This window comes from Medicago sativa, chromosome 2, assembly GCF_051527215.1.
Source record: "Medicago sativa cultivar Bolivia chromosome 2, Bolivia_mono, whole genome shotgun sequence".
Taxonomy (NCBI): Eukaryota; Viridiplantae; Streptophyta; class Magnoliopsida; order Fabales; family Fabaceae; genus Medicago; species Medicago sativa.
This window is the reverse complement of record NC_140750.1, coordinates 23,955,063-24,099,241: the sequence shown is the minus strand read 5'-3', so window position 1 is coordinate 24,099,241 and position 144,179 is coordinate 23,955,063. Positions and strand designations below refer to the sequence as shown.

The 144,179-nt window shown below is 32.8% G+C and overlaps 14 protein-coding genes and 1 pseudogene across 19 annotated transcripts; 4 read left to right on the top strand and 11 right to left on the bottom strand.

Moving 5' to 3' along the window:
* Nucleotides 1-1,124: 1,124 nt before the first annotated feature.
* LOC146945695 (transcription factor bHLH146-like) lies at nucleotides 1,125-1,885 on the bottom strand. Its single transcript, XM_085743986.1, has one exon. It carries the CDS (start codon nucleotides 1,731-1,733, stop codon nucleotides 1,194-1,196), a length of 540 nt encoding a protein of 179 aa, XP_085600112.1. The 5' UTR covers nucleotides 1,734-1,885; the 3' UTR covers nucleotides 1,125-1,193.
* Nucleotides 1,886-23,296: 21,411 nt separating this feature from the next.
* Nucleotides 23,297-24,373, bottom strand: LOC146945694 (uncharacterized). Its single transcript, XM_085748088.1, has one exon. The coding sequence runs from the start codon at nucleotides 24,371-24,373 to the stop codon at nucleotides 23,297-23,299; it is 1,077 nt and encodes a 358-aa protein (XP_085604214.1).
* Nucleotides 24,374-25,271: 898 nt separating this feature from the next.
* On the bottom strand, nucleotides 25,272-33,142 carry LOC146945693 (plasma membrane ATPase 4-like). 3 transcript variants are annotated; one of them, XM_085744000.1, is made up of 17 exons: nucleotides 33,090-33,142; nucleotides 32,823-32,913; nucleotides 30,797-30,916; nucleotides 30,307-30,543; nucleotides 29,119-29,880; nucleotides 28,903-29,028; nucleotides 28,715-28,819; nucleotides 28,482-28,626; nucleotides 28,101-28,265; nucleotides 27,652-27,890; nucleotides 27,533-27,565; nucleotides 27,354-27,435; nucleotides 27,081-27,241; nucleotides 26,794-26,967; nucleotides 26,461-26,643; nucleotides 25,972-26,156; nucleotides 25,272-25,544 (listed from the first exon to the last, which is right to left on the bottom strand). In XM_085744000.1, the coding sequence occupies exons 2-17, from the start codon at nucleotides 32,883-32,885 to the stop codon at nucleotides 25,448-25,450; spliced, it is 2,877 nt and encodes a 958-aa protein (XP_085600126.1). In that variant the 5' UTR covers nucleotides 32,886-32,913; nucleotides 33,090-33,142; the 3' UTR covers nucleotides 25,272-25,447. The 3 variants fall into 3 exon arrangements, with proteins under 3 accessions (XP_085600126.1, XP_085600124.1, XP_085600125.1); XM_085743998.1 differs by lacking the exon at nucleotides 33,090-33,142 and adding an exon at nucleotides 33,047-33,077; XM_085743999.1 differs by lacking the exon at nucleotides 33,090-33,142 and adding an exon at nucleotides 33,052-33,077.
* A 15,713-nt stretch (nucleotides 33,143-48,855) lies between these two features.
* Nucleotides 48,856-53,608, bottom strand: LOC146945692 (uncharacterized). Its single transcript, XM_085748087.1, has 6 exons — nucleotides 53,009-53,608; nucleotides 52,478-52,775; nucleotides 50,845-52,375; nucleotides 50,629-50,733; nucleotides 49,387-50,512; nucleotides 48,856-49,335 (listed from the first exon to the last, which is right to left on the bottom strand). The coding sequence occupies exons 1-6, from the start codon at nucleotides 53,606-53,608 to the stop codon at nucleotides 48,856-48,858; spliced, it is 4,140 nt and encodes a 1,379-aa protein (XP_085604213.1).
* A 6,654-nt stretch (nucleotides 53,609-60,262) lies between these two features.
* On the bottom strand, nucleotides 60,263-67,624 carry LOC146945691 (lysine--tRNA ligase, cytoplasmic-like). 2 transcript variants are annotated; one of them, XM_085743997.1, is made up of 16 exons: nucleotides 67,477-67,624; nucleotides 67,289-67,364; nucleotides 66,532-66,600; nucleotides 66,266-66,431; nucleotides 66,075-66,168; nucleotides 65,390-65,475; nucleotides 64,768-64,934; nucleotides 63,755-63,880; nucleotides 63,387-63,669; nucleotides 63,182-63,281; nucleotides 62,938-63,094; nucleotides 61,868-62,011; nucleotides 61,713-61,781; nucleotides 61,453-61,596; nucleotides 61,302-61,364; nucleotides 60,263-60,512 (listed from the first exon to the last, which is right to left on the bottom strand). In XM_085743997.1, exons 1-16 carry the CDS (start codon nucleotides 67,539-67,541, stop codon nucleotides 60,507-60,509), a joined length of 1,815 nt encoding a protein of 604 aa, XP_085600123.1. In that variant the 5' UTR covers nucleotides 67,542-67,624; the 3' UTR covers nucleotides 60,263-60,506. The 2 variants fall into 2 exon arrangements, with proteins under 2 accessions (XP_085600123.1, XP_085600122.1); XM_085743996.1 differs by lacking the exon at nucleotides 60,263-60,512 and having other exon boundaries at nucleotides 61,263-61,364.
* A 5,702-nt stretch (nucleotides 67,625-73,326) lies between these two features.
* LOC146945690 (Tetratricopeptide repeat (TPR)-like superfamily protein) lies at nucleotides 73,327-77,040 on the top strand. The gene is made up of 2 exons (XM_085743995.1): nucleotides 73,327-76,172; nucleotides 76,463-77,040. Exon 1 carries the CDS (start codon nucleotides 73,357-73,359, stop codon nucleotides 75,895-75,897), a length of 2,541 nt encoding a protein of 846 aa, XP_085600121.1. The 5' UTR covers nucleotides 73,327-73,356; the 3' UTR covers nucleotides 75,898-76,172; nucleotides 76,463-77,040.
* A 6,130-nt stretch (nucleotides 77,041-83,170) lies between these two features.
* LOC146945689 (adagio protein 1-like) lies at nucleotides 83,171-91,650 on the top strand. Its single transcript, XM_085743992.1, has 2 exons — nucleotides 83,171-83,696; nucleotides 89,435-91,650. Exons 1-2 carry the CDS (start codon nucleotides 83,467-83,469, stop codon nucleotides 91,041-91,043), a joined length of 1,839 nt encoding a protein of 612 aa, XP_085600118.1. The 5' UTR covers nucleotides 83,171-83,466; the 3' UTR covers nucleotides 91,044-91,650.
* Nucleotides 91,651-93,680: 2,030 nt separating this feature from the next.
* LOC146945688 (G-type lectin S-receptor-like serine/threonine-protein kinase At5g24080) lies at nucleotides 93,681-98,137 on the top strand. Its single transcript, XM_085743994.1, has 2 exons — nucleotides 93,681-95,029; nucleotides 95,159-98,137. The coding sequence occupies exons 1-2, from the start codon at nucleotides 94,984-94,986 to the stop codon at nucleotides 96,349-96,351; spliced, it is 1,239 nt and encodes a 412-aa protein (XP_085600120.1). The 5' UTR covers nucleotides 93,681-94,983; the 3' UTR covers nucleotides 96,352-98,137.
* Nucleotides 96,470-98,648, bottom strand: LOC146945687 (G-type lectin S-receptor-like serine/threonine-protein kinase At1g34300). Its single transcript, XM_085743993.1, has 2 exons — nucleotides 98,550-98,648; nucleotides 96,470-97,960 (listed from the first exon to the last, which is right to left on the bottom strand). The coding sequence occupies exons 1-2, from the start codon at nucleotides 98,635-98,637 to the stop codon at nucleotides 96,660-96,662; spliced, it is 1,389 nt and encodes a 462-aa protein (XP_085600119.1). The 5' UTR covers nucleotides 98,638-98,648; the 3' UTR covers nucleotides 96,470-96,659.
* Nucleotides 98,649-109,132: 10,484 nt separating this feature from the next.
* LOC146945686 (rust resistance kinase Lr10-like) lies at nucleotides 109,133-112,093 on the bottom strand. Its single transcript, XM_085743985.1, has 2 exons — nucleotides 111,415-112,093; nucleotides 109,133-110,660 (listed from the first exon to the last, which is right to left on the bottom strand). The coding sequence occupies exons 1-2, from the start codon at nucleotides 111,435-111,437 to the stop codon at nucleotides 109,469-109,471; spliced, it is 1,215 nt and encodes a 404-aa protein (XP_085600111.1). The 5' UTR covers nucleotides 111,438-112,093; the 3' UTR covers nucleotides 109,133-109,468.
* A 6,035-nt stretch (nucleotides 112,094-118,128) lies between these two features.
* On the top strand, nucleotides 118,129-120,615 carry LOC146945685 (PR5-like receptor kinase). The gene is made up of 2 exons (XM_085743984.1): nucleotides 118,129-118,337; nucleotides 118,943-120,615. The coding sequence occupies exons 1-2, from the start codon at nucleotides 118,187-118,189 to the stop codon at nucleotides 120,220-120,222; spliced, it is 1,431 nt and encodes a 476-aa protein (XP_085600110.1). The 5' UTR covers nucleotides 118,129-118,186; the 3' UTR covers nucleotides 120,223-120,615.
* Nucleotides 120,616-123,462: 2,847 nt separating this feature from the next.
* On the bottom strand, nucleotides 123,463-124,986 carry LOC146945684 (G-type lectin S-receptor-like serine/threonine-protein kinase At1g34300). The gene is made up of 2 exons (XM_085743983.1): nucleotides 124,880-124,986; nucleotides 123,463-124,759 (listed from the first exon to the last, which is right to left on the bottom strand). Exons 1-2 carry the CDS (start codon nucleotides 124,923-124,925, stop codon nucleotides 123,567-123,569), a joined length of 1,239 nt encoding a protein of 412 aa, XP_085600109.1. The 5' UTR covers nucleotides 124,926-124,986; the 3' UTR covers nucleotides 123,463-123,566.
* Nucleotides 124,987-131,335: 6,349 nt separating this feature from the next.
* On the bottom strand, nucleotides 131,336-134,263 carry LOC146945683 (uncharacterized; annotated as a pseudogene).
* Nucleotides 134,264-134,677: 414 nt separating this feature from the next.
* On the bottom strand, nucleotides 134,678-136,424 carry LOC146945682 (rust resistance kinase Lr10-like). Its single transcript, XM_085743982.1, has 2 exons — nucleotides 136,283-136,424; nucleotides 134,678-136,078 (listed from the first exon to the last, which is right to left on the bottom strand). Exons 1-2 carry the CDS (start codon nucleotides 136,314-136,316, stop codon nucleotides 134,877-134,879), a joined length of 1,236 nt encoding a protein of 411 aa, XP_085600108.1. The 5' UTR covers nucleotides 136,317-136,424; the 3' UTR covers nucleotides 134,678-134,876.
* Nucleotides 136,425-138,649: 2,225 nt separating this feature from the next.
* Nucleotides 138,650-142,941, bottom strand: LOC146945681 (metal tolerance protein 1-like). Of its 3 annotated transcripts, none has more exons than XM_085743981.1 (2): nucleotides 142,372-142,941; nucleotides 138,650-139,995 (listed from the first exon to the last, which is right to left on the bottom strand). In XM_085743981.1, exon 2 carries the CDS (start codon nucleotides 139,993-139,995, stop codon nucleotides 138,769-138,771), a length of 1,227 nt encoding a protein of 408 aa, XP_085600107.1. In that variant the 5' UTR covers nucleotides 142,372-142,941; the 3' UTR covers nucleotides 138,650-138,768. The 3 variants fall into 3 exon arrangements, with proteins under 3 accessions (XP_085600107.1, XP_085600105.1, XP_085600106.1); XM_085743979.1 differs by having other exon boundaries at nucleotides 142,803-142,941; XM_085743980.1 differs by having other exon boundaries at nucleotides 142,337-142,415.
* Between the last annotated feature and the right edge of the window lie 1,238 nt (nucleotides 142,942-144,179).

Sequence of the window (144,179 nt, the reverse complement as noted above, 5' to 3'; positions counted from 1 at the left end):
TTTGCGCTGAAAAATATCATTGATCGATACACTTCGAGTGAGTGTGCAATTAACTTTAAAGATTCCAAAGTATCATGAAAAAGGTTTGCGGTTATTTCAATTGCATCCAATTTGTAAAAAATGGTGGGGGCGAGTGGATACTAAAGTTTAATGGGTTCACACATGTTTTGAAATTTATTTGTGCAACCATCATCATGTTCTTATTCACAAGGTCGATTCAATAAATCTTGAGATCTAAAACAAAAAATTTGAGGCATTTTAAGCCTAGTTTTTACAATATAAAACAACACTAAAACAATATTAAATACATTCACACAATACTGATTGACTTTTTAATGAACTAATTAGTAGCAAAATTAATTAATGAAGTTTATACTATCCAACCTAAAATAATTACTAATATAATTTTTTTTTACACAATTAATTAAATTAAAACAATAAACTTGAGGCCTAAAGTGATAATGCTCAAGATAGCTGCCTCACTTGCCACCCTCTTGAGCCGACCCTCATCAAAACAAGATCTCACATCTAACAAAGATCTAATAAAACTAAAACACACAAACTTTATCACTCAAAACACATACAAAACGCATGAATGTGCATGAGAAAGAAAAACCAAAAATTGGAATGTTACCGATACTTATGAGTTGGTAATCTTTCTTTTAATAAACCCCTACTATTACTTGAACCTGATAATTATAAAGACATATCAACTAACTTACTGCCCTAAAAAAACTAATTCATTGAAGTCTCTCATAAGCACCTTACTTTATACTTGATCACATAAATAAAGCTCTTTAGTAAGTAATCCATAGCTAGTATAATATTTTATGATATATTTGCTCATAATAAACTATTGAAAAAAAAAAAAGGTGTGAAGAATTAATGGCATACACACAATAGAAAATAAAAAGTTATAATCTTTTTGTTGAATTGGATAAATTTAGTTTTTACTTCTAGATTCAAGTTTTCTAGCCTTAATATTTTCCCTTGTTCCCTATTCCCCCATAAACATGATTAAAACTATACACATACATATCCATACATTTGAAAACAATAGTACAAAATACACTAATGTTGATTTGACAATTATATTATAATATTAAAAATATGTAACACATAGATTATGGTTAAAGATTTTCTCCACTTGTCTCATATAATTAAACAACAAAACATACATGATTATAATTAATTTAACTTGTCTGATGAGTGAGGCACTGAAGAATATTCACCTGCATTTGCAAACAACTTACATAGCTCTCTAATTCATTCACCATTTCCTCATCACACATCATCTCTTCTCCTCCTGGTATCAATTTTCTAAGACACCTTAATTGGTCATCCACAATCTCATCTTCATCACCATCAATATTTTCTTCAACCAAAATCTTATTAGCCTCAGATTTTGAACAATTTGTTTTAGAGAAATCAAGTGGGACCATTTCATTTTGGTGATAATTAATCCTTGATGAACCTTCTTCACCATCCTTTTGAAGCTTCATTTTTAGAGCATTACTCCATGCAAAACCTTGAGATGAAAAAACCATTGCCATGTCCACTTCATACTTGACAACACTTTCAACATTCTTGGCTTCTATAGAAGTTCTTCTTTCCTTGATCTTCATCAAAGCTGGTGCTAAATAGTTAATGTAGTTTTTAGTAAATTTTGCTTGCACGACTTTGTTTGGTTCAACTGAATAAACACGTTTGCGTTTAGCTTTTTGACCTTCCATAAAATCAAAGAAAAATATTGGACAATATTTTTTCACCTAAAAACCCAAGGTTGGGAATCTAAATAAAAAAAATATATGTAAATATGTAGTGCAATAATATTGATGAGGAAGATGAAGAAGAATTGTTGATATGAAGTTGTAATAATGGATAAATGGAAAGAGAGAAAAAAGTAAAGTGGAAAGTGAAGGAATGAACTAGAGTTACAGTGCTTTCTTGTGTAAACTATGATGAGGGGAATGAAGGCAAAAACAAGCTTTTAGGGTGTGTTGGTTGTGATGAGGTTACGCTTGAAATCAGTTCAAGATATAGGCTTGAGAATTTCAAGTTGTAATAATAATAATAATAAATTAATTTTTTTTTCTTGAAATGAGGGGGGGCCAGCATGCAAAATAATTGGAATGATAAGGATATTTAATTTTATTATTCAATAACATTATTATTTGAAATTTAATCTAAATCACATGTTTTAAAGATGTGATATATCATAATCATCAAAATATGGAGCTTTCACCTATAAAGAAACAGACTTTTATAGTATACAAATATTAGTGTCTGTCTATCCAAAATATATATATATATTAGTGTATGTGAGCGTAAAATAAAATAAAATTAGTGTATCTATATTATATAGTATTTTTCTCCTTTCTCAAAGTTTAAAAGTTTGATTTTTAGTACATTTTTTAGGGTTAAGCCATCGAAAATGATCGTGAAACTAATATAGGTCATTTTCAAGGGTCAGGCCGCCGGTAGATTCTAATAGCTTCGTGGCTGTCAACAATAGTTTGCATGAAGCCAGGCAAAATAAATTATTTTCATGAAGTGTAAATCATTTAACACCATATATTAAATGTATTATTACAATTTGAAGAATGTTTTTTTGAATAAAATGCTCTTCCTTCAAAAGTTTGTCAAGTGATGTATTTTTTGTGTGTAATAAGATTCATTTATTAGCGTATTATTGGATTATTTCTAAATCAGAAATATCCACACACAAATGTAAAGATTAAATTAATCAATATCAAACTCATTTGAATTTGAGAATTTAATTAAGCTAGAATGGTGGTACATTATCTCATCCAAACATCCTTAAATAAATAATATATGGTAGATTAAGCTACTAATAAATAAAAACATTATAGTTAACATTTTTTATATCAAAATGCCACAAATAATTTGGGTTAAATCAAAATTAAAAATGTGATAGATATTATTATGATTAGAGGAAGAGAATATTAATTACATGCACACGTACAAATTGAGAGTGATTATAGGGAGGCAAACCCAATAATAAGAGAGCACAAAGAATCAAAGATATGAGTGGAAACAAAATAGTGGGAGAGGTCTATTTTGAAGGGCACATGGCCTCACATGCTTCTTGCTTTTTTTCACAACTACCCATAGAAACGAACTCTCTCCTCCCATGTGCCACTAGAAAACAAAAACACTAAAACCCCACTATAAATGTACTCACATGACTCCACCCATTTAAGTGCTACCCTTTTCTCTTTGCATTTTCAGGGTCTCCCCTACTTACAAGTTTTTCTCCCTCATTTCAAATCAACCAGCTCATCCTACTCCTACTACTACTACTTTTCCTTTCTAAACCCTTTTCTTTTGGAAATCCATTTTTTGCATTTGTACAATACTACAATCACATTTGTTGCATGTTTCAACCGTCCAATGTTATTATTCAACTTAATTTTTAAGATGATAAAAATGTTTTGAATGAATTGATTTTAATGAAAATAAAGTTAAATATAAATAATAACTTATGTTTGAATATATTTAATGTAGGCTTAAATATGGTATTAGTCCCTGCAAAATAGGCCAGTTTTGGTTTTAGTCCCTGCAAAAAAATTTTATAGTTTTTGGTCCCTGGAAAATAGGCCAGTTTTGGTTTTAGTCCCTGCAAAAAATTTTTATAGTTTTTGATCCCTGCAAAAATAGGTCAGTTTTGGTTTTAGTCCCTGCAAATTTTTTTTTTATAGTTTTTGGTCCCTGCCAAAATTCTCGAAAAATGAAAAATTAATAAAAAAATTAAAAAAATCTGGAAAAATGAAAAATTAATTAAAAAATATTAAAAAATTCTGGAAAATTGAAAAATTAATAAAAAATTTCAAAAAAATAAAAAAATCTGGAAAATTAATAAAAAAATTGAAAAATTATGGAAAATTGAAAAAATAATAAAAATTAAAAAATTCTGGAAAAATGAAAAATTAATAAAAAATTGGAAAAAAATATAAAAAAATTCTGGAAAATTGAAAAATTAATAAAAATGAAAAAAAATTAAAAAAATACTGAAAAAAATTAAAAATTCTGGAAAAGTTAATAAAAATAAAAAACGATTAAAAAATAAAATAATCTAATAAAATGAAAAATAATGCTAAATTCTGAAAAAATTCTAAATAAAATTTTAATGAAAAATAAAAATTCTGAAAAAATTCTGGAAAATATCTAAAAAATTTCGAAATTTTCGAAAAAAATTAAAAAGATTAATCATTTTTAAAAAAATGAAATTTTTGAAATTTTCATTAGTATTTTTCGAAATTTTGATTAGTATATATTCCAAATTCCCTTATTCTCGATTTATAAATACACAAAAGTTCCCGGTTTATAAATACACAAAAATTCCTGGAAAAAATACTAATGAAAATTTCGAAATTTCGAAAAATACACAAAAAACCTAAGCTCGGTTTATAAATACACATATTTTTTCCCTTATTCTCGGTTTATAAATACACAAAATTCCCGGAAATTTTTTTGGAAATAAATACACTGAAAAAACTTAAGCTCGACATATATACTAATGAAATTTTCCATAATTTTTATTAAAATTTCAAAAATTTTAATTAAAATTTCGAAAATTTCATATTTCCAGAATTTTAATTTTTTTCAGAAAATTTCGAAATTTTATTTTTCAGAATTTTTTAATCTTTTTATTTTTTTCAGAATTTATCATTATTTTTCATTTTATTAGATTATTTTATTTTTTTAATCATTTTTTTATTTTTATTAATTTTTCCAGAATTTTTAAATTTTTTCCTTATTTTTTTTAATTTTTATTAATTTTTCAATTTTCCAGAATTTTTTAATATTTTTTTCAATTTTTTTATTAATTTTTCATTTTTCCAGATTTTTTAATTTTTTTATTAATTTTTCATTTTTTCAGAATTTTTTAATATTTTTTTTCAATTTTTTTATTAATTTTTCATTTTTGCAGAATTTTTTAATATATTTTTTTTAATATTTTATTAATTTTTCAATTTTCCAGAATTTTTTAGTATTTTTTTCAATTTTTTTATTAATTTTTCATTTTTCCAGAATTTTTAAATTTTTTTATTAATTTTTCATTTTTCCAGAATTTTTTAATATTTTTGTTCAATTTTTTTATTAATTTTTCTTTTTCCAGAATTTTTTGATATTTTTGCAGGGGTCAGGGACTATTTCCAAAAACAAAAATTTTGCAGGGACTAAAACCAAAACTGGCCTATTTTACAGGGACCAAAAACTATAAAAAAAATTTGCAGGGACTAAAACCAAAACTGACCTATTTTGCAGGGACCAATACCATATTTAAGCCTTTAATGTATGCAAACATGAGTTGAACAATAATAAAGAATGTGTTTTATCAGATTAAAATCCGTGAAAAAAATCATGTTTTTAGTCGAAAGGTATGAATTATGTCTTCAAACCGAAAATTACAAACACTCTAATCACACACAACTATCTAAGTCCATAATAATTAAACTCTTTAATAATATTCTTTTTTTTCTTCTTACTAGTGGATGTGGAACTTGGAACTTTCACATAACATATCCTCCATTCATAAAAAATCTCACATTTTTTTGGATCGATGAATAACCGTGTGGAGAAGTACTCTAATCACACACAACTATCTAAGTCCATAATAATTAAACTCTTTAATAATATTCTTTTTTTTTTCTTCTTACTAGTGGATGTGGAACTTGGAACTTTGACATAACATATCCTCCATTCATAAAAAAACTCACATTTTTTTGGATTGGTGAATAACCGCGTGGAGAAGTTTATCATCCCATCAAACAAAAGAACATTCAACTTCAATAGAATCATAACTCGTGTTTTTTATAAAAATAATATTAAAACTAGCCTCTATTTTCAAATGGATGACACATCACAACTTCTTTTCCTTCCTTAATCGGAACATTTTCTCTGATTATAGTTGTTGGGAAAAAGAAAAAAAAAACCTCCACACAAGCGGAATCACACTCACAAAAGAAGCAAAAACTTTAAAAAAAAAAAAACTACTCACATAAACAAAATTGAAATTTTTATGTACTGCACTCACAATTTGTTTTTTTTTTTTCAATTTTGTGTACCGCACAAAATTGAAAAAAAAAAATGCAACTATAATTGAAATTTTTACAAACACAAAACTGTGAAACCTTCCATAACACCCAACTAACCAAACCCCTATTGCACCCAAAAGATTAGAGTTTTTGCGATGAAGAAAACCTTATTACCTCTCCATGTTTGGCATGACTTTTTATTGACTTATCTTCTACTTCAAAGTAAAAGCAGGGCCAAACAACATTTATATTAAGCTCTTCACTTAAAAAGTGACTTTTTTATAAAGAAGAAAAATAAGAAAATTGGACTTTTGAAATAAGGTGATGAGACTTACTTCTACCAGGCAGGCGCAACTTATTTTCCCCGCTCCACCCTTCGAATCCCAATGAGCATATCTTTTATGTTTCATTTTGATTTTTCTAACATTTTTATTTTTAGAGCAATTTTTTTGAAGTTGTTTCTTACTGTTAAATTCGTTTTGTTGACGTCACGTGCTCTTAAACTCAATTTTGTTTACCAAGTCATGTGCTCTTCAATTGATATGTGTTGTTTTCTTTTTACCGTATTTTTTTTTGTTAATTAATTTCTATAATTTGTTCATTTAAAAAATTGGTTATCATTTTATTAACGTCTAAAAAATACTATTCACAGTTTGGTATCGTGGTACTTTTTACTGGCAATGGTATGTTAGTATTTAAATAATATTTTCTAATGATGTCACTAGCTATTGATTATGACTTTTAAAAAAAAAATTATGATGTAAATTTAAAGGTCAATTGTTTATATACTTAATCAATGTTTTTTTAAGGAAATAAGAATTATTATTCAGGCCTTTTTACATTCTCATTATGAATTCTCTTTTCTAAATTTTTGTTTCATTTTAAAAATATTTATTTGTTGTAATATATAATAAAATATGAACTTTCTTAAAATAAATTCATTTATTTATTTGTTGTAATATATAATAAAATATGAACTTTCTTAAAATAAATTCATTTTATTTGAAAATATTATCAAACACTTTCTTTTTTGGTGGTGGTCGGGGTTCGAACCCTTCAAACACTTTCTTTTTTGGTGGTGGTCGGGGTTCGAACCCCGGACCTTGCATATTTTATGCATTGTCCATACCAACTGAGCTAAGCTCATGAGGACATCAAACACTTTCTTTGATATAAAACATAAAATTTGTTGGTGTAAAAAAAATATTATCAAACACTTTAACATAAAAAAGATTTTTAAATAAAAAGCAATATTTGCCAAACAACTTTTAACTTCATTTTTAAAGCTAATAATTTTAACTTTAAGTTTAAAGTTACTTCTATGTATGAGAAAAGTTGGGCCAAACGCACCCTTATAATAACATTTGACCTCTTTTTTCTTTTCACACTTGAATGAATATTCACTTTGACGCAATACATGTGACAATTTAAATGTGGTTTTTTTCCAATATGTTTCAACCATATGAGATAATCATATTTAAAACACATTGTCGGATACTAAACTATACATTTCTAAGTTAACATTCAAATATTGATATGTCATGTTTTGAGACTCTAGCTAGCCTCGTATGCTAGACTCAATCTTCGCCGATATAAAGAAATATGAGTCTTTTTTGTCAATAAGTTTTCTATTGACCTTTTTTGAGTTAAACGACTATATGTAGATCACCAAAAAAAAAAAAAAACTATACATGGATAGTGCAAAATCACTTCAATGTCAATATTCTATATTATTCATAAAATTTATCAAAAAATAATAATATAAAAAGATATGAGTTCCTTTGAGAAAATCAAATCGAGATAAATTTGGATAGAAACACATGAAATTCTTCTTTAGTGTCATAAATATTTTGACAAAAAAATTATAGACGAATTTTTTTTCAGTCAATAATTTTCTTCCTTGATTTTATTTGTTCAAGCAATGAAGTGAAATATAACTAAATAAATGTATAGAAAATATTTGTAACAAAAAAAATGTATATAAAATATTATTTTGCATAATTATTTTCAATTTGTACTTTAAATAATTTTCATGTATTATTAGAAAAAACATACATCACCGGTTTGGGTGTCATATAATCAAGTGATCGAACTTTAAATGAAATTCTTCTTGTTTTTGTTTTGCCTTTTTCTCTTTTAACCCAAAAAAATATAATCAAGTGATCGAACTTAAGTGATTAATAAACTATACTAAAGTACAAATCGTTTGAGAGAATTATAGTTTAATTCTTGTAGAATAATATTTTATTAGACTTTATTTACATCTTGATCGAACTACGATATTGAACTATTTTCTTCAAAAACCAAAGGATTAAAAAAAAGAGTATAGGTACTATTTTATTAGACTTAATTTACATTTATTTATAACAATTTTCAACTAAGAGTTCATTTCTATTGTGATTATTCACACGGACATTCAATCTATTGAAATTCAAGTGTAAGTAATTAATCACACTCTGATTAAGAATAAGCTAAATAAAAGTTTATATAAGATATTTACTTTATAATAAAATTGAATTTATTGCAATTCACTTTTTTTTTCCCTAAAAAACAGGTGGGCTGTACTAAAATCGATTTTATTATAAGGACTAGATCAAAATCACAAGTACCACAAGCAAACATTCTTATGTTTTTGGGATTAAGATCAAATAAAAATACTCATAAGGACTAAAACGAAATAAAAAAAATACTCGTAAGGACTAAAATGAAATAAAAATGCATATGAGGACTAAAAAAATTTAAGCCAAAATTGTACCATTAACATCAATTTACAAAGAAAAACCAAGCTAGAAAAAAGTCAAAATTCATCCATAGACTTGAATCCTCTTATGCACAAGTTGTATATTTTGATAAGATGTATTATGTGAAAGCTACCTAGTCTCATGAATTGCACAAATTAAGAAAGTTAGGTCTTTGAAATTGAAAGGATAAACAAAGTCCAAATCAAATTGACCTTACAATGATAAACCTTTGGAGTTGTGCAACCAAAGTCAAAAACTTGTCTTCATTGAGAAAAAGTGAAAATCAAAAAGACTATCATCAGGTAGCTTGATCACTAATTTAATCAAATTTGTTGACCTTCATGTTAGGTAATATACAATCAGTCCTCCTATTTTAGCCCCACCTGATTAATGAATTGTTTACTTTAAAAAGGAAACTAAAATAATTATAATAACAGTTATTAAAAAAAAAATTTGATATTTAAATTGTCACTATAAACATATTTACATTATCAATCTTTAAAAAAAAAAAAACAGAGAGAGAAACTTTTACTAATTAAAGTGATATTAATAGTCATTTTACAAAGTTAAGCTTTTACCACTAAGTCAACACTTCAAATGTAGTGACTTGTAAGATAGTCATGATTAAAGTTTTTTTTAAGATATTTTTATTGATAAAACGATTAATTAAATATGTTCACAAGTTGATCCAAGTCTTTAGATTAAGTAAAAAATCTATAGCTTTTATGTCAAACCCAAATCAATCCAACCTTGAGATGAGTGGATTGTTTCGGATCGGGTCATAAGATATTATTTTGAAATGAGATTCAATTTCAAGAAAATTCTAACAATTAAACTAAATTATAAGATTTAAAACTTAACACTTGAACTAAATTGAAAAAAAATTAGGGGTGTGTTTGTTTTAAGTGTACCAAATTTATTCTTAGGAATAACATTCCATGGAATATAAAGATAGGAATTTTATTTCAAGGTATTTAGAAAATAGATGTTTGGTTAACATTATAATATTCTAAAGAACTTTAAAAATAGGGAATATAATAGGTAATTACACATAATTTTATTTCCATCTCCATCGGAATTTTATTCCCACCATTTTCTTTGGGAAAACTTTTCCATTCCCAGGAACATTTTATACCCGGGAATAAAATTTAGTAAACTTGTAACAAACATAGGCATATGCATTTTTATGATTTTATTCTCAGGAATCTACAAATATAACTTGAAACAAACACACCCTAGATGTAGAACTTGTTGGATTAATTATTTAATTAATCAATTATGGATTGACAATAATCAATTATTATAAGTTAATCTTATAATATAAATTATGGTCTATTGTGTTAAGCACTAATTAGTTGATGAATATGTGTGATTGGGCTATTGTTACTAAATGGACCGTGATGGGTTGGACCATTTAGATAAGCCCAATGAGAGGTCCCTGCCCTCAGCCGTTTAGCTATTTAAACGTCATCCCATCAAACGGTTAATGATTCTGAATATCAGTGTGAAAACCTAGTGCTAGACGGAATGAGGGTAGTTACCCCTCTCATAGTTGTCGGCGTTGTCTACGGTTATCCTTCCTCAATCTAATTCAAAGGTACACAATTTCTTGTTCTTTCTTTCTTTGTTATTAATTGTTCTTTCTTGTTCTTTCTGCTATGCTCATGTGCAAAATATGTGGTTGAGTTCATGAATCTCTATTGGTTAAAATTATATAACCACTTATGTTGATAATCTTGCAATAGTAATTAAGTATCCCACTATTGAATATTACATTATTTTATATCAGTGATCACTAATGAGAATCTCACTTACTCTTGTTTATATATATGTGGGATCAGTGGGAGTGTGTACACAACATTATATATTATGAGCTCAAATGAGAAATCTCACTCTTATTTATATATATGTGAGATCAAGAGAAATGTGTACACAATATTATTCTCGTTATCGCCATATACTCTTGTGCACACTATAAAATATGGCATAGCTTAAGAGACTTTAAACTTTAGTCTCATTCTATTATATTGAGATATATATTAAAATTCTATCAATCTCAATGAGCATCATAATTGGATGCTTAAGTCAATTTTGTTGGAATATGCACAATAACTTCTTGGCATGCAAATATACATTGTGCTTCTGTTTTACCAACATTCCACATTTTATGAGGTCATAAATAGTAAGTACAAAGTATAATATCAATACTCCTATCGAGTATGATATTGTGTTCTTGTGGTACTTATAATTTGAGATAATCATAAATGTTCTTTTGTTATTGACATTCTAGTGGCCACATTAATCCATATTTTTTTTCTTTAATCTAAGTGTCTATGTTAATCCATTTTGGAGATTCTTGAATTTCCTATTTTGCTTTTATGGATTTTCATAATCACATTTTTTTTTATAAAACTTGGATTAATTGAATGTTGTAGAACATTTATTGATTTTGACTATATGTAATTACACTCTCTTAATAGGCTATCCCTATAAGTAATTACTATTCGTGTACCTATGTGGATATATGACTTCTGTAATATTGAAAACTCATTGGCATAACTACTAATCACAGACTTATATATAAGAGTATTGTAACTCATAATGATTGGATTAAGTCTATGTTATTTTGGGTTAGTGGGAGTTTGTTATAGCATTTTTAAAATGCTTGGGCTATTCTTTAGTGACACATTCTTTTTAATTCAAACGTGTCACTATAAATTCATCATTTGTTAGAAAAATGAGTATTTGATCTGTATGATTTGTTTTCCCTATCGGATTCAATTTCTGCAGCATTAAAACTCACTTCTCTTTTGATTAATTAGTGCTTTGACCAAATTCTTTATGACAAGTGAAATTTTATATTCTTTAGTGATTGAGTATTGTCATCCAAGTGGGAGACTGTTGGATTAATTATTTAATTAATCAATTATGGATTGACAATAATCAATTATTATAAGTTAATCTTATAATATAAATTATGGTCTATTGTGTTAAGCACTAATTAGTTGATGAATATGCGTGATTGGGCTATTGTTACTAAATGGACCGTGATGGGTTGGACCATTTAGATAAGCCCAATGAGAGGTCCCTGCCCTCAGCCGTTTAGCTATTTAAACGTCATCCCATCAAACGGTTAATGATTCTGAATATCAGTGTGAAAACCTAGTGCTAGACGAAATGAGGGTAGTTACCCCTCTCATAGTTGTCGGCGTTGTCTATGGTTATCCTTCCTCAATCTAATTCAAAGATACACAATTTCTTGTTCTTTCTTTGTTATTAATTGATATGCTATAATTTGTATCTAGTGGTGTATGGTTAAACACTAAAACTTTCATGAGAACTTTATCATTCATTGTAGTTTATCCGACTCAAAATATTAATCTCTATAGTTGGACATATAAAATACTCGATTTAATAAAAAAAATATAAAAAACTTCCCCCACCCCCCACCACCCAACATAGAGAAGAAGATCAAAAGGAAAGTTAGCTCAGAGTCCTTTTGCTTTCAAAGAGGATTCTGGACCTGCTGGTACTACTGGTAGTTAATTTCCAATATCTGATGCAAAACTATAAATGCCAACTACCCTTTTGGACAATTATGTACTATCCATGTGCCAAGAATTCAGATTATTAGTATAAAGGACATTACTCATTCTCACAGTTTATAATGAATATTAGGCTCTGTTTGGTAAAAATAACGGATAGCTGATAAGCTAGCTGATAAGCTAGCTGATAGCTTTTAGCTGATAAGCTAGCTGATAGCTTATAGCTGATGACTGATAGCTGATAAGCTAATTAAAGTGTTTGGTAAAAATAGCGGTTCAACTAGCTGATAAATGTAAAATTACATAAAAGGGTATTCTTAATTAATAATAAAATTTATATCAATTGATATTAAAAATATTTAAAATTTAATAATTTAATATATTAATTCAATATTTCTTTCATATATTATTTTTAAATTAATAAATTTTCTATTGTTTTAATTAAAATTTATTTTATTTCAGTTTTTATACTTCATAAAAAAAAATTAAACAAAACCTTTCATAAACGTGATTATTTTCTTCCAAAAATATTAAACAATAAGTGTAAGGGACTGACACGATTTTTTTGACAATATTAAACAATAAGTATGTAAGAAAATAATAACCATGCCCAGTACAAACAAAAATATTAACCATGACGTCATGTGCCGTTGCCAAATAATAATAATTACATTGTCATTTAAATATAAGGATAAAACTGGTATTCAAATAAAATAATAAGGGTAAAAGTGGAAGAAAATATGATAAGCTATAAGCTATAAGCTCAAACGCTACTTGGAATAGCTTCTGAAAAATAGCTTATAAGCTCGTTGAAATTCGTGAAATAAGCTATAAGCTCATTGTAAAAAAAGTTACCAAACAGAGCTTATTTTGTCAAATGAGCTTATAAGCTATAAGCTATAAGCTATAAGCTCTTTTGGTGGCCTTACCAAACAGAGCCTTAGTGGTTTTATTCTACCTGATTCAGAATCAGAAATGCCAAAAATTATTATACATGAATATATTAAATCTCTGTATCTAGGGGATGACATAATCCACAGTGAATTTTGTTAGCTTATAGTACCTATTGCCATGTCAAAGTTTATAAACTAGACTAAACTTAGCCTTGGTAGGAAAAGAAATCATGCATTAATTAACATTAACTGAATGTATGAAATGTAGTACAATAGAGAAAATCACATTGACGAGTCATACATAATAAATCTGGGTTAGTGAAAATGTCAGGTAGGTTGATGGAATTGTCTACAATGGGACGTTTACTTATTAGGGTGCAATAATAGGAATTCCCATTCAAGGTGGCAAGGAATCCTGCATTCAGGTGATTGAGATATCGATGATTGTTAGATCAAGAATGAACGATTCAAAAAATGTATATCTTTCGCTTGATATTATAATTTAAAATATCGGGTTGAATATAGATTGTTTAATTTAACCGAGCAATCACTTATGTGTTAATATGTGAGGACAGAGAAAATTTCTAATTGCATCCCAATAATAGAGAACAGAAATTGTAATAAAATCATACATACATTATTAGGGTGGAGAAAATTGAAATCCTCAAAGTGATGACTGACACAATTAGGACATATATAAAGGCTTGGAATTGAAATTTTCAAATTGGGTCTTAAAAGACTTTGATTACATCTTTACTTTATGGGTCATGTTATCTTGTGTCCTTAGGGCACAAGTTAAGGATCTAAAAAAAGAAATAAAACATAAGTTTTGTATTGAAAAAATAAGTTTTCAAACTTTCAAAGCATTGAATGCACAATTTTCAAAAATTAGTTTCTACAATTGGCTTCTAAACTTGTGCCTTAAGGGCACAAGTTAACCTTTCCCTTACTTTACTGACCCTTCATGCCTCTTCACTTATTTTCCGTACCAAATCATATTTCAACCCAAATGAATCTCTTGCTTTTTCTTTTAATCTAGTGCCAGCATATTTTAGGCTCTCTATATGAATTTGAGAAAATATAATTATTAGTAATAAATTTGATTAATTATCTCTTCAGGACAACGGACAAAGCAGAAACGAAATAGATAGATAGATAAATGAGTTAATTATGTTTCTAGTCCCTATAAAATAACGACCTTGTAAGTTTAATACCTATTTAATTTTAATAGCATTTTTAGTCCCTATAAAAAAAATTTACTTATAATTTTAGTCCCTGCTAAAACAAAGTTTGATTAATTATCCTTAAACTCTTAAATTTTTGAACTATTTTTTTGAGACAAGATTAGAACACTATGAAATGTTCGTTTACTAAAATTTAGAATTTTCTGACATGAAATGAATTAAATATGAATTTTTTAAAACGACAAAAGTTAAAGATAAAAAGTAATAAAATCTGGATGTAGAAATCAAATTTTGCGATAATTTTTTGCGGACGAACTTTTAGTAATGTTCTAAACATGTCTGCAAAAAATTGTTCAAAAATTTAAGAGTTTAAGCATAAATTAAACAAATTTGAATTGAGTAGGGACTAATACTCAGTGCAGAAAAACAAAATTAGGGACTAAAAATGCTATTAAAATTAAGTAGGGACTAAACTTACAAGATCGCTATTTTATAGGGACTAGAAACATAATTAACCCAAGATAAATAAATAGAATAATTAAAAACGAGATAGATTCTAGAGAGACAATGAGGGGGGAAATGAGAACCAATATACAACATATTACAATGGTAAGAAAAGTTATCTAAAGATGGTCGCCGTTAACCACATGAGATAGTTCCATATAAGCCACTTAAAAAAAATCACTATTCTATAGAGTGAAAAAAAATATTGTACAAATAAAGTATCTCTTCAAATCTAATCTAATAACCAAAAATGGAATGGAATATGCATACCCTCAAAATCTAATGACTCCACTATGAATCTAATTACCTCAGCAAATACATTTTGTGATTTTAAGATTTGATTAGAACTAGAAGATATGGTTGGATTTTAAAGGACAACACATGGGGACATAACTCACGTAGTTGAGTTTTGTACTTTAGCTTAAATTTAGAGTAAAGTTTCAAAGGTGACATCACGTGCAAATTCATCAGGTTGACATATTTAGTGGGAACACTTACAGCAAATTGTAGCTCAATTAAATTCATGCAATCTCTTAATAGCCAATCACCATATTATAGGCACATATTGCTCCACGCCATCCAACTTTCTAGATCACAAAACTGTCTGTACGGACACAACTTTTTTGTGGGTGAATAGAAAAATACTATTTGAGAAAACAACAAAACCACACTTTGTTGTTATTAGGCACAGAAAAGTTTTAAACTAAATTATTCAATCAAGAGTGGTTAATATGAATCATCAAAAAATAACATCAATTTCGATTTTTTGATGGAACAATTATTTTTGAAGAAGCTTTCTAATACGACAATTATAATCCGGCTATACTCATCTAACGGTCAAACTTAAGACTGCTCTTTTTTGTAGATGGGATATCTTCTAATCACGTTGAGATTAATATTTCGTGTTGAATAGGTTTTCGATTCTTTTTCAGTTGCATTCTATTTTAGTTGTTGTTTTGAGTATTTTTATTAATATTAAAATAAATAATATTTTTTGTTAATTTAAATATAACACCTTCCTTTTTATGTAATACTCTTAATCATTTTAAAAGTAATATATGATTCCATGGATATACTTCATTGAATGAGATTGGTAGCTTAATTCCAATTTCCAAGTCGGTCATGAACATAAATATGAACAAAATCTATGGCGACAAATACACAATGATTAAATCAAACAATTATGTTTAAATGATTAATAAGTTTCGCATCTCCGTAAGCTTAGTTCACTTGATAAGAGATAATGCATATTATATGCAGGGGTCGGAGTTCGAACCCCGGACACCCCACTTATTCACCTGTAAATTTCTCTAGTCACTAGACTACTTGACCAAAAAACAATAAACTTCGTCAAAAGAAAAATCTTTTAATAAAATCTAAGTTCGATTTATGAGTTGAATAATTCTTGATTACACTTTACTTTACAATCGAATTTCGTCTTGTTGATGGATAAATAAAAATGAGCCATGATTTTTTTCAACAAATGTGACAATTAAAAATAATGGAGGTATTAACAAATATTGGTTTCCTCACTTTTGATTTGGTAATGACTTCACATGTGCAATAGAATCTCATCTTTCTTGAATATATCTAAGATTTGACAAATTGTCATGGCTCCACAATCACCTGGCTATCTTTGGTCATCGGATCCTAACTGTTTGTGTATGCTGAAGTGATGTCCCACACCCATGTTACCAGTCAGGTTACATATACTTCCTTTTCTTGCAGTGGGGTATATGTATCTTTGGGTTTACTCTTTGTACTAATTAGGATACTAATCATGAATGCTCAAAAATTAATTGTTCATATAAATTTTCATTTCCATTGTGTATGCTTTTTTATATGAAGTGAGTTTCACCAAGCAGAAAACGAATTTTAAGCAGATTATAATAGATCTTTTAAGCTGGTTATATTGGTTCAAAAATTAAATTTAAAAGCTTGCTCTTATTAGAGCATTTTTAAGCCGGTTTTTCGACCGGATTAAGAGGTTTTGTCTTGGTTCTTTTTGGCTTAAAAATTAAATTAAGCCGGTTCTTAGAGCATCTTTGGGTTTACTCTATGTACTAATTAATAAGGATAAAACAACCCCTATAAGTTTTAAACGTTTTGCTGACACAAAGAGTGACAGTTGATGACGTGGCAGATGATGCTTATTTGGCAAAGTGGATTATGAGTCACACGATGAGAGTTGTAACATTTCGATTTTTACATTAGTATTATTTTAATTATTTGTGATTATTTTAATTGTTCAATTAATTATTTGTTTGTTTGGTGTGTTTGAATTATTGGGTTAGTTGATTAATATCATAAATAGAGGAATTAAAGGTATTTTGGTAATTTGGGAGTGAAGGACATTTTAGTAATTTAGAGGTGGAAGATTATTTTATGAGGTTAGTAGTAACTTTGGAGAATTACTGGAATAGAGGTAAATACTAAAAAGGGAGAATTAATTAAAATGGAATGAGTAGTGTTACTTTATTAGTAAGAATAATGACTAAGTTCAATAGGAGTAAGTGAACTAAGCACAATCGGTGAGAGTATATAAGACTAGTATTAGTCACAAATTAGGGTTATGAAATCATTTGGTAAGTTTACAAAATAGAGGCTAGAGAGAGAATAAGTTTGAAGAATACATTGATGTTGGAGAACGAAGGCGTATTGTTGATTTGAGCTTTTTAATTTTCTAGTGGTCATAACAGTTAATTAATAAAAAATTATTTTGAGTTTTTCTGGATATTTTTTTTTTTTTCTGGACAAGTTTATGAATAATGGTGATGAAGATGAAGAAGAAGAAGAGAGATGAAGAAGAAGACTAAAAGGGGGAAAATCAATTGGTGATAGTGCACGTTTTTTGGTTTTGGTCCAGTACGAATTTCGGTTTTTGATTTTGGTTTTGATAATCGGCTTTAAACTACTTAATTTTAGTTTTTAAATTAATAATTATAGTCTTTTTTTACAGATAAATAAATTTGTCTCTAATTATACGACTACATTTGTCTCTAATTATAAGACCATTTTGGAAAGAAAAAAAAATTCCCTTTTTTATAAGACTCTTTTGTTATTTTCAACTATATTAATTATTTGTTTACCAACACCTTTATTTTATTGGAAAATACTAACTTGTGTCCACGGGGCACTAGTTAAAGAAACAAGTATAATAAGAATTTCTTGAAACTTGTGTAATCAAATACTTAAAAGTGTAAAAAATGTTGTTTCCAATACAAAACTTATCTTTTTTGTTTCCAAAACTTACCGTTTTTGTTGCAAAACAAACCCTATAAGTTCTAGACATTTTGCTTTTGGTCTTTATCGTCTTTAATACAAAATGGTATTATAATACCCTTGTTAATTATATAGTTACTGGAGTAGTTAAATGATTGAAATACAAAATATATGGATATGTTAGTGGAAAAGATTAATAAATGTTGTATTGATATTGTAAGAGGGACAAATAATTTGAGACAAATAAAAATAGCAAAGAAAACACCTAATTTGAGACGGAGGGAGTAGAAAACACCTAAACCGACCAATAACCCTCCATTATGGTCACCCTTAAAAAAAAAATTCCATTATGATCATCATGAGTGACATGTACATCATCCGGTCACTTAATTTTCCTTTGTGCCAGAATTAATATTCGTTAAGGTTATCTCAAAAATTTGAAGAGTTGAATTTAGATTTTCATCACTATCTTGTGACTCTTTCTAGTGGAATTACCAACAAATTTGTTTGAAGATTCATCGACACAAAACACTTATCATACTTTGTGTGCCATGATAAAAGGTTTGTCTATAACTTGTCAAGGTCCACTAAAATAAATCCTAATTAATCTACCTGTAAAAACGATTGTATCAGGTGTAATCTAATGATAATTCAGTTGTGACTTCTTTTTTACAGGTAGTTAGAGTACTTAGCAATATAATACTCTCTATGTACAATCTGTTTATCACTTTTCACTTTCTAATTTCTATTCAGTTGAAATGAGAAGTTTGAGAGCATTTTACTCAATTTCCCACATTGTGACTAGTTTCTTTGCACCCACCAGCCCAACACATAATTCATTCAATTTCTCTACCCAAAAATAAGAATTCAATAAAATTATCGATATAGTTTAAAGCTTTTGGAAGCATAGCTGCATAGATAAAAACAAATACACAAGAAAGTAGCAGCATCATTCACACTACAAGAAAGGGAAATTGAATGTGGTTTACAGCTCCTCTTTGAGATTGGGACACAAGTTAAATAGTGACACCAAGAGTAGTGATTATTCATGTCCACCTCTTTAAGGAACAAGACCACCATGCGTATCAATCTATAAACAAGCCAACTTTCACATTTGGGGACCCAAGTAATATAACAATGCAAGGCAAACTATGAAAATAAAGAAAGGATAGAGAAGTTACCTAGGAATAAGTAGCACAGAAGAGATGATCTAGAGGGCATGTTGATAAGGTTTGAGCTTATGGTACACATAAAGAGCAGAATGAGAATTTGTCCGACTAAACTGTTTATACTGAGAGTGTATCAGCAAGACAAATCCAAGAAGAAACATGTTATTAATCCTCCAATGTGACCAAAATTATTGTCTTGTGGCATAATTAATCCAAGAGCTAAGCGGATTGTAATGGTCACAATGAGAGCCCACATCTTAGTAGAATACAAAATAAATAAAAACAAAACTGAAACTAACAAAAGTTTGCTATGTGGACTAACAAAAGTTTTAATCTCAACTGTAAAAGTAATTTTTTCAATTAACTTGTTTACAGGTCCATATCATCGCACATTGCTCTTAATCTATGAAAACTCTAAAGTTCACTAAAGTAAACTATCCTAAGTGACACTAGTAATTTTTGAAATATCTCAATGTACACCGAAAACACAACATAACCTACATCTATACATTTGCAGGTTGAAAGATTTATATGTTTCTTTTTACGTATAATGCTAGGAGTTTTCATATGCAAAATTCGTTCATAGAACAAACTAAAGGCCAATGACCAGAATTTTACCAAATCCAAACTTCTTCTCAAGACAAATTCCAAAGTATCAAAGATCAAACATGTTGAGAAGCAACATTGTTGATACACACAAGTGCGCACGCACGCACGCACACACGCGCGCGCGCACACACACACACACACACACATATATATATATTGTATATTCAGAAAATTGCATTGTACTTAAAGTTACATACATACTCTACAATTGTTTGCAATTGTTCTATACACAATCTAGTCATTACAATCTTCATAGTATCAACAATGTTTATTTTTTATTTTAATAACCATATAAAATTTAATTGCATTATTTCTTGTCAAATTGTAAATTTTGATATTTATCACTTAAAAATTAGAAGACGAAGTATTATCAATTAAGTACTTAGTAACAATTATTATAATTTAAAGACGAGCAAACCACCATTTAATCTCTTGTTGTATTAGAATTGCAAATACATCCACAAATATCTCTTTTGAATTTTATTAAACTTTTTTAATGGATTTGTAACTTTATTAATAATTATTATAATATATAAAGTATGTATATATTTGTACCAAAAAAAAAAGTATGTAAAATCTAAAGTATGGATTTTTGATTTTATTAATGTTTGTTTGGTATCACATAGAATTCGACAAAATCTCATCGCGAATTTGCAAAATCTATACATTTTGTAGCTTTAACAAAATCATATGATATACTCATAATTTTATCTAATTCACAGTGATACCAAACATATATGGGAGAAAAAGGAAAAACCAATTAATTAATGTGTTGCATTTGTAATCATTATTAAACTATTTTTGCTCTCTCTTTTAGTAATGGACTTCTTCGATACGTAAGAGGATCCACAATTATAATGGAAAGAAATTTTTATATTCACCAAGTAATTGAAGAAAACAAAACATGTAAAAAAACTATATAAACTAAGACAACATAGGTAGCAAAAATAAGGTGTGATGAAACATGTTACAAGGAAACATCAAAAACAATTTGACGACATAAAGGACATGTGTTTGATCTGTCAAACCATTTCATAATGCACTTTTTATGATAGAAATGTAAACATGGCAACTGAATTGCTATCGATCTTGCCGAATGATCCTCCAAACAAATGGAACACGTTAAAGTGTCTGTCACCATTCCTTCTTCAATTTTGATCCTCGGAAGATTGTTATAATTTCTTTTTATTAGTATCATTCTTTTTTCTACGAGCAATGTTGTCATTGAACATTCTTTTGTATATTCATAAAATTGCATTGTACTTAAAGTTACATACATACTCTGCAATTGTTTGCAATTGTTCTATACACAGTCTAGTCATTACAATCTTCATAGTATAAAAAAATGTGTTTTTTCATTTTTTTTAATAACCACATAAAATTTAATTACATTATTTCTTGTCAAATTATAGATTTTGATATATATATTTATCACTTAAAAATGAGAAGACGAAGTATTATCAATTAAGTAAGTACTTAGTAACAATTATTATAATTAGAGACGAGCAAACCATCATTTACTCTCAAAATATGTACTTCGTTGTCATATTAATCTCGTTGTATTAAAATTGCAAATACATCTACAAGTATCTCTTTTGAATTTTATTAAACTTTTTTAATGGATTTTAAACATTATTAATAATTATAATTATTGTAATAATGGAACTAGGGAAAGGGTTTATGCATGTCAGAAAGGGTTTGGAGCTTCAAACATTCATTTTATTCATAATATGTGAGACTTACTTGATCAAAAGTATTGATGAATGAGCTTATAGTTAGTTCTTTTTAAAATGGAAGTTTTAGTTATCTCAAAAATATCTTACCACATTGTATTGTGTGGCTATCACCTATTACATCTCAAGTAAGTAGTAGCGTGTATATACAATTTTTATGAATGAAAACTAGCCGGATGTATGTTGGAGCTATGTGGGACTATAGCTCCACATGCTTTTTCCTATATTTTTTTTTATAGGATGAAGAAATTTTTTCCCGTGCTTTCTAGAGACAAAGCTAGTTCTTCGGCTAATCAAGAACCATCGAATAGTATGTCAGCGCTTTGTTTTGGTTAGGGACCTGCTTGAAGCAATAGTATGCTTGGTTGGGTTTTAGTGTACTGCCAAAGTTTTTTTGGTTGCTGTTATATTTTTACCACTAAGTATAATTAAGCTTCAGGTCTAGTTGGGAGGTGGGTTGTTTTGGTTTGGAATTTTGCGGTTTTGGGGGTTTTTGATTGTTTACGGTGTTCCGCCTATATACGGCACCAGATTTTTGTCCCTTTTCGTTTTATCCGCGAGTGGTACGGTTTTAGTATAACTCAACGTGAATAAATTTTGTTGATTCTAAAAATAAAAAAAAATAGTTTGTATTGTTGTTTTTTTGAAATTTTAGCTCCACATGTACCTAAAGTCTGGATCCGCCCCTGACTTGAGCTTCAAGTATATTGCAAGAATGTGGCAATGGAACCTCCTAAACTTACATCTCTAAACAATAGCAACAGAACATCCAAAAATCTCTTATTCATGAATAGAAAATCTTACCAAAAACAAAATTCAAACCCTATCTACATCAACTTCAGCTACCAAAACTTGAAAGAAAAGGAAAAGTAAAAAGAAAGATGAGGATTTGAAGAAGTGAAGAAACTAATAGTTGAACCCTAAAAACATAACTGGGCTATGCAATATAATTATTCAATAAGTTACTTTTTTGGTAGTTTTGAGCCGGAAAAGTTGATTTTAAAGACGAACCGATAAAATCAAAGTCATATTAGTAGGGATAATGATTTAGAATAGAATATGATATAAATGAGAAATTGTGGGACACATATAAGAGTGCAAGAGTTTTAGAGAGCTTTATTGAAATTTTGATTGATTGCAAATGACACACAAGACCAAGTTATACAACCCTCAACTAATTTTTTTTTATAAGGCCAAGAGAAAGGTTAGGCATCCGGGAGAGTCTGAAGCATCCCAACTAGGTTGGCAGCCAACAAACATCCTCATCCTCTACCGCCTTTCCAATACGTAATATTATTAAAAAAAAGGGGGGGGGGGGGGGGGGGGGGGGGAATCTGTACAAAAAAGGGGGACTAGGCCAAGACCCTAAAAAAAACACAGACAAAAAAAAAATAGAAAAGAAACAGACAAAGCTAAGGAAAAAGCCCGTGTCTGTCCCTCACAAAGCCTGCCAACAATGAAGGAGGTAAAATGATGAACCAAAAGTGCCATTAATCTCATGTCCCATAGCTGCAAGGCCTTCTGCACAACAATTCTCTTCGCGAAAATAACCATCAAACCTTGATGAGTGCAGTTATGCCAATGGTTTCTAAGACGTTACCGATAACCCGGATGCTCCAAAAAATGATATTCATTTAAACGGTGGACGAGGACCCTGAGAACGGGTTATGTATGGTGCCTTCTGTAAATTCTTTTTTTTTCTTTGACTTGGAAACAACTTCTATAAAAGGTTTATCCGTAGCTGCTGCCTTTGATAACCAATCTTGCATAAAATTTATGTCCTTATGTAAAACCGGATCTATTTGAGCATCAGTCAGAGCTACAATACTACTTATATCTAGAATTTTATTTTTTACGGGAGATAAAATATGTGAATGGTGATCCTCTAAGTCAGTAGGAATTCTGTCATCGGAAACATTCTCTAGTTGCATGCTTAAATTATTATTCTGAATAACCGGGCTAAAAGAAGTGGTGATTACCAAAGGTGTGGGTATGGTGGCTGCCGGAATAGCATCTGTGCTTTCATCGTTGTTAATATCCTGTGTTTCAACCGGTATTGCTTCTGAATGATCAGCAGAGCTCTCCCTTTGGTGCTGGTTCGGTAAATCAAGCTGAGAAGCAGACTGCACTGGCTCGGCATCTGTTGTCTTTTGTACGTGAGCAGCTGAATTATGTTGTGGTTCAGCTTCAATTTCCTCTTCAACTCGTACCTGTTCGGGAATAGTTGTGGCACCAAAAGCTAGTGAGGAGCCAGCAGCTGAGTTATTTTGTGGTTCAGTTTCAAATTCCTCTTCAACTCGTGACGGTTCTGGAATATTAGTGGCAGCAAAGGCTAGTGAGGAACCAATGCCAGTTGGATTTTCCTTTGTAGGAACCCACGTAGTCTTTGTTATAGGAACCTGCTTCTTCCCCTTATCAATTCGTTCCTTAGGGGCAGATGTTTCCTGCCTGGGGTATAGCCGTCTGCAGAACGTGACGTCGTGACCAATATTCTGACAATGAGAACAGAAATCAGGCAACCATTCATAGGCCACCGCAACCGTGAAGGCAAACCCTTCCCTTTTGACAACAATCTCATGAAATAACTTACGGGAGAAATCCATATCAAAAAGAATTCTTGCATAATGTCCAAACAAACGCTTTGTCGTCGCGTTGTCTATCACAAGAGGTGTCCCCAACGCTCCTGCAATCTCTCTAAGAGTCCGTTCCATCCAGTACTCCTGAGGTAGTTCGAGCAAGCGAATCCAGACTTGAGAATTAAACTAGAGTCCGTTCCATCCAGTACTCCTGAGGTACTGTCCACACTTTTTGTGTGATTGTTTTTACGTCATTCTCTGTTTTTTTTTTCTTTTATAAAAAAAGTTTATTTGAGTTGGGATTAAACTTGCTTGAGAGGACAAATATCAAAACTCATAAGTGGTATTTATATCTTTCTTTCTTGTGCTCTTATTTGTAGAAAAAAAGTGTAACTATATGCAAGTTGAGATTCAGAGGCTAGCCAAGACAAACATCAAAGCTCAAAAGAGGTATTTAATTAAAGATTACTTTCTTATTCGTTTTTTCTAAAGAAAAAAAAGTTTTTGCGAGTTTGGTCTTGGAGGCTCATCTGAGCAGGCATAAAAGCTCAGAATAAATATTAATAGATTACCTACAAATTAAGTCCTCGCGCGGGAAACGATGATGAATCCATGACCATGTGAGGTATGAATCAATTCTTTATCAGCCAGGACATCCTTCGTGTACTTGCGAGAATTATGAGATAATGTCATGTATAAAAAGTGGAGGTGTGTATTTTTTGTCTTAATAATGTGTTTGATATCAGGATCAATATATCATAATCACGGTGGCTTACCGTGATTTTGACGTTAGCCTGCATAGTGCAGCGCCACTGTGATTCTGGCATACCAACAGTGTTGCCAAACATAAGCTTAGACAAAAAAAAAGTATTTCCTTGTCATGATGTTCCCAAAAGACAAAAATAATATGAAAATGAGTTGAGACCATGTTGAAATTTTTCATGATGCTTATTCACCACAAGTTTCCCAATAATGTTTGCATAAAATAAAAATAAAAACCAACCACATTGAGAAATTGGTGGACTCAAAAGCATAGAGAAGCATATAATATTTGATTGAAACTAAAACTTCTGTCTCTAGCATCAAAAGTTTACTAGAAATGCATTAATAAAGTAAAACACTGGGAGAGATATATCACAGAATTTCTCTCCCTACCTAATGGCAATTTATCTTTTCTATCTACAACAACATTTGTCTGTGTTGCTTATATTACACAGTGTAATGTTGTTGCATAGTCTCTATGTCCAGTCCTTTCAGCTTCACAACAGATTCAACATGTCCTTTAAGGGTGTGAAGTTCACGAAGCCTGTAAAGAGTGAAAATTGATCAGAAAAAGTTAAATTTCAAGTATTAGTTAATTCCCATCAGAAAACTTTCTCTAATCAAGTATAACAAATGATGAAAAATTTGGTACAAAATATTCCTAAAATACTGTATATCTGCCTCAAATATAAGTTGAAAAAAATTCAAGTTTGGTAGTCTAAAATATAAGCAAATCTTAACTAACTATATTCTATTTAATAATATCATTCCTATAATACTATTTAATTAGCTTAGATTTCATTTTTCAACAAACTTTCAATTAAGTTTCTGTGATTGAAGAAAGCATTAAATGTTATATTACGTCATGAAAATTAAACGATATTAACTATTTTTGTTGCTTATATACGAGACGATAGAAAGTAATAATCATCGCAAAGATCTCATAAGTTAGATATGTTGTTATTGCTTACCTAGCAACTTCAGCACGTCGCTTAGCCTGCTCAGCAATCTCAGACAATTCTCTATAGGTGTTCTTGTCGTTGAAGAGACTCGAAGTATCTTCTGGTGCTTGAAGTCCATGAAGAGTCCTTTGAGCATGAGCCCATTGAGCTTCCCTCTCCTCTTTTCCATAGTCCTTTTTATTGGTGAAGGCCGTCTAAAACACACATTTTCAAACAACAAATAAATTTAGTCCATAGAAAACCTCATCACCATCGAGCATGTGTATAAAAATCGTTAACAAGGAGATAAAAGACTTGTGTAGTTAACAATTGCGATAGAGAGAAGATGGAAGTCCAGAAACGAAGAATACATTTTCAGAAACAACGAAAAAATGCAAAAGAAAATTATGATGAAAATATTCGATGTATATTATTTTATGTTAATTAGTTGAAGTGAAAATGAAAACATAAAACATGAAAGCACACGGTGCCCTAAACGGCTAGAAATTTTGGAATTACCTTGTTTTCGAGAAGATTTGTCCAAGCTTTGCCGCTCAAGCCATAGCGAATTGCAAACTTGATGATGTCAAGAGGAATATAGAAAATGATACTGTAAAGCCAGATGACTCCTGCCCAACCCCAACCAATTCCTTGGATTCTTGCAAAACCCCAGTTGGCATATACTGCTATTAATGTAGCAATCTGAAAACAAGAACAAAACCTCAAAACAAGTCCGATTGGCACATAAGCAGTTATACTGGAGAGTTTATGGAAATAAGTTGTTTATCCGATTGCACCGCAAGAAATAAGTAACATCCTATATAGACACATTTCAGTTGCTTGGATCCTTACCAGTTGAGCAATGACAAAAGCACCCATTAACAGCATCCCGGGGCGTTCCACATAAGACCAGCTACGTGAACGAGTTACGAAGATCAAAGCCTGACTAACAATACTAACTTGTAGATACAAAGCAGCTGTCAATTCATCAGGACTGTCATGGATATGTCTAACTCCAAATCTTTCCTGCAATGACAATAAAGGGAAACTTGTGCATCAAGATATTTGAGCCGACACATGAACAAGGTATCTGAGGGACACATTCAATGCAATGAAAGGTAAAGTGTTTAATTTCTTACAGGGAAGAATTTAGTGTCTTTCACCACCCAGAAGAATATCACAGTCATCATTGCCAAGTAACCTCCAAGCATGACACCAGTTGCAAATATTTCTTTCAGTTTCCAGCTATCAGGCATTGGAGATGGCTTAACTCTGTCCTTTGAAATTGTCATGATTGTTCCTAAAGATATATGAAAGTTATTATTTTAAATTACATCCTTGTTATTCATCATAGCTTCTATAAAGAGATTTCTAAGTATATTTTATAGAAAAATATAAGTTAAGAATTTTACCATCATTTAAAATGGCAATAATCAAAACCATGAATGGAGAGAAATCAAACTTCCATATCAGTGCAATAAACATGAAACCAAACTGCATTCATAAATAGAAAATTCATACTCATTAGCATTCATATCATTTCTTGTCATAAACTATCACATATATAATCACATCAACACTATTTACTTACCACTATACGGATAGTGATAGACACTGCATAAATCTGAAATACAAAGAATATGGTGTCAAATAATAATACTATTAATTCAACACGATGAGTGGAAAAAAAGAACATGTAATGTAACGAACCGTATAGTTCTTCATTCTTTGAAAAATAGCTCTACTTGTTAAGACAGCACTGATGATAACACTCAAACCAGGTTCTGTTAAGACTATATCAGAAGCACCTCTTGCAGCATCAGTAGCATCAGCAACAGCGATTCCAATATCGGCTTTTTTCAATGCAGGAGCATCATTCACACCATCTCCAGTCATTCCAACAATATGCTTCCTCTCTTGTAATTTCTTCACAATTTCATACTTATGTTCTGTATAGTATTAAACAATAGGAGATATTAAGGATATAATTAAGAATCTATGTTGCACCGACACTTTAGAATAAACGTGTCAGTGTGAGTGTCTTGTCTGGTTTTCGTCTATGTGTCGGTGCATCATAGGAACTACACCTTTTCAAAGAGCATTAGGATAAGCAAAAAGGAAAATTTTTCAGAATAGTTAGTTGCTAAAAGAATACGAACCTGGAAAAACTCCGGCAAATCCGTCTGCCTTCTCAATCAACTCTTCAACTGGAAGTGCAGCAATATTTGCATCTTTATCTTGACCCAGCAAAGTAGAAGATGGATACATATTGGTTCCCATACCAAGTCTCCTACCAGTCTCCTTAGCTATTGCAAGTTGATCACCTAGAAAGAAAAACAAAAGTCAAGATAATATTTTTTAAATAGCAGTCGCGGTAAGCCAGTTACAGTTGTGATCCTTTATATTGAAGAAAATTTTATATTAAAGAAAATCGCAGTCAAATGTGGCCGATGCAGCCTCAGTCAGGGTCGTGTTGAGGTTTTGACAACATCAAAAACCTTGGAAAACATTAAGGACCAAAACAATATTTCATAGGTTACCTGTAATCATCTTAACATTTACACCAAGATTAAGAGCTCTTCTAATGGTTTCAGCACTGTCATGCCTAGGAGGATCAAACACCGACAACAAACCAACAAATTGCCATGGAGCACCAGAACTTTCCTTTGTTTTCTCAGGAACTTTCTGCAAAGAAGTACAAGAAAAGCTTACGTTAACGAAATGAATATTTTCAATACAAATTTCAATTACGAATCCAAAAAAAGAAACAAACCTGTCTAGCAACACCAAGTGAACGTAGCCCTCTTTCAGCGAACTTTTCAATAATAGCATGAACCTTCTTCTTTTCATCATCCCTGAGGTTACACAAGTTCATGATCTGTTTTCACAAATATAGAAGTACTATTAGCATCTATGAAGTAAGTAACTATGAATCTCAGAAATTATGAAAACAAAGATTACCTGTTCAGGAGCACCTTTGCTAGCCCTATGCCAACTTCCATCGTTATTATCAACATAAGTCAAAGCAGTTCTCTTATCAACAGGATTGAATGGCAAGAAATGCACCTCTCTTATCCCGGCCCTCGCCTTCACAAGGCATCAACATATCAAATATCGAATTCAAGCCATCATAATATTAATAATCAACTAAGCATAGTTCTAAAAAGGAGTTGATACCTCTTTAGGGTCAGCAAGCATTCCAACAATAGCAGCATCAATAGCATCCTGATTTTCGGTCCTAGCAGCCCTAGCAGCAAGAAGCATCACATGTTCCTTATCAATACCCTTTATAAACACCTCAATCAAGTTCCTATCAACACTCAATTTGTTAAGTGTAAGTGTTCCTGTCTTGTCACTGCAAAGAACATCCATACCAGCCATTTCCTCAATGGCAGTCATTCTCTTTGTAATAGCACCTTGTTGAGCAAGTTTATGAGAACCAATAGCCATTGTCACAGACAAAACAGTTGGCATAGCAATAGGAATTCCTCCGATCAAAAGGACTAAAAGGTTGTCGATTCCTTCGCGATATTTGCGGTGTTGGATCGGATACATGACTATAATCTCAGCCAACATACCAACTGCAATGGAACAAATACAAAAGTTTCCAATTGCTCTGAGAACCGTTTGGAAATGTCCAACATTGTTTGTACTGTCCACTAAATGTGCTGCTTTTCCAAAGAATGTGTGGACACCAGTTGCTATAACAACGGCTTCGATTTCTCCTTGTTTGCAAGTTGAGCCAGAGAAAACTTCTTGTCCTGGATGTCTTGTTACAGGAAGTGATTCTCCAGTTAATGCTGCTTGGTCAACCATTAATGGATCGCCTTCTAGAAGACGAGCATCGGCTGGTATGATGTCACCAAGTTTGATGCTAATGATGTCTCCTGGAACTAAAATTGCAGCCTCTTGCTCACTCCATTTACCATCTCTAAGAACCTGAAATGTAGTGAAAAAGTAGCTTAAAAATAGGTAAACAGCTAGGGCTTGCTTGGTTTGTGAAAACGGATTTTGTTCTCATTTTCTGTTTTTATCTTTAATTACAAAATGGTTACCTTTTCTATATTAAAGATTATGTTGATGAGATAAACTATTATAAGCTGAAAACACCTTATATACATGTCATAAACTATTTCCATAGGCTCTCCCAAACAGTCTTACAAGTGCTAATGTCAATAGATAAACTCAAATAAGTCAATCCTAACATGCTTAGTCTCCTTTTCTATATTAAAGATATGAAATACCTCAAACTTATTACCAACATTTTAGTCTTCTACTAATTAAAGTGACAATAATGGATTTAAACCAGGTATGTTGAGAAATTCATGATGCATAACATAGACAAAAGTTTTGATTTATTGTTACCTTTGTCTTAGGAGCAAGACCTGCCATAAGAGCAGCAGCAGCATTACCGGCATTATTTTCTTCGATGAAACTGATAGTAGAGTTGATAACCAACAAGCAAATAATTCCCACAAAATCTTGCCAATCTGGAGGCTGTCCTTCACCATTTGCAAGAGCAATTGCCATTAAAGCTGCAGCTTCCATCACCCATGATAATGGATTCCACATAAACCCAAGAAACTTGAGAAACTTGCTCTCCTACATCATTAAAATTATAATACCGTTACAATCACAATCTATGTATACTGACACAGAAACCAGACAAGGCAAAAACATTCACATGTCACACTAGACACGACATGTTTAAGTGTCGTGTCAAATACTGACACATATCAAACACCAAACACACCGTCAAATAGACATTATTTTCATTTAGTCATATTAAATCTCCTTAGAAACATATATAAAGACACTATTATGAATATTATTATATGATGATAAAGGAAAGAACCTTCTTCTCTTCTAGCTTGTTTGGACCAAATATTTGAATCCTGTTTTCTCCTTCTGTGGAGGACAAACCTTCTCTGGTACATTTCAACTGCTCGAACACTTCCTCGATCGGAATTCGTTCCTATAAACAAAGTCATCATGTTAGTGAACTATATTGTTTAGCAAATTGAGTCACATAATATCATATCATACAGAATTTTCATGCATAGATAAAATAGACAAAATAACAGTTATTTACATCATGCAGATAAAAAAAAAACAAAATAAAATAGTAAAAAAGAAATTAATTACTGCAGTCTGGAAATTTTGATTTTTACTACCAAATTACTATATTTTTTTTACTACCAAAACTTTTTTTGACCAATTTTAATTTTCACTACCAAAATTCTCTCTGTGATTGGCCTCTTAAAAAGAAAAAATACTCCTTTGTCCTTTTTTTTTTTTTTTTGGATAAGCACTCCTTTGTCTATTTGTTTTATTACTATATAGTATTATACTTGTATTTATATTAAATTGTACAGTTTTAATGAGCCCTAAAATCTAACTCATCTAAATTCTTTTAAATAAAAAAGATATGAAGCTAGATAAGTTTTAATGATTATTATTACATAGATTATGGTGGTAATAAGTGTTGGAAAAAGAGTGTATTTGATGATACTACAAAATATCAAATTCACAAAAGAAGTTGAAAAGTGGGGCCCGTCGTCAACCTTTTTGGTGTCAGGACCGTTGAATGTGAATGAAAATGGTTAAATCTTAAGGGCCAAGATTCACACATGAACATCATAAGTATTTATGATTATGAATGACCAAAAAGGCCAAAGTACCACGGAAAAGTACTTAATATTCCCTCTCACCAAACAAGGCACACATGGTGGAGATTACTTGAGAAACATGTACAATATACACCATATGGGGGGGGCCAATTTTGAGATGCCTTGACCTCTATTTCTTGAACTGTTAACTCACATGCAAATTTGAATCCTCCATATGAAAGAAGTACGTTTAATGTTTGTTTGGTATCACATAGAATACGACAAAATCTCATCGCGATTTTGTAAAATCTGTACATTTTATAACTTTAACCAAATCATATGATATACTCATAATTTTATCTAATTCACATTGATACCAAACATATACGGGAGAAAAAGAAAAACAAATTAATTAATGTGTTACATTTGTAATAATTATTAAATGATTTTTGCTCTCTCTTTTAATAATAAGTTTCTTGGATAAGTAAGAGGATCCACAAATTAACTTAAATGATTATTAGATCCGTTGGTAGAGTAAAGAAAAGATTTTAAGAAAAAAAACTAAGTATATATGTGTATGACTTCTCCATCCCACTCTATGCATGTTACCTTCCCCGTATACTAATTTATAACTGCCATGTTGACAACTTGGGGTCTTTCATTTTCTAGCCAATGAAACTATTAAATAAAATATATATATATATATATATATATATATATATATATATATTGAAAAAATTTGAGACCTCACTCATGTGGTTCAAGAAATAATAATAATAATAATAATAATAATAATAATAATAATAATAATAATAATAATAATAATAATAATAATAATAATAATAATAAAGATGAGAGAGTTATTATGGTAACTAAGGAGGTCAAAACTCAAAAGTCTGATGCTCACCCTCTATAAAAACTAACAATATTCACACTTGTGGCTTTAAAAAATAAGAAAAAAATAGTAGAGTTAAGAGAAAACCCAGCTTCTTTCTGGCTTTTGATGTAAGGAAAATAGCTATAACTTTGATGCCAAACTTCATGTGATATAAGTATCTTTGCAGAAAATTAATAAAATCAAAGAACATTTTTTGATCCAAGTCAAAGAACCTATATATATATATATATATGTTGGCCATATTTAAAGGAAATGAAAACCTTAATGTAAGATATGTATAAATATTTCTAAATGACAAATGAACATTTCAAACACATGATTAATTGTGGAAAAAAAATGGTACGAAAAACATGAAGAGGTTAGAGGAAATATACCAAATCAACAGTCTCATTCTTGATCTGGTCCAGTGAGATTGAACCCTTATCACCAGCAGCCATGTTGTGCCAAAAAGAGAAGGAAAATGAACTGCAATATATAAATGTGAAGAAAATGCAAAAACAAGAGTCAGTTTCAAAGGGCAGAAAAAGAGGACTAAAGGATCATTGAATGAGAATTTTGAATCCCAAGAAATGAAAATGGATGATAGGATAGAAATTACGGTACAAGAGGGTTATGTTGTTTTTGTTTATGAGCTCACACACCTCTATGGCACTTGTTTATATACTCTCTTCAAAGTGGAAAAAGTGTTTGCAATATCAAATGAAACAAGACTTTTTGAATATATATTAATAACATTCAAATAAAATAGTATAAAATAATAAATTAAATGAATTTACTTGACCAAAAAATAAATTAAATGAATTTAGACTCAATTTTAGACTATTCTCTCCCAGCTACTCTCCATGTATCTTTTCTCAATTCCCAGTGACTTGTCGGTTTTTACTGCCCATTGTTTAAAATATTCATAAAATAATATACTATGTTTTTTATTAAAAAATTGTTCATTAGTTTAAAAAAACAAATTAAAATTTGTTTTTGTTTTATATTCATTAATTAAAGGCTTTTTTATTGAAATTCAATTTGAAAAAATTAAAGATTTTAAATTTTATATGACTACCAAGTCTTTTCTATTAAATAATTTAAATATTATAATATAATCAAAATAATTATCAACTAAACGCTTTTCTATTAAATAATTTCAAGGGATAAAGTCAAATTTATTTTTTTCCTTCAAGATAAACATTTGAAAAAAAAAATTCGTGAAAATTAATTTCGGTATTTTTTTAAATTATTTTCAGAGGTGATAATATAATTTTAAAATTATACTTTTGTTTGTTAGTCAATGTTTCCAGTTTTTCATTATAAATTATATTATTTTTAATATATTATTTCTTTTAATTTTTCAAAATGATTAATCAGATAAAAATAAGAATATAATCATAGAAGTTATCAATGTTTTTTTGAATAAAGACTCATTCTAGTCTCTGAGAAAAATAAATTGGGACAGCACTTTAAATCTAATTTATTACTTACCATGTTTTTTTAAATCTCATTTTACTCTGAGTAAAGACTCATTTTATTCCTTACCATGTTTATTTTTTAAAATCTAATTTATAATTATTTTTTAAAAACACTTTAAATTATTCAGAATAGTCATGTTACCAAGTTAATGGTCCCATTGTGTACTACTGGCCATGTTGAGGTGACCAGTATGGATCATGTTAACCTACCTCTGTTCTCAACTCCACTACTTAATTGACTTGTTGACATTGATTAGCATGTAAATAATTAATTTAGCAGTGAGACCACTTAATTTTATTTCGTCATTTGATTGCTACATAATTGATTTTGTTTTACTTTGACAAAAGAAGAACTTTTGTTGGTTGTGGAAAAGTTGTTCCTCCTGGCATTGAAAATATTTGATATTGTTCCATTCATCAAGTTAATTTATCACGAATAATAAATGGTTTAATACTCTTTCTGGGCTCAGTTATAACCAATTTTTCATTTTTTAGATTCATTGAATAAATGATATATGTGGTCTATATTGTAGGTCACATACATCATTTATTTAATTAATCTAAAAAGTGAAAAATTATTAATAAATGAGACAAGAGAGAGTACATAATTTACCGGAAGACGTTAGATTTTTTACTACTAGAGTAACAAGAGTTTGATCTTGTGAGCTTAGCTTAGCTGAGTTCGAACTCTAAACATTTCATCTATTCACTTTAAAAGGTTTAAAAGATAAATTTCTAGTCACTGTAGTTGAAAAAAAAAAAGTAATGAGAGTTTGAATCTTCATTAAGAGTAGGGGGAGATATTTAGATTTACTAGAGAATTACTACAGAGTCTTCAATAACTTGACAAAAAAGAAAGAGTCTTCAATAATGAAGATAAGAAGATTAGAACATGGAAATTTTTATGAGACAAAGATTAAGATAATTAATATAGAAATATTGTATTAGAATGTGATGAAAAGTTATACATTCAATTTTTTAAAAGACAAAAAACTATTATTTACAATGAAAGTTTTAACTATTTTTACTAGTTTCCTTCGAGCACTTATTAGCAGAACCTTTAAAATATTAAGACACTAAATAAGGTTAAATTATAATTGTTCTCGTGAGCATACATCGATTAGTATGGACAATGAATTGTAATATGTAGGAGTCGAAATTCGAATCCTAGATTATAGCCACCTTTAAAATGGGTTAAATAAAATAAAAAAATTTGTTTGGATTCAAAGTTCACTAAATTTATATATAATTTAACCTTTCCTTCAAAAAAAAATATATAATTTAACCTTCCAAGTAAATGTAAAATTCCTTCAAAAAAAGTAAATGTAAAATTAGATTTTAAGTTAAATGTGTATTCGTTTCTACGATGATTATAAAGAATATGAAAAAATTATATCATCACATTTTTTTATCTTTTAACATGTATCCCGTAATTTAGAATTGTTGCCATTAAAGGTTAAAATATATGGGTTCAATGGCTGTGGTTGAAGGGCCAACGTGACGGTGGTGATTTGAGGACGGTAACTAACAACAATAATACTAGTTTTTCCTTCAAAAAAAAAACAATAATACTAGGTTTATTAGCGGAAAGAATCATTAACAATAAAAAAAAATTACAAGAATCATTAACAATAATTGTTGACCAAAAAACTCCTCATAAAAAATTCTTGACCACAAAAGAAAATAGAATCATTAACAATAATAAGTATGGTCCAAAAGTATATTCTTTTGAAATACTTTGTTGACAAGTATCTTCTAAAGCTTCCTTCAAAAAAAAAAAGTATCTTCTAAAGCTTTTGTCAAAAAAAGAAAGTTTGTTGTAAAGCTATAAGTATTTGACACAAAAAAATTTCTTGTTTTTTTACAATGCACAAAAATGTTTCTTTTAAATAACTATAAATACATTTTTACAGTTTAATATTGTGTGCCATGTTGTCAATTTTTAATTTAATTTAGTATCACATTTTATTTTTTGGTCAAAAATTTAGGATCACATTTTTAGATTCTTAAGCAAAAGCACAACATAATCGATACAAATATTCTTAGTATATTAAAATAAAAATGAGGGATTGACTTTCAAATGGGTCCCACAAGAGAAACTTGTCATAAAGCACACCTTAGAGCAACAAAATTATAGGTTTTCCAACAGCAATAATGGATGGTGTGTGGACCCCAACTTTGGTTTTTCTATGTTAATACAAGGGTTTCGTTAACGAGTACTCCTTCTATTTTATATTATATTTTATTTTAAATTTTTTACATATATTAAAAAATACAATTAATTTTATATAAAAAAGAGTAATTATGAGTTATTTTACAAAATATCCTTCATTAATGATATGGAAAACATAAATAAAAAAAATTGAAAAAAGATAAAGTAATAAATAGTGAATGACATAATGGGAAAGTAAACATTAATCATTCATTAATATTGTAAAATGACATGTAATTTGGAAAAAAAAATTGTTGTTAGAATGACATAATTTGGAATTGAGGAAGTACAATGTTGAAAGATTTTAGTAAAAGGAATTTGTTTTAGAAATAAAAGTTTTTAGTTTTGTTAATGTAATAATTACATAACTTTTTAATATAGATAACTGAGTAAACTCGTTATATATTATTTTCCTTTTCATTATAATATTTTCTTAATATACGTAAAATCAGTTATGATAGATATTTTGGGACAGAGAGAGTATTATAATCTTCTCAAAGTATAGGCGAGTAAGTTTTGGGCTTACCCAAATTAAGAGAAAGTCTTGTGGCTTAGAGAAGACTGATAGGTTTATTTATATATTACTTAGCAATGGTATTCTTTTTTTTTTTTAAGAAACAAAAATGGTATATATTCACAAAAACCAAAGACACCCCTCTAGCACAAGCCGTGCCAAAGAAAGTGCTCAACAGACAAAGTATCTGTCAATGTATGGAACAAGAACAAAAGCAGACATTAGTCGATACCCAAACAAAGCAACGGGTTCGACTGCCACTGCTGACAATACACAAATGCGGCATTATTAGCATGCAACCACCAAAAAGAATGGAACTTAACCTTTTCAACTAGCTCCTCTCATAGTCATGATGATTAGCAATGGTATTCTTAGATCAATAACAAGATTCAAATTCAAATCATTATGAAAACTAAACTTAATCCTTAACAACTGGATCAACCTATATTGACACATTATATTACTGATCTCTCGTTCAAATTATAGGTTCCATTTATAAAATATTTATTTGTCATCGTGATTTTTTTTAGAGACTTTATCTATCATAAATTTTTTGTTAGTATTTTTTCTATAGGTTCCTTCCTCAAAGGTAATCATATTCGAGGCGTGTCAAAGAATAAATTTGTGATACCTTGCTCTGTCAGGTTTCAAACATTGGTTTACCGCGTTGTGGGACTCTAGCTTCTGCTAGACTCGACTTTCGTTGGAACTTTTTAGTAATTATTTACTCTTTTGAATTACTTATATATTTTTTTTAAAGAATTATTTATTTATACATATTTGAATTATGTTTCTCAATACCATTGGTCATTTCTCATATTTTTGTAGTAAATTAAAACTTCTATTAATAAATATTAAAATTGAATAATTCAGTCAACGCATTATATATAATTAGTAGTTTGTTCATTAATACGACATGCCTTCTAATTATTGTATCGTGATCACCCTTTCAAAAAAATAAAATTATCGTGATCATATAAAGTACCCAAAAATAATCATACTCATACATCATATATACAAAGTCTAAATTGCCATTTGTGAAGTCATCCATCAATAATAGATTATTTATATTGCAAGTAAACCATGACGTATACAACAACAGAATTATAAAATAAGCTATCTACAATATAGGTAAACGACCGGTGTATTTTCACAACTTTTAATTTTAATATTCTTGCCTCTTTTTTATTTTTTGGAAAGAATTGACATATGCAAATGTCACTGAAGTCTCTTTCACAAAGTTGGGTGCATGCAAGTTTCAAGTGGTAATATATATAAATTGTGGAAGAATAACTACGCATGCTCCTCCGAAAATAAATAGCATGCTTGTTTTTCAAACTCTAGAATAAGAAAAGAAAATAGTATAATTGTAGAAGATGAATGACGACTAGGCATGCTTCTTGCAAAGACTTCAAAATGGGATGAAATAGGCAAGTCTCTCATATTTTGAGTACGTTTGCAAACTAAGAAGATAATGATGATGATGCCTCGTAGATTATTTGAATATTGTTTTTATATTTTTTGCTGTAAATTCAATCTTTTTCAATTGTAATAAATGCAATAATATTTAAGTTACCTTGTGATATGTCGATATCACATAAAATTTTAACAATTTCAATTTAAAAAACTTCTCTCAATAGACTTTATATATAATAATAGGGATAGTTAAGATTATTCTATAAGCTATGCAAGCATTATGGAAACAATTGAATGTGTTCAAATAATTTTTATATATACCATAAAACTTGATTTTGATTCAACATTTAGAATCTCTCGAATGACTTTTAATTCTTCAAGTAGAACTTTACCATCAAGATTATAAGAATTATCGTGTTTTAAATAGGTCTATCTCGTTGCTCCTTCAATCATTTAGTTTAGGTTTTGACGATGTTTCATTAAAATGATATTTTATGTTTCTTTGCTCTTGTTAAAACAGGTTAATTGTGAAAGCACCTTAGTCCATCCAAGATCTCAGGTCATCTACAATATTGCCCTTTGTTTACAAGTGTTTGTATTGAGTTTGGGAGTTTCTTCATGAATTTTCAAAATCGTGTTTTAGAGTTTCTGTTTCGATTCAAAATGTTGTCAAAATTTCTGAATCGAATCATCACTTGACTCGAGAATCTTTGATTTTCTTAAGGTGTGATTCGATCCAAATTTATCCTTGAAGTTTTTGAATCAAATCATCGAGCCTCTCTAGTATCTAATCATTGCATATTGATTCGTATCAATGTTCTTTATATCGTATCAATCTTGTTCTGAAAACCATGATTCGATTCAAATCCATGCTTATGCAGATTTAAATCGATTCAATATTCATCTGGAAAATGCTTGATTCGATTCAGTGTTCTTGGCATTCATATCAATCTTCATAGCCTTTAGATCTCCTCTTTCTACACTATTTGAATCGATTCATACTTCATGTGATTCGATTCAAGTTCGTTATTTGTGGCTAACTTAACTCTTTCCACTCTCTCTCTCTCTCTCTCTCTCTCTCTCTCTCTCTCTCTCTCTCTCTCTCTCTCTCTCTCTCTCACAGACACACACACTCACTCGTTCATAGTATCAATTTGCAAATACACTCTAAATTCTCCAAACCCTCTGTAACATCCTGATTTTCGCTAGGATTATTTATTTAATTGTTGATGTGTTTGGACTGTTGGGTGGATTGGATTTTAATAGATATAGAGGAGTTAAGGGTATTTTGGTCATTTTAAGATAAATGGTTTTTGGTAATTTTAGAATGATGGGTATTTTAGTAATTTGGGCGTGTAAGATTATTATTGAGGTTCGTAGTAACTTGGTAGAATTACTATAATAGAGGTATAAGGTAAAAAAAAAAAAAAAAAAGGGGAGAATTAAGTGAATTAGAAAGAGGAGAGTTATTTGTTAGTAAGAATAAATGAGCCCAATAGATAATAAGTGAGTTAAGTCCAATAGGATGTGTATATAAGGCTAGAGGATAGTCATAACCCTAGTTTTGGGATTCATTTGGTAAGTTCATTATAAAGAGGCAAAGTGAGAATAGGGAGAAAATTGAGAGAGAAAAATGGAGAAAGAGACCCAAGAGGATAAAGAGATAGAACATGCTTGAAGATCAAAGTAGATGGGGAGATTGGAGCTTAGAGGCTAGCTTTTGGGAGTTTGAGGTAAGAGGGAAGTTTATCTTCACCATTTAGAGATTATGAGCAAATGTGTGGTTGTAGGTCATGTTTGTTTTTATGATTTCATGAAATTGATGTTGATTCATGTTAATTTTCGTGCTCCATTCATTAAGCTAATTTTGAATATGATAAAAGTTGTGAAATGTTGTTGTTGTTGTGGTGATAAAACACTTGTTTGGTTATATGGAATGTAATCTTGAGATTTTAGCGTAATTATGTGAAATCCATGATGTGGTTAATGAATAATGCTAAATTTATGTTCTACCTACTTACTAAGATATTGGGTATGAGATTAAGTTTTGTTTGTTTAAGATTACAGTGATAAGTTCATGGTTAAGTTGTGATTATGTGTTATTCTTGGATTTTTTGGAGAAGTGAGTATGAATCATTATTTTGGATGTGTAATTGATGATTTGAAGTGGTGAAAGTGTTTATTACAAGTGTTATGATCATGGACAATGTTTTGAATTGATTTGGGTGTGATGTAATTGAGTTAGGTGATTTAAAAGTGATCATATGGTGAAAAACACATTTTTGAAACTGATTTTGTTGCTTCCTGTTAGCTCAAAATCGGACCCCGAATTGCCAAAATCGGCTGTTTTTCCTACTTTTGGCTTGACAAAAATCGACCCCCGATTTTGGAAAACCGACTCCCAGTTTCTGTCAGACCACCTTTGAAAAATCAATTTTTTCATCATTTTCCGTTTTGAACTAGGTTTCGGTGTAAACATAAAAGTTGTATATATGGATGTTAGCTTTCTTGTGGATTTGGTTTGACATAATTATCTGTAGGGTATTTGTGTTTGCTTCATTATTGCTAAAACAAATATTCTTGTACGATGTTAGATATGATGTTCCAACATCCTGGCACGGTTCAGTGTGCCCTGATTGTATGGCTTGGTTTTCGCAAGCTTTATCTATTTAAGGAAACCACGCCTTTTTCTCTTGTTCACCAACTAACATATTTTCGTCCAGAATCAGCTGGGAGATTTGTTCCTAAAGTATAGACAATATTTTAGGAATCTTCGGTGGTGTTTTGGTAGTTCCTAATAATGTTCCTACTTTTTAGGAGTTGCTATTTTTGTTACTTGTAAAGTGGATCTGCTCAAGAATCTGCCGTTTTTTGTTCTGAAGCCCAACAAGACTATTTGACCCGTATTGCTTCAGTATTTATACAAGACATCAAGACCTAATTTTTATTCAAGCCGTCATTTCAAAAAGTCTAGTTTTACGGTTTTGTCTTTTGTGTTCTACTCTTGTATCGTATTGATGAAAGTTTAGTTTTGTTTTATTGTGAGCCTTTCTTGTATCATCTTGATACATGCTAAGGACTATTTGTTGAGTTGTAAACTCGTTGTGCTACACCAAAGCTTGTAAGCAAGGTCGTAGTTGTTTGTTTGAAGGTAACTTCGTCATTTGTTTGTGTTTTAGTCTGATAATCACAGGGGTTGTGGTTGACTTTAGGATAGTGAGATGGGATCTCAGATCTAGGAGTTCCTAGGTTGAAATCTAGACGGGTAGGTCTTAGGTCTAGAGTTGTAAACGAGCAGTTTGCTCATAACTTAGAATAAGGACTACACTAATGGATTTCCTTCCAAGCTTGGTAGCCATCAGATGTAGGTGAGTTGTGCCGAACTAGGTTAACAAACTCTCTATGCCTTTTTATTTTTCTGTTCTAAATTTTCCTTGTTGTTTATGTTTACTGCTAGCACGATGTTCTAAACATTTCACTCAACATCTGTTATCTGTGCCTGGTGTTGGAACATCACATAGAGCATTCTGTTGCTAGAGCGCCAGAATTTCATTATCATTTCTAGAACTTGAGTTATGGTCAAATTACTACACATAGGTCATGTGACATTTTTCATGAAACTTTATCATGACTTTTTCAATGAACCATGAAACATCCTCAAAATTAATATTGAGTTTAAGTAAGTCTTTAGAGTGAATAAATGGGTATGTAATCATGAATTTGTTATATGCAATGATGTGTATATAATGATGTGAAGATAATGTATAAATTAAAGAAGTGACTTCTTGATTTACGCATGATGTTGAACACTTGATTTTGATGAAATGATCTTGTTATGTTTGAAATGTTGTGATAATGAACATAGAGAAAGCATGTAGGATTGATAAGGATGTAAATTGGTTTTGGTTAAATATGTGAAAATAGACGGACTTCGGAAAAATATACGTACTTTGATAAATGATGAATCATACTATGATAACTTGTGAATGACTATGTGATAATGATAAGTTGATGAATAATAGTTGAATTGGTGGTTGATATATGCATGATACATTGATTAATTATGTGTAAATGATTAATCGTCTAAAATGTTATTTTTGCTAAATGAAGAGATGTTGCTTCTTTGATGTGGTAATTATTTGATGATGATCATCGTGATGATGATTATTGATGATGATAATTCATGATGGTGAATGTATATATGTATAAATGGTGATTGAATACATGTATTATATGGAGATGATTGTTTTGATGATGAATTGTTGATGTATAGATGTATTGATTTGACAAAGCTTTGGTGTGTTTATATTATATGAGAAATGAATCATGTAATGATAAACTAAGTGGTTTTCTGCATTATCGAGTCTATACTTGAAGTCCATGCATCCATGAGTAGTCGGATATTTAGTATACAAAGTGGTGAATAGAATGTTTTACCATCCAAAGTGGTGAATAAGATTCTAGTATCTGAAGTGGTGGGATCAATCGGTAAAATAACTCTGACATCAAAAAATGGTATCGCGTACATATAAAGTCGTGTCTAGAACATTGCATGCACATGTGTCTATTTGAGTATCATGTATTTGATTATACGAATCTATGTGAATGTGTATACATGACTATGTGTAATCTTATGTTTATTATCATTTTGGTGATGGTGATGAAGTGTGAACAACATGCACATGACTATGCGAACCTGTGTGAATCTATGAAGTTGGTGATTGGTGAATATGTTGTGAATATTGTGTGTTCTTGGTGAATTCTTAAAGAGTAGATATGTTTGAATGAGGGTCATAGATGTTACATATGTTGTTCCTTACATATCTATTGTTGATTATGACGATAACAAGAAAACAAGTTAAGATCCTAGGGTTCTTTGTAAAGATCATGATGTTGAAGAAATGTTTCGCTGGAGATCAAGAGAAGAAACTGAACCGATGTTGTTGTATGTATCAAGTGAAAGTGGGTAGCTGATGTGGAATTATATTTAGTTTGTGGACTTGAATGTTCTGTTATGTCCGGTGATGATCTTCACTCATTTATTTAATTTAATGTAATGAGTATGTTTTTATGTATCCATTAAATTTTGGTACTTCATTGATGCAGTTTATTAAAATTTTGTAGTGAGTATCCTATTGATTTTCTGAGTGAAAAATTATTCATCAGTAACCAATAGCTTGAACCAGATGGCCCCATTTGTACAAGTGAGTATCCTATTGATTTTCTGAGTGAAAATTATTCATCAGCAATACATGAGACCACATAACATTAAAGTTAAGACGATCCTACAACAGAAAAAATTAATAATGTTAACGACACTTACAATGGTATAAACAGATGGATGAAGAAATATAAAAACCAAGGTAGAATAATTATATAGATGGATAGTTGAAATGGTATAATACATGTGGGTTTGATGGAAATGTAGTCATAATATTGAGAACCATAATTAAAAAATATTACTTATCGGATAAATCACCTTTTGTCCAGTATTGATTAAGATGCTCTATTCCACGTAATTCAATTTCCCTTGAATTTTGACATCTGTTAAGTGGGGAAGGACAAATAATCAAAGTCCTGTCGAAACCGAATTACCCAGTCCACTGTAAACTGAAACGGGCGGATAAATGGGTTGGACGGATACACATGTAAGGCAACTTGGTTTGAGATAGACTTAAATGGGTTGATTTAAGATTTAAGATATACTCAACCTTCCAAAGTAGACAGCTTTTATAGGTCATTGTAGCAATTTTCTGACACTCATGCGTCCCATCTTTCTCCGTTTCTACGAGCATAAGTGGCAGAGAAGTATTATTAATAGTAATTTTTTAGCAAGCCATTAATTAATAATTTAATATCCATGTGTTTGTTGAATTACTCTTTACCACACTCACGTATCTATTTTTTTATTTCTTTACTCAACTCAACTACTCATACTTTATTCCCTTACTTCTTTTTTATTATCTCACACACCAAAACTGTCATCTTTCTTCTCCACACAGCAGAACAACAACAGTAAAATGTGTGTGTTCCTCTTCTCCGTGCACCATGACAACCGAAACAAACCAATCGAGTAAATCGTCATCTGAAACAATAGTAACCCAACGTGACCGAAGCACCATACGGGCGGGAATGACTGAGAATATATCAACCGAGGTTTTGAATTGATTGACAGTTTTCAACCGAAATCCGACCGAACGACCTTTTGTACGCCCCTACTTTTGAGATGAATTTGCATCTGATTGTTCTTGTTGTGTATGATGCTCATGGCCAGTTCGAGTGACTCATTGTTGTCTTTTGGGACTCTTGATGAACGTTGTTTTGGTCTTCTTTTTCTTTGTTGACGTAAAGTTTGCCTAAGACATGTAGACTCTTTCATGCGGTATTTCCGTTCTCTCCGATATTTATTCATGTTTGGTGATGAGAATCGTTTCTGTGGGCATAGACAATATTGAAACATATTTCGCTCCAATGCTCACACTCGACCCATACACTCTGTCATTTCTGCTGGAGTGCACTTTGTTTCTTGAAACTTGGAGAAATTATGAAACTCCCATTCAATTCCATACAAATCGTCATCCATTGTAGAAAAAGGAAAACTGAAATCCATTAAAGCACACATATTTGGTACTAACAACATGAGTCATACACGAATAATTTTCTTTATTTGACAAATATTTTCATTCCAATTAGTTTCCTTCTCACTGTTTATATACGCGTTTTCTGTGCAATTCCTACATTTGAGGCAATCCAGAGAATCTTGACTCATGGTCAGAGTCCAGTTGTGTAATCTAGTCTAAGACTATATACCTGAGTTAGAAAAACTAACCAAAATCATGCTATACTTCACGAATATTTGGTGAATGTGATACCTTGTTAGTGTTTTTTCCTAAGTTGTCTCATATTTCCTATATACCCACATGATCTCTTTGAATGGAATATACAATTCAGGAAATCATGAGAGGGAAACATGTGATACCATGTTATGGTTAACTGTAACATTCCGTTTAAAATGAATGACATTTTAGGTCAATCGAACATCGAAGCACATACAGATGAAATAAATTATGAGAGGGAGAATACTTATGTACATCAATTCAATATGAATTAATTTATCACAGTCTTCCGAACAAATATAATATTTTATAGAGGACTTTTAATAACAAAAAAAAATGTCTTAAGCAAATTTACATCAAAGAAATACATATATACATAAAAGAGGTATTAAGAAAAAAGACAATGTAATAACGTGATACACTAAGGAATATTGAACAAAATGCCAACACAATATCATAACAATCGATCATAATTAATTTAGACAAATGTATGCTTAATCCATCGATAAGTCCACCAGTAGCTTTGCCTTGTCTAATATGAAACCCCTCTGCTTATTTTCTTCATGAAGTATCAAACGATAAACAATGTCACAACGAATCCCAAGCATATAATCTTGTACATAAGTAAATACATCCATATACATATACATATATATATATCAATGATTACATATTACTAATTTTTCAACAACAAAATTTAACACATCATTGAAGAATAGATTAAAGCATTACCAATGAATAGTCAAGCATACTTTTCTGCCCCCATTTTACTTCACCACCCCACAACTCCAAGTACTTGATGACATAAACCCCACAATCATGATTACAAAACATACAAATTTCAAATTAGGCAAATAGTCCCTAAACATAAGTAATATATTCACGAGTATTACATGTTTTTGGACATTATTAACCAATTTTTTTTGCTTAGGTATATCATCAACTACTACCTCCGATGAATATTCCAGTTGATCTCTTTCATTCTTCAAGTCTTTATTCATAAATTCCAATAGCTTCTCAAAACGGATTTTCTATAGAAACACATGTTCTCATTTCATCATGTGATCAAATACACTAATCATTAAACTAACCAAAACAATTTAATCAATAAAACATATAACATTGCATTATCCAAACGTTGTCTTGGGCCATTTTTTTCATTGCATAACGAGTCCAACACAAACATTTTCCTCTTCATATGATCCAAGACGTAACATGTCCAATGTTCCTAAAAAAACGGTTGGTGAAAATACCTGAATTATATGATAAAAATTACTTAAGTACATTGCATAAAGCAACTTCGTCGCACACATATATTACTTAAAGTTAAGTTGTACACTTAACAAGTTGCACGACCGCAACACCCCTAGTGTGTTGGTCCAACTTGACCTATATTTCTGAAATTGGCGCACAGTCCATTGAATTTTACGTCGTGCCTTTAACTTATTAACCACTAGCCACTACAATTATAATATATTTTAAGCATGGGATAATAAAAGTTTAATAGACTTTTGTGTTGTTTCGCTTTATACTTAATACAATTCCTTAGCGAAAAAATCACTCAAAATTAAACGTTTCACGCAACTATCTTTTCAAACTTGATCATACATCATAGTTCTAGCAGCAAGATTCATAACCTAAGGTATATAAATCAAACATAATAATGGTTAACAAACATAAAATGTAAAATCAAAATTAAAACGAAAAAGGTTAACGAAAAATACAAACATTTGAGTTGACCCAGCTCTTTGTCTTCATGCATTGAAAAAAACTCGTCAACAACACGCATTTCATCTACCTCACATAACACACAAAAAAAAAAGACGAGAAACTGCGACATTATTAAAAGTAGTTAAAATATATTAAAAAATTATAGACTTACTTATCCTTTGTCGTTTGATGTGTGCAGAACTGATACAAATGTTTCAAATGTTGGGGAACCCTTACATCCGTTTTTTATCCCTTTTCAGTCACATCTTGACCATCCAACTTCATCCTATCCATGAAAGTATCATTTTCATCTACTTTTCTCGTCTCACTTTTCACCCCATCATTAATCGCATCTCTCTTACTGCACTTATCTCCTATATGTTTTGACCCACTTTATACTTCCCCGCCACTTGGTTTCGAATTATTTTCCTTACCACAAACACTATTTGCATTTAATGTCCTTTTATCATCTTCAAGGATTGAAACTCGATTAAACAAATCTGTGTTCACCCATCAATTTTTTATGTTCAGCCAAATAAGTTTGCACATCAAATAAAGGGTATGCACCATCTCTAAAACCAACTTGAAAATGGTTAACAACTTGAACAAGGATTTCATTTTCCATGTCGTCTTCTGTTGGGACTAATTCCTCAACCAACTAATTACAATAAATAGATAAAATTAACATAATTGTGGGTGATAACTTAAACTATAAAACCTCAATACTGAGTTAATATATTAAAGGCAATTACTAACCCTTTCATTTAAAAAAATTGTTTGACATTCCAACATGTCCTCCATCCACTTTGGTTCAATCGTTAATGCGTGGAAAACACTTGTTTGGTCAACTACATAGGGTTAAATGTTCAACAGCCCATATCTATTCAAATGACAAATAAGATTGACGTTAACAACATTGAACATAATTATAGGTATAATTGAAAAAAAAAAACCACACACACATACAGATATATATATATATATATATATATATATATATATATTAATGTAACAAAAAATAGAACCCGTTAAATTTTCAATACAAGTAATACTGTTGAGCAACCACTAATGTGTACAACGTTATTATTCTTTCGTTGATGGTATTTAGACGTCGCACTACTAAGATTATTATTCTTAAAAGTCTATGTTAATTTTCGTCTAATTTATTGCCACATACCTAGAACTCATATTTTGTAGATATACTCCTATGGCTACCCTCACTGTGTCAATAGTTTGAAATTTTTTTTTTTCCCCTCTGCGTCGTTCTTCCAAGCACGTTGTGCATGGTTCTCAAGTGGTGTGTGTCTTGACTATCTAGTTGTTACCAACTTGACTAACAAGAGGTTACCAAAAATAAAAGATACATACTAAATATAAAAAATATTTACATATTTTAATAAAGATACATAATAAATACGTCACAAATTATATGTCATTCTAGTAAATTTTATTTATTTCAAATTATATGTCATTTTACAATATCCATAAATCGTTAAAGTTTATTTTTCTCATTATTCCTGTTATTATTTATTATTTTATCTTTTTTAATTATTTTAATTTATGTTTTCCATACCAATAATAAAAGATATTTTTGTAAAATAATTCATAATTACTTTTTTCTATACAACAATAATTGCATTTTTTAATATATGTTATTTTTTAGAATTACATATAATTTGAGACAAATTGATTGTATGAAAAGATATTTAATAATTCATAATTACTCTTTTCTTACAACAATAATTGCATTTCTTAATATATGTGCATTTTTTAGAATTACATATGTGCATTTTTTAGAATTACATATAATTATTTTAATACCAAGTCATTCCAAAACAATTTTTTAAAATTAAAACTTGCCACATCAGCAAGTGGTACAAAGTGTGTACAAAATGAAGGGTCAACCTTTTATTTTTCATGCATACATAATGCCACAATAACTTCTATGTGTAAGTGTCATATGTCATCTCAAGAAGTCTAGATGTAATAATTAAAATAAAGGGAAATTCATTCATATGAGACTTTTTTTTTTGCTAAGCTAGGAGAGTGGACAGGCATCAGGGAGAAGCAACGACATCCCAACTAGGTTGGCACCCCGCAGAACCCCCATCCTATGCCGCCAAACTCAGATAAAATTTTATTAAAAAAGGGGGAAAAAATTACATGAGGGGGGACTAGGCCAGAACCCTCAAAAATCAAAACAAAAACAGAAAAAAAACAGAAAACAAAGAAAAAACAGCAGATAAAAAAAACATCTGTCTACGACATCCTAGAGCGAGGAAACCCGGTCCAGTCCAAGAAAAAGTCTGTTTGAATAGTCTGAGGCAAAACTGAAAACCAAACAGTCCCTTGAATTGAATGACCCAAATTTGCAAGAGAGTCAGCGCAAGAATTACCCTCCCTAAAGATGTGAGAAGTGATAACCTGGATACCTCGGTTGCAAGCATTATACCAACGATTACGAAGTAGAACCGGGACAAGAGAACGGTGTGTAAAGACCATCAGAGCACTTGTCGAGTCACTCTCCAACCAAACATTTCTCCAACCATGTTGGTCTGCATACTCCAAAGCAAGGAGGAAAGCATAAACCTCCGCATAAAAAACAATAGAGTGGCCAATGTTACAAGCAAAAGCACCTAAAAGGGAACCGAGGTGATCACAGAACAGTCCACCACACGCCGCATGAGAACCAATCAAAGAGCCATCCGTATTCACTTTTATAAAGGGGGCCGATGGAGCCTTCCAAACCACCAATAAAATATCACTTATGCGGCGGTTATGAGGTTAAACCGAGAATGCCTCAAGGAGGTTTGCATCAGTTGCAATGCATTTACCCGTTGAGAGATTACCACTAAAACTAATCGCCGCATGAATACGCGGCTTTGTCGAGTGCACAGAATATGTCAGATTAGTGAACCGCAAAGAATTCCGAGTCAACCAAATGTCATGAAGAGAATGAACCAGTGCTGCCATATAGATGTCACGCATTTGGGATGAACAATTTGGTGGAATGGAGCTGATCAGAGTCTCGAACGATGCCAAATTAAAAGTAATATGTAAAATACCTCCCAACCAAAGCCAAAGATTAGTTGCAAAGGAACAATGAAGAAATAAATGTTCTGTTGTCTCATCCGTAACCATACAGAAACTACAAACTGAAACAATGATGCAGCCACGACGTCGAAGGTTTTCGTTCGTGGGCATCTTTCTATGCATTATGCGCCAAAGAATAAAAGAATGAGAAGGGGGAATGCAAGATTTCCAAATAGCAGCAGCCCATGGCAAAGAAACAGATACCGGATTGAGAAAAATAAAGGAAAGTTTTGAAGTTAATTTACCATCGGATGAGTGCAGCCAAACAAGAGCATCGGGCAAAGGAGCGGTTGGAAGAACAATGCTAGCAAAACGGCTAGCAACCTCTGGAACAGCAAGCGCTGCTGCTGGTAGAGATACAGCACCCTCTACAATCACATCAGCCACCGAAGCTCGGAATTTTGTGTGAAGCGTTGGCGAGATGTGTAACAAGTCCACCAAACGCATACCGAGCCAATTGTCTATCCAAAGATTAATATTTGTACCTGTTCCAACAATCCAAATTGAGTTCGAAGAAATAGTAGATAAATGTTCCTTAATACCGGTCCACACCGAAGACTTAAAATAGTGCTGGAGTGGTGTGCCATTTTTGAGAAATCTATGACGCATCAACGCTGCCCATTGAGAATCTCCCGTTGAGAATTGCCAAGCAAGAAGAAGAATCAAGGACTCATTAATGAGACGAGTCGGCTTAATATCAAGACCACCCGCTGCCCAAGATCGACACAAAACCTTCCAAGAGACCGTGCACACTTTGCGAGTATAAATGTAACCACTCCAAATGAAATTTTTTATCCAAGAATCTAATTGATGAAGTAGACGTCTTGGCCACATATAAATGTGAAAAGAATAAACAAGCATACCATGAATAATGGATTTGACCAGCTGCACACGACCCATAATAGATAGCAAAGTACCTTTCCAAGTTGCAAATTTTACCTTGATTCTGTCAACAATGGAATACTACCAGCACTAAATCCCAACATTCCCGCAATCATCTGAGAACGAGAAGTTGTCATAGCTCCCGCATAAAACCGACTCTTGCTGTTATTTATAATTTGTTCGGACACCTCAGAATAGTCATTAAAAATTTGTAGCAAGCATCTAATATTTTGTTTAGTACCTGCACAAAAAATTAACACATCATCTGCATACAAAATGTGAGTAGGAAGAGAAGCCCCACGACAATAAAACATAGGCACAATCTTGCCCGCATGAGATGCCATGGAAATCGCTCTACTTAGAACCTCTTCAGCAATACAAAAGAGAAGCGGAGATAAAGGGTCACCTTGTCGGACACCACGAGAACAAGAGAAAAACCCCACTGCCTTACCATTCACCAAAATAGAAAGCTTGGCTGAGTGCAATATAGCAAGAATCCAGTCGGTAAACATAGGAGAAAAACCAAACTTACGGAGCACAGCAATTAAGAAATTCCAATCCAACGTGTCAAATGCTTTTTTAATATCAACTTTCAAAGCCACATTGCCACCAAACTGCCTTTTGTCAATCATATTAACCGCCTCGGAAGCCATAATAATACACTCCGAAATATTCCTATCACGAATAAAACCCCGTTGATCCGGAGAAATGATGCGCATAGTGATAAGAGAAAGTCTGTCTACTAAAATTTTCGTAACAATTTTAAATTGAAAATTTGCAAGAGCTATAGGACGGAAGTCTCCCATGCCCTGCGCCCCTGTGATCTTAGGAATAAGGACCAACATATTTGAATTAATATTAGGTGGGAGAACACCGGTGGTAAAAAATTCCTGAACCGATTGGATAACGTCCACTTCGATGATGTCCCAAAAAGTATGATAAAAGTGTCCCCCAAAGCCATCGGGACCGGGAGCTCCATCTCCATTCAAATCAAAAACTGCCCCTTTAATTTCCTCACACAAAGGAAGCCTAAGGAGACTATGATTATCCTCCTCCGAAACCAAACAAGGAATAGCTCTATCCAACAAATCATTCTGCACACAATTATCATCCATGCTGAAAATAGATTGAAAATAGTTGAGCACATGTACCTCAATATCTGCAGGTTCAGTAATAACTGTATCCCCATCATAAAGAAGAGTAATAGGTTTAACGGCTGCCCTGAACTTTGCAATCCTGTGAAAGTAAGAAGTGTTGCGGTCTCCATTAATAAAATTTTGGTCTCTAGCTTTCTCCTTCCAAAGCATATCCTGATAAGCCAACGCTTTAGTGAGAATAAGCTGAGCCTCAAGATCCTGAGCATATAGAACATCTGAGAATCCTTCAGAGTCAATCAAATATTGGATGCGATTGACTTCACCTAAAGCCAACCGCACCTGCCTATCCACATCTCCGAAAACTGTGTGATTCCAAGTCTTGAAAATGGTTTTCAAATTTTTCAATTTCAACTGAAGTCGAACCATTCCACTACCTCTAACCTGGCGCCCCCAATTGTTACTAACCAAACTACGACAATCCTCATGCTCCGTCCAGGCCTTAAAAAATTTAAAAGGAACCGCATGTCGGACGACATTAACATCAAGGGATAATAAGAGAGGGTGGTGATCTGACAGATGACGAACCAGAGCACTACAATTACTCAACCTCCAAAAAGAAACCCAATCTTCATTACAGATACACCTATCCAAACGAAGGGCAACATAGTCCGTGCCAAATCGACCATTATTCCAAGTATAGAGAGGCCCTGAAGTGGGTAAGTGAGTCAATAAATTAGCATTGGTCTAATGAGAAAAATCCAGACAAGAAGCTCGCAAAGGAGGGTTGCGGCCCCTTTTTTCATGAGCACCGAGCACCGCGTTAAAATCCCCAACAAACAACCAAGGGCCCTGAAAACAGCCCTGCAAGTGAGTGAGATCAGCCCATAACAGACGACGAGTGATATGAGAGTTACTAGCATATATTGCCGCTATGTAGACAGAAGACTGCTGCAAAGTAAGTTCTAAAGCAATACACTGAGATGACACAAAGATAACAGAAGCAGTGACCTCAGAGGCCCAAAGTGCCCAAAGATTCGGCATCAAATTATCTCTAACATTTGTACAATATTTAGTAACACCAATACTATGCCAATACCAAGATGGAACCTGTGCAAATGTAATCATTGGCTCCGCCAAAAAAATAATAATAGGTTTATGAGACAGATAAAAATTATTTAACGCAATTTTAGTGTCAGAATTACCAAAACCGCGAACGTTCCAATAAAGAAAATTCATTTAGAACCTGAATTAGATCCTCCTTGAGAACGGGTCTTATATGGCGGTGGCTTACCAATCTGAAGTTACTTTTTAACTTGCTGTTTTTGTTTCTTTGATAGAACCGGAGTGAAAGGTAATTCCGCATTGGCTTTGTCATATTCGCGGACACGCATCCAAAGGTCCAAGTCATGTTGAACATTCAGATTGCTATGCGATTCAAGAGTTAAAAAGCTGTCTACATTTGCATCAGTCCCCGGATGCTCAACCGTGTAATTCTGGACAAGTCTCTCCATCTCTAAAAAAGTGGCGGTGTCGTCCGGAATGGACCTGACAACCAGGGGGCCTTCTGGGGGACTGGTTTGCATGTCATCGTGCGCAACAACAATATCAAGTTGAGTTGGAGAAATCTCCCTAGCAGGAGCGGAGGCCTCCAAGTCAATCGGTGAAGAATGCTCAAAAACATGGGCATCCAAGGATGGGTGTGGTACAGGTACATTCTGAACACGGGGAACCTCCAACTCCTCCCGTGGTTCCGAATGAACTTGTTCCACATCATCCGCAAGCACGTCAACGTGCACATCATCGAGGGAAGCTAACTCCAACACAGGGCGCGAAGGAAGAGGACCTTGAGGAATCTCATCAGACACGGTGGGAGATGTCTGTATTTGTGTTGGAGCCGCAGGTGTGGGAACCTCAGCAGCATGCATAACTTTTTGAGGCATATTCTGAAATATCTCATTGGCCTCTTAAATCTCCAATATATATGAAATGCTAGATCTATCCATTATGTTTCAATTCACCAACTCATTGTCATTGAAATTCTCTTTGATAATCTACGGTCAAAAAGTTAAAATTTAAAGGCTTAAATATGGTATTGGTCCCTGCAAAATAGGCCAGTTTTGGTTTTAGTCCCTGCAAATTTTTTTTATAGTTTTTGGTCCCTGCAAAAATAGGCCAGTTTTGGTTTTAGTCCCTGCAAATTTTTTTTTATAGTTTTTGGTCCCTGCAAAAATTTTTATTTTTGGAAATAGTCCCTGACCCCATTTATGTGATGATTTGTCAATTTTATAAATTAAAAAATAATTATTGTATATGTTTTATTATTATTTTTTAATTAAAAAATAATTATTGTTATATAAATTATAAAAAATAATATTCTTTTTATTAAGTAAGCACATATGCCGCATATGCACAAAAGTGACAAATCATCACATAATTGGGGTCAGGGACTATTTTCAAAAACAAAAATTTTTGCAGGGACCAAAAACTATAAAAATAAATAAATTGCAAGGACTAAAACCAAAACTGGCCTATTTTTGCAGGGACCAAAAACTATAAAAAAAATTTGCAGGGACTAAAACCAAAACTGGTCTATTTTTGCAGGGACCAAAAACTATAAAAAAAAATTTACAGGGACTAAAACCAAAACTAACCTATTTTGCAGGGACCAATACCATATTTTAGCCAAATTTAAATTACTTGTGCAGTTTACAATTTACGGTCAAAAGGTTAAAATTTAGATTACTTGTGTGCAGTTTAAACAAAGACTATATACACTTTAATATGAATTACTTTTCATTTAAAAATAATTAAAATAAAGGGGAACACGCAAGTGAGACAATAAACTTTTACCTAAAACCTTAAGGCAACTTGTTTATGGATTCTCTCACTTATAATGTGTTTAACTTTCATTTTTCTAATCGATTTGAAACTTTTAACTCACACTTGTTACACAACAAAGTCTCTATTATCATAGTAACAATAAACAAATTACTATCCATTTAAGCTTCAACTAGAACGCCGACCCGTGCTGACGCACGGGTCATATTGCAAGTAAATACTAAGAAAGATCTAAAAAAATTTATAAGATGGCAATGAAATAAGTCATATAATAATTAGTCTTTACTACATTAATCATACCATGAGAATGATTTTAATTCAGATGAATCATACAAACAACACAATTCATGATATGTTATGAAACACTTCTCGATAAACCACATTTGTTGTTACATCAGTTTCTTCGCCATCCTCGTCAGTTATCAATATCTTTAAACTTTCTCTCGAAGTGACAAATGATATCGCCACATACAACTGACAATGAGAAAAAAAATTAAAGATGGTAAGTATAATGTTTCAGAGATTGACCTTGGCTTTTGTTTAAAGTCATTGCAAAAGAAATCATCAACGGAAATTGCATTCGTTGAAACTTGAAAGGAATTCTAGTATCAGACGGTGTCAATGATAATCTTGGAATAAACACTTTATCACCTATATTACTGTCAGATATCACATGACCTTCAAGCACTGACTTACCCAATCTTGTAATAATCAACCTCATAGCACTGCACAAACCCAAAAATCTGATTGTATTAGCTTGAGTTGCTGGCAGGTTTACGATCAAATGTGAGCATTTAATGCGTTTTGAATGACACATTTGCTTTTAAATGAGAAGGAGAAGCTGAAATGTGAGCATTTAATGTGTGGCAAAGGGAGGGAAAAAATTAGGGTTGAGGTTAGCTAGAGGGGTTAAACTTTAATAATAAGAGATTTGACGGACGTTCAATAATTTGTCAAAGCGGTTCCTAACAAGCTAAAGAAAGAGGAGACAATCAATTATTATTTCTAACATGTTCGTAGATTATGACATAGGTAGAAGAAAATATAATCACCGCTTTAGTGACTTCAATTAATTTAATGTATCAATCATAGAGGTCCTTATGGATGATACTTCTACCCACTCAAACTTATTATAAACTATACTTTGGGATCATGTGTTTTTATAAAGAATCATGGTGAACAATCAAAGAAAGGGAAGGTCAGTCAAGTGGTTGCTCAATAATGTGTAATAAAAAGTAGGATGGTAAATTGTAATTTGAGTCATACATTATACATTGAATACAGTTAGAAACCAGTATTATGGGTATAAGCCCATTATTGAGTCATTTTTGAACTTAAAATTTGAGTCATTTTTGTTTGAACCATTCGAGTTATATGACTGAAAGAATTGTTCACATGCAAAATCCAAATTCTTCCTTTCATTCCTACTCCTACACTTCAATATTCTTTTGGTTTTTGATAAAACACTCCAATATTTGTATATTACTACATACCTACCATTGGAGCTATAACATGTAGGCATGTGGGAAGATATTTAACTTTATGAATGCTAGGTACATCATTATAAGTCAATTATTTGATCAGACACATTTTACAGTGTGGGATTTTAGTTTAATGCAAAGTACTAAATTTTAGTGGCATGATCCATATTCCATACGTACGTAAGACCTATTCTTTCATGCGTTATAGGGCATATAGTCATGCATTGGAATAATTTCCGGTATATTTGCCTCTCCTATCTTATCCAAATACCAAAAAAATGAAGATTCTAGGTGCTATGCAAATAGATGAAATGTTATACTATAGTCGTTTAAATTTTGTCTTTTCTACCTGCCTTTTAGTAAAATTGTAGTTATTCATTTATAATGAAAGTTATTAAAAATAATTATTTTTGATAGAAAAGAAGAAAGAAAAAAAAAAAAACAAGATTGTATAATATATCATGTGAAATAATAGAACATAAATTACAAACACTTTCAATTTATAAAAAATTCTCTCTAAGATATCCAATAGTGAAAAAAATGGTTAATATTGTTTTATATATGTCATGAATGTGTTAGAAAAATAATTAAATATCTGAAAGAAGTAAATATCCCAAAACTTGATTTTATATTCAAAATTTAAACAAATCTCTAAAAACTTGTAATATAAAATCACACGATCAATATCATAAGTTATCACATTTTAGATAAATTTTAATAAGATCATCTTTTAGTATTGAACAAAATTCACAATATACTCTGTTGGTCATGATGGTGTATGGGAACATCATATTGAGCTTTGAACGATGTTTGCGTGTCTTCTCACTTATTATATACACCCTCCGGTCACTATTATAAGTAAAACTTTTCATTTTAGATTCATTCAATTAATGATGTATATGGTCTTTATTATAAACCACATACATCATTTAATGAATGAATCTAATGCAAAGTTTTGCTTATAATAGTGACCGGAGGGTGTATTGTTCAACACTCACTTTTCAATTCAATGTGAAACTTCCACCTCACGTTTGATACACATCAATCTTTCTCGAGCAGAAGTTTTTTCATCTATATATTATATATATCCACTTGCAACTGTAATTGTCGTTGTCATGGGAAACAATTGGACACGCCACCTAACCTACTATTGTTGTGTCATGAAGGGGTTTGGGGATCATCACATTGGGCTTTAAACAATCATACAAGTGAATTGGCATCAAATCTTAATCTAAAACTTTAAATCATTAGGTTTATGCGTCTTATCGCTTATATATCATTTAAATACTTACTTTTTCATCTAACATGAGACTTCTACCTCATTTGTTACACAATATTGCTTAGATTTTCTAGTAAGTGCTATAAATTCTAATTGTATAACTCACAATATATTCTCAGATCCTACCTTTACAATTTTTGACTTCCACATTGTAAAATCAGATAACTTAATTTATCCCACATCAACAATTATAAAACTTCGTGTATTTTTCTGTTTCATTGTATATAAACCGAATGTAAGAATACATGCTCCTTCCTTCTATTATTTATTTATTTGTTCCCATATATGCACATGAGGTAGAAAGATATGATGTCATTTTTCCTTCTGGACTAAGCAAAATGATTTAATTTATCCAAACAAGAGTCCTTAATCCCTCCTAATTTGAGTCAACTGTCACTGACATTTTATGGGACAACGGTACCAATTTCCTCTTCCCCCTAGTTGAGTTGGGTTGGGACCAAAAAGATAAAAAGAGTCAACTCTCTTTCAGGCAATTGGCCAATTCCCAATTAACCATATGATCCCTGGAAGGGCACACATTTCCGATGCATATGGATCACCTCCCTCTACTCTAGTGCCTACAATAAAACTGTACTCTATTCTTATAAAAAAAAAAAAAATGATAACCTAATGCAAGCAATGGACAATTAAAAAGTGTCTTAGAGTACTATCTTTGATTATTTTTGGGAAATGTTAACTTGTGCCCTTAAGGCACAAGATAAGGATCTTAAAATAGAATGAAATAATAAATATTGTATTGAAAATATAAACTTTTAAGCTTTTAAGGTTATGAATACACAATTTTCAAGGTTAAATTTCTTTATTTAGATTCTTATCTTGTGCCCTTAGGACACAAGTTAACAAGACTCATTATTTTAACATTTTATTTTTATTTTAAAATAATTGATGTTTGAGAAATCTAAGATAAATTGTCTTAACTTGTGGTGTCACTGCAAGTTTAATTAATTTTTCTGCAAGTTACTCTAAAATTAAATATCCCTTTTAGAGAGATTCATTAATCATTACAAATATGCAGTGACAGTGAGTAATTGGGGACAAGGATTTTTTTTTTTTTTTTCCGTTTCAAAAGCAAAGAGCATCTTTTATTAAATTTAGAACCCATGAGCACAAGTTGTACCCACTTGGGAAAATACAGCAGTCCACACCACAAAAACTATAAACATTACATCAAGTGCATGCATGAAATCAAACACTAAATATATACTGTAGTACCTCTCCTCTCTCCGTCTATTTTAACACGATTAAATATATATTTGTCTCAATTATGTAATGCATGTGTCTTCATTTTGCTTTTGTAACAAAAACAACGATTTTTTCAATTTTTTACATTTTCTTTTTGTCATTTTTACATATATCAATATAAGTTTTGAGTATAGTTAATATGTTCATTATGTATATAGATATTTCTAAAATATCTTTTTGAATATAGGTGTGCCCAACTCCAACTTTTAATCTCCATTATGATTCTAGAATTGCACTCAAGATTTTTAATATTTCTTTGGAATAGGTGGATATAATTTGAGTCCATCTTTGCTCCATTTAAGTTTCCTCGTATAATTTAGGATGCTGGAAGGCTAAAAGAACTATTGAAGTTCAATTGATCTTGAATGAACTTACCAGTTACCAAGACTTCACTGTCCCGCAAGCTGCTTCATTCTTTTTTTTTTTGGTTACAAAGCTAAGGAACAAGCTGCTTCATTCATGTCAGTATTGCTGGATGAAATTTATAAATATTTTGGGACGTGGAAAGAACATAGGACGGATATAATGTACGAAAATGGATTATGGATAACATCTTTATCGAGTATCTCAATTCTTTCGATTTCCATCATTTTCAATTTACGTAATTTATTTAACTAATTTCTTGATTTCCATCATTTTCAATTTACGTAATTTATTTACTTAACTAAATAATAATTTCTGATCTGACACAATCAAATGGATAGCTAGCATGCACCACTAAAAAGTGGTGCATTGGTGGAGTAATTGCAGACAATATCCATCTATCTATCCCACAGAGTTGTCTCATTAACCAACATGTCAAACTTCCAACCTTCTCACCCTTTGCCGCTACCAATCCATAATCCATTTTCACAATGACACTAACATCCCTTTACTTTGACACGGTTAACTTCCTGTTAAGCAGATAATAGAAAAAACTTTTTTTTTTTTTTTGAATTCAGAAAGGAACTTAGCAAAGCTCGTGAGATCATAATTCTTATTGGATGTCTACAAAGCTTCTATACGTACTTTTGCTGTGAATTTTATCTGCTATTCCTACTCTCACGATATGGCATTGACTCCTGATTTTTTTGCTGCTAGAGCCGGTGGCACTACCGACAACAATGAAATTACTCTTTAGGTGTTTGCTCACTGCTAGCAGACACTGAACTGACAAAAATACATCCAACAACTATTAACGGAGGACTTTTAAAAACCGATCTACAGAATGTCAAACGACACCACACCTAAAGTGCATTGGCTACAACTGACAAACCTAACTGTATTATTTAACATATCCAATTTTTTTCTATGATGCTTCACTTATTTTGGAATTCCTCCACTTGCTTATCGTGAACTGTTATATTCTTAGGTGTGGAATTTGGGAGAAATCAGTTTTGTTTTGCCATTCCTTAATATTCGACAACAAAATGTCATGACTAAATTACAATAAAAAACAAAAATCTAAAGAACTGAGTGTATGAGTGCTGGAGTTAACAGAAAACAAGTGAGTTAACAGAAAATTTGCTTTGTTAAACAAAAGGGAGGCCCTTGTCAGTTTCTTAAAAAATTAAGGGAGGTTACTGTTCAGTTAAAAAGAGGGAATGTTGGTGCTGTCTACGAGAAGCTTGGGGGAGCTGAGTGTAGTTTACCCTTTAATCTAATTCCACTTTATTATCTTTTTGTTACAAGAATACTTTTTGTTCAACAAGTTATCTTTACGGGTATCTGACACATATGGAACAATACGGAAATTTGGTCGATAGAAGTCTACTTCAACTGTTATCTCTCAAAAGTATAACAAATAATACGGTAAATGACACTAAGTTAATCCAATCACACCAACAAGTTAGATCTGAAACAGAAATTCACAAAAAAATAATAAGGCGTAAGAACCCTTCAAAGCTCTCAATAAGGGTAGATGAACAGCAGATACAAAGACTGCTGATCAGATACACATCAAAACTGAGTTACCATCTCAAGAATCTTGCATTTCTCTTATACCTGAAAATCAATAGAGCAAAGAAATAAACAACTTACTCAACTTGGATTTGACACAAATTGCAGTGTAAAAACTTGGTGTGATCAAAATGATATTCCCTATTGACTGTGTCACTTCCCTTCCCTTCCCTTCCCTCCCCTTCAAACAATTCTAGCCACTCTTTTAAAAATGCTTCAAATGAATTAACACCACCGTGTAATATTATTAATAATAACAAACAAACATCATCAAGTTAATATTAATTAATACATAATAAGTAGGAACATGCTATTGTTCTTTGTTTGTACATTCATGTTCGTCTTTGAAAATGATACAATACATCAAAAAAAATCATTGTGCCACCATTTTATGCTGCAGACATACTATATATCTTAATTTTAGGTTTATTGTTCAATAATCAGAAAGATATTCCCAAAAAACCCAAGCATTGCTTCATTTTAGGTGTATCGTTCAATGATCAGAAAGATATTCCAAAAACACAGAGCATTGTATTATGATTTTGGGGTATCCATTTACCAAGTTGATACAAATTAATTAGAAAGATTTTTTTAAAACCAGACTTCCAAAAATCCCAGTTTTGCAATTGGTTCAAAACCAGTTTGTCGAAAACAAACCAGTTCTGGAGGAGGTAATCTGGATAAGTTTTGAAATTCAATCCATAAATCTGGTTTTAATGGGTTTTGGTTGATTTTAATTCATCAAGAACCTAACCTGCCCACACTTTCCTAGCAAAGTACGTACCATGCAGTCATGTAGATTAAACATGTTTATTGACTTGAAGCAAAACAAACCTGTAAATGATTTAATTGGGACACGACATCTTGAGGTTTCATGGCAGGGAAGAGAAGAACCTCCTGTAACCAAAAGGACAGAAAATTATAAGATATTTCCAAAAAAAATGAACATGCAGATTGATAGAGACGGAGAGAAAAGAGAACAAACCTTGATATTTTGTGAATCAGTCAATAACATAGTCAACCGATCAATACCCAAACCCCAACCAGCAGTTGGTGGCAAACCATACTCCAAAGCTGTGCAAAATGTTTCGTCCAAGGCCATTGCTTCGTCGTCACCTGATTGCCGATCCTGAGATGCAAAACAAACAAAAAAAAAAAATTACTATTATTATTTCATAGAAAATATGGCCAACAGCTTGAGGATAGGTAATTTAACATATCGAAGCAGGTATCATATCTTATTACCTTGAGTTGATCAGCAAATCTTTGCCGTTGTACCACAGGGTCATTCAATTCAGTGTACGCATTAGCAAGCTGAAAAATAACAAAAACAGTGATCAGGATTCAGATGCGTGAATTCATAATTTTTAAAGAATAATCACTTAAAGCCATGATATTACCTCATGTTTGTTGATAAACAATTCAAAACGTTCAGTCAGGCCTGGTTTTGATCTGTGCCACTTTGCCAAAGGACTCATTATCTCTGGGTGGTTTATGATGAATGTAGGATTGACACATGTTTCCTCCAAAAAGTGCCCCACAAGCTGCAATATAACAAGAACAACAATTAAATGCATTTTCTCCACGCTACACGGGGTTTGCTACTTTCATGAATCACAGAATGCAAAAATTTCTTGCCATGAATGATATCTTTTTTTTGGTAGTGTGCCATGAATGATATCTAAAGATGGACCATTCAGCTCCAAATCTACTCTTAAAATTTTATTTGGTTTTCCTCTAATTTTTAAATCATAAATCTAACTTGATTAATACATAAAAGTAAACATTAAAAACTAAAGTTATGGGCAAAAAAAAAAAAAAAATCAATCATATCAAAGGTATAAACACTTGAAGAAAGCAATCATGTAGTCTTACAGATAGATACATGAAGGAACCCAGATACAGGAAAGAAGTACAGCAACTAGAAGTGCACACATTTTAACTGAATTACCACTTATATTTAGTGGCAAAAGAGCAAGTGCTACACATAAAATTCATTAACAGGAAAAGAAGTACAAAAGAGTAGTAGACAAGACTTGCTTAAGCTTGACTAAACCGGCTGCCCTTTATTCTCATAGAAATTTTTGTTACATAACATTGACTAATTAGTATCAGCAGAGCTCTTAACTGGAAAACAAAGTTACATACTGCAATACTAGTTGTTCATTTACAAAGACAAATGTTTACGGTTTTGTCCTCCTCTCATCGATAACTATTTCATTCTACCAAACATAACACAGAAAACTAACGCTGAAATCTTCTCCTGGTCTAATATGTTAATTATCTTAACCATATACCTAAAACTCTAGAATATGAATAACATAGAAAATGACATTGATAAACAGCCCAAAAAAATTGTGCTATTGTAACAAGGAAAAAAATTTATAATCAAGTTTTACATAAAAGGGTAACTAATAAAAAAAAGTTACATTATACCCAAAAAAAAGCCAGGAGAAAATGAAAATGATACCTTATCCAACAAACGCGCAGTTGTTTCAGGAGGGGGACATTTGATTTCGTACTTCAAGCAGGCATCCTTTAGATATTGATTAGCTTCAGCGCTCGTCAAGTCTTTGGGAATACTGAGGCCTGCCATCTCCTCTAGTCCTTCAATCATGTCAATCCTTCTGTAATAATAAACAATCCAAATCAATATTTCAAAATGATGATAGAATGTTAATGACCATCAGTGACAAATGATGCACACAACACACCTGAATGGTGGAGTAAAGTCGATTTCAATAGGGTCCTTGTCAAGACCATCTGCATGATACTTGATTTTATAGCTGCCCTTTGTAAGTTCATACACCATACCTATTCAATGGTTTCAACACGAAATTAAAATTAATGACTTGATATTACAATAAAAATACATGAAAGAGAAATAACGTGACAATTAAAGACCTAGAAAATGCTCACCGCTCAACATGTCCTCTGTTATCTTCATTAAGTCATTGTAGTCCTGGTAAGCCATGTAGAACTCACAGGTAGTAAATTCAGGATTATGAGTTAAATCTATGCCCTCATTCCTAAATTGTTTTCCAATTTCATAAACACGGTTCAGACCACCGACAACCAACTTCTTGAGAAAGAGTTCTGGAGCAATTCTCATGAATAATCTCATGTTAAGATCATTATGATGAGTTACAAATGGCCGAGCAGCAGCTCCACCAGCAATCATGTTCATCATAGGTGTTTCAACCTGAGTGGTGGAAAAGTAGGTGAATGAATGGAAGGAAAGAAATCACAGGGATCCAACATAAGGATTCTCAAGGTACAGAACAAACCTCCAAGAAATCAAGCTTTTCCAGAAAACTCCTAACATAAGAAATGATTTTAGACCTAGTCCTGAATATTTCTCGAACCTCTGTATTAAGCATCAAATCCAAATGGCGTAACCGGTATCTAGTTTCCTATAAGAAAAGATAATTGAGTCAAAAAATAATAAGAGAAGATAATCTATTGAATAAATCAAATTATTATCAGTACCTAAAATGAAATGTACATTTTTAAAGAAAGAAAACAATTGATAATGCAAAAGATAACTTTTTGTTCAGCATCCACAGAGAAAGGTTTATCAAAACATGTATATTATACATAGCAGAATAATGCTGGAGACAGTTCCACCTTATCTTTCAATACACGAAAAATGAACATAAAAATAAAGATGCAAGCTTCAGAATTGCAATACAGGCCCATGCTAAAGTCATTTGATATCAATTCGCACTTACTTAACAGTATGATTCACTTTAGCCTCGAGTTTAAATATATTAGTTTCATTTTGAGTTGAAATTAATTTGCAAAAAGATTGTATGAGCACTGCAAGCCTATGTAATAATTTTTCATTTTGGCAATGCAGTTAGAAAGCTGCAAGCAAATAAATGATTCAAAGAAATCAATTTAATCAATCCTTCACTAAGTACCTGACAAGTTGCAGCTACCTAAATTCACAAAACTATAGCATAAAATATAAATAAATTAAATTAAATATATAACAAAAGCCAGGTAGCGCACTGACTATAAAGAATCCAAGGTAAATAAATGCACATAAGGACATCAAGTACCAACTATAAATTTGAAAAAGAAAAACACAATGCACACAAGAAAAAGTGAATGATAACAAATAAATATATATCTCAATTCATTCCCTAATCTAAATGCTATCCACCATAGGGGGAAGGTAAATTGCAATCCAACATTTAATAAGATAGTATCTTCCTCATTATAACCCTCTAAGATAGTATATGGCAGACTTAAAGCAGTGAAAGCATCTATCAGACTGCAATTCATGCTATAATACCTGGTCTTTCAGAGTGTATGCTTCGGGATTCCTGGTCTTTCCTGGTACCCATGCATTATCAGCGGCAGCAGCAGCAGCAGATTTTTGCCTAGGCATCATATGCAGACAATGAGACAGCACCACAAAAGTTTTGGGGAAAATACTAAGCTCCCCCTTCCTGCTTTTGCCTGGGCAATTAAACAAGGAAAACCTTTAAAATGATATTATAATTCAGAATGTAATGCTATAGAATAGAATACATCCAAGTATACATCAAATAGAAAAATATTGGCCCAATTAGTAGGATTTAAATAAATGTAACTGCAACTAATATGCCCTCCAAATTTTGAAACTAAGTAACACTTTGAAGTGATATGTCTGCTTAAAATAGTTTGCAGTTGTCTCATGAATGGTAACGAGGCATGTTCCCAGTCTGAAAATAGAATAGTTTAATACTATGCAAACTATCCTGATAGGACTTCACTTAATTTGCTCCTATTTCCAAAGAGTTAATACATTTCTAAAATAAAAAAATATTATTGTCCTTATTTATTGTTATGTCAAAGAATTACAGACTTCATATGGAAGAAAGACAAAGTTAAACAAAATAATAAGAGTCCTGGAAGTATATAGCACCACAAACCTGGAAACCCTGTGATGCCAACAATATCACCACGCTTCACATTAGAATGGACTTTGTCAAACCCAGCCTCATTTAAGTCTGATTTACTGCATAAGAGATACATTAGTTGTTTCTGTCCTGCTAAATTATACATGAAAGAATTAAAAAAAAAAAATGTATTCTCTAAAATAAGAAGAAAAAAATACATTCAAGAAAAAACTAAAATGCCAAAACATCTTGAAAATTTGGAAAAAGCCAAACAAATACTTCTAGGTTAGTCAAACACCAAGGTAACAGGAGTCAAATCTCAAAATAACGCTGTTATTTGACATTACAATCAATAAGACCCATCTTAAAATAAGAACTTGTTTGTTTCTGCATATTCTTGATGAAAATATATTTTATAAGGGATTTGTTTCAAGCTTAATGAAAATATATTTTATAAGGTATCTGTTTCAAGAAATCCTTAATATGTAAAAAAAAATTGGGGAAAAACTGTTTGAACTTTTCTCATAAACATACATGTAATTGTGAAAAAATTCTTGAAAAAAAGCCACATCATAAAATCACCTTTTTAAGCTTAAATTTTGGGCTTTTTCAAAAAGCAAACACATAGCAACGAAGGTCTAATAACTTAATACAATACAATATTTTATATCGGCATCATCTCTACATATGTAAAATTGAAGGAAACAACAATGGGTACCTCGCATCGGCCATAACCTGAACCTTGAAACCATCATCATGAAGGTCATAAAAGACGAGCTTTGCACCAGAGGAACGTTTGTGCATGATTTTGCCTGAAATACAGAAAACATATTAGAAACAACAAATATATCAACACGAGCAACCACTAAATTCAAAAACAAAAACATCAACAAATAAACTCATGATTACCAGTCAAAGATACAGAGACATCGTCACGATGTTGCCCGTCACTTAAACCTTCATATTCCTTGATATATTGTCTAATAGTAATAGTGGCAGAGAATTTGTGTGGATATGGGTTTCTCCCTTCTTCCTTTTCAGTTGCAAGATACTTAAGCCTGTTCTCCAAGTATTGCTGCAGTTAAACAACCCAAGTAACAAAAAACAGTTCATCAAACATTATATAGAAGAAATAACATGTTGGAAACATTGCGGTGAAAAAAGGGGAGTCACACCGTTGGATCCATATCTTCCTCATCAGCAGCTGCAGGTTTGTTCTCTTTGGCACTTCTCATTTCAGCAGCCTAAAAAAGTATTGACGTTATATATAAAACATAAATTTTCAGGAATTGAAATCAATAAGGAAAGAATAAAATCACAAAATTATATCAAAACATGCAGAAACTAAATATATAAATTTAACCATTGATCAATTGTTTACATCACAAAAACCAACCACCAAGCCTATTGTAAAAAAAGAAAAAAAAAAACTTATCCAGCTAAGTGGGACCAAACGACACCATAACGTCCAATCAGATTCAGATATCATATCTCTACCCAACTCGTTAATCTCTACATTTTCTCTTATAGTTTTTCTAGGTCTTCCTCTGCCTCTAGTAATTCACTACCCCATCTGATCTACTCTCCTTACTAGATTTACAAATCTTTTCTAGGATAGGTCCTAACAATTGTTTACATTACATATGTAAAATAAAATAAAAATTGTCAGAAAAACATCAATATTCAAATAACAAAAATCACAGAGTTCTACTAAAAAATTTATAAACCGAAATTTAAAAAATTAAATACATAAATTTCCCCGCAAATCAAAGGTTAGATTATCAATTGTTTAGTTACATATAAAATAAAATAAATTTTCAGAAATTGAAACCAAAATGCAAAGAATAAAATCACACAGAAGTTAAATTTAACAAAACAATGAATAAATTTAAGCACGAATCGAAGGTTTCGATAAATGGATAAGAGAATTACCTTTCTGGCTTTTTCCTCGTCCTTTCTCCTCTTTTCTTCTTCTCTGTCCTTTTTCTTTTGTTCACGCTTCAGTGCACTGTAAACAAATTAACAATAAAAGTTTAAAACAAAAAAAAAAAGGAGAAATTCAACGATGGTGGTGATGGTGAAATCGATTTAGCGATGAGAAAGAGATTCGGGGGAGTTACTTTTTGCTTATGGTTTCGCCCGCGGCGGGAGCGGTGACCGGAGGATCGGAAGGAGGTTGTTCCATTGGAAGAGAGAGGGTTGCAGGGAAGATTTGGATGAGAGTGAGAGAGAGATTAGGGTTTTAGAAAACCGGCGGCGTTTTGTATTGGATGGAGTAATTGGAGTAACTGATTATTATGTTACAGTATTTTACTGTGTATGTATTTATATTAGTCCGAGTAATTATATATCAATTTTCAAAATTACCAATACGATTAAGGGTAAAAGGACGAATTAAATCAGATAAAAAAAAGTCATAACTGAATATAAATTTTATTAATTGAATCCAACAAATAAAAAAGGTTTATCTTAACACCATAATCAAAAACATTAGAACACGAATACATACCCTAGAGAGATCACGAGGAGAGGATGGAAATTTTGTCTTGAAACTTTGACCCTTGTTTTGATTTATAGCAAGTTATTACTTAGGGTTTAAGAGAAGAAAATTGGGCTTTTTGCATTGATCCAGCCTGGAAAACAAGCAACTGCCAGATAACTTGGAAAATCTATTTATAATCAATAGGAATTCTTGCGAATTTAATTGATGCTTAATTAATTGAGTTTGTGATCAAACAAGTTATTGAATTGTGGAACCAAATATTTTTAGCATCAATGATAGACCCAAACAAAATCGGACAAACCAGTGGATTGGTTGTTTTACCAAGTCGTTAATTTTGTCAAATTGATCACGAAAACAAAACTCCCCAATTTACTTTTTGTTTGTGGTTCTAATTTGGTATTGTTTTATCGGATGTCTCTAAGAAACGACCAAGGTTCAACCACCTTGTACTACTTTTTGTAAATTATTTTGACCGCGAACGACATTGATCACCTAACCTAACAATGTTGCAAGTTAAGATTATTATGTGAATGCACCCTTAACATGAAGGCTGGATGTGAAACACCCCCAGTGCCTACCAGTTTGCCAGAAAACTATGCGAAGCTATAACTCTTTACATCTTACATCGGGAAGTTTTATGAAGCTATAGTTCCCATCTCAGAGTTGTAGCTTTTTAAATCTTGCAAACATCTATCTTTACCAAGTTTCCTTAACCACACGTTTTTACTTAAATCTCTAATTCCTTTTTACATGCTTTATTTACTTATGCTTTTTACTACTTCAGTGTTTTAATACCTTGTCCTTGTTATTTGTCTTTTTTTATCTTAAATAATTAAACTCAGTATCTGAAAGTACTTAGAACTTATCCTCGACGATCGTCATGGGATCGATACTCTACTTACTCTTTGTTACTTGTTGCGACAGTGTATACTTGCACTTTGTATGCATTGGAGAATATGCAACTATTTTTTCGAGCATGAAGTTTTTTGCGCCTGTGTCAAAGATTGTTAAGTGGTTTATTCTAAGTTATTTTCACATTTCTTTGTTTATTTTAGTTAAGATCCTTTTTGGTCAATTTTTTTTCCAGTTATATTATGTTTTGTTTGTTGTTTTTAGTATAACATAGTCGTAAGGTGAAAAAAAAAATTTGCGTCGAGTCAAGGATAATTGTTATTTTAACTCTTTGAAAGCATGACCTTTTCAGCCACAAATTGTTATTAAGATTTCTATGGGGATGAGCATACAATAGGTCACAATGAAACAAATTTCATTTCCATGAAAACACAAAAATGTTAGTTATAGCATGAGAAATTTTATCAATGGGTTTATTAGTGAAAATCTAAACCAAAAGAACCATATTGAGAAATTAGTTGAACAAGAGGAAACGAGTATAGAGTTGGTAGAAAGCTTAACAATTTCACGAAGAAATCAGAAAAGTCTAGCTTGTCTATCAACAAAAGTATTGAGGCATGTCAAGTAAAAACATATAGTCCCATCTCAATGCAATCACAGATCACCTGAAAAGAGAAGATAACTCTGTGGAAAAAGTGGTTGAACAACATAGTAGAGAGTTAGACACTAAACAATGTCTTGATGAAAGAGTGGAAAAAAAGATACCGTAGTCTTATATGTAGTTCTGGAAGTAGAAGCAAAAGTAGTAGTAGAAGTAGAAGTAGATAGTGTTGTTGAAAAGCCAAAGGAGAAGGATAAAACAATTCATGTAGTTGTTAAGACTCAGCCCTTTGGTGTTTCAAGAAAAATATCCTCCCCAAACTGAATTGTTTAAACTTTAAGATATGGAGAAATCATGTTCCAATGGTTCTGTTATAGGGCACGGGAACACTTGATACCATATCTAAAGTATATGGGATTTCTACCGAAAGGAAAGAAGAGAAATGATGATATATTTTTTTTGTCATATTATCCACCCTAACTTAGATAGATGTTGATTTGTCAAGCTAATGACAATAAAGCAGCACTTAAAGGAGGCAACTCTCAATAAAGGGAGTGTTCTTCCAATTTAAAAATTTTAATTTTTTTCTTTCATTTAAATGAATAAAGATACATAAAGATGCAACTCTCATTTGGAAGCTATAACTTCTATCTCAAAGTTGTAGCTTTTTAAACCTTGCAAACCTCTATCTTTACCAAGTTTCCTTAACCACACTTTTTCACTGGAATCACTAATTCCTTTTTACATGTTTTATATACTTATGCATTTTACTACTTTAGTATCTTAAAACATTGTCTTTGCTAATTATCTTTTGGGATCTTAAATATTAATTAAACTTAGTATTTGAAAGTACTTATAATTTATCCACAACAATTTTCGTGGGATCGATACTCTACTGACTCTTTAATACTTGTTGTGACAGTATATACTTGCATTTTGTATGCATTCGAGAATAGGTAATTATTTTTCGAGCATCACATATATACATGAGTTTTATTTTTTGAAACACAAAGTCGAAGCTTTTGAAACATTTCAAAACTTTTACAAACTTGTTCAAAATGAAAATAATTCTAACATCATCTTTGTAAGAAGCAACCATGGAGGATAATTTGAAAACTTATCATTCAAAACTATCTTTGATGAAAAAGGGATCTCACATTATTTTTCATCTGCAAGAACTCCACAACAAAACAGAGTTGTTGAAAGAAAAAATAGAACTTTGCAAGAAATGATAAGAACAATATTTTTAGGTTGAAGAGATAGTTCCTTGTGGTGGCAGATGATTACTAGCATTCGCCGTGGTGCCGGGGTGTCGGAGGGGAGTTGGTTCGAAGACAATGTGCGTAGGGTGGTAGGTGGGGGGAGGCACCACATTTTTTTGGTCAGATAATTGGGTGGGGGATGTGCTTTACGGGTGCAATTTCCTCGCCTTTTTGACTTGGCGGTTGATAAATGGGTGACGGTGCAGCAGATGGAAAGTAGAGGGTGGACCGAAGGGGGAGGTGCATGGGAGTGGCGGAGGCGTCTCTTGGCGTGGGAGGAGGAGACGGTGTCCAAATGTGCATTTTTGTTGCATAATGTTGTTTTGCAGGACCATATTCTTGACAGGTGGCAGTGGATGCTTGACCCTATTAATGGGTACTCCGTTAAGGGTACTTACACTTATCTCACGACGCCAAATGTTCCGTCCGAGCGTGGCCGGTTTGATGATTTATGGAAGAAACAAGTTCCGCTTAAGGTCTCTGTTTTTGTTTGGCGACTGCTTCGCAATCAAATCCCAACTGAAAACAACCTTATTCGTAGACGTATCATTCCTTCCGACGACACTTCTTGCATTGTTGGATGTGGTTCTTCCGAGACCACGGATCATCTCCTATTTCATTGTGATCATTTCGGATTGGTGTGGCACCATATCTACCAGTGGCTAGGCATCTCATTCATAGTTCCGGCGTCGATTAACGATCATCTTCATCAGTTTTGTCATTTGGCAGGGCTACCGCGGGTTACTCACTCTTTTTTGACGGTAATATGGATGGCTATTGTATGGGTTATTTGGAAGGAAAGGAACAACATGCTTTTTAACCAGAAGACTGAAGACTGACACCTTGGATCATTTAGTAGATAATGTTAAATTTATGTCTTTTTCTTGGCTTAAAGCAAATAAGCCTACTTACGCCTTTAGTTATCATGATTGGTGGCTGCACCCTTTACCTTGTATGGGTGTGTTATTGTAGATTGGTTCCTTTTTGTCTTTCTTCCGGAGTGCTAATTCATGGAACCTGACTCATAACTGTATTTTTTGGTGGGTGGTTCTCTTTTGCACACCTTGGGCGAGATGAATCACTTTTCGTGATCTATAATATTCCATTTTGGCTTGTTCAAAAAAAATATTCTTGGGTTGAAGCCAAAAACATATATTGTTATTGTTGTGAAAGTGACTCAAAATTGGAGTTTGGAGGCCACAATTGATGTTTGGTGAAAGTACAAATCGGTGGCCGATTTTGGCTGCCTTTTGGGAGGCTTCCTGTTCTGGAAAAATCGGTGGCCGATTTTGCGTGCTGTTATTTTTCAGAAACGTATTTTTGGGCCAGATTTGTTACAATTTTATGGGAGTTTCTTTTACTATAAATATAGGCATTGTATCAGTGTAAACCTTGAGATAGAGGGGGCTAAAACAAGGGTTTAGAAAGGCAACAACAAAACTAGGGTTTGTATAGAGTTTGTCTCTTTGGAACAAACACTAGGGTTTGAGGGTTGATTCACCTTGGGAAACACTATTAGGATTGAGTCTCTTGGTTACGGGAAGAGGCTGGGTTTTGGGTAGAATTAGGCGGGATACTTATTCTTCTAACCCATTGAAATCTCTTTGTAACGTTACTCATCATATAGTGGAACGGAGGGCTGCTCTCTCCCCCAGACTAGGTCAATTTGGACCGAACTGGATCAACAAATTCTTTTGTGTTCTCTCTTTCCTTTTCTCTCGCTGTTGTTTTCTACTTTTGGCTTGTGATTATAACTGTTCCATACACTTTGATTTTGGTTGCTTAATTATCCCTTGCTCCACACATCAAGTTGTTATTGGTGTGAGTTTTTCATCGAATCCGCAACAGTTATTTTAAAAGTCGTGTTTCAATTAGAAAAATTCTAAACAATACTCCATGTGAACTCTGGATAAATAGAAAGTCTAATATCTCATATTTCCACATTTTTGGTTCATATCACTCATATCTCCTTCACCGTCAAAGACGTTCTATTGAGTTTCTACCAAAAATTTTATTTTCTTTACCAGCACAAGGAAATAAAATCTTTCCCTAAAAAAGAAAAAGAGCATGTAAATAAAAGTGTCCCTTAAAATAATAAATAAAAACTTTCCTTTCAATTTTTTTGGCAAAATTATACTTATCGTCTTAAGTAAATTTTAGATTTAGATAACGACTTTGTCATTTATTTATATTTTCCTTTTGATATATGTGCATATATGAATTTTTAAGCATAATTTTTTTTTCCTTTTCTCTCTGTGAGCCATTACTAAAACCTTAGTTTCTTCTCCTTCATCCACCAAAGAGGGGTGGTTTAGGGTCAATTTTTGACCCAAACTTCACCCCTCTAACTCGTTTTTCTTTTTCTCTTTTATTAAAATAAGTGACTTTTATATCTATTTCATTTTTTATCTTGTGATTTCGTCGTCTTAATGCGACGTTGGTTTGTTCGTCGTATTTGTGCGGCGTTGTTTGTTTTTCTGATTTCGTCTACTTTTAGTTGCTTTTAAGATGTGCAAATTTGCACTTGCACATGATAGACAAAACCATTTTATAAAAGCAAGAAGTGAAAAGGAGTAATGAAGAAAGTATCTATAGTAAAAACAGCACGGGTGATGACCGATGAGATTAAGATTATGATAGTTTCAATACGAGTCACTCCTTTCACCTTGGAATGGATCATCTTTATCTTCCTTGCACAAATTCTCATTCCTTCCTGCATAAAATATCTAACACTTCAATCCATTTACCTTTCATTCTCATCCATATTCTCTAAAACACTGTCATGCTTCAATCATCAATGGAAGGTACCCTCTTCCCTAATAGACCAGTTCTTCCACTCCCCACTAAAAAACCAACACAAGGATTGAAATTCAAACCAACATTTTCACATTCTCCACCACCAACACCATCACAAACACAATCACAAACACCACCTTCATTTCATATAGATTCTCTTCTTCACCATCTTAAACACCTTTCTTCAACTCCTATAATCACTCACACACAAACACTTGTTCCTAATAACAATAACAATAACACCCATTTCACTTCTCTTCAAATTCAACTTGATGAGAAAGATGAAAATCTTCAACATGGTCATACAAAACGACCCACTTCATCTTCTGTTGATTATAGCCATTTTGATGATGTAAAGTTTGGATTTTTATCGGAAAAAAGTAAGTTTATGCTGAATTGCATTGTTGGGTCGTCTTTGAATGACTTGATTGAGTTTTTCAACTCTGTGAAAGGTGAGTTACTTGAATCTGATATTACTAGTTTGTTGAAGGGTTTGGATCTTTCTGGGAATTGGGAGAGAGCTTTTTTGTTGTTTGAATGGGTTTGGTTGAATTTTGGGTCTGAAAATATGAAGGTGGATGATCAATCTGTTGAATTTATGGTTAAGATGTTAGGTAGAGAATCACAATATTCAATTGCTTCTAAGTTGTTTGATATAATTCCTGTTGAAGAATATTCACTTGATGTTAAGGCTTGTACTACTGTTCTTCATGCTTATGCGCGAACCGGGAAGTATAAACGGGCTATTGAGATTTTTGATAAGATGAAGGAGACTGGTCTTGATCCAACTTTGGTTACTTACAATGTTATGCTTGATGTTTATGGGAAGATGGGTCGGGCTTGGAGTATGATTTTGGAGTTGTTGGATGAGATGAAGAGTAAAGGGCTTGAGTTTGATGAGTTTACATGTAGCACTGTGATATCTGCTTGTGGGAGAGAGGGTATGCTCGATGAAGCAAGGAGGTTTTTTGACGATTTGAAATTGAATGGATATAAACCCGGAACGGTTACATATAACTCGATGTTGCAGGTTTTTGGGAAGGCTGGAGTTTACACAGAGGCATTGAACATCCTAAAAGAAATGGAGGATAATAATTGTGAGCCGGATGCTATCACTTACAATGAGCTTGTGGCAGCGTATGTAAGAGCCGGGTTTCATGATGAAGGGGCTGCTGTCATTGATACAATGGCAAGTAAAGGAGTTATGCCAAATGCTATTACATATACTACTGTGATAAATGCCTATGGTAGGGCAGGAGACGCGGACAAGGCGTTAGAGTTATTTGGTCAGATGAAGGAGTTGGGATGTGTTCCTAATGTATGCACGTATAACACTGTTCTTGTGTTGCTAGGCAAGAGGTCAAGATCAGAAGACATGATTAAGATTCTCTGCGACATGAAGTTGAATGGTTGTCCTCCCAATCACATAACGTGGAACACGATGCTTGCTGTATGTGGTGAGAAGGGTAAGCAAAAATTTGTTAGCCAGGTTTTAAGGGAAATGAAAAACTGTGGCTTTGAGCCTGACAAAGACACGTTCAATACATTAATTAGTGCCTATGGTCGGTGTGGATCTGAAGTTGATGTTGCAAAAATGTACGGTGAAATGGTTGCAGCAGGATTTACTCCATGCATAACAACTTACAATGCTCTTCTAAACGCTCTTGCTAGGCGAGGCGATTGGAAAGCGGCCGAATCAGTCGTTCTCGACATGCGGAAAAAGGGATTTAAGCCTAATGAAACTTCGTACTCACTTTTGCTTCATTGTTATTCTAAAGCTGGGAATGTCAGGGGTTTAGAGAAGGTTGAGATGGAAATTTATGATGGTCACGTCTTTCCTAGCTGGACGCTTTTGAGAACCCTTGTCCTTACAAACTACAAGTGCAGACAGCTTCAGGGAATGGAAAGGGCATTTCATCAGTTGCAAAAGAATGGATACAAACTCGATATGGTTGTGATTAACTCCATGCTTTCGATGTTTGTCCGAAACCAGAAGCTCGAGAAGGCTCATCAAATGTTAGATGTCATTCACGTAAGCGGGTTGCAGCCGAATCTTGTGACATATAATAGCTTGATAGACTTGTATGCCCGAGTTGGTGATTGTTGGAAAGCAGAAGAAATGCTCAAGGATATTCAAAACTCCGGTATAAGTCCAGACGTTGTGTCGTACAATACCGTCATCAAAGGATTTTGTAAAAAAGGGCTCGTGCAGGAAGCTATAAGAATTCTTTCGGAGATGACCGCTAATGGAGTTCAACCATGTCCTATTACATTCAATACTTTCTTGTCATGCTATGTAGGGAATGGGCTTTTTGCTGAAGCAGATGAAGTCATTAGATATATGATTGAACATGGTTGCATGCCAAATGAGCTAACTTACAAGATTGTAATTGATGGTTATATTAAAGCAAAAAAACATAAAGAAGCAATGGACTTTGTGTCTAAGATTAAAGAGATTGATATCTCTTTTGATGATCAATCTTTGAAAAAGCTAGCTTCTTGCATTAGGGAGAGTTTGGGGTCTTGATTTTGTGAAATATGCCTTTTTTTTTCCTCTCTTTCTTTTACTTAAATACCTTGGCCAACTACCAGTTCATATCTTGCTGGATTTTTTTAGCACGAACCATATTTAGTCTTTTGGCTACTCCATTTGTACTATATAATCTTAATAACTGCATCATTCTTTAGAAAGTTCTTCAGTTGCTTCTTGTCCAAAATTGATCCTCAGAAAATTACTGCATCTGTATGGAAGGGTCACCCTCGACAGAGTTCCAAGAAAGATCAACAACCTACATAAAAAAGGTATTTTAACTCAGAATTATTAACTACTAACAGAAAGACAGGCACATATGCTTTTCTATTATGCTTAATTTAATTTGCTTGTTTTAGTTTCACAACATCAATTTCAATATATATGTTGTGTTTTTAAATTTATATTTAACTTTGAAAAATAAATATGTCGTCAAGGAAAAATTTATACAAAGTGATGTCTGATCAAAATTTGTAGTTACCTTTAGAGTTCCATTTATAAAACTATTTGTCTTTTGGTAATGTGAGAAAGAGATAACAAAGCACTTTTCCTTCTGTTGCAGTTTTTCACATCTCATTTGGCAAAGGTGCTATACTTGGGCTGTTTTTAATTCAGTTTTGTCAGAATGTAGTATAGCTATTTTCTGGCTGAATTTGCAAATGGTTCAGAAAAAGGAGTTCAAGGAAATTTGGAAACTTGTCTGGCTTACCATCACATGGTCAAAATGGATACAAAGGAGCAAAGTTGCTTTTGATTCCTCTCTTCTAACCTTGGTTGAAGTGGTGGAGATGATTAAGGTTAGGTGCTGATAATGGATTAAAGCAAGAAGTGAAATTAATAGTGTCTTTCTCTGAATGGTGGTTAAATCTCAAGTCCTGTTTATCTTCTTATTGTACAAATAGGATTGAGGTTGTAACAGGAAATAAATTCTATCTGTTATATATCTGATGTAAGTAAATAAGTTGAGTACCCTTTGTACTCCATCTTAATAATATTTCTTTGTTTTATAAAAAATAAGTATCATTCCACAAATAAAAGTAAATGAAAAATATTGAATTAACTTATCTGTGAATAAGTTCTCCTTGTTGTCATGGGAAATTTGGAATATACAATCCAAGTCGTATATTTTGGCGCACAAAAGTTATCCGTGTGCTCCTCTATGTATCTTATTTTATCTTTTTCCTTGCGATATCTACTGTGCAAAAATGTTCTCTATATCATCGCAATATCATGTGTTCATCTAATGGACTTTTCCTTATGAATCAAAATTTATGTCTCTAGGTTCTTTATAAGAGTATTACTTTTCCCACCCTATGGGATTCTCGCGCGTCCTATTTTTTTTTTCTTCCAAAAATGCTCTTGAAGTTTCCGGATTTCATAATCCGGAATGGTGTTTTCCTTTGTTAAAGGGTGAAAAATGAGTTACGAATTTTCCCGGATTTCGTAATCCGGAAACTTCATTTTTCCGGATTTTGTAATCCGGAAACTTCAAAAAATAGGGTGCGCGACATGATTTTTTCAAATTTCATTTGGCCAGCATTTATGTTGTTTGAAAAAAAAACCTTTATACTACCAAACAACAATAGCCATGTAGGTTGCATATGACATTCTGAAATCTACTTTGAGATTGATTTTTATGTTGTATCAGTATATGTCTTCTGAAAACAACAATACCATATTTTTTGAAGTTTCCGGATTACAAAATCCGGAAAAATGAAGTTTCCGGATTACAAAATCCGGAAAAATTCGTAACTCATTTTTTCACCCTTTAACAAAGGTAAACACCATTCCGGATTATGAAATCCGGAAACGTCAAGGGCATTTTTGGAAAAAATAGGGCGCGCGAGGAAAGGCATAGGGTGGGAAAAGTAAAGCTCTCTTTACAATGAGACTCTGTTTGTCGGGAATGAGGCCAATGTTGTACCCCATTAGCATTTTGTTTGCAATGATTGCAACCTCCTCATCAGTGGAGTTTATAATGAGCTACTTTTTCTGTATAAGCTTGCATTCATCAGCAATTTTTTAGGAGCTGTTTTTTACCTCCAACAACAACTCCTTAAAAACAAATTCTGTATCGAAGTACACATTTGGACAGGAAAAAAAACAATGTTCTTTGGATTTACCCATTGGGATTAGTTTTTAAGAATCATAGGATGGAGGGTTGGAGGGAAGAAACTCCCCAATTTTACTTGAGATGTAACCCAGCCTTCAAAGATTCCAAGCTCCATCTTCTTTTGTCCATGGCTCAATTTTTATATTAGGGACAAATTAACCCCTATTTTTTTATTTTGTCTAATAGTTTAGTGGCTGAAGCTAACATATTTAAATGTGAAGAAGTGAGATGTTTGGGGTTCGAACTCCAGCCCCTGCATAAATTATGTAATATCTCACCAATTGAGTTAAGGTCACGGGACAATTAATCCATATTTTAGTATAACAAAGAATTAATTTGTTCACAGTGTGAGAAACTAAATTGACCAATGAATATGCGCTTTTAAGAGCAAAATTGTGGAAAAAGATGAATCAAAATTATTACTTTTTTTTTTTTTTGAAATAGCATATTGAATTAATAAGCCAAGCACAAGATGTGCAAATGGCATCAAGATACAACAGAGTTGACAAAAACCTTACAAAGGATTAGGTGCACAGGCTGCCCCACATACCAATAGGCACAGGCTTACAATAATAAGAAGGAAAAAACAATGACAGGAAACATAACATAAAAGCCTTAGCTGCCTAAAAACCAAATGACAGAAACATAAACCAAAGAAGCCGTGGCACTTAATCCAGCCAAACCAAAGCCAAACAAAAGTGGCCAACGCCGTCACTTCCGTCTAAAACACTCTCTCGGATTCCAACACCACTCGTAGAAGAGACAAGAAGCTATCTTCAATCTACTCAATGACCAACACCAAGACACTGCCTTAATGTCCTCAACCACCTCATCAAAATTCTTGAATTGGTTTTTGAAAATCCTCGTGTTTCTTTCCTTCCAAATCATCCAAATAGAGGCATGCCAAATCAACAAAAACGCCTTCCGAAGCTTCCGGGAGTTCACCTCGCCATTCCGGGAGTTCACCTCATTATTACTTATTTTAACTAAATAGTTAATGTTAGAGTTATATTAAGTTTTCTTCACCAAACATTTTTAGTCTTTAAGATGTACCAGTGGTTTGTGTATTTGTGTGTCATGGAAGAGTTTGCAAATTGTATAAGAATGTTTCAGTTTTCTCTTGTAATTTGAGTAACAAAATATTTTCTCTTGTAATTTGAGTAACATAATATTTTCCCTTGTAGTTTGAGTAACAAAATAATGTTGTGGATTTAATCATGAAATGTTGAACCACAATCTTGTGAATTATTTTGTCATTTTTTACTTTATAAATACAGAAAATTTTGAAATGTTGAACCACAATCTTGTGAATTTTTTTTGTCATTTTTACTCTACAAATACAGAAAATTTTGAAATGTCGAACCACTATAGAAAATATAGAAAATTTGATAAAATGAGATGTTTTCATTCATCCTCCATAAATTTTCAGTTTCATTTTTAATTCTTAATGGACATAATTTTAACATTTTCTTGACATTTTTTTAACATAAGATGAACATACATCTGTACATAATTTGAACACGTTTTAATTATAAAATGGTAATAACTTTTACATAAATATGAACATAAACTACCTATTAGAGACAAAAACGAAACAAAAAATTAGGAGAGGATGGAAACAGCCCATTTTTAATATTAAAGACTAAAATAAAAATTTACAAGGGACGAAAGACTTATATAACCTAAAAAAAAAAATAGGGTAATAGTTATTGTGGTCTTTGAACGTGTAATGAGTAGTTATAATAGTCCTTCAATGTATCAAAATTCTAAAATAGTCTTCAATTGTCACTTTGTTAGTCAACATAGTTACCGAAGCTAAAATAATCCGTCAACACTCACAATAATTCTTTTCATATAGAGACAAAATTAAGTAAAAACTTTATCTCTCTAAATTCAAAATCCTTTGCCTTCTCTCTAAAACACACTACTTTCTCTTTTCCCTAAAATCCAACCAGACCTTTTTAAAGATGTAGATCCCTTTGGTGGTGGTGCGACGAGGAGCAGCTCTCTGCATCACGTCACCGCTGGCTTTCCGACGTCAGTTGCTTTAGGAGGGTGCAGCAGTTCGCAGTGGTGGCTCACGATGGTCCGTTACAACTTGTCGCAGTCTGTTGTGGTGTCGCAAATCTGATTTTGTTCATCCTTGGTGTGTAGATATGGTGTTTTTCGTCCTAATATCAGTGGTGTTTTTTGTGTTTAAGGTGTTAATGGGTGGTGCCGCTCGGAGGGGCTTTTGTCTAGTGCTTGTAGTCAGATTTTCCTAGTTTTCCCCCTGTTTTGGCCCGCAAGGACGTTGTTTTTTTTTTGTTCTTATTGATGTGCTTTTGTCATGTGGTTTGGTTCTTTTTGATTTGGGAGTTGAAAATCTTATAGGTGATGTTTTGTGTGGTGGTGAGTTTGTTATTGTGGTGATGATAATGTTATGTGGGGGTTATTGGTGTTGGTATTAATATAGGTGGTGGTTATTGAGGCTGATTTGGGAGTCAACATGTTAAAGGTGATGTTTTTTATGGTGGTGAGATTGTTATTGTGGAGATGATGATGACGTCCTTGTGTGTTGTTTGGTTTTTAGGGTTTTTTTTATTTTATGTCTTGATGGTGTTTTTGTGGGTGGTGGTGAGCGTTTGGTGTTTATGTTGTAAGCCGCCTCTGTTTTGGGTCCATATCCGTTGTCGTTAGATTTTGTTGCGTTTGGGATGCTTTTGTGTTTGGGGGCTTCGAGCATGGGTGGTCTTCAAGCCGAGTCTTTTCCTTTCTGGCATGATTGTTGTTTGCATCACCATCCATCATGTTGAATGAGTTACAAATATGTGTTTTGGATTCTGGTGAGCTGGTTGCTTTTACTTTGAGATGAGGAGTTAATGTCTAGTTGTAAGTTTGTTTGGCAAGTTATGGTATCTTCTCCGATGGATTGGGGGTGAGGGGTACCTTTTTGGAGATTGGTGGGCTGATTGCTTTTGATTCGAGATCGGAAGTCAATTCTTTGATTCAAGTTTGCTTTGGGCTAATTATGATGTTTTTCTTCGGTGAACCGGGGTAGAGTGGTGGTGGAAGCGGTATAAGTGTTAGAATAGGACATTTTTGGATGTGGCACAACTATGGTGATGAGAAGAACTTGTTTGATTTAGAGGGGTTTATTTAGGGTGAGTAGCGGCGCGATGGATGGTTATGGATTTCTTTTTCAGTGGCCGTTTGCAATGGAGTTTGATTTAGGTGGTGATGTTGATTTTGGTGGTTGTTGTTTTCATAGGTGTTGAAGGTAAGGCTTGGTTAGACGATATGTATTGATGTCTTTTATGGTGTTTCTTTTGGGTGTTCCGCCTATATACGACACCTTTATTTTGTAGTCTACTGGTCTCTGTTCGTCTTGAGAAGAGATTTAGTTTTTAATAAATTTTTCCTTTCAAAAAAAATATAGAGACTAAATTGACAATAAATAGTTACTTATAATGACTGATATGACAATAAGTAAGTATCTTGAAAGACTGATTTGACAATATTAACAAAGTATTTTAAACTAAGGATTGTTTTGACTAACGAAATTCACAATCATAATCCTACTCGTTAAATATTCATAACCAAAGTGATTATTACCCTTACCCCTAAAAGAATAACCATTAGGTTGAGATATTTGTGAGAAAGACTTGCTTGAACACAAGTATTTAGACACATCATTTAGACGGGAGCGGTTATGATGCATAAGGAAATCCTTATGCACCGTGCATAAATCCCATTTGAAATATAATTGTTTCCCTACACCCCCAAGCGAAACCAAACGAAACAAAACGAAACAACACTACAACCGTGGAAATCATCATTTTAGTTCAATGATGATTTCAAAGTGTTGATTTGGTTCAATGACAGTCACAAATGTCCTTATTATAGTATGTTTTGTATAAAATTATGTCAAAACCATTTTGCTATGGAAATGGTTTCTGTGAGTTGTACTCCAAAACCATTAGATGTACTTAATGGTTTCCAGCAGGTGAAAAAAACTAAGGACCTAGAGCCATTGCCATCATTCAGTTTTGGACTGACACAATTGGAGGAGGAGGAAAGAAATGGTTTCTGTGAGTTGTACTCCAAAACCATTTTGCTGTGGAAATGGTTTCTGTGTGTTGTACTCCAAAACCATTTTGCTGTGGGAATGGTTTCCAAAATTTTTTGCTGTGGGAATGGTTTCCAGCAATTCATTTTTTAAGCTTTCACTACAAATCCATCAAACACTTTTCCAGCAAACAATCATCAGAATCACAAACACACTACAAATTTCGAATTCTTCTATTCTCTTCTATCAATTTCGAATTCTTCTCTTCCGTGTCCTTTTTTTTTTCCGAATCTTTGAAGCTAGATCTAGGCATATGTGTTTGGTTTTCGAAAATTTTAAAGGTGGATTTGAGTTTAGAAAGAAAATGGATGTCGGATTCTTGATTTTTTTTTGAAAACGGAGGTTTTTGCTATCTCCGGCGCGGCGGCGCCACCCTGTTGGGCCTGCAGCCACCGCACCGGCGCTTGAAGAGGAGGTCGGAGAAGAAACTCTTTTGCAGAGCATCTCTCTCTAAGTTTCAGACTTAGAGAGAGAAAGAGTGTTGGTTTTGACTTTTTTTTTGTTTGAAGTTGTTTTTATAATGCCTTTTCTTATGTGAATCCAATGGTTGTGAAGTGTTTATGCACGGTGCATAAAAAAATGGCTTATGCATCATAACTTTTGCCTTCACCACCTTCTTCTGGAACAAGGGTGGACGGACCTTTTCGGGAGTTGGAAATTCTTTTAAACGAAGAAATCTTGGCATTTGGCAAGAATCCAGGCCAAAAAAGTTATGATTAAATTTTGGTCATCAAAGGAGTTGGATCAATCCAACGCCTCTGAAGCGTTTGGATGATCCAGATCCGCTGAAGGGACGTCGTTTCGCCCGCCATCTCTTGGTCACAAGCACGTTCGTCAGGGACACCCACACATAAAAATATATTTCATTTAATTATTTAAAAAAATATTATTTAATTATTTTCTCTATCTATATTTTTTCAATTATGTATTTACGGTGAAACAAAATGCTCAAACCTTGTGCCCAATATTTGCAAGCAAAGAATAGAAAGGCGGTGACTAGTACCCAACCCACTGTCTTATATGTCCTAAACTCCATCCATACAACCGACATGTTAAAAACCAAACAAAACACAGTCATCTTTTTTTCATTTTCCCCTCAAACAAACTTTCTTACCCGATTATTCCTCTCCACTCATTTTTCTTCTTCTCAATCTCCATTCTCCATTTCCCACATCACCACCAACTAACGCAAAACACTTATTACTATCATCAATCACACATATTATTATTCTCAATTTCCAACACCAATTCCAAAACGCACCGTTTCATTCATCATCTTCTTCATCCCCATGGGTTGAAGAACTCCAATACGAACAAAATCGATTCAATTTCGAACCCAAATTAAATGGAGTGGGACAGTAATTCCGATCTAAGCGGAGACGAAGACGACACCGTTTCATCTTCTTTTCTTCTAAACGACGAAGTTGGACCTCTTCCTTTCCCTGTTCTTCAAACCGCACCGTGTGGCTTCGTCGTCACCGATGCACTCGATCCTGATCACCCTATTATCTACGTCAACGCTGTTTTTGAGATGCTTACTGGTTATCGCGCTGAAGAAGTTCTCGGTCGTAACTGGTACGTCCTTTATTCTTATTCTTATTTTTTTAATTTTATTTAATCTTGGATTAATTAATTATTTCCTTTATTTAGTGGTCTTGTTTATGTTTAGGTTTAGGTTTAGTTATGTGATTTTTGAATTTTTAGTTTTTTTTCATATGTTTGATTGAAACCCTAGGTTTTAGTACCTTTTTTGTGTGTTGTAAAATTGTTAGAATTAGAAATGTTTTGATTTCATGAATAGTTGAAATTAGTACCGGGAATTTGATTATGTGGTTCGGTAGTAGTTATTTTAGCTGGCTCCAGTTACAAAAAGTATATCTGGTAAAAAATAGCAAACAACTGATGAACTAGCTTATAGCAAAACACTAATAATGGATAAGCTGACTTGTAGCTGATAGCGGATAAACTAGCCGATTGAATTTGTAATGTTTGGTCAAATTAAGATTAGAGGGGTAAAATTGAGATAAATAATGATAAGCTATAAGCTACTTGAATTAGCTGAGATAAAAGCGCTGTAAGCTAGTGAAAATAAGCTATAGGCTCATGAGAAAGTGACAGTTACCAAACATGTCTTTTTTAGTCAAATGAGCTTATAAGACAAAAGCTATAGGCTAAAAAATGGGTCTTGCCAGAGACCCTTTAGCTAGTGTAGATTCCTTAAATGAATACAGAAGACACCTTTCTTTTATCAAAAGAAAAGATTTTGTGTAATAGAAAATGGTGCTCGTGGAAATTATGAAGCACTGACACATGCACGGACATCTGACATGATATTGGTGATAATTTGACAAAATGGAAGTGATTGAATGTAAACATATGGGTTAATGTTGTGTTGGTGTCGGGCACTGAAGACGCCTTTATATAAGTGTCAGTGTTATGTGTTTTTATCTAACTTCTACTGGAACTGCTTAAAAAATTGTTGGTTATGAGTGGTGATAGATTCTGATGTTGTTTATGTCTACAAGTGAGTGCCGAGTAGTGAGAGGAAATATGGTTGTGCAATTTATTCCTGTGAATTTATGATAGCTTGACCTGCGAGTGTGTGAGATAGACTGACCGCTGAAATGCTAGTTGCTTTTGTGATTGTTCTTAGACAAGGTTTGTTTGATGCTATGGTTTTTGATGGGATGTGTTTTGTATTAGCTTTAGTTGGGAGTAATATGGCAAGTAGCATTAAGTTTGAGTTGTCGACAATCTTTGGAACCATGGGTGAAGATATGCGACACGTCGACTAAATTTGTAGGACATAAGTCCTTATAAACTAGAGTCAGACACCAATGTTTTTGAAGTTAGTTTTATCATTTGAGATAAAATAAAATACTATCATCTATTTAATCGTGGTACGGTATCCGAGTTGTATTGATTTAAAAGTTCAAAATATTTATAGGTAAGAAATATCCAAAAAACATATGAGAGGTGTTGTATACATTGTATAACACATACCTGACATTGATGCTTCCCAGATAAACAATATCTAGGTTCTGTAGTATATTGTGGAAGTTGTTATAATTTATCTATTTAGGAGCACTGTCATTGGAGAAGAAGTATAACTGAGTTCAATACTTTGATGGACTATAGATAATTTCTTAAATGTCTCCAGTGTGATTTACAAGTCACTAAAGTGACAATTTACGCTTCTAAAAATGTATGCCCTGTTCTGTTAACATTGCATCATAGGAATTTAAAAACTAATTTCTACCATAAATCTGTTGAACTTGAGCAAACTCAATGAGCCAACTAAGAAAACCCTACAACCTACGAAACTTAGTCTTCATCCTAACCTCACCCCAAAATCATTGTTTTGATCCCACATCTGATTAGTTATATCACCAAAACATTTCTTATAAGAACCTGAGCAATCTTTATCCTTTGAGTTAGCTTTTTGAGTTGAATTAGGCCCAGATTTTATATGATACTAAAACCTACACTAAATCTGATATCAGGTGACCTGTAGATGTCCAGTGTTACAAACTTCACACTCTAGAGATATCTTGTCCTGGCCATAAGGAGTGTGTGTTAAGATCTAGACTGACTAAGTAAGTATATTCAAATTAGTGAATTACCTCTCTTACTAAAGACTTGAGCAATCCTCAACTCTGGAGGCAGTCTTCGGGGTCAAGTTTGGCCAAGATTCTAAACTTTATTGACTCAGATATTACTCCAAACTCCATCACAATTTGGTAGCCTCAACAAAATCAGACAGCTCTTCTACTGATCATCCACTCCCACAACAGGGAATATCCAGATACAAGGAGCATAAACCAAACCCTTCACCAAAAAAAAAAAAAATTTTTAGTCATTCCAACCTCACAGTGATTCCCCTCACAAACAGACTATAAAGAAAACCATAATTTGGTAGAACACTAATCCATTTGATACAGAATGACATTCCCTTTGATCAAGGACTGCACTGCACTGGTAAACTTCAATCCCAAACCGTTGGTCCTCATCTGTCTATCTATGAATTTGCTGTTCGTCCATCTTGAACACCTAAATCACATGCATGACTAGACTCCAGATGCATCATCTTGTTATCACTATCTCATAAGTCACAACCCATGCAAGCCACTGAAACTCATATGTACCAAGCATCTGCCATCAACCTAGATACTATTTGCTGCAATCAAAAGTCAGGACCAAAGGACTTGGACTGGAGGTTTGTAAACATGTTTGTCAAGGATTCTGGTGATTGCATAGTGCTTTTGGGTCTTGAGTTGGGTACTATAGTCTGTTGAGAGGAACAACGCTCTAGGTTCTGGATGTTGATTTTTCCCCCCTACATGATTCTTGTGTACTTACTAATTAGAAAGAGGATCTGAGATTGAGACAGAGATGGAGTGAATGAATGAGGAGATTAGGATTCAGGATTTCTTAGGTAAGGTGGTTAGAAGGCTTAGGGTGTAGTATTCTGGTTTTGAGGTTGGAGATTTTTTTCCTTCAGTTAGTGGTTTGAATAGAAGTTAGGAGAAGGGTTTATGACCTCAATTTTGGGAAGTGCAATAGGCAGGTGAGTTGGTTACTTTCAAGTTTCAATCACTTAAGGTGTATTTGCAGATGACCTATAGTTTGAGGGAGTTATTTTCATTTTAACTAGAAGGAAAATAAGATAGTTGATGCAGTATTGATGATTTGATCGAGACCATTAATAAAATTGGCGTATGATATATGTAGGATGCGAGATTGTTAGGAACCCATAAATTGTATTGAAAGAAAAAGACAATTTCATTATGAAAAAATAGAAAAGAATAGGAGAGAAAACTCTCCTCCAAGGGCCCTCCCTTCAACAATAGAGTTACGACTCTATTTACAGAAGTTTACAATATTCAATGATACCCTCTCTAATTCCATAACCTCCCTGTTAATAAGACAAGATAATCCTAATTACCTCATTAACTAATAACTTCCCTAACTAACTCCTTATCTCATACCCTAGCAAACTTGTCCTTGTCCAATATCCTAACAATTCACCCCTCCTCAAAACAACCTTGTCCTCAAGGCTGCAATATACTAGAAAAAATTCTTCAGGTTGAATGGTTTTTGTAAACAAAAATCATTCCTCCAGGTTCCATTGATAAAGAATTTGAACTGTTCGATAACTGCTTTACACTGTTACAATGGTTTCTACTGTCACTCCCTTGGGTTTCTGTTTGCTTGTTAATTCCTTTGAACAACAACTGAAAATCGCCTATATTCATGAGAATTACAGTGAATGCAGTTGAGTTGAGCTTGGACCACACCACAACAATTTGCTTTTAGCCTGTTCTTCGTCTTTATCTTCTTTTTCCTTTTTTTTTTTTTTTTTCCGTCAGTCTTTCCTTTTATTAAACCTAGGTAGTCAATGGCGGCATTTTGCACCGTGATTGCACTGGTGCGGGGTGGAACAGTGACTGGCCGCCACTGTGAGGCCCGGTGTGTCACACATAAAGGGTGCAGGCGTTACTAGGGACTTCATGGCACATCAAACCACACCAGGGAGGGAGGGAAGGAGGAGAGGGGGATAAAAGGAAGATTCTGGTCTGATCTACATTTTTCTGACACAGATATCAAGGTTTTGTGACCACCACTCATGTTTTGCTGCTTTTTGAAGCTGCTGCACCTGTCAGAGACAACATTTAAGTCCCGAAGGCCCACTGCAAATAAAGCACAATCGAACAAATTGGGCCTTTCATCCCTTAGTCTTTTAAAATAAAATAGTAGCAGTAGTAAACCAATAATAAAATAACACAATGAATCTCATTAAAACTATACTGCTTCACAAAAATATTTAACAGTCAAATTTAAATAAATAATCAAATAAAAAAGTAATATATATATATATATATATATATATATATATATATATATATATATATATATATCGGGGTAACCTTGGCGCAACTGGTAAAGTTGTTGTCATGTGACTGAAAGGTCACTGGTTCAAGTCCTGGAAACAGCCTCTTGTGTAAAACAGGGTAAGGCTGCGTACAATACACCAAATGGTGGGACCCCTTCCCGGACCCTGCATATGCGGGAGCTCTAGTGCACCGGGTTGCCCTATATATATATATATATATATATATATATATATATATATATATATATATATATATATATATTATAATTACGCGTGTGTAATTGTTTTGGCATATATCACATATGCACCAATAATATAGAGGTTGTCTTCTTTCATGATTGACTAAGCTTAATGAATGTTATTCGTGGGATGTTTATTTACCTATCCCTCTTCACGTCAATGTGGGAATTTTGCTGATTTAAACGACACCCTGCATTGATGCAATGGCTCTTGCTCAATAGTGCTTATGCAAAATGACCTAGCAGTATCATTATTGTTTAATGTTATGATTATTTGAATGTGATCTTACGTTGTGTCATACTAGAATGTTGTTGATAATTAAGAGGAGATATTTAGTGATAATTTGTGTTTGGTTGTGTGAAATGTGAGTAGGTTCTTTAAGAGTCATTAAGAATGATCAACTTTTATTTTTATTTTTTGTTCTTAATAATAATAATGGTGGGTTTGGGTTTACTTGTATTATGCTAAAGATTGATTCAAAACTGACCCAAGTTTCACAGCTAAGAAGCGCACATAGTTTCTTCACAGCAATTCATCTGTAGATTCATTTTCTCCCTCATCTTCCTTCTACAAATATTTTTTGTTTTTGTGCACACAAACAAGGGCCAAATGCTGAGGGGTAGTTGTGGTGTTAAAACAAAATTTACTTTATTAAATCTTACCTTGTCGCTCATTGGGACTGAGGTGGTTTAGCAGTTTGTGTATATGTTATAATTTGAAATGATGTTCTTCAGGTAGTAAAATGAATAACCTCTGCCCTGCATCTAGGAAATAATGGAAAGAAAAGAAGGCAAAAGAACACACTATTTGAAAAAATAAGCAATACTGTTGTCCCTTTGTAACATACCACGCTTGATTGAGTCTCTACTGTTTGCATGATTGATTCTCTACTGTTTGGTGCTTAATCCAATGTGCAATTATTCTAATCACACTTGATTGGAAGTTTGTGTAGACAGAAGCGTATGTCTATATTATGATTTTAGGGTAATGTTCTCAAGGCAGTAGAATGAATAATCTGTGCACGCATCAAGTAATAATGGAAAGAAAAGAAGGCAATCGAGCACTCTATATGAACATTACATGTTGTGCCTTTGTAACATTTCCATGCTTGATTGAGTCTCTCTTGTTTGGTGCTTAATCCAATGTGGGTTTATTCTAATCATTTAAAATTATTTTGCAGCCGTTTCTTGCAGTGTCGAGGTCCATTCGCTAAGAGAAGGCATCCATTGGTGGACTCATCAGTAATTTCAGAAATTAGAAAATGTATTGACAAAGGTGTTGAATTTCAAGGTGAATTGCTGAACTTCAGGAAAGATGGATCTCCACTCATGAACAGACTGCGGTTGACACCTATATACGGAGAAGATGATGAAATAACACATGTCATTGGAATTCAGTTATTCACAGAAGCAAACATTGATCTTGGTCCTCTTCCCGGTTCTACAATTAAGGAATCTGTTAAATCGTCTGGTCGGTTTCATTCTGTGCTTTCCTCATTGCAACCTCCTCCATTGGGGGATCGGAATGTGACTCGTGGAATTTGTGGGATGTTTCAATTGAGCGATGAGGTATTGTCTCTCAAGATACTTGCTCGCTTAACTCCAAGAGACATTGCATCGGTTAGTTCTGTTTGTACGCGATTGTATGAAGTAACAAGAAATGAAGACCTTTGGAGAATGGTATGCCAAAATGCATGGGGTAGTGAAACTACTCGTGTTTTGGAGACTGTTCCTGGTGCAAAGAGGCTTGGATGGGGTCGATTAGCAAGGGAACTGACCACTCTTGAAGCAGCAGCATGGAGGAAACTGACTGTTGGAGGTGGGGTTGAACCCTCACGCTGTAATTTTAGTGCTTGTGCAGTTGGAAATAGAGTTGTCCTATTTGGTGGTGAAGGGGTTAACATGCAACCCATGAATGACACCTTTGTATTGGATCTCAATTCTAATAATCCTGAATGGCAACATGTCCAGGTTAGCTCACCTCCCCCTGGTCGGTGGGGCCACACACTTTCTTGTGTTAATGGTTCTCGTTTGGTTGTTTTTGGAGGCTGTGGAACACAAGGCTTGCTAAATGATGTGTTTGTTCTGGATTTGGATGCAACCCCTCCAACTTGGCGTGAAATTTCTGGACTGGCACCTCCGCTTCCAAGATCATGGCATAGCTCCTGTACTCTTGATGGTACTAAGTTGATAGTTTCCGGCGGCTGTGCTGATTCTGGAGTACTTTTGAGTGATACTTTCCTCCTTGATATGTCAATGGAAAACCCTGTCTGGAGGGAGATACCAGTGACATGGACACCACCTTCCCGTTTGGGCCACACACTATCTGTTTATGGTGGTAGGAAAATTCTGATGTTTGGGGGTCTGGCCAAGAGTGGGCCCTTGCGTTTCCGGTCAAGTGATGTGTTCACGATGGATTTAAGTGAGGACGAACCATGCTGGAGATGTGTAACAGGGAGTGGAATGCCTGGTGCTGGTAATCCTGAAGGCATAGCTCCTCCTCCCAGACTTGATCATGTGGCTGTTAGCCTTCCAGGTGGTAGAATATTGATTTTTGGTGGGTCTGTTGCAGGCCTTCATTCTGCCTCCCAGCTTTACATACTTGATCCAACCGATGAGAAACCTACATGGAGAATCCTAAACGTACCCGGGCGTCCTCCAAGATTTGCTTGGGGACATAGTACATGTGTTGTTGGAGGGACAAGAGCTATTGTTCTGGGCGGTCAAACTGGGGAGGAATGGATGTTAAGTGATCTGCATGAACTTTCATTGGCAAATTCTGTCATCTAGTCCAGTGAATAAATTGTATGCTGCAGTGAAGGGAATGCTCATGTTGTAAAATCATTTTGAGCAGATTTGGCGGCAAAGGCATTTGTTGGTCACTGACAATCTTGACAAGCATTGCTCCGGTCAGAACGTTTGTGTATTAAGTCCTTTCGACAATGCATTTTATGGTACAATGATTGGTTCTGGTTCAAGAAGAACTCTTTCAATGAGTGACACAATACTATGTTTGATGTTTTTTGAGGTTGTGTGAAACTTTGCCCTTCTGTATGCACAATGAATTGTTCTTCCTGAATAGATTAATAGTGTCTGATAACAATTAGGGAGTATATTAGGATAGTTTTTCCCATGTATTGTCTTTTTCTAATTATGTAATTTGAACCGTGACAAAGGACAGGAAAAAAAAATGCATGTTCATACATAGTAATGTATTAGGTCTATGGTATTTGTATGTATGGAAGTTTCTACTTCTGTTTTGTGCTTTTGAACATGAGTCAGCTGACATGGTCATAATTGGGTGTAGTAATTTGCCCCATTACAAACAGGTGTACAAGGTAGAGGGCGCTGCAGTTTGTATATATTTCCCTTAAATAAATAATGTGATAGATAATAATGGAGTATGATAACATCTGCATGGTTCATTATTATTGGTTATATTGTGTAATGCTGTTGTTTGGTTTATGGCATTGCTGTAAATTTACTTGTGTAGTGTAGCCATGTTAAGTCGAAATATTTCATATCGCTACTTGGATTATGCGTTAAGGGTTCTGTTTGCATGTGTATTGAACTTACTTGACAAAAAAACTTTAGTATTCTTTACAAGATTCATTTCATGGATAAAATGTCTAGTATTCTTTACAAGTTTTATTCATCAATCTACATTTGAAGCATTGTTTTGGAGTCCATATTAAATACACCCTAATGTTTTGCATTTACAGATTTAATTTTCTTTAATAGACTGCATCAATTAGATATCTATTATTTGACGAATACATCAATTAGATTTGGTGACAACATATTCCCCCTGCAAGAATGTCAAATTAATTCTATTAATCATTTGACTTTTTTTTTTGTCAGTTATGACAAGATTTTATAGACTTCAAAAGGCTTTTAACTATCTCTCTTGTAAAAAAAAGTTAAAATAAAGCCTTTTAACTGTCATACACTTCACACTATGTGCTGGGGCGGAGCCACCCCCCAGCTAGGCTGGGCTAGTGCCCAGGCTCAGCTCCAACTTTCCTTTGTAGCCAGCCCAGCCATTACTACAACTTTGAGCTTTTCCTGCAGATTTTTGGGCTAATTCCTGCAGATTTTCCCGAGATTACTACAACTTTGAGCTTTTCCTGCAGATTTTTGGGCTAATTCCTGCAGATTTTCCTGAGCTTTTCCTATGGAAACACATTTCCTGCAGATTTTGCCAAGGATTTAGGTTCCCAGATGAGGTAATACTAGGATTTTGCCCAGGCTCTAGAAAAATCCTGGCTCCGCCACTGACTATGTGTCCAGACATTCTAGGAGGAAGTTACCTGGAAAATGCTAGTAATACTGCTAATCCTAATGTATTTGTCGCTATAGATTTTGTTCATATGTCATGTTCATGGCCGGCTTGGAATCAAGCTACCAATCTCATTCAATGTAGTATACAGAATCATATTATTGCTTTATTTATTTATTTATACATGAGAAGACTTGTAAATGATGGAGCAGCTACGCAGTTCTTTTGTTTGAAATTAAGGATGTTCGGTTAATCACTAGTTTAGTCTTTTTTTTTTGACTAATCACTAGTTTATTCTTAATTTAGTCTCCAACGTATCATTCCGTCTAATTTAATTATAAAAGTATATAAAAATTTAAAACAAACTAAATTATATGAATTTTGCGTCTGTAGTTTACTATTAAGATGTTTGCCACATACGAGAAATTTTTTCCACATGCTTTTAAGGGTTGAAATGACAGAATTCTTATATTTTAAAAAATATTTATTATTTTATCCCTAAAAAAAACTATTATTTTTATATATTTCAATGAGTAAGTTTTAATGGGAGAGAGAGTATGAACCTTCTATTTTTTTTTTTTCAAAAACAAAGTTGTGTTTACCAAGTGACATGCAAATGACGGTGCTCATATTATTGCAAAAATATTTACAAATTACGCTAATCGCAATGTTTTTACTTTTTTACACGTAGTTCTCATTGTATTTGGAACATCATGTTGAATAGCCTTATTATATCTTTCTCTAAAGTCCATCTCTTTGACCTCTCTCTAGAACCTACTGCCTCGTGCCTGATCCTTTCCCAGTCCAAACATCATCTTTGCGACGTAGCCTTAAAGGTGGTGGTGTGATTGTTGGTATAAGCCCCAGAGACGAATATTTTTATGTTAAACTTATGTTTTGTATCATGTATTTTATTATTAAATAGAATAATGTATTTTTTATTGTATTTGCTGTTTTGTATCATGTATTTTATTATTAAATAGAATAATGTATTTTTTATTGTATTTGCTATAAGATTGATAAAGTTTCTAGAATAGATAGTTCAAATAATGGAACATTAAGTGACACTTAATTGTGAGATAACATTAACATAAGAAATACTATCCTTAAGAGTATATTGGTGTGCGCTAATGAGTCTATATAAATAAGACTCATTAGGGCACATGTTTTGTTATCAGAAAAATAGAAATCCTAGCCACTTTCTCTAACCCTTCTCTCAAAAGCTCCGTGCGTTCTGGTTAGCACCCACCAACGGAGAAGAACCATTCGTATGGACGAATAGAGGCTACGTTGGTTTGCTTTGCTTACAATCAGAAACTATTATGCTACGTTTTAGTTCGAAATGGTCGCTTTTGCTTGCTGCTTTTTATGCAGAAAGTTGTTGATTTGTGGATCAAGCGGCGTTGCCAAGATCCTGAGTCAGGAGCTTCAAACTATTGAACTTTAATTAATAATATATATTCAAAAAATTATATTGTACTCAATTTACTTTGGACTAAAAAAGTTACATACATACTCTACAATTATCCTACACGTGGTTTCATGTTTTAAAATCGTTGAATAATCTCCCAATATTGTTAAACACATTTCTCTCGATATAAGTCACAAGACAATCTAAAATGGGTGAATTAAAATTGGTTTGTGTCTCTTTGGACTAACGGTGCAAACCAAAGCGTTCAAAATCCAAAATATATAGTTATATGTGCATTTTTTTTTTTAAAGTTTAGGGGGGTTCGGCCGAACCCCGGTCACTACAATGTGGCTCCGCCACTGCATGAACCTGTTTATGTGTTGGCCGTCTGATTTATTCGCTAGTTTTACATACCTCTGATTTGGTGCTCATGAACATTCAAACACCAATTTTTTTTTTTTTTTTGCAATTTGATTCCGTGTTCGTAGACGGGGTTCAGTAGGTTGTGTTCATGGTGGGTACTCCGTGCTCGTATTCTGAACTTTTTTTTTATCACCTGCTAGGGTTGCCTATTTATCACCTATTAGGGTTGGGTCGACTTGTGTTCCAATGTCTGTCTCTATTGTCTATTAGAGTTGACCTACACTTTCGTGTATTGGGTCAGATTTTTGCCCGCCCAAATATATTTCCTTGTTTTCATTTTGCTTAAAAAAAATATTGATTTTGCTTGCGTTAAAAAAAGTTGGAGAGTGACATATCAAATTTAAAATAAATTTTAAAACTTGAAAGAATTTAATCACAAAAATCCTTTTGGATCAACCAACATGCCTGCAAATATTTCAAGATTAATATGATATCAAATTTTCAATTTAAAGATAACATTAAAATTTAGTTTATTTAATAGACTAAATTGTCCTACTATATGCTAAATTTGGTGATTAGTTTATATTCTATTATTTTTCTTGATAGACAGTGGAATTAATTTGCATATAAGTTTGACTACCTCTTCACTTTGCTTCTCACAAACAATTGCCTGTCTAATGGCAAGTGATGGTCTTGCTGGAGTTGATCTTCTTCTAGTCATAGGTAAGATTCTCTAATTAACCTGTTGTGATCTTATTGTTTAATGTTCATAATATTTTCTTCTATTTTTGCCTTTTCATCGGTTTAGTGATTTTTTTTTTTCTTACTAATTTAACACTGTCTATTTTGCAGTAACAATTGTTATTATGGTAATTGTTTTGGTTTGTGTATGTTTTAAAAGATTTCCGGTAAGTGATGGATCCATTAGTCCAGATTCACAAATCCTAGCAGCCACTATAAATGATTTTCTGAACAACATGGAAAGGGAAAAGCCAATAAGATTCACTGGTCAACAACTTAGGATTGCAACAGACAACTTCTCCAACTTGTTAGGGTCAGGTGGATTTGGAACAGTTTATAAAGGAATTTTTAATAATGGAACAATGGTAGCTGTGAAGGTTCTACGTGGAAGTTCCGATAAGAAAATTGAAGAACAATTTATGGCAGAAGTTGGAACAATTGGCAGAATTCATCACTTCAATCTTGTTAAGTTATTTGGATTTTGCTTCGAGAAAAACTTGATAGCACTTGTTTATGAATACATGGGGAATGGATCACTTGATAGGTATTTGTTTCATGAAAAAAATGCCTTAGGTTATGAAAAGCTTCATGAGATTGCAATTGGTACGGCAAGAGGCATTGCTTACTTGCATGAATTGTGCGAACATAGAATAGTCCACTACGATATAAAACCAGGAAATATTCTCTTGGATGGGAATTTCAATCCTAAAGTTGCTGATTTTGGTTTGGCAAAACTTTGTAACCGGGAAAATACTCACATAACGATGACCGGGGGAAGGGGGACGCCCGGTTATGCTGCACCTGAGCTTTGGATGCCATTTCCTATAACTCATAAATGTGATGTTTATAGTTTTGGTATGCTATTATTTGAAATTGTTGGTAGGAGAAGAAACCTTGATATTAAAAATACAGAAAGCCAAGAGTGGTTTCCAATTTGGGTATGGAAAAAATTTGATGCTGGACTATTGGAGGAGGCAATGATAGTTTGTGGAATAGAAGAGAAAAATAGAGAGATTGCTGAGAGAATGGTTAAGGTAGCTTTACGGTGTGTTCAATATAGGCAAGAATTGAGGCCTATGATGAGTGATGTTGTGAAAATGTTGGAAGGTTCATTAGAAATTCCGAAGACTTTTAACCCCTTTCAGCATTTGATTGATGGGACTAAGTTTACTACTCATTCAGAGCAAGATTCAAATACATACACAACTAGTGTTTCTTCTGTTATGGTAAGTGATTCCGACATTGTATGTGCTACTCCTATTATGAGGAAGTATGAGATTGAATTGGCATCTAGCACAGAGTGATGGAATGCATATGCTACTTGATGGGAAGGTTTCTATGTTGTAATTGAGTTGTAAAACAATTTTCATTCTACTACTAGTTTTCATGTTGTAATTGTAAAATAACTTAACATGCAATAACTTTGTTGGTAGAAAACCACCCTTATATGAGAGGGAGTTTCATAGCACAATATTGTTTTCTCTGTGGAACAATGATACATCTCTTCGGATTTAGGTTTAACCCAATCCAACAAAATCAATTCGTAAGGTGAATCATGCCTATGGTTATAAAGTTATTTTCAGGTCATATCGCGTGAGACTCTTAACTAAATCTAAGTAGCTGCTTCAATCTCAAATGCATTGTGTTTGGTTTTAGAACCAGATTCTCTTGAAGATTCTGTACGCCATGATGATGGAGTCGTATCAGAATCTGCAGTACTTCCTTCTTGTGTCGAATTTTCTTTAGCAGGAACCAAATTATGGAAGGGAAATGGAGGTGAAGAAATATCAATTTCACCCTCTAACATCTTTACAACAGTACTCATTAGAGGTCTATCATTTGGTGAATACTGAACACACCAAAGAGCAACCTTTAGCATTCTCTCAGCTATCTCACTATCTTTCTCTTCAATTTCACAAAGTGCAAGCATAACAACCAATTCATTATTCTCAAACATTTCCCATGTCCATCTTGGAAACCATTGTTGTGATTCACTATAGGTAGAGTCAAAATGCCTTCTTCTCCCAACAATCTCAAATAGAAGAATACCAAAACTATAAACATCACACTTATATGTCACTGGATAAGGCTTCCACATTTCTGGTGCGGCATATCCTCTCGTTCCTCTAAAGTGAGTATTCATTTCAATGTTACTTTCTCTACTTCTAAGCTTTGCTAATCCAAAATCAGCTATCTTAGGTTCTAACTTCATGTCAAGAAGAATATTTTCTGGTTTGATATCATAATGAATTATTCTATGTTGACATTCCTCATGTAAATAAGCGATACCTTTAGCTGATCCAATCGCAATCTTATGAAGCTTTTGAAAATCAAAGTCATTGCGGTTCTTGCTGCCAAATATGTACTTGTCTAGAGAACCATTTTGCACGTACTCATAAACAAGTGCACGTTTATCACGGTGAAAGCAGAATCCATAAAGTTTGACCAAATTGATATGATAAGTTCTTCCAATTGTGATAACTTCTGCTTTGAATTGCTCCTCCATTCCCATATCCAAACAGTTGAGAACTTTGACTGCAACATATTCTCCATTACATAATTCTCCTTTGAAGACAACGCCAAAAGCACCAGAACCTAATATGGTTGAGTAGCTATTTGTAATTTCATCAAGTTTCTGAGGTGTGAATCTTACCGGTTTCTCTCTATTGATGTTGCTCAAGATTCTTTCCATGGTTGCAAATTCTTGTTTTGAATCTGTTGGTATTACAACTTCAATGTTGTTGGTTGAAGCAAATGAATTTGAAGATAATTGATTATCTTTCTCTAAGGTTGGAATTTGAGTGTAAGAAAACATTGCTGTTCCTACTGTTTTCAAACACTCAATAATTCCACAGACTATTGAGAAAACAATACCTATTCCCACCATTACAAATATTGCCACAAATGCATATACTGCAAAAAATTGAAATAGAACATAACCTCAATAAGTTAAGTTTTTCAATCCAAATCCAAATCCAAATATGATTCCTACATGTTATTCTGAGGAAATTTGGTATAGTTTTGCATATCAGTGGTAGGAATCTGACTTTGTAACGTCAGAGGATAACATGCAGTTTTTTTACAATTTTACGGCCTGATTTTGCCAAACTCACCGTGACACCAAACAAATACTTACCGTGATTTCGTTGAAGCTTCAAAAGATCACTTTTACAATTACAGTGATAATATATATATCAAAAACAATAATATATAATATCCCTAAACTTTAATTCCTAGCTCGGCCACCGGTGATAATATATATATATATATATATCATAAACACGAACTAAACAGATAGTCCAAGTACAAGCTACAACAAAAATCAAAGGATTCTAGTACAAGAAATAATCAATGTTTCTATTAGCTCTTCTAAATAATCTCGCAAGTGATTATGTTAGTAGTTAAACTCAAGTTAATCAAAACATGTCTTAATTAAAAACATATCTAAAGCTTATTATACTCCAAACATACATCAAAAGGATTAGTTGTTCTCCATACTTACAGCCATATTTTTCAAAAAAACTTTGAACATGTGATTCAAAACTGTCTGATGGAGGAGAACCAGGAAACTGATAGTGAAAATCACTCATGTTTGTTCCTTGAAAGTTGATGTTTGGATTTTGGATTAATAAAAAGATTCAAGTATAGTGTGAAAGAAGAAAACGCGTTTTTGCAAAGTCAAAGCTCCCGGAAAGCAGTCAGAACTTTCAAAGTATATTATTGGCTTAAATGCTCTTTTGGTCCCTTAACTATTTATTTGGTATCGCTTTGGTCCCTTAACTAAAAAAAAGATTGTTTTGGTATTTTATCTTTATCTCCGTTACCTGTTTTGGTCCCTTCCGTTAAATAAATTCAAAAAAACGTTAGGGTTCATGATCTTCATCATCAACAACACACCAACCCAGATTTTGGGACCAAAACAATACCAAATAAATATTTAAGGGACCAAAAGATGTTTTTTTTTATCATCTTCTTCATCTTCCTTCTTCATTCATCAACAAAACCCAGAAGAAGGAAAAAAAACAAAAAAGCTAAAATGAAACCTTGAAATTGAAATTCATCATAAAATCAATCCTAATTTCAAAATCAAACCCTTCAAATTCCTAAACCTTTTCCCCAATTTCAATTTCAATTTCCCCCAAATTTATTAAACCCTAATTCCATACCTATGTCACCATGCGTATCTGCCTTTTTTCTTTCTTCCATATCCTTCATATTATCTACTTTGTCCCATAGAAAATGATTTGAAAAGATCCATGGCAGAATGAACTTTGAAAAAGAAAAGGGATTAGAAAATTGAAGAGCGATAGTGAAGAAGGGAATTGTGTAAAGAGGAATGCAAAGAAAATCTCGTGATTGAATTGTAATAGATTTGACCCTCAAATCAATTCAAATTTTATAGGATTGATGGCTTAAATGCAAAGAAACCAGATTGGAATGGATTGGGGGTAGGTTATGTATATGTCTCTTTTTTGCAACTCTGTTTCTCAAACATTCAATCTGCAGATGATGATAATTCTGTTTTTTTTTTTTTTTTGGATTTAATTGAGAATATGAGTTTTGATGAAGATGAAAAAGATGATAAAAAAAAAACTTAAATGTTCTTTTGGTCCCTTAAGTATTTATTTGGTATCGTTTTGGTCCTAAAATCTGGGTTGGTGTGTTGTTGATGATGAAGATCATGAACCCTAACATTTTTTTGAATTTATTTAACGGAAGGGACCAAAACAGGTAACGGAGATAAAGATAAAATACCAAAACAATCTTTTTTTTAGTTAAGGGACCAAAGCGATACCAAATAAATAGTTAAGGGACCAAAAGAGCATTTAAGCCTATATTATTTGGTGAGACCTAGGATGCCTTTGAAAATTGGTGGACAATTTACCCAAACCAATAAAAAACAGCCATGTGTACTCCATTATAAAAATAATAAAAATATAATTTTATTTTGCAATTTTAGCATGTATTTTATTATTTGCATATTCATCCCATTTTAAATTAATGACATTTTACAATTTAAACCATCAAATTAATTAGATTTCTCTTTGCACAATTTAAACCATCAAATTAATTAGATTTCTCTTTGCAAAAATCATTAAAAAAGATTTCTCTTTGCAAAAATCATTAAAAATTAAAAATATCACAACCAGGAATCGAACTACACACACTCTTGTTCATATATATTAACCACTTGACCAATACATCTTTTATGAAATGAGTTGGAATGCAAAATATATGTTATTAGTGAACAATTTTTTTTAGGGAATATAGAATATGTATGAAATAATTTACGAAATAAAACAGTATGAATTCATTCATTTGATTTTTTTTAAAATTTTAAATATTATTTTCTTATATAAATGCATATTGTTTATCTAGATTCAATAAACTACAACAATGTTTCATTTCTGATCAACCGAATTATGATTTATTATAGGTCCGACATTTCTTTTGAATTAGATGAACCATTTAAAGTTATTAAAAGAAAATTGTGAAGATAAATGTAATGTTTCTATTAAATATTTTTGTCTTTTATTTATAAAAAATCGGTCAAATATTTGCATTGCGCTCGCTGAGGATTTTATTTGCTTGTATATGTCGATGTAAATTTTTATGTATTAATATGAGAAAGTTAATATGACAAAATTTTGAAAACTAATAACTATTTTTAAAATATCAACGTTAATGTAATGTTTTTATTAAATATTTGTTTATTTTATTTTCAAAACATTGTTAAATAATTGGACTACACTCGTCACAAAAATTATGTGCTTATATTGCGGAAGCAAATTTTTATGCACCGATATGAGAAAGTCAATTTGATAAAATTTTCAAAACTCTGGGATTATTTTCTCGTTGAGATGCAGGCGTATTTAAAAACAAATAAACTTGAATTCAACGAAATCATATCTTCTACCGAGACATTCATTGGGGAAGCAGGAGCCCTTTTGAAGGAAGTTATTCAGGAGCAGATGAAACTCTCTTTTACTTCAGGAACAAGTAGCAAAAAATTGATTAATAGTTTCATATCTTTATTATTTTCACTAGCAGAAAGAAGGGAACTATCGGTCCGTTTGTCTGCTCTTTTTGGGTCATTGAAAGTTAAAAGTAATTTTGAAAGAAGATAAAGTCAGGTCAAAATAGCCAAAAAGAGGCAATATTTTGGTCCATACTATTTGGACCATAAAAAATGGACAAATCTCAATGACTCAAATAGTATGGACCAAAGATTATATATATATATATATATATATATATATATATATATATATATATATATATATTATGAAATAAACTAATTAAAACAAATATGAGTGATTCCATAATAATTCCAAAATAAAATAAATTTTTGTTTTTTGAGATTTTATGATTACAGTGATCTTGAAAACGCGAATCAGTGAAAAGAGAAACAAAATTTTGTTTTGGCAACTTGATTCCATAATCAGTGATCCAAGAATAAATATTTTATCTAATATATGATAAGAGTCGCAATTTTATTTTCTAATTGCACCTTTGAAAATATTTTACCTCAGGAATGATAATTTTCCTTTTATTATTCCTTAATGTCTTAGGTTTGATTCTTCCTAATGCCAATTTGGATGGCCTATGATTTAGATTCTACAAAAAAAATGGGTCATGCTAACCGGTGCCCCCGAACACTGGTTAAGGATGCCAAAAAGGATGTTATTACCAAAAAATGATTTTTTTTTACTTTTTATGGATTAATTACACAATTTTCAATGCAATAACTACTATATAATTTTATTTTTTAATATCTTTAACCTTTGTCTGGGCACCGGTTAGCATTTTCCCAAAAAAATTCCCTTTTATTATTGATTACTAGTGTATACACCAGACGTTGTCCATGTTAGACAATATAATTAATGTTGACCAAAATTAAGTATGCGTGGTATATGGAAATAAAGTTCACCATGGACCCGTACGAAATGAATATATTAATGGGTACACACAAATAAAATAAAATAAACCATATATTAAGTACCTGCAAATTAATAGATGCACATGCGGATAAAATTTACTGCATTTAGTACAAAGAAATAATCTCAAAGAATAACAAATGAAAGAAACATTGATAAATTCATATTGTTCAGTTGTTGCTTATGTTCTGGACCAGTCAGAGACCTGAGCTTAACTACTTAGGCCCAATAACCAAACCAAGCCCAAATGCAGCATTTGGAAAATTACTCGCAACACACCCCTTCCCCGGGGGGTGGGGGTGGGGGGGGGGGGGGGGGGGGGTGCTCGGAGCAACTGAGACCTGTTCAAACGAACAGTAACGTCTCTTTCCCACGTTCCCGCGAATATCTCACCGGCGGTTACACTTCTAACGATTTCGTAACCGTTGGACACACGTGTGCCTTACAACGACTCTCCATTCACCCACCTCTATAAATAGGAGGCTCCTCGCAGCCTCCAAGGTAGAATCTCTTTCACTCTCAAACCCCCATTCTGAACTCTACTGACTTGAGCAATCAAAATGCACTAAATAATAAATGAGAATGTTTAACTATTTATTCTTAGTAGAAAAAGGAAATACCCAATAAATAGAATAGTCAAAGATAATTATTATAAAATAAGGAAAAAAAACCTAATAAATAAAATAGTTGAAAATTGTTGGGAAAAAATAAGGTAAGATAAAATAATACTGATTTTGTAATGGAAGAAATAATAAAATATATTACAATACGAATAAAACACGTAAAAAAAGTTTGAGTATAATATAAATAATTTTTATAAAAACTAATAATAAAAGTGATTAGTTAATCATGAATACCGATTTTTATATTACGGTCCGATTGATTATATTTGATACCGTTTGTCGGTTGAGTCCGTTTTGATCGTCAGAGTAATGTCATTCCATGTTGACTAGGTTTCTACTTGGATAGTTTGTTAGATCGACTTACACCGAATATTCCGATTTTCTAAATTCATGTTCCTGCCTCTTTCTTGGATATTTTGTCAGATCGACTTACACCGAAGATTTTGATTTTCTAAATTCATGTTCATGCCTCTTTCTTATTCCAATATTCCAATAAGGTCATATTCCATGGTCTGACTTGTTATATTTGATATCGTTAGTCAGTTGGGTCCGTTTTAATCGTCGGAGTAATGTCATTCTCTGTTGACTAGGTTTGCAATGAGATAGTTTGTTAGATCTACTTACACTGAAGACTCCGATTTCTTAAATTCATGTTTCTGCTTCTTTCTTATTCCAATAAGGTCATATTCATTGGTCCGATTGATTATATTTGATATCGTTAGTCGGTTAGGTCCGTTTTGATCGTCAGAGTAATGTCATTCCATGTTGACTACGTTTTCAATGGGATAGTTTGTCAGATTGACTTACACCGAAGATTCCGATTTTTCGAAATTCCTGTTTTTGCTTCGTTCTTATTCCAATAAGGTCATATTCAATGGTCGGATTGATTATATTTGATACCATTAGTCAGTTTGGTCCATTTTGATCGTCGGAGTAATGTCCTTCCATGTTGATTAGGTTTCTAATGAGACAGATTGCGAGATTGACTTGTACTGAATATTGTTAAGATAAGTGTAATGTTTAATACCTTTAAATAGTTCATCTGATTCAAAAGAAATGTCAACCTAAAATAAATCACAATTCGGTTGATCACAAATGAAACATTGTTGTAGTTCATCGAATCTTGATAAATAGTATGAATTTATATAAAAGAATAATATTTAAAATATAAAAAAAAAATCAAATGAATGAATGTATATTGTTTTATTTTAGAAATATTTAGTATTTCATATATGCACACACATATTCACTAAAAAAAAAATTGCTCACTGATAACATATATTTTGCATTCCAAATCATTTCATAAAAGATGTATTGGTCAAGTGGTTAAGTTTTATATGATGAATGAAGATGAAGAGTGTGTGTACTTTGGTGTTCGATTCCCACTGGAGGTATTTTTTGATTTTTTGTAAAGCCATTCTTAATTGGAAGAATGAGAATGGTTGGATTGAAGTGATTGGATTGAAGAAAGAAGAAAAGAAAAACGTTGGAGAGTGATTGGATTGAAGGGAAAATTTATTTAATTTGATGGTTTAAATTGTAAAATGTCATTAATTTAAAATGGGATGAATATGCAATTCATTTATAGTTGACATACAATGTCATTTTATTGATTTATTGTCCCCACGAGCTTAACTTAATTGATAGATAGGAATATTGCATAATATATAGAGGGATTGACATTCAAACCTATGACACCTACTTATTAGTATTTTTAAAATACTAGACTACTTGACAAAAAAAAAATGTCAATAATTTTTTCTTGAAAGAACAATGTCGATATTATAAAATGAAGAAAATTCATTAGTATTTTTAAAATATCATCGTTAATGTTGCATTTCTATAAATGATATATTTTAGGGTTAATTATGTTTAAGGTCCCTATAAATAGGTGCGATTCCAACATTATTCCTTACTTAAATTTTATTATATTTTTAGTCCTCAACTTTTTTTGCCGTTTGTAGATTTGGTCCTTGTCGTTAAATTATTGATGACCAGGCAAACGGAGCATGCCACTTGGATGTTGTGTGGACACATTTTATGACGTGGCATGCCACATGTCATTTAAATTAAAAATGTAATATTTATTTTAATGTCAACTCTCAAAAAAATTTCCTGATTTCTGCATTTGTCGTCGTAGTAGTCGTCCTTGTTGTTGTTTTTCTGGTTTTTTGGATTTTGGGGTTGTTGTTGTTGACTTTTTTCCTGTTAATGTTTTGTTTCTTTTAGTTGATTTTGTTGGGATTTGTTGATGTAGCTAGATTTTTAACAGGGGGATTGTTGAGTTTTTTGAATTTGTTGAAGTTGTTGAGTCGATGAGTTTTGTTAAAGCTGAGTTCTTCAATCAGCGGATTCCGATTCCGATTGAAGTTTTTGTTGTTGAACTTGTTAGAGTTGAGTTCTTGAAAAATAGTTTGTTTGGAAGTCTCCACCTTTTTTCTCTTCACCATTCATAATCATTAATCAATCAAGGGAAACTTCTAGGTTTCCAAACATCTCAACCTCCCTAAATCTCAACTCGATCTTCTTCTCACTCCCACCTTCAATGCAAACCTTTGTGCCCAAAGCTTTCATATCTCTTTCTTGCAAGCTGAAGTGAAAATTGAAAGAAAGAGATCTGAAACTATTTATAAACACGTAAAATACACAACCGACATTCTGCAAATACAGAAAAGGATTATTGCACATAAAATATAGGGTTAACTATGTTTAAAGTCCCTATAAATAGGCGTGTTTCCAATATTAGTCCCTACAATTAAATTTTATTAAATTTTTGGTCCCCAATGTTTTTGTCCGTTAGTGTATTTAATCCTTTATATGCTTTAGTATAATAACCTTTATAAGCTCAAGTAAGATAAGATCAAGTCAGATGTTTCTCTTAGCTCTTCGAAGGATTAGTAGTTAAACTCAGGTGAAGCAAAACATGCCCTAAAAACATATTTAAAGGTTATTATACTAAAGCATATAAAGGATTAGTTATCTACTGTTCTTCGTACCTGCAGATTCTGCTACAGCCCATTTGACCACAGTGGAATCAACACTGTCACCATATATGTCGAAAAGTCTTTGAGCCGCCTGTGATTCAAAAGTGTCTGATGAAGTGTAAAAGGAGGGAGGAGAGTCAGAAAAAGGATACTTAAAACTCATGCTTATTACCTAAGCTTTTACAGGAAAGCCTGAAGAGTTTATGTTTGAAATTTGGATTAACAAAATATTCAAATATATAGAATGCAGGTGGATTAACAAGTTATGTAACCATTAATTTTAGTGTGAAAGAAGAAAACGTGTTTTTGCTTAGTCAAAGTTATCGGAAATCAATTAGAAGTTTCAAAGTATATTTTTTATATGTTAGTTATTAGGGTTAATTATGTTTCTAGTCCCTATAAAATAGCGACCTTGTAAGTTTAGTCCTTACTTAATTTTAATAGCATTTTTAGTCCCTAATTTTGTTTTTTTGCCCTGAGTATTAGTCCCTACTCAATTCAAATTTGTTTAATTTATGCTTAAACTCTTAAATTTTTGAACAATTTTTTGCAGACATGTTTAGAACATTACTAAAAGTTCCTCCGCAAAAAATTATCGCAAAATTTGATTTCTACATCCAGATTTTATTACTTTTTATCTTTAACTTTTGTCGTTTTAAAAAATTCATATTTAATTCATTTCATGTCTGAAAATTCTAAATTTTAGTAAACGAACCTTTCATAGTGTTCTAATCTTGTCTCAAAAAAATCGTTCAAAAATTTAAGAGTTTAAGGATAATTAATCAAACTTTGTTTTAGCAGGGACTAAAATTATAAGTAATTTTTTTTTTATAGGGACTAAAAATGCTATTAAAATTAAGTAAGGACTAAACTTACAAGGTCGCTATTTTATAGGGACTAGAAACATAATTAACCCTAGTTATTAAACAGATCACAAAATGATAGGGATGAATTTATTTAAAAAATTTAATCAACTACACCTGTTAACTGAAGATATAGACTACTGGATGTGAACAACTTAAAGTTATGTTTCAAAAACATATTAAAAAAAAAAAGTTATAATATACTTATAATATAGTACAAGTGTATACTCCTCCGTTACAAAAATATACACAAAACTTAATCAAATAAAATTGATGTATTTGGTTCAAAATTTGGTCCAAATACATCAAATTTCTCTGACTCACTTATGCTTATATTTTGTAACGGAGGGAGTGCATTAGTAAACTGTATGCATTAGTAACTGTATGAGAGATTCTATAACTTTAGTGCGGCCGCTGCAATCTGAAAAAGTTAATAGGTAGATTCACAATTGAGACTGGTCGTTTTGAAAATGTCTCCGAATTAAATTTGAGTTTTATAAAGTTGGAAGGGTTCAAGGTTAATTTGTTATGAAGATTCTGAAATTGGGAGTGAGAGTTGGGATGAGAAATAAAATTGGGGGTGAGAGACAATTTGGAAGGAGAAAACAATGAAATGGGAATCGAGTGATACAGATTGAACCTAACTCCATCTCAAAACCATGGCTCAACCTAATTCCTCCACACGCAACACTCTCCTTCTCCACTGCCATGAATCTTCATCTCTAACCAGATATTGGCTACAAATTATCTACTAAACATGTGATATTAATGTTACTTATACTATTATTAAGGGTTACTATAACTATTCGGTATCACGGGCTTTACCTAACATTTATCGGATGTTACTAAATCTAAAAAGTAACATTTTTTTTTTATTTCGTAACAGTTTTCATTTGTTACTAGATCTAATATATGTTGTAGTTGTAACGAACCCCAAGCACTACGGCCTCGGCAGCAGGCAGCAATAAAAACAAACCCAAAGGCTGCACAAAACTTGAGTTTGATTCTGGTTAGGAGTAATCTTTAGAAATTTAGCTGTTCTTTGTGAGAACTAGTATTTATATAGAAAGGAAACTAGGTATCTGATATGTCACTGTTGCGGGAGTTAGCTCGCTAAACTATTTTCACTTAATCGTGTGCTACAAAGCGACACATATCTTTAAGTTGATCTTTGTCGCCTGATATTCTATCGAATTGGTGTTTTAATGTACCATGTGCTGAATGATCTCGTTCTCCACTACCCGTGTTTATAGGGAAAATGAGATGTGGCTCGACATACACAGTAATTTTGTTTATGTTGACCCTTTCCGGAACTTTTGATTTTCATTGAAAACGTTGACTTTATGTTGACCTCAGTCATCTTCGTCAAACTCTTAATTTTGTGAATAACAACAATACTATGATGATATATATGCTTTCTACATTGTATTTTGTACATAAATCCCACAATATTTCCGCTTTCTCAGTACTATATTTGTGAAAAAAAATTCTGCCTATACAATGACTACCACAATGAGCTAGAAGCTTCATTATCCATCGTAGCTGGTATTAATCCTGACTTATTTATAAGTAAAAAAAGTTTAACATGTGTAACATTGTCCGACTCAAAGATAAGAAAATGTTAATTAACATATTATTTTTCCTAAAATGCACTTAAATTGAGAAAGCAAGCATAATGAAACCGACTAATATAACTACTGATGTAACTACTGTTTCTGTTTCAACTTTAGGGATTTTACATTGAAAAATTACTGAGAGCACTGTTTTTTGAATACACTTTTTATCCATATAATGAAACCTACAAATAACCTGTCCATACTTATTGTCCATGAGAATTTTGGCAAGAGAATTGAAGATCAATTTATGGCAGAAGTTGGTACAATTGGTAGAATTTAAAACTTCAATCTGGTTATCTGTTTCACAAACACAACACTTTGAGATTTGGGAAGTGTCAAGAGATTTCAGTTGGAACAACAAGAGGCATTGCATATTTGCATGACGAGTGCAAACAAAGAATGATCCATTGTGATATAAAACCAGGAATTGTTCTATTAGAAAGTAAATTCAATTTAAAAGTTGCTGATTTTGGTTTTGCAAACCTTGTTACAAGGAAAATACTCATATAATATAACGATGATGCGAAAGAGAGGGACCTCGTGTAACTTGTAAATGCAATGTTCATAGCTTCGGTATGTTGTTATTTGTAATTCATAAGTAGGAGAAGAAACCTTGATATTGACCTTTCAGAAAGCTAGGTGTTGTTTCCAATGTGTTCTTGGAAAAGATTTGATGTTGGAGAGCTTGGAAGGTTGATAATAGCATGTGGAGTAAGGAGGGAGACTGCTGAGAGAATGGTTAAGGTAGCTTTGTCAGGTCTTCAATACAGGCCAAAACCAAGACCAATGCTGAGTGATGTGGTGAAAATTTTATTGTTTCGGTTCTTTGAGCAAATCGTGTATCCTAGACTAATCCCTAAAGCTGGGTAGGAGAACAATGGATAACAAAACTCTCCCTCTAAAGTTTTAACACTTCTACATTCGGAGACATGGATTCTAGATACCTAGTGGATACTCTTTAAAAAGAAGTGGAGAAGGGAAAATAATTATTAATTAAAGCGAGAATAATGACCATGTTACAAACCGTCCCCCGCAAGGGGGTTTGAACTATGTACCTTCGAGATTACAAGACTAAACTCTTAGCACTGAGCTAACACCTCAAGTGTAACTTATAATTTTGATGTTTATACATTATATAAACGAGATGTCTATTGGATACCTTTATAAATAAAGTCAATACACATTTTATTAACAAATAAATCTATAAAACTATTGTATTTAAATTTGAGAAAAAACACAAACATGGAATACTTGTAGCACAAGTTTCTTTTTCTTCTCATTACAACTTAGGTACATTTTAGTGCATGCTTGAATTTATGGTAAGTTTGACAAAATCATGTTTCACCACTGTTATTATGACATACTTCAGAGCTTCAATAAATTCACACCGTCACACACTAAGTAGGTTTTTCAACCTGAAATGCACTTTGTTTGGCTCTGAAACCAGATTCCCTCAAAGATTTTGTATGCCATGATGAGGTAGCAGTATCGGAATCTGCAGTGCTCGCCTCTTGCGTCAAATTTTCTTTAGCCGAAACCCGATTATGAAAGGGAAATGGAGCCTGTAAAATTTCTTTTTCACCCTCCAACATTTTCACAACAGTACTCATTAGAGGTCTATCATCTGGTGAAAATTGAACACACCATTGAGCAACCTTTAACATTCTCTCAGCTCTCTCATTATCTTTCTTTTCAATTCCACAAAATTCAAGCATTGCAACCAATTCATTATTCTCAAACATTTCCCATGTCCTTTTTGAAAACCACATTTGTGATTTGCTATATCTAGGATCAATAAAACGCGTTCTTCTACCTACAATTTCAAATAGAAGAATACCAAAACTATAAACATCACATTTATATGTTTCCGGATAAGCCTTCCACATTTCTGGTGCTGCATAAGCTGCTTTTCCTTCAAAGCGAGTATTCATTGCAATGTGACTTTTTCTACTTCGAAGCTTCGACAATCCAATATCAGCTACCTTCGGTACAAATTCCTTGTCAAGAAGAATATTTTCTGGTCTAATATCATAATGAATTATTCTATATTCACATTCCTCATGTAAATAACAAATTCCTTTAGCTATTCCAATCGCAATCTCACGAAGCTTTTCAAAACCTAACTCATCGCGGTTCTTGCTATCAAATAAGTACTTGGCTAGAGAACCATTTTCAACATACTCATAAACAAGTGAGTTTTTATGACGGTGTAGGCAGAATCCATAAACTTTGACTATATTGCTATGATGAATTCTTGCAATTGTGGTAACATCTGCTATGAATTGTTCTTCCATTCCCGTTTCAAAACAGTGGAAATCTTTGACTGCAACTTTTTCTCCATTTGATAATTCTCCTTTGAAGTTAGTTCCAGCAGCACTATGACCTAACAAGGTTTTTTGTTGTATCATCTTATCAAAAGAGAAGTTGCACTTATTTGTAACTTCATTAAGTTGTTCTGGTGTGAATCTGATTGGAAAATCATAAGCTTTTGAAGATATTTGATTATCTTTCTCTATGGTTGGAATCTTAGTGTCAGCAGACATTGCTGTTCCTCCTTTCTTCCAGCACTCAATAATTGCACTCCATATACTATACAATAATTGAAATTGAACATGACTACATTAAGTTAAATATGAAATTAATTAATTTATTAAGTTAAAGATATTTATGGTCTCATCGAGGCCATATCATAAAAAAAATTGGTAACAGAAAATGTGAGAGAAATTCGAAGGAAATTTTTTAGACACCAAGAGTCTGGTTGCTAAGACACATATAGTTAGCATAACCCTTATACTTTATAAGTTCATATGACTAAAAAATACTAGTTTGGTAACAACTATTTACTCAAATGCTTATAACTTAATTTTATTAGCTTATAATGTTAATGTTTTTTTATAAGCTAATTCAAGTAGCTTAAATCTAATGGCTTATCATTTTTTCTTCCAATTTTGGAACTGTTACTTTAATTGAAGAAAATTAAATATTCTTTAAATATATATTTTCTATGTCATTTCACATTTATATGCTAGTTCTACTACTATTTTACCAAATACTGCAAACTCAATCAACTAATTTAAACCGCTATAAGTGTAAGCTAGCTTATAAGCCAATCACTCTAAGCTCATTCGCTATAAACTAATCTCCTATAAGCTAATTTATCGACTATTTCCTATTTTTTGTTTCCAAACAGAACTTAAAATAAACAATTGATATATTAACAAGGATGAAAAACATACACAACCCTAAAAGAAATTTCAAGAATAAAAACATATTTAAAGCTTAGTAGGAGTATATTCCAAGAGTATATACATGAAAAGGATTAGTTATCTCTACTGTTTCATACCTACAGATTCTGTTACTCCCCATTTCATAGTAGAATCAACACTGTCATCAAATCTGTCAAAAGTTGTATGAGCCTGTGTATCAAAATTGTCTGATGATGTGTAAAAAGGAAGGAGATTTTTTTCCTTCTTTAAGCTTTGTACAGGAAAGGCTGTAGAGTTTATTATAGTTGGGATTATTAGTAGTTTGAATGAAGAAATTTCTATCTTTGACCTAAGAAATTATTAGTCCATAAATTCAATGGCCATAAATGTAGTACATATTAAAACGCGTTTTTTTACTAAGTCAAGGTTCTAGGAAATCAATTAGAAGTTGCAAGTCACCTTCATCATCTCAACTTTGTTGTAATAAAGTGCAGTCCAAATCTTTTCTGAAGGAAGGTTAGTACTTAGTTTGCAGAACAATGTCAGTTCCTAATTTTCTTTAGCATGAAACTTAGAGAAATAGTATAATATTGAACTCATAATTTTCAAGTAACCAATTTTCAGTATTATTTTATATGTAAGGTCCATTGAAATGACAAGGCAAGTTTTACTCATAAACTCCTAAAAAAAAAAAAAAATTTACTCATAAACTATTGGTGTAAATATTTTTTTCTTCAATTTTCTTTTTATATAAATCATATTATACTTTTATTTCAATTTTTACTATTTATATAAACTATTTAATTGATAATTTAATTATTTTCTATTTAATTCAATAATAGTTTCTTTTCCTTCATATATTTATACTTTTATTTTAAAGATATTAACTTTTTGGTCTAATTTTTTTTATTTCGCTTAAAAATATATTATGTTTTGGTCCAACAAGTCACAAGAAGAATGCATCTCTCTCTTTCAAAAAAAAAAAAAAAAAGAAAGAAAGAAAGAATGCATCTCTCAGTTTTGTCAAAAAAAATAAAAAAAGAATGCTGTAACACCCACGACGTGGCTTTCGATATCCCGCCAGTTGGATACGAAAGGTTGCCGCCAGTTGGAACGGGCACTATCCGTAAGGATGACCCCACATTAATAAGAGGAGCCGAATCACATCGGAATGAGAGGGATCCGGAGGCTGTGTAGGTATGGGACTACATGGTTGAAGGTTGGCTTATAAGAATTGTTAGGTACTACCCATATCAACAAGATGCATCTTCTTTTCGGTAGTTCATTCCATAAGAACTCCACAGTTAAGCGTGCTTGACTTGGAGTAGTTTTATGATGGGTGACCTACCGGGAAGTTTCCCGGTAAGCATGCGAGTGAGGACAAAGCATGCTGAAAAGACTCGTGTTGGTTTGTGGGGTTAGTCGGCAATCCTAAAAGCAGTCTGGGATGTTACAAATGCCATCTCTCTATTTCTCTTTCATCCACGATCTTATTTTTTTCTACTTCATCCATCAAAGAGAGATGAGGATTAATTATTTTTTCTACTATTTACCATGAGCAACGGGCAAAGCTCCGACGGAGGATCGAGCAAAATCAACAGATTGCTCAGTAGACCTTGTTCCAAGCTTAAATAGTCAACGCACATATTCCCCTCCCTAAAAGAGTTCAACTTTACGGATGAATCAACTTCTTACCAACTAAGTCAACTTCATTGACGAAAAATACACATATTGAAATATAGTGGGATGGTTTTGAAATATTTTTTATAGAAATGATATTTATGGTCTCATCGAGGCCATATCATAAAAAAAATTGGTAACAGAAAATGTGAGAGAAATTCGAAGGAAATTTTTTGGACACCAAGAGTCTGGTTGCTAAGACACATATAGTTAGCATGACCCTTATACTTTATAAGTTCATATGACTAAAAAGTACTTGTTTGGTAACAACTATTTACTCAAATGCTTATAACTTATTTTTATTAGCTTATAATGTTTTTTTTATAAGCTAATTCAAGTAGCTTAAATCTAATGGCTTATCATTTTTTCTTCCAATTTTGGAACCGTTACTTTAATTGAAGAAAATTAAATATTCATTAAATATATATTTTCTATGTCATTTCACATTTATATGCTAGTTCTACTGCTATTTTACCAAATACTGCAAACTCAATCAACTAATTTAAACCGCTATAAGTGTAAGCTAGCTTATAAGCCAATCACTCTAAGCTCATTCGCTATAAACTAATCTCCTATAAGCTAATTTATCAACTATTTGATGTTTTTTGTTTCCAAACAGAACTTAAAATAAACAATTGATATATTTACAAGGATGAAAAACATACATAACACTTAAAGAAATTTCAAGAAGGCTTATATATGTGATAAGTCGCTGCAATTACACCACTTTTTGGTTATGGTCCCTGCAGTTTTTATCGTTTGGTTTCGGTCCCTGCACTTTATGAAAACATTGCTATTGGTCCCTACTGTTACTAAACGTTAAAAAAAAAAAGGAAGGCTAACGGAGTGCCACGTGGCGTACAATTATTGGGCCACGTGGCACTGTAAAGTGTTTTTTAAAACGGTTGTTTTAATATTATTATTTCATTAATAAGTATTAACTAGAAAATAATAAGAAAGAAATTAAATCCATCACCACCATTTTATCTCCTTCGTCATCTTTAAATCACCGTCACGTTTTCTTCATCACCACCCAATCCATATTGTTCGTTGTTTTCTTTAAATCTACAGAATCACCATATATATTATTTAATCTTCATCATCACCATGGATTCTGCAATTTTAGAACAGATGCAACGACAAAAAACAACAATTCATATTTGAGCTTTCCAATCACGAATTTCTGCTGAAATCGGGACAAAAAAAGAACCTTTCACAATCTCAACAATCCAGTTGAAATTGCCACCATGAACCAACCTATTCAATTGAAAACTCCAATCTCCGTCCCCTTTAGTATGCTTTCATCGTATGGGTGGTTGAGGAATATGCGAGTTTCGATTAAGCTATCGGCGACTGACGGAGAGGGAGTTTGGAACAGAAAGGAATGCTTGAACTAATTTAGAGGTTTCAATCAGGAAATCAAAGAGAATTTAAAGACAATCGCACAAGGAGGAGATGTAGAGAAAACCAGTAAATCAATCAGCCTGCAAATCACGTTCAACGAGAATATGGAACATAAATCTTTTTTTTTAAATCTATTTAAGTAATATTGGAAAATAAGAAAATTTTTAATGTAAAAAAACACTTTTACAGTGCCACGTGGCCCTATGATTATACACCATGTGGCACTCCGTTAACCTTCCCTTATTTTTTAACGTTTCACTAACAGTAGGGACCAATAGCAATGTTTTAATAAAGTGCAGGGACTGAAACCAAACAATAAAAACTGTAAGGACCAAAACCAAAAAGTGGTGTAATTGTATGGGCTTATCACACATTTAAGCCATTTCAAGAATAAAAACATATTTAAAGCTTAGTAGGAGTATATACATGAAAAGGATTAGTTATCTTATCTCTACTGTTTCATACCTACAAATTCTGCTACAGCCCATTTCTTAGTAGAATCAACACTGTCAGAAGTTGTATGAACCTGTGTATCAAAATTGTCTGATGACGTGGAAAAGGAAGGAGAAATATAAATTTTTTCTTTAAGCTTCGTAGAGTTTATAGTTGGGATTAGGATTATCAAGTTATGTAGTGACTTTGCTTGTTAGTAGTTTGAATGAAGAAATTTCTAACTTTGACCAAAGAAATTATTAGTCCATCAATTCAATGGCCATAAATGTGTTACATATTAAAACGCGTTTTTTTTGGCTAAAGTGCAACTTTGGCCCCCTATCTTTCAAAAAGTTGCGATTTTGACCCCCTAAGTATGTAAACTACAATTTTGGTCCCCCATGTTTAGGGAAATATGCTCTTTTAACCCCCTAACTTAAGGGAAATATGTCTATTGACCCCTTATCTTTTCAAAATGTTGCGATTATGGCCCCTTATCTTTTCAAAATGGCCCCTTTTTTTGGACACGTGTCGCCTTCTCAGCAGTTTTCAAAGTTAGGGGGCCAAAATTATAGTTTTCAAAGTTAGGGGGCCAAAATCGCAACTTTTTAAAAGATAAGGGGCCAAAGTTGCACTTTAGCTTTTTTTTTTTACTAAGTCAAGGCTCGGAAATCAATTAGAAGTTGCAAGTCACGTTCATCATCTCAACTTTGTTGTAATAAAGTGCAATCCAAAATCCAAATCTTTTCTGAAGGAAGGTTAGTTTGCAGAATATTGTCAGCTCCTAATCTTTTTATCAGCATGAAACATTGAGAAATACTCCCTCCAGTCCTATTTACAAGAGACAATTTATTTTTTAGATACATTAAATAATTTATGTATTTAATTGGTTTAGGTTCTTGACTAGATACATACATTATTCAATGTATCTAAAAAGTCAACTTTCTCTTATAAATAGGACCGGAGGAAGTAGTATATAATATTGAACTCATAATTTTTAAGCAACAAGTCCAATTTTCTTATTTTATATGTAAGGTCCATTGAAATGACGAGGCAAGTTTTACTCATAAACTATTGGTGTAACTTTTTTTCTTCTTCACATTTTTCTTTATATAAATCATATTATACTTTTATTTCAAATTTTACTATTTATATAAACTATTTAATTGATAATTTAATTATTTTCTATTTAATTCAATAACAGTTTCTTTTCCTTCATATATCTATACTTTTATTTTAAAGATATTAAGTTTTTGGTCTTTCTTCAAAAAAAAAAGTTTTTGGTCTAATTTTTTTTTCTTTCGCTTATAAATATATTATGTTTTGGTCCAACAAGAAACCACAAACAAGAAGAATGCATCTCTCTCTTTCAAAAAAAGAAAGAAAGAATGCATCTCTCAGTTTTGTAAAAAAAATAAAAAAAGAATGCCATCTCTCTCTATTTCTCTTTCATCTACAATCTTATTTTTTTCTACTTCATCCATCAAAGATAGATGATTGAGGGTTAATTATTTTTTGGCTTATTTACATTTTTAGTCCCTTAACTAATTATGTGGTTTCATTTTGGTCCCCTAACTAATTATCCTTACAAACTGGTCCCGCAAGTCTGTTCCGTCCATCAGTTAAGTCCCTTCCGTCTGTTTTAAATTAAAAACCGTTAAGTTGTGATGAGGTGGCAAGTGTGGGTTGGGAATAAGGTTTTTGAGAGATTTGTAGAGAGAGAAAACGACATCTTCATCTTTCTCTCTTCTCCTGTCGTTCCTTTCCTTCTTCATTCTTCCCAAAATATCATTTCTTCTTCCTGCCCTTACCAACTTCAAATACTCTTCACTAAACAACTCATCATGTCCAGTGTTCCAGAATTCGAAAACCAACTCTATGCAGCAAAGTGGAAACTCGTCAGCTTCGTGTTATGGATCTATTCTCAGGAGAAGATCATGTAGAGACTGTAGATGTGGTGAAAAACAAGTGTTGAGAACTGTTAGTGATGTAACCAATCCGAATTTTGGGAAAAATTTTTTTGGGAAACAATTAATGAATTTCTTTTAAGTTAATGTATGATTATCTTGTGAATCAATGAATGGTTTCATTCTCTTCCAATGTAATTGTTGTTTGGCTTTGATTTGACTGAATTGAGGGCCACGGCATTTTTGGTTTCTGTTTCTGTCATTTGGTTATTAGGCTTGTGTGATTGTATCTACATTGTGCAGGGTACAATAGTTGTGTCTGTGTCTGTTAAGAACATGCTACCAGGGGAGGCCTGCAGCGGTTTCTGCTGCTGTTTCGGTTTGACAGGCCAGAAGCAGTGTTGTGTCCAGCTGCTTCGGTCTGGTTTTTATGGTGAGGGCAGCGGCTGTTTTGCTGGTATGCCTGCGTGGGTTATGCAGGGCTGATTTGGTTGTTCAGCGGCATGTTGTCAGTTTTGCTGTTGGCGTTAATTTTGTGCTGGTTCAGCTGCCTGATGTGTTGACCAGATTATTTAAAAGGTTTCAGGTCATTTAAAAGGTTTCAGGAACATGCTTTGTTCAGATAAGAGTATTTGAAGTTGGTAAGGGCAGGAAGAAGAAATGATATTTTGGGAAGAATGAAGAAGGAAAGGAACGACGGGAGAAGAGAGAAAGATGAAGATGTCGTTTTCTCTCTCTACAAATCTCTCAAAACTTAACGGTTTCTAATTTAAAACAGACGGAAGGGACTTAACTGATGGACGGAATAGACTTGCGGGACCAGTTTGTAACGATAATTAGTTAGGGGACCAAAATGAAACCACATAATTAGTTAAGGGACTAAAAATGTAAATAAGCCTTATTTTTTCTACTATTTTCCCCCCAAAAGAGTTCAACCTTACGGATAAATCAACTTCTTACTAACTAAGTCAACTTCATTGACAAACAATACACGTATTGAATATTGTGGGATGGTTTTGAAATATTTTTTATAGAAATGATATTTGTACAACTTTTGGAGAACTTTCTCTCATACTCACATTGTGTTATCTTCATTTCTCTCTCTCTATTGTTTTTGATCAATAACAAGAGAGAACAACAAGGTTGTTCAAATATCATTACTCTATTTTTTATATCGTATGTATATGATTATTAAATTTTTAAAAATAAATACATCCTTTCAATTCGTCTGTTTTTTTGTTTAAAAAAAAAAGCTTTGAAACTTCTAATAATTTCCTAGAGCCTTTGACTATGCAAAAACGCGTTTTAATTTGGTAGCACATTATGGCCATAGAATTGATGGACTTGATTTGGTCAAAGACACTATTTTCTAATTTGACACTAACAAGCAAGGTTACTACATAACTTGTTATACCAATTTGCATGCCATTTGAATATTTTGTTAATCCAAATTCCAAACATAAACTCTTCAAGCAAGGGAACAAACATGAGTAATTTTCACTATCAGTTTCCTGATTCTCCTCCTTCTTTTTACACTTCATCATCAGACAATTTTGATACACAGGCTCAGAGAACTTTTGACAGATTTGGTGACACTGTTGATTCTTCTATGAAATGGGCTGTAGCAGCATCTGTAGGTATGAACAACTCTAGATAACTAATCCTTTTCTTGTATGCATGAATATAATAGCTTTAGATATGTTTTTAGAGTATGTTTGCATTCACTTGTGAGATTGTTTGAAAGATCTTATAGAAACAACTAATGACATGTCTATGAACAACTTTCAGCTTATTTCCATAAGCTCTGCAAGATATAGCTTATGATATCAACTTATAATTATATGAAAACCGTTTAACTTAATTTTATCTTTTGTTATAGAAATTGTTTATAAATTAGAACTTATATGATAAGCTCTTATATGAATATGAATCATGTTGAATCAATTCTTAGAAATAAATTTGATGTCACATGTTTTAAACTAAAACCAAAACTGAGTAACATTGAGGGATGAAAACAAAATAACAATTACCATAGGCATAATTACATGCCATAGTAAAGCAAATCTATATTATAGCATTTAATGGTTTATTCATTATGAATGTAGATTTTATGATGTTTACAATATTGCAATGTTTAACTAGTTTAGTTATTAATTCTTATAATCCTACCAAACAAATGTCTTGTACTTGGATTGGAAGAATTGAATTTAATGTAGAATTATGCTCTATTTCCATTTTTCAGTATATGGAGTGGTGGTAATAATTGCTGTTATAGCAATAGTGTATGCTATTATTGAGTGTCTAAAGAAAGCCGGAACAGCAATTCCAGCTTACACTCAGATTCCAACCACAGAAAAAGATAATCAAATATCTCCAAACTCATTATCTTCAGCCAGCAAAATTGAAGTTGTAATACCACAAGATTCAAAAGCTGAATTTCCAACCATGGAAAGATTCTTAAGCAACATCAACAGAGAGAAACCGATAAGATTCACGCCCGAGAAACTTGATGAAATTACAAAAAGCTACTCAACCATATTAGGTTCTGGTGCTTTTGGAGTTGTCTTTAAAGGAGAATTAGCAAATGGAGAAAATGTTGCAGTGAAAGTTCTCAACTGTTTGGATATGGGAATGGAAGAGCAATTCAAAGCAGAAGTTAGCACTATTGGAAGAACTTACCATAACAATTTAGTCAAACTTTATGGATTCTGTTTTGGCCATGACACGAGAGCACTTATTTATGAGTATGTTGAAAATGGTTCTCTAGACAAGTACTTATTTGGCAGCCAGAATCGTGACGTTGAGTTGCGAAGGTTTCACGAGATTGCAATTGGAACGGCGAAAGGAATTGCTTATTTACATGAGGATTGTCAACAAAGAATAATTCATTATGATATCAAACCAGAAAATGTTCTTCTTGACATGAAATTAGTACCAAAAATAGCTGATTTCGGATTAGCAAAGTTACGTAGTAGAGAAAGTAACATTGTAATGAATACTCACTTTAGAGGAACGAGAGGATATGCCGCACCAGAAATGTGGAAGCCCTATCCAGTGACATGTAAATGTGATGTTTATAGTTTTGGTATTCTTCTATTTGAAATTGTTGGGAGAAGAAGGCATTTTGATTCTAGCTATAATGAATCACAACAATGGTTTCCAAAATGGACATGGGAAATGTTTGAGAATAATGAATTGGTTGTTATGCTTGCACTTTGTGGAGTTGAAGAGAAAGATAATGAGATAGCTGAGAGAATGTTAAAGGTTGCTCTATGGTGTGTTCAATATTCACCAAATGATAGACCTCTAATGAGTACTGTTGTGAAGATGTTAGAGGGTGAAATTGAAATTTCTTCACCTCCATTTCCCTTCCATAATCTTGTTCCTCCTAAAGAAAATTCGACACAAGAAGGAAGCACTGAAGATTCTGATGCCACCATATCATCATGGAATACAGAATCTTTCAGAGAATCTGGTTCAAAAATCAAACACGAATCATTTCAAATTGAAAAACCTACTTAGTGCATGTTTGGAATCAAGGTGGCTTTAACGAAATCATGTTTCACGGGAAGCAATGTGGGTTTGTTGAAGCTATGAAGTACGGCTTGTGTCATATTCATGGTCGGTGCACCATGATTTCGCCAAACACCACCAATCTAAACATGCACTTGGATGTATAATGGAAGAACAGTGAAAAAAGAAACTTATGCTATGAAACTACCTCATATAAGGGTTCAACATACTAATTTTGGCAATTCTGCCGACAGAATATTCTATGCTTGAGTGTTTGTTTCAAATTTCTGTACAATAGTTTTATTTTTTTTATTAAATGTGTATTGACTTTGTTTATAAGATATATAAAATAGATATTGAATTCATTCCTATGAATGCACCAGCGTTGAAACTCTTGAGCCATAACTTTGTCATCCATTATGTCCATACCCGACCCTAGAAAGTTAGTCTATGCAGTCTTGCGTACAGACTTTACCTAGTTTACACAAAAAGAACATATTGACTTTGTTTCCCTACAAAAATATAAGAGATTCAACGGAGCTAATACAATAAACGGAAAATATTTCAAAACATCATTTAGAGACTGATTCTATCACTTACTTTCCAACGATAACATAAATAGCACATCGAATTCCGAATTCAGTTACAATCACAAAAGAGCTAGAAAATTCACCAGTGTCATGATTATGTGATGATTGAACTGCAAGTCATGAGTATTTTCCTAGTTACGAAGCTTGGCCAAACCAAAATCAGCAACTTCAGGATTGAAGTTAATGCCGAATAGTACCGGATTGAAGGGATAAATATTGAGTTCTACCAATTGTAAAAACTTCTGCTATAAATTTCTATTCAACTATCTTGTGAGAATTCCTATGTAGAAATTTCCTTCACAGCCTCGGCCGTTTTATTATTGAAATTGAAACTTCCTTTATGAACTTTCCAAAACCTCCCGAGTCAGTTATTTGTTGCTATTCTTAATTACTCACTAACGAACCTCATTGGTTTGTCTCTTTCCAAATCATTCAGAAATTTATCCATTTTGAGGTTTGGAATTTTTGTGCTTGATTTGGAGTCCTATCAATCTGAGAATGAGATCTTCTGTCGCAAGAAATAAAACAAAAATAGTTACCATCCACAGAAACACAGCTGCAAGTATACAGTTGGAAATCAACATAGAACAAGAAGAAAGCAGCATTATATGATATGACATATTAAAATCCCAACAGTTACTATGCTCAATATAGCTTTTAGTCTACCTGTGGTAGCCACTAAGAGTATATATATATATATATATATATATATATTATATATATATAGAAAGAAAATCATTACTTGTATACATATATGATCTTGACTTCCAAGTATATGATCCTGAAAATAAATTTATAAGAAGTGTTGTTCAAGTTGCTGCTGAAGCTTTTAGCGACACTGGAATTACCATTCAGTAAGTAATTGCCGGTAAAAGTTTTAGCAGCATTTATGTTGCTACTAAAGGCGATAATAGTTGTTTCTCAAAGTAGTTTTTGTTGTAGTGTGAATTAAGCCTAATCCTAAATTTATGTACTTATTAGAGTCTATTTGAGATTTGTTGTGACACCCATTGTCGGGCCACTTGAGTCACACTCTAGATGTCCAGTTTTTGGTGTGAGAGGTAATGTGTTAATAGTCCCATGTTAGATGAGATATGACCTTAAATTAATTTATAAGTGGGTGATACCTTTGGTTTGGTAGGTTTGAGTCAGGCTTAACACTTAGTCTCGATGAGTCACTTGTTATCAGGCCACTCGAGTCACATTTAAATTTAATCATAACAGAACTAGCCATAACTGAATTAGGTCTGGCAGAACCAACTACAGATATTGATGTGCAACACGGAAACTTTTTGAAACACATTAGAAACTTCAACCAAGTAACAATTAAGATGCAATATTTATACTCATAAAAATACTAAAATCAAAGCACACTTGCTCTGCACAGAGAACGGCCGGACAACAGATGGAGTGATGGTGACCGCGAATGGAGGTGAGATATAAAGCTAACATATTTTTGTGGAATTTTTAAATTGCAGTCAAATGTAAACGTCATTTGCTAATGTATTAAGAAAAGCTAATGTCGCGACATAGATTAAAATCGCAGATTTTAATATAGGATCAGTATGATTCAATGAGTCAGCTTTCTAAATTTCAAGACAGATCATAGAAACACGCATATGATTAAAATCTTTATTCTTTCTTGAATATGCCAAGCATATAAAACGTAACTTCAAGAACTCTTTGTTCGTATGAGAAGGAACTAAATGACTATAAAATGATGAGATGAGACTAAAATAATAAAGAAAGAGAGACGTTCTTTGTATTTTTCCAATGGAAATGTTTGTCTCCATCTCCATTTTTTCCTAGCTAGCTACCCATTTGACTATAGTCTTTGATAACTTCGAGAATTATATTTAAAACAACATTATTGATAAAAATTGAGAAGTTTGATGTCTGAGATGCATATGTCAAAAGTTTTTAACTCTTTTAACCCTTAACTCTCCCATGATATGATATATTTTTTTGGGTCCATAGGTATAATAGCATTTTAATCTTACATGTTGCAATTTCTATGACAATTTGCTTCTATAGAAGGAAATGTTTATTATCGTTATTATTTGGAAAGTAACCAATAGACACCCAAAATCCATTATCTCCTTTGAGAGAGAAAAAGATAAAGAGAATGATGTGATGATTGTAATACCTCTTTTTCTTTGTAAATTTATGGTTGTTATAAAAGTTGTCACCTAAAAGGTTGTTCAAATAACACAACTCTATTTAGCTCAAGCTATGTTGCAAATATACAAAATTGTTTTTTTTTTTGGAAACAAAGAGGGCCTAAGCCCGAAAGAAACAACTACAAGGCAACACTACGGGAATGTAATATCCCAACAGAATCAGCAAAAAGAAGCGAACTAATATGAGCTGGTGGTTGCTCATAAATAATCATCTTGGAACCACTGCTACAACCCATCGCTGCTAAAGCGAACTAATATGAGCTGGTGGTTGCTCATAAGTTATTTTTTTTAATGACAAATGTCAGTAATAGATTAATATTTAATCTTTTGTACGATTTTAAACTATAACCTCAAACTCCTTAACCCTTAGTTTGAACCAGTTGAACTATCCAACATCCAGATATACAAGACTGTTAACTCGTAGTAAATTAAAAGTGAAAGTAAAGAACATCATTGACAAAAAATAAAATAAAAGTTAGGACATCAAAGCAAAATAGATTCTATTGATCAAACTAGTAGAAAGGAAACTTTACAACTTAATTACAACACAAGATCCTTCTCATGATGTAGCATATGCATTCCATCAAGCTGTGCTAGATGCCAATTCAATCTCATATTTCCTCATAATAGGAGTAGCACATACAATGCTGGAATCACTTACTATAACAGAAGAAACACTAGTTGTGTATGTATTTGACTCTTGCACTGAATGAGTAGTAAACTTAGTCCCATCAATCAAATGTTGAAATGGGTTAAAAGTCTTTGGAATTTCTAATGAACCTTCCAACATTTTCACCACAACACTCATTATAGGTCTTAATTCTGGCCTATATTGAACACACCATAAAGCTACCTTAATCATTCTCTCAGCAATCTCTTTATTTTTCTCTTCTATTCCGCAAACTATCATTGCCTCATCCAATAGTCCAGCATCAAATTTTTTCCAAACCCAAATTGGAAACCACTCTTGGCTTTCTGTATTTTTTATGTCAAGGTTTCTTCTCCTACCAATAATTTCAAATAATAGCATACCAAAACTATAGACATCACATTTGTGAGTTATAGGAAATGGCATCCAAAGCTCAGGTGCGGCGTAACCAGGCGTCCCCCTTCCTCCGGACATCGTTATGTGAGTATTTTCCCTATTACAATGCTTCGCCAAACCAAAATCAGCGACTTTAGGATAGAAGTTCTTATCCAAGAGAATATTTCCCGGTTTTATATCGTAGTGGATTATTCTATGTTGGCACTCTTCATGCAAGTAAGCAATGCCTCTTGCCGTACCAATTGCAATCTCATGAAGCTTTTCATATCCTAACGCTTTTGTTTCATGAAACAAATACCTATCAAGTGATCCATTCCCCATGTATTCATAAACAAGCGCTATCAAATTTCTTTCAAAGCAAAATCCATATAACCTAACGAGATTAAAGTGATGAATTCTACCGATTGTTCCAACTTCTGCCATAAATTGTTCGTCAATTTTCTTGTTAGAACTACCACGCAAAACCTTCACAGCTACCATGGTTCCGTTACTGAAAATTCCTTTATAAACTGTACCAAATCCACCTGACCCTAACAAGTTGGAGTAGTTGTCTGTTGCAATTCTCAGTTGTTGACCGGTGAATCTTATTGGCTTCTCCCTCTCCATGTCGTTTAAAAATTTATCCATAGTGAGTGTTATAAATTGTGAATCTGGACTAATGGTTCCACCATTTCCTTGATGTCTTTTTCTACATACACAAATCAAAATAGCTACCTTCACAACAATCACTACTGCAAAGTTGATAATGTTCAATTAGAAATCTTGTCACTAAATCAATAGGAAATAAAAAAAACATAACAAAGGAAAATATGAAAAACAAAAAGATCATAACGGTTTAATTAGAATGCTACCTATGACTACAACAGCCTCAATTGCAATAGTTTCCGAGGATGACATTAGACAAGAGATAAAAATTCAAAACACTATATTGTTTTGTGAGGAGCAAAGTGAAGAGGTGTAGTATTCAAATTTATATGCAAATTAATTAAATCCCAATGTCACTATCAAAGAAAACAATCATATATATACATGGAACATCAACTTAGCTTCTACATATTGAGGCATATTAACAAATATTCTCTTAAAAAAAACTACTCCCTCCATTGTCAATTATAAGCAAATTTAAATTTTTAGGTTCATTCAATTAATTATGTATGTAATTCATAATATGGACCACATATATGTAGGGGTAGGGTTCAAACCCGGACACCCCACTTATTCAATTTATAAAGATAAATTTATAGTCACTAAACTATTTAAAAAAAAAAATCTCGTTTAATTAGTCTCTAACATCATCTTAAATTTAATAGTAAGGATTACTTTGATATATTTCATATACTTTGTCCTATTTATTATTTTTATTTTTATACACGTTAGAGACAAAACTAAAAGAGGCAACGATACTTGGAATAATAAATTAAGGGTTTAACTAATTATGTTATCTAACATGTAAATCTCAAGACTAAATTTGTGATGGGTCAAAATGAAAAAAGAGACTAAATAAGTGATTACTTTTGGTGGTGGCCGGGGTTCAAACCCCGGACCGTACATATTATATGCATTGTTTATACCAATTGAACTAAACTCACAAGGACCGACTAAATAAGTGATTAATAAAAGAAAATCATTCCCTTAAAAAGAAAAAAAAATCCTTACTATCAAACCAAAGAACCGCGTATCTGTTCCATCATTTACAAGTCTCCAAGGTATAAAGAATTAGGGAAATGTTAACCAGTGCCCCCGGGGCACTGGTTAAGGAATCAAATGTAGAAAGTCTAGCATTGGAACTTGTGTTGTCAACTCATCAAAAGCTTAAAAAGTGTTATTTTTACTTTGAAATTTCCTCTTTTAGTTTCCTTAACCAGTGCCCCGGGGGCACTGGTTAACAAGACCCAAAGAATTAATATGATTCCTTGGATATGCTGCAATGGATGAGATTAGTAGCTTAATTCCAAACCGGTCTTGAACATGACATATGAGCAAAATCTATAGCGACAAATGCATAGGATTAGCATTTGCACTTTCTAGGTAACATCCTCCTAGATGTCTCTTTCACAAAAAATATAAAAAAAATCCTCCTAGAATGTCTAGACACGTATTATGAAATACTCCCTCCGTTTCAAAATAAGTGTTGCTTTAGCAAAAAAAATTTGTTTCAAAATGAATGTCGCTTTCAGTTTCAAATGCAATAATAACTTTTTCTTTTCAATTGTACCCTCCAATTAATACTCTGCACACTACTTCCAGAGTATTACTTTTAAAACTAACCAATAGTTAATAAGGATAATTTGGTAAAATAATCATTCTCTTTCTTTTAATCATTGCATTTCTTAATATGTGTGTAAACACCTAAAACGACACTCATTTTGAAACGGAGGGAGTAATGAAAATGAAATATATGATATTAAAAGCTTTTTATTTTTATTTATTTTAGATAAACAATTTAAATGCATTTCGTTTAGTCGAATAGTCTGTATACATGTTAGAATGTTGGGTAAAATACGGAAAGTAGCAAATAATGGAGCCATTCAAGAGAAACCACGGGCAACTTCATTGGTCTGTCTCCTAATAAACTATATATTTATGTTTGCAAGTTCTACACCTAACAATCCCTTACGGTCATTTATTATTGCACCAAAATCGGAGACCCTATCTTTACCGCCATAAATACTATCCAAATCATTCTTTGAGTCCACTTCATAGTCCATATCAACCAGTTGTAAGTTCGTCGCCCATTTCATGTAGGAGCCCAAGAGCTTCCCATGTATCAACCTCCAAAATAGGAGAGTACCACTCTATACAAGCCAAGGTATAATCCCCTTGATCATCTCTGATACACATACATGCCAACCCTTGTGTTATTAAGATACACGCTTCAAACGGAATACTTCCCATCTTTCATAAGCTTCCAGACCACTATAACTTGTTGAACAAAAATGAACATGAGGCGTCCTTGAAATATGTTGAGACATCATTGAACATGACATTGATGTTTTCATAATGCCACTGTTTGATGACTGGTTCGAATAAGTTGGAAACTATGAGCCCTTCCAACACTAGATGCATCAAAGTTGGTTGCATCAGATAGCATAGCTCTGATAAATCAATGATGGTCCCACACAAAAATATTTGCCGATGACTTATGCTCCAATGAAAGACATTATGAATAACTGACTTTGTGTTCCATAAGCTTCTCCATACCCAGCCTCGGTTGAGCCCATGACTAGTAGGAAAGTATTTAGCTTTGAGTAGTCTAGTGATTAGGGCATCTGGTGTTGTGATAAGCTTCCACGCGTGTTTTCTAACCATTGCCATTTTGAATGCTCTAATAATTTTAAACCCCATGCCGCCATATTCTTTTGGAACCAGGAAAGCCAATGCATATCTCTAGTACTGCCTTTACCATGCCCCCACCAAAATGCGTTAAGCATATTCTCAATCTCCTTAATCAATGAATTCGATAACAGGAAAATGCTCATTACATTTGACAGGATGGATTGAAGAACAAACTTGATAAATACTTCTCTACCTGCTTGGGATAGGCATTTACTACTCCAAGAATTTATTTTATTCAAAAAATACGATTCTTAACAAATTGGAATGTTTCCTTTTTTGCTCCTAAAATATTTAATAGTTCCTAATACTTGACACACCCCTAACAAATTTAGCTACTAAGTCTCCTACCTTAGCTGAAGTATTTTTGTTGCAAAATATTTCTGATTTTTGGAGGTGATAGCTTGGCCCGAGGCTGCATCATAAGTTGAAAAAATATTTTTCATTACAAGAGCTTATGTGATGGATGCTCTAAAGAAAAGAAATAAGTCATCTGTAAATAATAAACGGAATAATTGGTGTTTCAGTACAAATTCAGACCCCATGTAGAGACCCCTTCCCATAAACTTGTCTTATTCATTTATTTTTTGATCAAAGCAAAAGAATATAAAAGATAGGAGAGGCCTCAACCAATACAACAGAGATACAAAGAGTAAAACTTATGAAAAGAAAGACCGGAACGATCCCAAGAAAGGAAAAAAGCTAAAGAAACAGGTGTCAAAGACAACCATAGTACAGAGAACTAATCAAATTATGACCATTTTTGGCCAAACAATAGCTAAAAAACTGCCCTCTCTATGAAAATATGAACAGAAGTATTGACATTCCCAACTATTCTAATGCAATAGGACCAACTATTCTGTATCTGCCAAGGCGGCTTTGGAAGTACCCTTTTGGGCACGGGTCCTCATTCCAGCTGAGTTAAAGCTAGAAGGCATCACTTTGTTCACATGCTTCTTCTTCTTTTTCTCTGTCTTAGTGCTCTCAGATAGACTTGGATAGTCTGCCATCTCAAGCCTCTTGTCATGGCTAACAGTGTCCTCTATCACCTCTTCTACTTCATCTACCTTATCCCCCCAAAATTTGGAAAGAATCTACACACTCTTTAAGGCTGCAGCAGAATGGAAGGAGGATTTGGAAGCAAGAACCAAGGTTTGGCTTGAAGAGAGCTTGTCAGTTGTCAAATTAGCATAGCTGGTAGTTATAGGTTGCGGCATAGGAGTAAGCACTGGAGTATCCACCCAAGCCTTTAACCTGTCTGCATCCACAACTCTAACAGTTTCTATAGGAGTATCCAAAACTTCCAATTGCATAGCAGCCAACTACCCTGCATTGGAATCATTGATATTCAGGTCTGGTAAAAGGGTCTTCCTAGTTTGGACAACCCCCATAGTAGTGAGTAGATCAAAAGAGTTACACAATGTCAGTGGATCTTCTTCCCCCTCAATCAGTTCAACATCCAAGGAGTTTGGAAACTTTGCAGTATCACCTTGATCATGGTGCAACAAGGTTGTCTCAAAGGCCCTAACTGGGACCTGTGACGGTGTGCCTAAAGGAGGAGCAACAACCTTATTTTTAGATTGAAGGGAGTCTATCTCAGTTGTCACATGTTTGGAGGCCAAACCATTGTGAAGATTGATGCGTGGGATTTTTGGTCTGGTTAACAGGTTTGAATTGAGATTTTGCAGAATTAATACGGCTGCAGTGCTGAATGGAATGTCCTATCATCTTGCAATGGGAGCAAAAGTCAGGTTCCCTCTCATATTCAACAACAACCAGGAACGCATATCCATCCCTTTCCACAATCACAAACTCAAAAAGGGTATCAGACAAATCAACATCTATCAAAATGCGAGCAAAGTGACCAAAGAGACACGACTGTGTAGCCCTATCAATGGAGAGGGGAGTGCCAATACCTGAAGCAATTTCAAAGAGCGTGGTTTTCCTCCAATATTCCTGCGGAAGACGCATTAAGCGAAATATTTCAGCATTCCTGGTTTAAAGTCTGTGGACCGACAGAAGAATTTTAGCATTCCTGGTTTCAAATTAATAACACCCAAAGCCCAAACTTTTTTCATATCTTCCATAGACTGAAAGTTGAAATCAAACTACCCTTTACCTAGCGGAGTCACGGACCAGCTCTGCAGATGCGACCATAATCCATCAAGCTTCTGCTTTAAAGTCTTCGAAGTGAGAGGGGTGTCACCTTTCTGTAGTCCTCTCCCTGGTACTATCGGTCCCACTTTTGCACCATTTACAAGCACACAATAGTCAACCATGACCATAGTGGCAACCGTGTTGATAACACTGTGACGAGTACTTTGTTTTTCTGAAATAAGGTATTCAAAGATTACTTGTTACATGTTGCACATGATGAAATGCATGGTCCATATGTGGAGACCAACTGGCAAGTTGATCCTAGTTATATTTCCTGGTTCTGCATGGTCTCTCATCCCTTGATATTTCCACATGTAGAGAATGATCCGTCAAGGCAAGCAAATAGAGAGGTTTTGATAGAGTAGGATAATGCAAATGACACTCTAGATGCTTTGTAGATCTGTAAGAGGGTTAAATACATAACTTTGAATGTAGCACATATTTTGATAGAGCTTGCCATCCAATATTGATTGAGGCATGGAGGGAGGACCGCGGAATTTCAGAGCGAGTGACTAAGTAGTTAGAATTTTATTTATATATTTTGATGTTTTCATGTCACGTTGTATATTGGTATTTTAATTTATCGACATTAAACACATATTGTTTAAAATTATCATTGTTTATCATAATGTTTGAACATTTTAGTAATGGACGCAAACTATTGGTTTATCAAAATGATTTTAATTTGAATATTTTGAATGATATTAACTTGATGTTTTGAATGTTTCAATGTTTACATATTTTATTTACATAGTGTGATGCTACCTTCTATCAATTCAGTCATTATAATCTCTCTCTCTTAAGACCCATCAGATCGTATCTCCTGATATTGGATTGAATACTAACTATTACACTATAGTTGGTTAGAGTGTTTGAAAAGTTTGGTTAAGAGTTAGTTACTCAACTAAACTCTATATATAGGAACACTCATGTATCATTTCAATCATCTTTTATACAATTGTTTCTTAGTGATGACTCCTAGAGAGAATTACACAATCTATCTTTCCATTGCATTTGAACTAGAACCACGGAATCCTTTGATTCATAATACTAACAATCAAGAGGATCAGAGACTAAAGCCTAATAGTATCAGCCCGTAACTACCGATGCTATAAAACATGAGCATTTTAGACAATTTGAGGGGCATGTGAGTAATTGGAGGGGTGCCTAGAGCAATTTTCTAAAGTTTTTAGCAAAGAAGTGGTGTCAACTCAATTCTGTGTTTGTTTTTAGAAGATCTCCCAATCTCCTTATAATCCAATGAAAATTGCTTTTCTGACATAGAAAACTTCACAATGACACAAGTAAATTATATAATTGCCCTCAGTGGCAGTTAACAGCCGCTCAGTAATACGCCGACAATTAACAACCGCTGGCCACCAGCGGCAGTTAACTGCCGTTCACACCAGTTAACAGAACCAGTTCAATATACACAGGTTTTTCTAGGAAAATTGTCCTGTTTTACCTATAATTTCAAACGGCAATTCCGGAGGAAATCAAACCGAAACAACAACATCCAACATTCACAAACATCAACATTTCATAGTTTATCAATTATTCGGTAACATTACACAAAACCGATAATGCGTTAACGTTTCACAATTGTTTGAAATTCGTCTAATTTTCCACGTTATGCAACACATTACACGTAATGTACATTAATTACTAATAAATGTGAAACTCAAATATATATATATATATATATATATATATATATATATATATATATAAAATTAGTTAAAGGTTAGTTACATATCACCCAAAAAATATGACAGCGCGTATCGACCAAAAAACGGATTAACACCGACCAAAAATTGTCATATTTCATCTAATAAAAGAAAATCATCTAAATGTTCCAGAACATCTTCAAATTCGGAGTTTGCTTTAACCAGAGTGTCCTCAACCATAATTGGATTGTCTTGATTTGTTGGCTTTTTTAGTGGAACCGGTCTCTCTTTTAGCTCAATGTCCATGAGTGTTCGGAAACGATCGTGTCGATCCAAGAATTCATCCTCCCATGTTGCCGCCTCTTCGCTCCTGTGTAGCTTCCACTCCGTGGATGTTGGAGGTAGTGGGCAACCATCTTTCAATGAAAGAAGGACAAAATGATTTGGGATTAGACCAAGGCAAATCATGTTGCAACGATGTGTCCCATATCCAGCAATGTCAACCATTTGTCGGGAGGTGCAAAACCACTAGGATTTTTAGGAGGATACAATCCATCCAAGATGTAGTTGTAGCGGGTCTCGCTCACATATATCTCGATGTATTTGCTCATATGCTCTTTTAACTCTTTAATAAGTGCTCTCCACACCATAACATGACTTTCTTCCGTCAAACCCACGGATTCGGCTATAGCCCTAAACCCACAATGTCCATCACCAATAACATCCACAATTCTCTCAATGTATGGTCTCATGAATTTTGGCATGTATTACATAGGACTCGATGGATCATAATTTCTTGAAACCGAGATAGGCTTAGGAATCGGAACCGGAGAAATGCCAATGCGAGCACCTTTTTTTTTTTAGGTTGTGAAGATTTTTTTCGTGGTGAAGATTGACTTTCCGGATGTTGAGAATCAATAGTCTCCCACAAATATGGGATCCTACATGTTGTTTTGATTTTTTTGAGAGCTCCTTTGGTTGGCACCTTCCTTGGAGGTGGTGACACCAATTTGGTCCCCGAAAACGCTAACAACCGCAAACCCTCTTTGATTTCTAGTTTCATTTGGAACGGAACTTTTCGAGACGTTCTTGAATACCACGCCACTCCTCCGCGACCGAAAACAAATCTTCATTACTTTCTTCCTCACCCATATACAACTTATGTCATTGCGGGTGCATCTCATCCATTCAAATGGGCTTGTTGTGATGGATTTTCATAGCAATGAAGCATGCACAAGGTAGGCCATACGACGTCCTTTGAACACAACCGCAAGTTTTCTTCTCGATCCACAAGGTTTTCCTTGGACGCTCTTCTTTTACAAAAATAAAGTTCATGGCTTGTCTAGACACGCGACCACCCAACCCGGAGTACAAAGTGACATTTTGTACCGATTTTCCAAGACCGTAACGCTCCTACCAAACGATGATTGTATCTCCCCAAATTGGTTTGCCAACATCTCATCTATTTTTTGCCAACAAGTACCCAAATCACCCTTGGAGGTGGGCAAGTATTCCTTCACCACACCATGAGCTACTTCAACTCTATTCGTGGTCCTGCACCCAAGCTGTAACACAAGGTCCATCCATGCCCTCACTAGTTTGTCCTTTAAAGGCTTCAAAATGGTTTCTTGAACATAGACAAGAAACTTTGGATAATCCTTACAAGCATCTTGGAATTCCAATAGATTACCCGCATATAACTCTTGAGTAGGAGATTCAACCAATTTTTCCCATGCATCAAATATGGTATCAACTAACTTACTATGCTTCTCCTCGTCGACAATCTTCTTTTGCCCATCCACCACAACAACATTTTGTTTAACTTTACAATCAGTGATGATTCTTGATCTAACATTTTTCCCAACATGGAAATAACAAAGTATTGCACTACTACCGGGGAGAACATTTGCTACGGCATTCATCATACCCGTGTCCCTGTCGGTCACTACCACCTTAGGCATATCACTATTTGGTCCAAGAAGTTTAAGCAACATTTGCAAAGCCCAAGTAAAGTTATCCTCCTTCTCCAACGTCATAAATGCAAAACCAACCGAATATGTCAAATAGGTTGAGGTGACTCCAACTATTTCAAACAATGGCATCCTATACAAGTTGGTTTTGTACGTGGAGTCCATTATCAAAACAGTCGGAAAATTGTTAAACAACTTTACCGATGTTGGATGAGTCCAAAATATGTCTTGAACGATTTGACTTTCCTTTTTTTTTTCTCTTATGTAATAAACATATCCATTCTCTTCCAACTTTGAGATTAGATATTGCATCTCCGTCAAGTCACCCCTTTTTGCCTTTTTGAATTTATGACGTTCATTGTAGACTTGCTTGATATTTGTCATGGACTCTTTCCTTTTCTTCTTCAAATTTGTCAAAATATTTTTTGGTTTCACCGAAGAATCGGTTAAGTCATGTACAATCTTCTTGTCGTCCTCCGTTAATCTTCTGGCAAGAAGGTGCCCAGCTACATACGGCACCATCTCATGGTTGTGAACGCCATTAAGAATAGCCAATTTCCAAGCATTGTCTTCCCTAACGACATATCCACGCATCTTGAACAAACATCCACATTTTCTTGATCCCGTTGCTTCATGCTTCACTTTTGTCTTCGGTACTTTGTGCTCGCAGCTCCGTTCACAAACCAACTCCAACATAGCATTTCTACCTTCACAAGATCTTCTAATGATAACCGTAAATCCATCCCTATTTGCTTGTCGACGGACCCAACCGAGCAATTCGTCTTTATCTTTCCATGCGTCTCGGGTCGAAAAGAAATGAGCCGTGTCCACGAAGTTTCCACACATCGGAATTGACGCTTGAAGCCTCAACTTTAACGGAAGCTTCGACCTTAGCGGGAGCTTCAGCCTTAATGGAATCGACAACTCTAGATTTTCGATAACCCGGATCATCACCCGCATCCTCATCCTTATTTATAAATAAACAACATACAATTACTAAACTAATTAATAAACATGTATCTAATATCATATAATAACATAAACAAACCAAAAAAACAAAAGATTTTTTTTTTTTTGTGATTTTTTTTTTTGACAGTAGCACTGCCATTTGAATATGTTTTAAGTATCGCTAAATAAGTAGCAATCAAAATAATGATCGATTTTTAATATTTTTTACTTTAGCGAATGACTTTTCGATCACTATATTTGTCGTTTAACGTATTAGAGACCAATTTTTACTTTAGCAATGAAATTTTCAGTCACTATTTCTATAGCTAAACATATTAGCGACCGTTTTTCATACCTTAGCAAATGAAAATTTGGTCGCTAAAGAAAAAATTTCAATTATTTTTTTAGTTTTTAAAATTCTTGTGTGGCTATAGCCACACATAGCCATGAGCTAGATCCGCCTATTCCTAATGTCTAATTCAACATCTACCTTGTAAACCCTCTCCCTTTCTCAAACTCTTCATCAAGCAAGGAAAACAAATCATGGTTCCTAGAATTACAATACACGGCTTACTTTATATAAATAAACTGTATAATACCTCATATAAATCAACGCTGTCATACAAATGTAAATTAAAAAAAAAATATATACATTAATCTCTAGGACGTACACAAACAAATAATTATAGATAATTCGACACTTTAACCAATTAAGATGAAGTTAAAACTAATGATATAGGGTACAATTTGACAGTGTTTATTTATAATACATTTTAGCGAGATGCTGATTCGACTTGGTACTTCGTCATTACAGGAGTAACACCTTCAACACTAGATTCAGTTACGATCGCAGAAGAGCCAGAACCAATACTTGTATCAGTATTGATCTGTGATATTGGCATTGGAAGAGAAGAAAAGGTTCCATCAATCATATATTGAAAAGGATTCAAAGGCTTTGGAATTTCAACTAAACCTTCCAACATTTGTACCACAAGACTCATTATAGGTCTTGATTCTGGCCTATATTGAACACATGCCAAAGCTACCTTAACCATTCTCTCTACAATCTCTATATTTTGCTTCTCTATCCCACAAGCTGCTACTAACTCCTCCAACTTTTCAGCATCAAATTTTTTCCAAACCCACATTGGAAACCATTCTTGACTTTCTGAAAGGTTTACATCATGGTTTTTTCTCCTACCTATAATTTCAAATAGTAGTATACCAAAACTATAAACGTCGCACTTGTGAGTGACAGGAAATGGCATCCAAAGTTCAGGTGCGGCATAACCAGGCGTTCCTCTTCCTCCGGTCATCGTTATGTGAGTATTTTCTCTATTGCAAAGTTTGGCTAAACCAAAATCAGCAACTTTAGGGTTGAAATTCTTATCTAAGAGAATATTTCCTGGTTTTATATCATAATGGATTATTCTTTGTTGACACTCTTCATGCAAGTAAGCAATGCCTTTTGCTGTCCCAATTGCAATCTCTTGAAGCTTTTCAAACCCTAAAATTGTGTTCTCTTGAAACAAAAACTTGTCAAGAGATCCATTTCCCATATATTCATAAACGAGTGCTATCAAGTTTCTTTCAAAGCAAAATCCATATAGTCTAACAAGATTAAAGTGATGAATTTTACCAATAGTACCTACTTCTGCCATAAATTGTTGATCATTTCTCTTACCAGAACTCCCATGAAGAACCTTAACAGCTATCATGATTCCATTACTGAAGCTTCCTTTATAAACTGCTCCAAAACCTCCGGTTCCCAACAAATAGGAAAAGTTATCGGTCGCAATTCTTAGTTGTTGATCAGTGAATCTAACTTGTTTCTCCTTTTCTATATCCTCTAGAAATTTTCCCATAGTGACTGTGATAAATTGTGGGTGAGTAGCTGATCCACGACCAATCTTAAATGTTTTTCGACAATTTGGTAGTAACCATGTCAAAACACTTAACAATATAAGAACGATAACTGCATCAATCAGAAACATAAATACTGTGACTTAAACAAGAAGAAAACTATTATAGGACAAAAGATGAAAAAATTAAAACATAATAAAATGAAGGAAAAACTGCATCATATGTCTTTTAAATTAATTTTAAGATAAATGATTTAAAGATATCTCTGACGCAGTTATGCTTAAAAGAAAATTTCATAGTTTAAAATCCTTCATACCTAGAATGATAACCACCACAACTGTAGCTGCCATAACTGAAATTGGATAATAGATGAGATTTAAATAGACTATATTATAGTGAAAAATGTGGAACAAAGTTAGTGAATGGAAGATGTGGCATTCAATATTTAGTTGTGAAGTTTGTTTGTTAGTGAAGATGAGAAACACATATTTATAGTGGTGAGGCACTAGGATTCGTTCTAGTGATCAATAAACAAATACTAATAATTATGGGAGAGTATGTTACAAGTATCAATCTATAAAATAGATTTCATTTACTTTTTATTTTGAAGGGATAGATTTCATTTACTAAGAATTAGTGTAACATAACTATTTAATATGGACCCGATCCAACCATGCAGTCTCCTATTTTCAGTCAATTTTAACAAAATGTTTCTTTTCAATTATTATTTTTAATAAAATATTTATTTTTATTTTTTATTATTATAATATTTTTTTATTAAAAAGAGTAAATATCTATCTTTATTTTTTTTGAAATATAGATATCTATCTTTATTTGAGAGGTCCATATATTAGATCTATGTTACATTTAGATAATATTATCTCAATAACTTTTTATTTGATACATATTTTAACAAATTATCTTTGTAAATTCCCTTGTAAATCTATAACTATTTAATCACTATAGAATTTCATCTATAACTATTTAATCACTACAGAATTTCATTTTTGTTTAAAATTCGAGATTTCAATTCATATTATGCCTTGAAATCTTCTATGTTTGATTCTATTTTTTTTATTACTTGACACTATTTTTATTCTAGTGTCGTTTTTTTGTGGTGATTCTAGTGTCATTTGATTCGATTGAATATTGACGAAACTGTTGTGAAATCTTAGGAAAAAGATAAAATAGTTTAATTTTGTCAAAAAAAAAAAGATAATATAGTTTAATTTTTTTTTTGAAAAGTAAATTGAATTTTACCGAACTATCCTTTATTTTAAACTAGCTTAAATTATTAGAGAAAACTTGATGTTTTAGTCCAATGAAAAAAAAAGGTGGTGCCTTGCTAGCTTATATATCTTAATAATTTTATATGTGTGTGTTATTACACAGGAATTTGCCTTAAAACGCGTTTTAGTGAAAAATATTTAATTGTTACATGAACATTTCAGTGTTTGAAATTTTCAGAGTTTGAATTCTCTATTTTTGAAAGTGAACTATTTTAAAGAATAAAAAGGTATGTATCAATTGTTCGAATTGAAATGAAGTAAAATTCGATCAATCTCCAGTTTATAAATAAATTATCAAAAACTTTTTGAGCAAGAAAGAATAACAAGTCAAGTATGCAATTAACTTTGAGCATTTGGCAGCAATGCCAATGCAATCACATTTTTAAATTCAACGGTATGTCCTATTCACAATTGCACACTCTTCTGCAACTTTTTTTTTTAAAGAGCAAAGATAATTTCCTTAATACTATAGCACAAGTTGTGCAAACAAAACATGCAAACTTTTCCGCAACCTTATTTTATATTTGGGTTAATTGTTCAAATTGTCTTCGTAATGCGTAAGTCTTAAAAATGACTTTGTAAAGATAAAAGTATGTATTATATCATTGTAATTTGAGTTTTCTTTTTCTTTCTTATTTTTGACCTTTAAATATACGATAAGTCCAATAAAGTGACTTGGAGGTTGAATTCTTTTATGATTTTTTACAAGCATGTTTAAGACGTTAAAATATGGCTTTCCACAAAAAGAAAATATAATCTTTTTGTCAGACTTTACTTATTTCACAATCGAACTTCGAGTTAATAGAGCCCCTTTTCTCAAAGAACCTGAAGTTAACAAAAAAAAAAAAAAAATGGAGAAAAGCCAAACACAATAGCAAAAACCTTTCTTTTATATATCAAAGTCTGCGTTGGACCGTTATGATAACTGGTCTACTGTGAAATTATATTAACATTGCTTAAAATATCACAATGAAACAATGATCTTTTATATAATAGATTTGTATTAGAAGTCCTAAATAAAGACAATAATCCGCAAGTATGATAAAGTAGGGAGTTAAAAGCACGTGAAGAATAGAAACAGAACTCAGAACTCTCGAGAAGAATAAAATGGAAAATAGCAAAAGAAACATCAAAAAGGGATTTGACTCATTCATTTCATAACTTTCTTCTCTTGCCTTCATAATGTAATATCTTTCATACTCACTCCTTACATCATGCACCTCTCCTCACATTTATCGTCCATTCCTTCTGTTACAACTAACTTTGATGACATGACATTGTTGGTTACATATTAGATTTCCCTGTAAGTTCAAACTTCCCCATGTTCGCAATAATATCCCAGACAAAAAAATTTGGTATGAATATAGACAATGCTCATATCAACAATCTTAAACTTCTAGCAACAAGTAGTGTACATAATATTTATTGTCGTAAAGAAAGTTGAGTTCCATAGTCTAAACTAAATTCATCCATCAAATCATCACTAAACAAAAAAAGGATTCAAAAGGAAAAATTAGCGTTCTATCTGAATAGTTACATGACTAATGTTATGAACCCTCCTGATGTAGTCTACGACCTTGTCCAGCATCACATCAGCGTCTGCTTCAGGAATGACTTTAACATGACAAGCTAGCAATACCTTCCCCACTGTAATGGCCCATATGTGCAGCTCATGAACAGCCACTACTTCTTCCATCTCCAATAGCCCCTTTTGAAGCTGAGTAGCATCTATCTCGCGTGGTGTGCTTTCCATCAAGACTTCCAGAATGTTTCTCAGCATGTTGATAGTTGTGGCCAAGACAATTACAGAAAAGATTAGAGTGCAAATCAAATCAACTATTTTCCATTCAGGTTTATACCATATGATTGCTCCCCCAATCATTACACCAATACTCTGGATAGAGTCTCCAAGTACATGGAGATATGCCCCATGTACATTTATGTTCCGTTTCTTCTTCTCGGATCGGCCTTTTGATTCACCAAGAAGTGGTTCAGTAACCTCTTTGTGGTCATGGTCATGATGGTGCGCATCATCATGAGTATGGTGGTGTTCATCATGCGAATGCTTTTCATCGTCATGATGGTGAGTCTGATCACCATGTGTGTGATGATGCTCATCTGTATGCTTGGTAGAAACTGAAATACCATGGCTGTGGCCATGATGATCATGTCCGTGGCCGTGATCATGTCCATGGCCATGGCCATGATCATGGCCCAATACCAAAGCCATAATGATGTTCACCACAAGACCAAATGCAGCAACTACAAACATTAAAAAACCATCCACTTCTTGAGGACCTGCAATGAGTCTGGCAATGGCTTCATATACAAGAATCCCAGCAAGCAGCCATATTAATTGCATAGAAACCAAAGCACCAAGAATCTCTATTCGAAAAAATCCAAACGACTGACGAGGATTTGGTTCCCATCCTCCAGCCCAAATAGAAAATAAGGAGATGGCAAATGCTGCAACATCTGAAAGCAAATGTGCTGCATCAGTCAATATTGCAAGACTGTTGGCCTTAATACCACCAACTACCTCAACGGCCATGAAAATAACGCAAAGGGTCACTGCTATGAAAAGCTTTCGCATAGAAGTTGATCGTTCTTCAGAATCCTTCGAAATGGACCCTGCATCTGAGAACTCACATGGTGCTTCCCCACAAATTTTCCTTCCTACATCAGGGAGTTCTCCACTGATTTCAATTATTTGTCCATGGTGAGTGCTTTGTGCTTCCATCTGCAATAAATTAATAAAATGAAATATTTCTTGAGTTGTTAATAAACCATTAAACAGAATTGGACAGTTCCAAGCATTAAATGGAAGCAAGAAAATATTAAATCAGCCATAAATAAAAAGAAACAGGAAGTTCTGATGACTCCACTAATAGGAGCTGCATCAACCACTATCCAATTCAACATCTAAGACCATCAGTAGTTTTTATAAAACATTTAGACCTCTGAAATGGATGACCAACAAATTTTCAACGTGATGTAATTTGCCTAATTCAATAAATTACCAAGCATTTCAGCGTTCTATAACCAAAATAAATTACTGATAACATTTTAAAAATATCTGACCATAGGCAATAATTTGAGAAATTTGACCAGAAAATCAGAGTCAAATAAAACCTTTTCATATGAATGAATAAAACGCTACTTTTTCAGATTAAAAGTGTCAGACATACTTGTGTGAAGAGCTAACTAAGTAAGACTTTAACACAATTATATGATCAGCGTTTAAGCAAAATATTTCCAACTACTACATACAAGAGAAAAAAAAAATTGGCAAGACAGCGAAAAGAAACATAACAAGAAAGCACAGAATGAAATCATCACTCTACAAATATGAAACTTCTTTGGATTATCTAAACGAAAACCTATGATACATTCTTTTGCATTAATTAGATACTGGGGTATCTATACTCAACTATAGAAAATAAACATCAAAAATGCAATTGAAGTACATAGCAAATGATTAGGACTATGAAACCATAAGCCATAAATTAAATTCCTATCCGAATATTAGACGTTAAGAACTTCTCAGTCTCAGGCCACATTGTGACTAAAAGTCTATCAAATCAGAAAGCATCTAGTTGCAATTTCATTCCCGGTTCAACTACATAATAGCTTTATTATGTAGTAACCCTCTGAGGGAGGAGATAGTATAAGCAAATGAAATTGTTAACTCAATATCTGACAATATGATATACAAACTATAATTTTATTATAAACGATCAGGAAAAATCCTCTTGATTATTATAGAACATAAATTCAAAGCTTTGGGGGTCATAGGTCTATTCTGCTGCATTTAAGAGACTTAATTAGTTAATGGATTAGTTTGTGTGTGTGTAATCAGGGGCAGACCCTCGATGCCCTTTGTTCTATAATCAAAGCAAACTTTTCCCTTACAGACCCTCAGCAACCTCCCACATGCCAAAAAGCCCCAATTCTCTTAAACTACCAAACACCTCTTCTCTTCGATTATTTATATATGTTGTGATAACTTATCCTCTTCATGAATAGTTTAAGCTAGTCAATTCAATTGGTTATCAAGCTCCAATAAAGACTCGTTTGTACTGCAAATAGACACTAAAACAAATTTTCCACAAGTACAAGAAAGTGCTTATATGTTGTGATAACTTATCCTCTTCATGAATAGTTTAAGCTAGTCAATTCAATTGGTTATCAAGCTCCAATAAAGACTCATTTGTACTGCAAATAGACACTAAAACAAATTTTCCACAAGTACAAGAAAGTGCTTATGAACGTGTTACAAAGATTTTTTTTCTCTTTCAATGCATTATTCACAAAAGCATGGAACAAAGTACCATGGCGACAAGGTCACTACATCACGATTCATGAATACACTTCAAAGTTCAAATCAACGCATACCTTAAAACTAAGTTAAGCACAGCAGAGCAAATAGAGGATGACAACTCTAAAACAAATACATCAAGAAAATCCACAGTCCTTATATAACTATAAGGGAACACATCGAAATTTAAAGCAATAGCAACTACTACCTAGTAGCGAAAACTTCATTTCTTAGAGAAAAGAAACAAAACAAGACACAGAATGACATCCTTATGAAAATTCTTTTGGATTATGAAAAGGAAAATCAATGTTTGCACCAAGGGTCTGTTTGGATTAACAACTTATTTGCAGCTTATAGCACAAGCGCTTATCATGATAAGCACTTATGTATTTCTATAGCAAATTATAAACTAAAGTTAAATTGTTTCTGCATATGCTATAAGTTGTTTTTATAAGCTATTCAAGAGAACGTATGAAAATAAGCTGAAAAAAGCTTTTTAAAATTGTCATAAGCAGTTTTCATAAATTCTCCCAAACAGTCTCACAAAACTTATGCCAGCAAACAAGCTCAAATAAGCCAAACCAAACAAGCCCAAAATCAATATTCAGGTTTCTATGTTCAACTACATTAAACAAACATCTAAACTGCAGTTAAACGAATACAACTAGCAGAGCAATAAGCATAAACAAAACTCGAACTTTTATAATGTAACAACCATATAAATGAAATTGCTAACTCAATATATGAGAAATCTAATACGAACCCGGAATTTTAATACAAAGAAAGAGGGAAAAATACCCTTCCAGGAGTTGAATACAGCAGCTAATAAGATACTCCAAGGTCGAAAATAAGTGCAGAAACGATCATATAAATACAAATATCTGAGTTATTATATTCACATGATTAATCAACTCAAACCAATGATTATCGACCTAAAATCTCACATAAATTTGTTAATTAACACAAAATAATAATAGAATAGAAGGTTCTAGGATGATGACAAAGAGTAAAAAACACAAAAATTTACAACAGCACAACAACAAGAATAAACAAGGAGTTATTAAAGAAACAATGATTTCTTCAATAAATCAAAAGCATTGAGACAAACACAAAAGCACAAAAAGAATTAATAATAAATAAATAAATTAGATGAAACATGAAACGTGTGATGAATCGTAATGCAAAAAATGTGAGTAAGAGAGAGAGAAGATAGTGTTTACGGAACGCACTTTTGAAGAAGAAATGTGTGATCGTCTCTCTCGTTTCGTATTCGTTTGGTTGCTTCTTGTTCAGATTCTGAATCCAAATTCTGCTTCCAACTCTTTCGTTTTATATTGTTGTTTTTGTTTTGGGGTTTATTCGGAGTGTGGGTAAAAGTATAGTGTAATCGTATTTATGTGGTCCTTTGGATAAAAAGGGCATGTGTTTTTATAAGCTTGTGATACCCATAATACCCATATCATATGATTGCCTCAAATTAATATAATTTTAAATAAAATTAAAGAATTTAATTACTATCCTATGTCAAGGTATATTCCATATTTATCATATTTATAAGTAAATATTGATTTTTGTTTCATATAACTTATCTATCTGGACTCTATAATTGTCTAGATACATCAGTTATTTAATTAATCTAAAAATGAAATTGTTACTTATAAATGTGATGAGAAAGGTGTTAGTTCTTAGAGATAATGTATAATATATGTAAGGTCCGGGATTTGAACCCCGAACAACCCACTTCTCTTGACATTTAAAACGGGTGAGCTTCAGTCACTGGATTACTTGACAAAAAAAAATGTGACGAGAAAGACTAATATTCCTTAACTAGTGTTCGAGGACACTTGTTAGCATTTTTTTTATAAATGAAAAATGATGTGTTATTACGTTAATTAATGATGTGTTATTACCATCCACTGTAATTGTATACTCCCTCCTTCCCAAATTGAAAGAAAAAATAAATCAAATCACACTTATAAAGAAAACTAAAACATAATTTTGAGTATAATTTTTTGTGTTTTCTTTTGAATAAGCTTCATAGGAAGATGAAAAAACAATTTTCATTAACTATTGGTTAAAGAGAAAAAGTAAGAGAGAGAAAATTGAATGTAATTTGCATTTAATTTCATGAGAGTAAACAAATTTTTTTTTTGAAAAAGATGATTTTTTAAAAATATAAGACTAAAAATTTTGTTTTGTTTGATTACATTTTAGAACAAAGAAAATGAGTTTTTTTTTTTATATTTTGAGACAGAGAGAGTATAAATGCATGATTTAAAGAATTATTATTTTACGATAACAAGTTTTTTTATAAACAATAACAAGTTTTTCGTTCGGTAACTAATGTATTTAATCTGCATTACATATTAAATATATTGATTATTGAATAAATTTAAAAAGTAAATTTAAAAAGTGTAGTAATTGATTATGTCTTTGATTTGATCGTTCATCTGTTGTCAAATAACACTTTTTTGGTATTAACTCTGTATTTTTTTTAGGAAAATAGATTCTGATATTCCGAAATTCAACTAGGAGGTAAATACAATTTAATTTAGTCAATGATTGAGTTTCAACTAATTTGATCCTTAAATGTCATTAACTAAAAG

What these genes read in the sequence shown, in the direction of transcription:
- LOC146945695 (XM_085743986.1), bottom strand. Translation starts at nt 1,733, where the DNA reads ATGGAAGGTCAAAAAGCTAAACGCAAACGTGTTTATTCAGTTGAACCA.
- LOC146945694 (XM_085748088.1), bottom strand. Translation starts at nt 24,373, where the DNA reads ATGGAACGGACTCTTAGAGAGATTGCAGGAGCGTTGGGGACACCTCTT.
- LOC146945693 (XM_085744000.1), bottom strand. Translation starts at nt 32,885, where the DNA reads ATGGCTGCTGGTGATAAGGGTTCAATCTCACTGGACCAGATCAAGAAT. An exon ending in ACAAGCTAGAAGAGAAGAAG is followed by an intron (nt 30,544 to 30,796) that starts GTTCTTTCCTTT and finishes TTAATGATGTAG; the next exon opens with GAGAGCAAGTTTCTCAAGTT. An exon ending in CTTTTGTCATTGCTCAACTG is followed by an intron (nt 26,644 to 26,793) that starts GTAAGGATCCAA and finishes TCTTGTTTTCAG; the next exon opens with ATTGCTACATTAATAGCAGT.
- LOC146945692 (XM_085748087.1), bottom strand. Translation starts at nt 53,608, where the DNA reads ATGCCTCAAAAAGTTATGCATGCTGCTGAGGTTCCCACACCTGCGGCT. An exon ending in GGATTTTAACGCGGTGCTCG is followed by an intron (nt 52,376 to 52,477) that starts GTGCTCATGAAA and finishes TACCCACTTCAG; the next exon opens with GGCCTCTCTATACTTGGAAT. An exon ending in ACCTCCTTGAGGCATTCTCG is followed by an intron (nt 49,336 to 49,386) that starts GTTTAACCTCAT and finishes GTGGTTTGGAAG; the next exon opens with GCTCCATCGGCCCCCTTTAT.
- LOC146945691 (XM_085743996.1), bottom strand. Translation starts at nt 67,541, where the DNA reads ATGGAACAACCTCCTTCCGATCCTCCGGTCACCGCTCCCGCCGCGGGC. An exon ending in ACGAGGAAAAAGCCAGAAAG is followed by an intron (nt 66,601 to 67,288) that starts GTAATTCTCTTA and finishes ATACTTTTTTAG; the next exon opens with GCTGCTGAAATGAGAAGTGC. An exon ending in TGGCATCACAGGGTTTCCAG is followed by an intron (nt 64,935 to 65,389) that starts GTTTGTGGTGCT and finishes TTAATTGCCCAG; the next exon opens with GCAAAAGCAGGAAGGGGGAG.
- LOC146945690 (XM_085743995.1), top strand. Translation starts at nt 73,357, where the DNA reads ATGCTTCAATCATCAATGGAAGGTACCCTCTTCCCTAATAGACCAGTT.
- LOC146945689 (XM_085743992.1), top strand. Translation starts at nt 83,467, where the DNA reads ATGGAGTGGGACAGTAATTCCGATCTAAGCGGAGACGAAGACGACACC. An exon ending in GAAGTTCTCGGTCGTAACTG is followed by an intron (nt 83,697 to 89,434) that starts GTACGTCCTTTA and finishes ATTATTTTGCAG; the next exon opens with CCGTTTCTTGCAGTGTCGAG.
- LOC146945688 (XM_085743994.1), top strand. Translation starts at nt 94,984, where the DNA reads ATGGCAAGTGATGGTCTTGCTGGAGTTGATCTTCTTCTAGTCATAG. An exon ending in TGATCTTCTTCTAGTCATAG is followed by an intron (nt 95,030 to 95,158) that starts GTAAGATTCTCT and finishes TCTATTTTGCAG; the next exon opens with TAACAATTGTTATTATGGTA.
- LOC146945687 (XM_085743993.1), bottom strand. Translation starts at nt 98,637, where the DNA reads ATGAGTGATTTTCACTATCAGTTTCCTGGTTCTCCTCCATCAGACAGT. An exon ending in TTTTTTTGAAAAATATGGCT is followed by an intron (nt 97,961 to 98,549) that starts GTAAGTATGGAG and finishes AATTTTTTGCAG; the next exon opens with TATATGCATTTGTGGCAATA.
- LOC146945686 (XM_085743985.1), bottom strand. Translation starts at nt 111,437, where the DNA reads ATGGGGAGTAACAGAATCTGTAG. An exon ending in GGGAGTAACAGAATCTGTAG is followed by an intron (nt 110,661 to 111,414) that starts GTATGAAACAGT and finishes ATTATTGTATAG; the next exon opens with TATATGGAGTGCAATTATTG.
- LOC146945685 (XM_085743984.1), top strand. Translation starts at nt 118,187, where the DNA reads ATGAGTAATTTTCACTATCAGTTTCCTGATTCTCCTCCTTCTTTTTAC. An exon ending in GGCTGTAGCAGCATCTGTAG is followed by an intron (nt 118,338 to 118,942) that starts GTATGAACAACT and finishes TCCATTTTTCAG; the next exon opens with TATATGGAGTGGTGGTAATA.
- LOC146945684 (XM_085743983.1), bottom strand. Translation starts at nt 124,925, where the DNA reads ATGTCATCCTCGGAAACTATTGCAATTGAGGCTGTTGTAGTCATAG. An exon ending in TGAGGCTGTTGTAGTCATAG is followed by an intron (nt 124,760 to 124,879) that starts GTAGCATTCTAA and finishes TCAACTTTGCAG; the next exon opens with TAGTGATTGTTGTGAAGGTA.
- LOC146945682 (XM_085743982.1), bottom strand. Translation starts at nt 136,316, where the DNA reads ATGGCAGCTACAGTTGTGGTGGTTATCATTCTAG. An exon ending in TGTGGTGGTTATCATTCTAG is followed by an intron (nt 136,079 to 136,282) that starts GTATGAAGGATT and finishes TGATTGATGCAG; the next exon opens with TTATCGTTCTTATATTGTTA.
- LOC146945681 (XM_085743981.1), bottom strand. Translation starts at nt 139,995, where the DNA reads ATGGAAGCACAAAGCACTCACCATGGACAAATAATTGAAATCAGTGGA.